This window comes from Chlorocebus sabaeus, chromosome 14 (assembly GCF_047675955.1).
Source record: "Chlorocebus sabaeus isolate Y175 chromosome 14, mChlSab1.0.hap1, whole genome shotgun sequence".
Taxonomy (NCBI): domain Eukaryota; kingdom Metazoa; phylum Chordata; class Mammalia; order Primates; family Cercopithecidae; genus Chlorocebus; species Chlorocebus sabaeus.
The window spans coordinates 43636137-43780315 of NC_132917.1; the positions used below are offsets into that span (position 1 = coordinate 43636137).

At 38.6% G+C, this 144179-nt stretch overlaps 1 protein-coding gene and 1 non-coding gene across 2 annotated transcripts; one reads left to right on the forward strand and one right to left on the reverse strand.

Annotated features, from left to right (window-relative positions):
• Window positions 1-4619: 4619 nt before the first annotated feature.
• On the reverse strand, window positions 4620-120485 carry LRPPRC (leucine rich pentatricopeptide repeat containing). Its single transcript, XM_007970785.3, has 38 exons — window positions 120284-120485; window positions 106484-106680; window positions 103456-103578; window positions 100803-100924; window positions 100639-100697; window positions 99777-99863; window positions 98716-98842; window positions 97898-98042; window positions 97435-97580; window positions 97077-97182; window positions 96888-96995; window positions 86147-86265; window positions 83079-83172; window positions 79959-80025; window positions 67707-67734; window positions 66736-66793; window positions 65545-65651; window positions 65257-65334; window positions 64871-64915; window positions 64401-64514; window positions 63257-63387; window positions 62475-62560; window positions 60842-61049; window positions 52050-52174; window positions 51477-51583; window positions 43313-43381; window positions 42489-42579; window positions 35085-35227; window positions 34850-34967; window positions 29256-29382; window positions 21943-22031; window positions 17563-17767; window positions 15728-15867; window positions 15485-15600; window positions 12905-12979; window positions 10835-10919; window positions 6056-6198; window positions 4620-4988 (listed from the first exon to the last, which is right to left on the reverse strand). The coding sequence occupies exons 1-38, from the start codon at window positions 120430-120432 to the stop codon at window positions 4932-4934; spliced, it is 4194 nt and encodes a 1397-aa protein (XP_007968976.2). The 5' UTR covers window positions 120433-120485; the 3' UTR covers window positions 4620-4931.
• LOC119627375 (U6 spliceosomal RNA) lies at window positions 9048-9154 on the forward strand. The gene has a single exon (XR_005243578.1). It is a non-coding gene; the product is annotated as a U6 spliceosomal RNA (small nuclear RNA).
• Window positions 120486-144179: the final 23694 nt, after the last annotated feature.

Here is a 144179-nt window from a genome sequence, read left to right on the forward strand (position 1 = left end):
CACTATTGTACAGAAACCCTGCACTGTGCTTGGACTCGGCTTGAATTTGTCTGACTTTCACAGGCCTCCTCTTCCTGACAGTAAACTTGAAAATATTTTTATGTGGGCACTCGGGTTTTGAAGGACTCCTTGGGCCTCAACCCCCAGGGTCCTAACTCTGAGCTACAGAGTTGACTAGAAATCCTGTAAGAAGACCACCATGTGGGAGGAAGCCCTCCGAAGCATACAAATCATCCATCTTAGAAGGAACACGACTTGGAAAGCGGAGGGACGTGGTGGTGTGCCCATTGATTGATTCATTCAGCGGTGCCTACCGGGTGCCCAACATGCCAAGCTCTGCTAATTGGCAGGTCTGCAGAGTGCTGGAAGAGCTCACCTCCTCAGGGAGGAAACAGAAAAAAACAAGCAAATAATGGGAATGTTACAGCAAGTGCACATCCAGGCCTGGGTTGGTAAAGACGCTACTTTATGGTGGCTCACGCCTATAATCCCAGCACTTTGGGAGGCCGAGCGGGCAATCACCTGAGGTCGGGAGTTCGAGACCAACCTGACCAACATGGCAAAAACCTGTCTCTACTAAAAATACAAAAATTAGCCAGACGTGGTGGTGTGTGCCTGTAATCCCAGCTACTTGGGAGGCGGAGACATGAGAATAGCTTGAACCCGGGAGGCGGAGGTTGCAGTGAGCTGAGACCATGCCATTGCACCCGTCTGGGCAACAGAGCGAAACTCCGTCTCAAAACAAAACAAAGAACAAGACGTGACTTTAGAGAACTCTCGGAGGATAGATCTCAACAGCCAACCATTGTCCAAACAACTGTGCAAGGGCAGGAAGACTGAAGCTGGTTGAATACTTTTGCTTTACCTGGACCTGATGTTTTGGGTTTTTTTTTTTCCCTCCATGCAGAAAAGAAAAAGATAAGTGCCTATCTTTGATTTGCTAATGCAGCTTCTTTATTTGTACTAAGGCTGCATAATGTGGGCTTTGTAAAGTCCGGCGGGCCTGAAAGCAGGATACATTTCTAATGGAAACACTCCCATGCATGATTGTACAACAGCAAAGCGATAAATTACGGTGATTTTGTACTCCTGCAGCTATTAGTTCAGCCCTCCTTCAGGATTGTTGCTTTCAGTTATAGAAATTCTATAAATATTGGTTCATCAGAAAGACAAATATTAAATGAAAATTATGCTCAAGGACGTGAGAAAAAGTATGTAGAGTACACATATTGCAGACTTGAGACAGAAATTGTCCCGAGAACAATTTGCAATACAAAGCTTGCTTAATAATTTACTGGAACTCGTAAACTCAGCAATTATGCCGGGCACTGGATATTCGATTAAATTGAAGAAAACAGGCTTACAGTGCGAGGTGTCTGGAAACTGGGAGCACTTGTATTAATGTGAATGTGAAGGTTTTGTTTTCTTTTTTAATTAAAGCAGAATATTCTTATAGTTTCAATTCCAATTTGACTTTTAACTAACTTTAAACTGGATTGCTTCCATTTTGTATTCTCATAGGAAGTAAATGATTTTAATTAGAGTTCTAGCCATGCGACTTACCAAGTTGATTCTGGGCAAATTCACTGCTGTAAGCCTAGGTTTCTCATGGTGAATTCTCATTGCAGAAGGGCAGCCTGACCCATAGTAGTAGGTGCAGTGTTTAGAACCCACAGAACTGACTACAGACAGCTTGATTTACTGTGACAGGATTATGCTAGGTCTGGGGACACGCAACGAGACCAAGAACTGGTCCCTGCAGAGTTCAGAATGTGTGGAAGACAGTATGTGTGATACCTGCTCTGCTCAAGCAGCCGTGGAAGACCTGGAAAGGGAACAATATGTTGGGTGAGGGGCCCAAGAGGCAGAGGTGACACTGATGGTGATCTCAGCCTTCTCAAAAAAGGGTGCAGGTGCTGAAGGCGGCCTGTCCATGAGGTGGGTGGGCCCCAGCCATCTATGGGGATGTAAAATGCTCTGACAGATAGAACCTCCTTCATTTTAGGTGTCAATGTACTCTACCTTCTAATTTTTGCCAACTTTGTCCCACAGAGGTCTCATATTATCTGCTTGTCCTTAAAACAGATAAGTAGTGACTTTGTTGGTTGTCCACATACAACTTACAGGCCATTTAACAAGGAAATTCTGGTCCTAACAGAGGTCCCTGCCTCAGTTTTAATTTATAATTCTAAGACTGAAGTCTTTTGAAATGGCTGAAAGTACTTGTGCAAACATTTGATAAGATAAAAACGAAAGGGCCAGTTGGGTGCAGGACCTCATGCCTGTAATCCCAACATTTTGGGAGGCTGAGGTGGGTGAATTTCTTGAGCCCATAAGTTGAAGACCAGCCTGGGTAACTGGACAAAACCCCGTTTATTCAAATTAATACAAAAAATTAGCTGGCTGTGGTGGCATGCACTTGTAGCCCCAGTTACTTGAGAATCTGAGGTGGGAGGATCACCTGAGCCTGGGAGGTCAACACTGCAGTGAGCTGTGATCATGCCACTGCTCTCCAGGCTGGGAAACAGAGTGAGACTGTTTTTAGAGGAAAAAAAAAAAAAAAAAAGCAGCAGCAGCCCATATTTAGAGTATACTTTATTCAAAGCATTTCAGTTAAAATTATATTGCGTTCAAATACATGAACATATAATTATATATAAAATACTATAGTTTTCAATAGTTTATAATGACATCTTTTTAGAATTAGCTGCTTATAATTTGAGTGTAAATGTATTACAGAAATCTGCTAAATTTTGTTTATATTTCTACTTATTTCAATTTAGCTATTAGATATTTAGAACACTCAAAAGCCCACCTACAGTATACAGTTATTATACTTTAAACATTTATGTTCAATAGGGGAACCAATACAGTGCAAAAGATACCTGAATAGCTAGTCCTTTGTAACACCCCCCCCCTCCCGCTGCTGTTTTAGAGTTCTAGATAAGGGGGTCTTACCCACTTCCTCTGTATTACACTCACATTTTACCAGAGTCCATGTACAGGGCCAGTGTGGAGTCACTTTATGCAAACGAGATAGTACTTTCAGTTTCCCCAAAGATTGTGAAATCCAGATTACACCCCAAGGTTATGCCTCACCTTGGAGACCTATTTTAATGAATGTCAATTAGTGAATGTTGACTAACTTGTCGTTAGCATGACTGCAAAAAATAAGGCCTACTTCAGTGCAATCACTAAAGATGTACACAGGAGTGAGGCTCTTGGCCAGGTGTGTAATACCAGTACTTTGGGAGGCTGAAGCGAGGGCAGGGGGAGGATCACTTGAGGCCAGGAGTTCGAGACCAACCTGGCCAACATGGTGAAACTCCATCTTTACTATACAAAAATTAGCTGAGTATGGTGGCGCACGCCTGTAATCCCAGCTACTTAGGAGGCTGAGGCACGAGAATCACTTGAACCCGGGAGGCGGAGGTTGCAGTGAGCTGAGATTGCACCACTGCACTTCGGCTTGAGCAACAGAGCAAGACTCTATCTATCTCAAAAAAGAAAAAGAAAAAAAAAAGACACTTGGCAAACCTGTAACATGTGCAGGTCCTGCACCTGGGCAGTGCTCAAGGCACTATGTCCACTGGGCCAAGATTCAACACTGGCCACGCCCCCTGCTTCCTTAAATCTAAGACCACAAAAAGAATTGAAGTAAAAGCCTGGCTAATACCATGATGACATTTACTTTCTGGCTTCCCGCCATCAACCCTCCCCCTCACACCATCTGCGGGCAGGTAGCAGATGCAGGAGAGATAGTCCCACAAGACAGAAGGTCAACAGCACAAGTTGCAAGCAGCCTGCCTATGTCCCCAAGGCAAGGTCTCCCCTGATGTGAACAGTGTGACCCAAGTTGGCATTGAAACTGAACAGCAGGGACTCACCAAATTCAAATGAACAAGGAATACCCCAAAATGGGAAGAGTTCTCAAAACATTTTCAACATTTTGGTAATTAATTACCTTATCTCCAGTTAGGTCGATATTCCATATTAAGACATGTTTTATAATGGCAAACTCTCTTGACTACCTATCTTAGAATTTTTTTTGAAGTCACTATTTACAGTGTAGCTATTAACAGGCATGAGAGTCAATATAGGGATAACATTTATTTCAAAACATTAAATACAAACCAATATTTTGCCCCTTCATAGATGAAGCCACATCTTTTCAGGATATGAGTATAAAGTAACAAGCCTAGGGCAGAGCTTGTGCTGACAAAGTCCTGAAACTAAAATGAGAGGAAACACATCGCTCTACTTTGGGATAAGTCATGACCAAGACTCAATTTCAGAGACGCTCTATGAACAGAGGTGCTTGGAAGCCACGGTGGCAGAAGGGAAAGGGGGAAGTATGCCGAAGAGCCTCCAGGCATGACAGACAGCCCCCTGAACAAGCACAAGTGACAGGCCCTTTGGGTCTCTGCTGCTCACTGGAAAATGATGAAGGCTAGATCTGATGACTCCTAGTGCCAACATTTAATGAAATTTGAAAGTTATGCCGGACTTCACACATGTGAGGAATTGTTATATTGCAGAATATTATGCAACAGAAAGTTCACGATCACTATACTTAGCTCTAAAATTTTTCAGAGAAACAGCAGACTAATAAGCGAGTCTTAAAGGAATAACATTTTAATGAAATAAATGAAACAGAGCAGGGAAACCAAAGAGCCAATTAGGGGAAGAATCTTGAAAAAAGTATGGCTTCCCACAGCAGCAGCACTGAGGGAAATGCTATCAATTTATGCCAGAGGAAGAAAACTCCAAAAATGTCCAATAACCAAGCGCACAGTTATGGTCAATAAGACTTTGAACATGTGTCACACATAAAGAAAATTTTCATTTATTTTTCCCTTCAAATACACTTCAAAATAACATGTAGACACAGAATCACAAATATATACAAAACAAAGTATCGCCTGCTTATTTCAGGAAGAATTTTCCCTCAATTCTTTTAGCTGCTGTACATAAAATTCAAAGCTTTCCTGTTAAGGAGAAAAAAAGAGGGAAGTTAGAGATAAAGCTACCAGCAAGAGGTGATGGTACAAAACTTTAAAAATCATAAACACTACCAACTGGTAGCTAAGACGGCCAGGCCCATGGAAGATGCTGCCCCTCAAGCTTCAGCACTCCTCCTTGTTTCATTAAATCACAAGTTCAAGGGCCTTGGGTTCAGAGTCAAAGTTCGCAGCAGGAGTGAGGGTACGTGTGTATGTGCAAGCATGTGTGTACATGCACATATGGAGGTATTTACACCTGGGTATGGAAGGCTGAGGTGTTCGAAACAAACACGGTGTAGTGACTTTCAGTTCAATGATGCAACAAAAAGGAATTGTGCATATGTGATTTCTCTTATTAAAGAAAACAGGCCGGGTGCGGTGGCTCATGCCTGTAATCCCAGCACTTTGGGAGGCCGAGGTGGGTGGATCACGAGGTCAGCAGTTCAAAACCAGCATGGTCAACATGGTGAAACCCCATCTCTACTAAAAATACAAAAATTTGCCAGGCATGGTGGCGGGCCCCTGTAATCCCAGCTACTCGGGAGGCTGAGGCAGGAGAATCACTTGAACCCGTGAGGTGGAGCTTGCAGTGAGCCGAGACTGCGCCATTGCACTCCAGCCTGGGCGACAGAGCGAGACTCTGTTTCCAAAAAAAAAAAAAAAACTTTCCTACATGAAGAAATAAAAACCAACTTATGTAAATGAACAAGTAATTACCAGTGACATAATGTGCTTGCCTGTTGAACTACAGGCCATTAAATCCTATTTCAAGTTGAAATGATAGAACTGCCCCAAGGACATCTGGTAAATCCATGCCTATAGCTGAAGGTCTGAGACAGACCTTGTATTTTAAACTGTGGCCCCAGAGAGCTATGTTCTCCCACTGCTGCAGCCAAGGCACGCTGCTCAGTCCCTCCAGCCATCCCCTGAGGGTTCTTCACAGAGATCTAATCCTCATGTAATTAAGTCTTCAACTTATTTTCTTATACACTGTTATGAAGCGTACATAAATCTGTAGAGGTATTTTTTCCCTTTAATTAAGAAATACTCACAGGGGGTTCAGTGAAAGGGACAGACTCTCCAGCATTCTTCAGCAAAAATGCGTAACGCTTGAGAAACAGATCATTCAATTTTGTATTCTTTGCAGTCAAATGTTCATACAGTGCTTTAGCAGATGTGACATCTTTCTCTGAGACTGACAAACAAAAAACTATATTAATCAGAGATAAAGACAACCTATCTTACTCTTTTCACCAAAACAATTAGCCACTCAGGGATGGCTGGATCCCTTCATCCCATGGCAAATGAACACTTAACTACCTTCAGTAAGAAGCCACGCTCAGAATCTACCGTCTCCCTCATTTCTTCTCTACATCCCTCATTCAGCATCACTCACTTTGAAGGAGAAGAAAATGACAAATACGGCTACATTTAAAGGCCTTTAGAATAATATTAATGGTACCATTCACTTAGGTTATTATTTTGAAGACCTATGATAGTTCAAGTGACCACAAACTGAAGTCCTCAGTTATAAAATACACACACCATTCAATCCCCTTTGGCTTAAAACCACTTTGAAATCAAGATAAGGAACTGTTGTGGAGAGGGACATGTCAATTCTGGAGAAATCTACATCAAGATCATCAGTGCAACACCAAAAAAGTTTTTCATTTTTCTATTGTGAAATATGGAGAATATAGTTAGCTATAATGATACACACACAAAAAACCTATAGGCCGGGCACGGTGGCTCACGCCTGTAATCCCAGCACTTTGGCAGGCCAAGGTGGGCAGATCACGAGGTCAGGAGATCAAGACCATCCTGGCTAACACAGTGAAACCCCGTCTCTACTAAAAATACAAAAAATTAGCTGGGCATGGTGGCAGGCACCTGTAGTCCCAGTTACTTGGGAGCTGAGGCAGGAGAATGGCGTGAACCTGGGAGGCGGAGCTTGCAGTGAGCCGAGATCGTGCCACTGCACTCCAGCCTGGGTGACAGAGTGAGACTCCGTCTCAAAAAAAAAAAAAAAAACCTATAAGAAGACATTAACAAGTTACACTAGTTTCACTTAAGTGAATGATGAAATAGCTTAGGAGCCAAATTTGGCTGGCTGCCTACTTGTGGCTGACTTGTGGAAATTTTTTAGTTTACCATCGAGATCGTAAGGGCTCTGCTAACAATTACTGCTGGTAATTCAACTCTTTAATTTTGCATTAGATTGTTAACATCTAACCACCAAATAAACCCCTGCCCTACGCTGACTCTGATATTGTCAACCGCAACTCCAGCAGCACCAGGGGAACCCCTAAGGTGGATATGAGAAGTTCAGCAATCAGAGCCTCCCAGAGTGGAATGAGGGTGAATGACTTGTCAGCTCTTAGAGGAGTTGGAACACATCTTTGCTGTTTCCATGAAGTCAACTTCTTGTGTAAATCCTTTATTCCCCTCCCTAAGGAGCTGAACCCTACTATCAAGGGCTCAAGCTCTATCTTCTAGGAAGCTGTTCTGAAAATTCCAGCATCTTGCCTTTCTTTACTTCTTGATTTTCTACCTTCCTCCCAAGATGGATTACCTAATTTAGTAGTAACACATATAGTTTTAGGCGTTTTGACACGATTTCACATTACAGGCATACCTTGGCTTTAATGTACTTTACAGATGTTGCGTTATTTACAAATTGAAGGTTTGTGGTAACCCTGCCTTGAGCAAGTCTATCAATACCATTTTTCCAACAGTATGTGCTTACTTTGTGTCTCTGTCACATTCTGGTAATTCTTGGAATATTTCAAACTTATTATTGTTATATCTGTTATGGTGATCTGTGACCAGTGATCTTTGATGTTGCTATTGTAATTGTTTGGGGGGTGCTATGAACCATGCACACGAAGATGGCAAACTTGAGAAATGTGTTCTGACTGCGATGTTGACTAGCAGTTCTGCCGTCTTCCTCTCCTCAGGCCTCCCTATTCTCTAAGACACAACAATATTGAAATTAGGCCAATTAAAAACTCTATAATAGCCTCTAAGTGTTCAAGTGAAAGGAAGAGTCACGCATCTCTCATTTTAAATCAAAAGTGAGAAATGATTAAGCTTAGCTTACTGAGGAAGGCATGTCAAAAGCCAAGATAGGCTGAAAGCGAGGCTTCTTGTGTGGAACAGCCAGTTGTGAATGCAAAGGAAAAGTCCTTGAAGGAAATTAAAAGTGCTACTCCACTGAACACACAAATGATAAGAAACTGACACAGCCTTACTGCTGACGTGGAGGAAGTTTTATTGGTCTGGATATAAAATCAAACCAGCCTCAACATTCCCTTAAAAGCCAAAGCCTAATCCAGTGCAAGGCCCTAACACTCTTCAATTCTATGAAGGCTGAGAGAGGTGAAGAAGTTATAAAAGGAAAGTCTGAAGCTAGCAGAGGCTGGTTCTTGAGGTTTAAGGAGAGACGCCATCTCTATGACATACAAGTCCAAGGTGAAGCAGCAAATGCTGATGCAGGAGCTACAGCAGGTTATCCAGAAAATCTAGCTAAGACCACTGATGAAGGCGGCTACACTGAACGACAGATACTCAATGTAGATAAAACAATCTTATATTAGAAGATGTCATCTAAGACTTTCATAGCTAGAGAGGAAAAGCCAATGCTGGCTTCAAAGGACAGGCTGACTCTATTTTCAATGGCTAATGCAGCTGGTAACTTTAAGTTGAAGCCAATGCTCACTTACCATTCCCAAATCCTAGGGCCCTTAAGAATTATGCTAAATTTATTCTGTCTGTGTTCTATAAATGGAACAACAAAGCCTGGAGGACAGCACTGATGTTTATACATGGTTTACTGAGTATTTAAAGCCTGCTGTAGAGACCTACTGCTCAGAAAAAAAAAGACTCCTTTCAAAATATTACTGCTCAGTGATAATGCACCTGGTCACTCAAGAGCTCTGAAGGGGATATACATGGAGATTAATGTTTGCAGGTGCCCTAATACAACATCCATTCTGCAGCCCATAGATCAAGGAGTAATCTAGACTTTCAAGTCTTACACATTTTGGGCTCACTTCGGCAACACATGCACTAAAATTGGAATGATACAGAGAAGATTAGCATGGCCCCCGCACAAAGATGGCATGCAAATGTGTAAAGCATTCCATGTTTTAAAAATAAAATTAAAAACAAACATGTTTCATAAGGCTATAGCTGACACAGACAGTGATTCTTCTGATGGATCTGGGCAAAGTAAACTGAAAACCCTCTGGGAAGGGTTCACCATTCTAGATGCCATGAAGAACATGTGTTAACAGGAGTTTGGGAGAAGCTGACTTAGATCTCTGTGGAGGAAATCACTGCAGATGTGGTGGAAATAGCAAGACAACTAGAAGGAGAAGTGGAGCCTGAAGATGTGACTGAACTGCTGCAATTTCATGATCAAACTTAACATGATGAGAAGCTGTTTCCTACGGATGAGCAAAGAAAGTGGTTTCTTGAGAAGGAATCTATTATTGGTGAAGATCCCGTGGACACTGTTTAGATGACAACAAAGGATTTAGAATATGGCATACATTTAGTTAATAAAGCAATTGTATGGTTTGAGAAGATTGACTCCAATTTTGAAAAGATGTTCAACTGCAGATAAAATGCTAACAAACCACATCGCATAGTACAGAGAAATCTTTCATGAAAGGAAAAGTCAGTTGATGTGGCAAACTTTACTGTTGTCTTATTTTAAGACACCTCAACCTTCAACAGCCATCAACATTGAGGTGAGACCTTCTACCAGCAAGACTACGACTCACTGAAGGCTCAGATGATTGTTAACTATTTTTAGCAATAAAGTATTTTAAAATTAAGATATGTATTTTTAAAAAACATAACGCTATTGCACACTCAATACACTACACTATTGTGTAAATGTAACTTTTATATGCACTGGGAAACCAAAAAATTCATCATGTAACTCACTTTGTTCATTATATATTTGCTTTAATGTGGTGGTCTGGAACTATGTCTTCCAGGTATGCCTGTGTTTAGTTACTGGAAATTTGGGAAATTTTATGACTGTATCTCTATTTTGAAATACAGAATGTGTTCTCCTTAGAACTACAGAAAAAGAGAACTGACTTACTAATTCTGACTCCTGAGTCTGTTGTCCTCCCATAGATAAAATCAATGAAGCAATTATTTACCCCATGCCTCCAGTGAGCAAATCAGTGGGCAACAGATGGAGAGGCGATCATGCTTGAGAAATGCTAACATTTATTTTGATGACTGAGGAAACTTTAGACTAGTTTCCTTTCATATGTGATTGTCTGGCAACCAGGGAACAAACTGGTTAAAAGACCAGAATTTGAACTGGGACGTTAAAAACCTTGGGCTACTTTTTAATCAAGGGTCTGTCATTTCAAAGAAGTAGCAGGCAAGCAGAGAGGGTACTGAAGGAACAAGAAGGCCGGTTAAGTGAGTCTCAAATTTCTGCCTGTTTCAGGTGGCAGGCCCTTGGGGAGACTGAACTAGTTTCTGATATATAAGTCCAAGAGGATTTCTAGGTCTTTCCAGGAGCCTGGGATTCTACTCAGTATACCTGGACTGCTCAGAAGATGTTCAGTAATACTTTTTAATGTTAAAGTTATATGCATAATTTCATATTTTTCTTAATATATAGTTTAAAAACATATTCCAGCACTGAGTTATTTATATCATAATTATCTGATATTTAGGATTACTGCCTTTGAGCTGAAGACTTAGTTGACTATACTACAAGTCATTTATATAATATAGTCACTTAAATAATAAAGTCATTTAAATAATCCAATAATATAGTCAAATTAAACTTATGTTACCATAGCATTTCATGAGGGAACTATATGCTTCTTCCTTTTCATTTAATTCAGGAATCAATTCTAACAGAGATTTCAGAGTTGATGCCTAGGAAATTAAATAAAGGTAATATTACCAAAACCTCAAATTAACAGTGAAATAGAACACTGACAAATCAACCCTATATTAAAAATTTTCACAATAATTATAACAGAACTGCCTATTCAATTTAATGGACTACTGTCCCTTGTATATTAGCATTTGATATTGACTCAATAATCTACAGCTAAAACCAGCATTTTTTCACAGGTTAATGCAATTCCACTTACATTTCTACAAATATTTTCCTAGAATATGATAAACATTGCTTCTTTTGTCAAGTGGTGACCATACTATACCAAGAAGTTATAAGATTCCCAAGGGTAGAGAGATAACCCTATCTTTAGGTGCCACAACTGGTTGATGAAATTGTAAAGAATTCAGTTAAAACATTCTCAAGTTTTACCCACTTGACATACAAAAAAGAGCATTTCCAGGATCTCACTGAAATTTTTACTTATTTCTTCCAGGGAATATGCAGACTCAGCTATGGTTTTATTTCCCGTAGCAAGTGAATACAGAACTGCTATGCCCTAATGAATATCTGCTGAGTATTTCCCACCCTACTCCAACATCGCCGGATAAATCCATGATGGACATATAAACATTTATGCCTTCTTCCCATCTCACCAAGAGGAGCAAAATCTGGCTTAACTATTCTATTGTCAAACAATGGAACACTGTTAACAGGCATCTTAAAAATCCTAACTCCTTTTTATAGCATGTTTATTCAGTCCACATCTGGACCTGCATCCTCCCAGGGCTGCTTCTATTTTAAACTCTCCTGGGTGGAATGTTCTAAGCAGATATGTTGCTGTGCATTTCCCGTCCCATCTCCTGGACAAGGCACAGGGACTTGGCACAGTCCCACATGTGGACTGACAAGTGCTTTTCAGATTCCTTGTACTTTTTAATCACAAATATAAAAACATAGCCACTCTGACAGGAAAGAAAGGGCAATTAAATACTTTCTAAAAGTTGTTTATAGTAAATAAATACATGAGTCACAGATGCAATGAAGCAAATTTTTAAAAAGTGTAGGTATATTTAGGGGAAGTGTGTAGAAATTAAGGAAAACGTAGATCTCCCAAAATGGACACAGCTTAAATGTTTCAAATAAAACAAGCATCACAGTCGGCATGTGGTTTGAAACTTCATAAAGAACCCAAATAAACTAAGAATGTAGTTTCTGGTGTACAAGAGGTAAAATGAGATCTAAGAGAAATTTAATTTTATACTTACTGTTAAACATCAATAGAATTTAATATACCTACTATGTACCCACAGAAATTTTTTAAAATAATAATAAATTTTTCAAAAGGACTTGGTTCTGTTACACACTCACCCACCCCTTCCTTATACAGTGTAAAAAAAAAAGTAACTGTACAAATTAGAATATTTGTGGCTCCATATCAATTTGAAAGCAAGTGGCTCATTTACCTGATGGTTTATATCTGATAAATGCTCAAAAGTAGCCACGTGCTGGGAGACACCCTGGAGTACACATTTCCCTTGGCAGTGCTTCTGCATTGTTAACTGTCCCAAGGTGACCTAAGCAATGTAATTTTAATCTTCCTTTTTTTTAAAAAGTAAAGACAAGGTTTCGCCATGTTGGCCAGGCTGGTCTCAAACTCCTGACCTCAAGTGATCCACCCACCTCAGCCTCCCAAAGTGCTGGGATTAGAGGTGTGAGCCACCATGCCCAGCCTGGTCTTGCATTTTTAAGGGCCTTTTCTTGGAGCTCTCAATGCATAACTATGTAAGTGGAAAATTCCTGCATGAACTTGTTTTACATTTCTAGTTACAGCTAAAAGATGACAAAACTGACTCTATCAGCATCCTCTAAGAGTAAGTAAATAAAGATAAGAAAAGTCTTGAATCTCTACAGTATTCTCAAATAAGGTCCTGAACCAATAGGCTTTTATGTTAAACTCAATACTTCTGAGCAAGGCACGTGCTGTATCGTTGATTTGTTAGCAAGTAAAGCAGAGTACCTTTCCTTGTTTCCCAGAATTCCTAATGAAGAACACCAACAAAATCGGGGTTTGTTCAGCAATTGCACCACATCTCTAAAAATTAAAACATTATTCAGTAAGTGAAGGTTTCTGATAAACAAGCGGATCAAACTGAATATTTCCAATTAAGAAAGTTCACAATAATACAGTAGTGTATTATTACCAATAGGAAGGCCTAATAGTCGACTATTATTTTTTAAGGCAAGAAAAAAGAAAACAAGTGTAAGCTATGCCAAGCTTTGCTAAATGCTGTCCTTGGCATTGCAAGTATAAAGTTTGTTTAAAAAGAAAAGGGAAAAATTAAACTAATGCTTCAACAACCACAGAATAAGGTTTAGGACTGCAAAGAAAGAGGAAAAAAAGAAACACTATTCCTCTCCAATTATACTGCCAAGCATTCACAAGTGAGCTAGGGATCATAAGGTTAATTATACATTTAATAAGGTGTCAGGGAGATAACTGCTCGTTTCTTTATAAAAATTAAAATGTACAAAGCAAGTTCTCTTTAAAGTATAATTACCTACACTTATGCATACAAAAGGACTGATTTCAATCTCTCTATTTTATAAAAGGCTTTCATTGCAACAGACAGCCAGCGCTTGAGAAAGAGACCAAAGTTAAACTCAAAAAAAAGTTTATATGACAGACCAGATAAATCAAGTGTCTATCCAATCTTAGATGCTATAGTAAAATCAAATATGGCAAGACAATATTTTAGTTTACACTCATCACAGATGTCATTCTTTTAAGTTTCTAAAAGAACACTGCTCTTTCAAAGCTTTAAAACACTGTCAATACTAAAACTAATGGTATAAAAAGAACTTTTTAGGGACACACAGAACATTTACATTATGCACTGATGTTTTTGACATCTGTGAATAAAGTATTCTTCGCTACAGCAAGAATAATCTCTTACTGTTTGACAAGCAGGTAAAGGATGGGTGAAGGGTTTATCATCTGAAACCCCAGTCTAGTGATGAGATGGTAAATGAAAAGACTCTGCTGTGGCATCAACACTCAGCTACCACCAAGAGCCCTTCGGTGAGGTCACTGCAGATAACGCAGTTCTTTCTGAGGGAGTAGGTACCATCCCTGCTGCCTCCCACCTAGGCAGCTGTCAATTGTGCTCTTCAAGAAAAACCTTGATTATGGCAGAGAACAAGCTGGTAGATGAAGTACCAAGTGCCACTTTCTAAAGAACTATCAAAAGGATGTGTTAAAACGGATTGCATACCATCATGTGTATAATTAGATATGTATATGCTTATTATACCCCTAGTAGGTACTTAGATATGTACGTATGAAGATAAAGCATGAGTATCTTTTTTTTTTTTTTTTTTAACCACGGAAGAGAGCAAAATAAAACAATTTTAAAAGTCCTGAAATCCCTATCATAAACTGCCTTTTCCTTAAAATTAAAAAAAAAAAAAAAAAAAGGGAATAAAAAGTAAACAAGCCAAACAAAGCAAGAAAATTCCCAGTGAACTGGAATTTCTCTTCTCCAGCAACAAAAGTAAGAGTCTGAGAAGCAGTGCTAATTCATCCTTTATAAAACTGTTAACAGAGACCCAGTTTTTCAAGAATTCCTTTTAAAAATGGCTTGGATTCTACTGTCAAACTAGATGAACTTTAAGGATCAAAACTGGAGGTCAAGCACACGGGTACAGTTTTACCTTCCCTATCTACTAAAGATCTTTCGCAGCTGGTAAAAATGTAAGGGAATATAATACTATTTACAATCAGAAATTGGTCCCAGGCCTCAATTTGACACAGGGAGTCTACACAAACACAGCCGCTGGCGGGATCACGGTGACTGTTTGACTGCCACCTGCTGGGAAGGGGCTCCCCGGCGGTGCCTGTTTGTGTACATTGCCAGTGGCAGCTCCGATCACCCACCGTTCTGTCGGCACTTGGCGTAGCTTTATATTTAGTGCTGTTAAAATGGCATGAATGCAGTTGTCTCCTTCCCTGAAGATTGCTAATTTAACTAAGAGTGCGGGCCACAGAGACCTGCATTTGTCATTTAATGTGTCTGTGACACACAAGTGAATAGAAAGCATATTCAACTCTTAATAAACCTTGAATAAGGCACTGAGAATGTTTGAGTATTCAAGTGAGAAGCTGTACTTGAAAAGCAAACATTTCCTACTTTTTGTTTGCAAACTGTGTTGCCATGGTGATGCACAGTATCTAGAGCATTTGAGAAATTAAAGTAGAAAATCAAAGAAATTGTTGTTTTGCATTACCTATCTGCACAGAAACATTTGCCTTTAATTATTTCAGCAAAACTCATTGCCCCCTACCTATTCCCCACCCCGCTCCCTTCCAACCTTAATTCTAAGGACATTTCTGGTTTGATCTGGGATCTTTAAAAACAACTAACCTAAAACTTACCATCCAGTCCTTGTCCTGCAACCTTGATTCACACTGAATTTAAACAGGCTAGCTGCGCACCACACTGAATTTCCAGTATTCCACCACACACCCATGTCTAGTAATTTCTTAGTTTACTTCTTGCAAGCCTTGAGCCCCACTGCTCCATGAGTGGAGGGTCATTACCTGTAGGAGAGCTCTGGCATCGTCCACCTTGCCTGCGTCCACAAGTTGAAGGAAAAAATCAGTGACAGGTTTATAAATTGCAAACTGATTGGCCAATCTCTCTGCCATGATGCTTACTGGAAAAATGACAGGTAAGAAAAATCATTAGAACAGTGGTATAACTCACCTACCAAAGAAATTTGGTCTAGTCTCACTAGAGAGAAAATGTGCTTTTGTGTTCTTTAGCATAAACAACTAACTTACTCTTTTCAACTGCTGGTTCCAACTGCTCCTCTATTACTTTTCTGAATAAGTATGCCAAGCCGAAGTATTGGGGTTCAGTGACTTGATTCTCTGAAGTAAGCATATTTTCAATGTTTTCTATTGCGACATCTATGTTATTGCTGTTAGAAAAAAGCAAAATAAATTATTTTAAAATTTGCTTTTATATTAATATTGCAGGCAGTTTTAGTATAAGAACTTACTTTTATATCCACTCATGCTAATACTTTAGGAAAAAAATGAAATACATATACAAGTAACCAAATAAAAACACTATGCAACTGAAACCCAATCACATTTAAGTAGCAAAAACAATCACTAGCTGGTTCATGCTACCGTGGTTGCTTATCTTATTTCACAGCAGTTGAAATAGTTGCTTGTTTTAACAATGCTCTACAGACAAGATCAAACAACTATATACAGGAGAATTAATGAAGATAACCTAAAAAATTCTGTATCTTAAATATTTTTGCCACTCTTTGGATATAAAATGAAAACTTGTATAAATGCTATAATTTTGGCTTTATGATCCACAACTGGTCACTACTGCACAAAAATAGTATTTAACATCCCAGGGTTCTTAAAGATACTGATGATGTTTCAAAAGGCATATATGCATGTCTCTAACTTACAGTTGCCTCAATTTCTTTTTGTCAGGTATGATATATTTGGAAAATACTCAATTTATACTAAAAACCTCAGGAAAAAGTATCTTCACACTTTGAAAAAAATCAGTTAGATGGTCTTATTTAGCAAGTTATGGTAAAAATTATCTCTATCTTTTTGATTAAGGTAATCTATAATAGATACCTTACTGTTATGGCATACTAAATCCAATCAGTCAATATTGTGTTGAAATTACATTAAACATAAGAATTCTCTAAAAATGAATACTCTGTTACAATATATTTTTCTTATCAGTTTTAAAGAATTACTTAATAGTGAATATGTTCTCCAAATCATATAAAACTGTGTTTATATGGTAAAACTTTAAAATTCACCCAGTTCTTAGATGAGTAATCTCCTCAGTCTTCTGATTTAAAACAATCACATTTTCTTATTAAAGGAAAGTTATATTTGGGGAAATAGTTTGAAAAGGTCAAAACAAAACACAACTGTTTCTCTGCTTGAAGAAAGAATAAACAAAAAAAACCCTACAAAAACAAACATTACATTTTAATATCATGTCCCATTAAATGTATGTAAGATTACTAAAGAACATTTTTTCTAAAAGCATATTAAGAGTATCAAATTCCATAAAGTACTTTGCTAGGGGGCTTATTAAAAATCAAGTCCTTATTTACTTCTATAGGGGTAATTCTCAAAAGGAATTTAGAGACAGTGGTAAGAAAATCAGCTCTAAATACCTCCCTTTTTGTGAGGGGGGGGTGTGTTCACAGGGTGGGTAAGGAATATGAATACAGAAATGCACATTTTTAACAAGCTTGCAGGGCCCTCTGCTTCACCATATTCTACTAGGGTCCCCATCAAATATTACTGACAAACAAATGAGGTCATTTTTCACTTCTGAACAAAGTGTTTCGACAAGAGGTCTGACATATATACACAGGAATGAGAAAGGTTATCAACTGTGGAGCAAGATTTATGAATTTGGTATATGCTGTTTATTCTAAGATTTAAGGTAAAGAAAAAACATATTTTTCAACATATAATTACTCCCTAATCAGCAACTAACATCAACATTTCCTCTGCAGTTGATATGGTTTCCACATGTCTAAAAGTTTTTTAAAGGTGGTCTCTCAGGTAATGCCCATTCTAGTGGCCAATGAAGGAAAAGAAGGCTTGCAAATACTCACTTCTTTATTTGTGCCAAAGCAGTATTATTGATGAAAACCATTTTTGAAAGTCCAATGGAGTCTTCGAGTCCATTTACCATCTTCTGAACTACTTCTATGTTTTCAACATCACCCTTCATGGCCAATGCCTGGATGAGGCGGGTCACTGCTACCCTAGAAGGGGTCTGCTGCTGATCCAATGCTGTTTTCAGCGTTGTTAGAGCCTCTAAAATACAAGAGCAGGAGACACGGCTTTTCTTATATGACCTGTGCTGACTTTAATGCATTTTGAAAACCAGCTTTTAAATATGAGCACCAAATGGCCATATACAAAAAGCTATGAATAGATTACAGAAAATATTAATACTTCATGAGATACCCCCCAAAATTATTTACTTGACCACATAAGATATTTGAGGCCTGAGAAATTTCTTCTTTCAGGCACAGAGAAAATACAAATGTTACCGACAACATGAGTTCCATTTAGGGATAACATTTAGTGACTAAAGTTGATAAGTTCGAATGAATATAAATAAGAGTTTCTAAAAATTAGAGTTTCCAAAAATGTGTGACTTCTATCCATGTTCATACTTGTCCAGATTATATTAACTCAAAGATTAAATGATCATCGAAACTCAATATCCCAACGATTCTTTCTCAAAAACAATATCTCCCTCCAGGATCAATGTTCCAAACTGAAACATTCAACTTTCATACCAACAAATTTATTTTATGATTAGATGCCCTGTGATTATTTTCTTGCACTAAATTATAAAAAAAAATAAAGCCTATTGATTACCATGAATACAGATAGTCCTGACTTAACGATGGGTTTATGGGGTAGTTAATGCATTGTCAACTTAAGATGAGTTGATCTGGACTTAGCCCCATCGGTAAGTTGAGCAGCATCTGTATAATCAATGGAGTTTTGTTTATATGTTTTTTTTGAAGTATCACACTTTCAAGTACTTGATTGTAAATAACTATGGAATAGCCTTCTAGCTAACTGACTCATAAAACTGTAGCAAAATCATGATATGAAATAAAGTGGTAGACTGAGGAATAGTATAACAATTACCCCTACCATTATCAAAGAAAACTTACAGCTTTATAGCAACTAAAGCAATGTAACTTAGACAAAACTAAGACTCTCCTAACAGCTTTCCAAATAAGAACAGCTTAGCTTTACAGAAAAATGGGGAAAGGGTATTAATTAAAGTCTACTAAAAATACAGTGGAAAGACATGATGAATTTACTGTTCATTAATGAATAAACCATTTATAATTATTTGAAATATACAATCTAAACCACTCATTCTAAAATGGGAAAAAAGAAAAACAGTTTAAAAAGCATAGTCAACAAAAATTTAAAAATACACATGCACATATAGGAAACAAAAAATGTTTTTATACTATTTTAAAAATATAGTTTATAATAGGCTTGATAAAATTTTGTTACTGGGTGGTCATACACAGATAATTATAATAATAGTCTTATTAACCAAGAATATTGTCAGCTAGGGAGGATCTTCCCACAGTACGTTAAAACAATAATAACAAAAATAAGATTAATGATGGTGACGACAGTAACTCAAACTTATTGAGCATTTACTGCATACCAGGCACAGCAGTTTAAACAGCTACTCTCACAACTACCCTTCTGAGACAAGTACCAATTTTACAGATGAGATACCTGGGCACAGAGATTAGTTTGCCCAAGGTAAGGCCATATTTTTAGACAAGACTCGAAGATTCCAACGATCCCAGAGCTTCCATCTACGAGTGCGTGTGTGCATGAGAGAGCAGAAGGGTGGGGAGAACAGACCATTTCACATCTGTCCAAAGATAGCACAGGACCTTGTGACCTAAATCCTATTCTCATATAAGGCTTGCCTTCTGTACAGTTAATGACTTCAGGGACACCAAAAATGTTACCCATCCACATCCCTTACCCCAGGTCCTTTCCCACTGTCACCTAATTCCAACATTTACACAATTACTCACTAGTGATACTGATTACACTGTACAAGTGCCACGTATCAGCTATTAATATTCACCAACGGTAAAATTCAATCGGCTTTATTTTTTCTTCCTACTTTAGATGGGGTTGAGAAAAAGAAACCTAAAACAGAAAAAGGCAGAAGAACGGAAGGGGACTTTTAAAAAATCAAGAGCTCTCATCAGCCATGGAGCAAAATAAGTGCAAACACCACTCCTGTCCTCACTGATGATCATTTTACTCCAACAACAGGTTTGTGGTGATATGCTCAGGAAGGGGGGTGGGGTGGGGGTGGAAGAGGTAGTGCAGCAACAGTGGGTTCAAGGCTCCTGCTCTCAGGCAACCTCCAGTTGAGCTGAACAGCTCAGAAGAGTAGATGATAAATGATACCATGTCCTTTCCTGTAGCTTACACAGGGCACCTAACATAAAAATAAAGGGTACCAATCAAGCTGAAGAAATTTGGGTCAGATTCAGCTGAAAAATGAACCTCTGAAATCAGAAAAGTAATTTGTTCTTATCTCCATGTCTACAGAAACAAAAGCTATTTATGACAATGAGCTTATTTATATGGCGAGCAAGTTTAACTTTTCATTGTTTTAAAATTGTTTATCGCTTTATTACATAAAATACTAACAGGACATAAAGTCATTTTTTGGGGGGCCAGGGGAAGGATTTCGCTCTTGCCCAGGCTGAGTGCAGTGGCACCATCATGGGTCATGGCAGCCTCAACTTCCTGGGCTTAAACGATTCTCCCACCTCTGCCTCCTAAGTAGCTGGAACTACAGGCGCATGCCACCATGCCTGGCTATTTAAAAAATTTTTGTAGAGACCAGGTCTCGCTACGTTGCCCAGGCTGGTCTTGAACTCCTGGACTCAAGCAATCCTCCTGCCACGGCCTCCCAAAATGCTGGGATTACAGGTGTGAGCCACTGCACCTAGCCACAAAAGTCTGGGCACAACAAGTGTTTTCTATTCACTTACATATTCAGTACTAATCAATTAGGAAGACAGCTAAAGACCAGTACATTTAGGTATGATAAGCAACATTAAAGTTGCACAATTAAACAACAACTTCCTCTCAAGGATGTGAAATTACGTGATAAACATGCAGGACGGGCACGGTGGCTCATGCCTGTAATCCCAGCACTTTGGGGGGAGGCCAAGGTGGGAGAATCATTTGAGGTCAGGAGTTCGAGACCAGCCTGGCCAACATGGTGAAACCCCGTCTCTACTGAAAATACAAAAATTAGCTGGGCATGGTGGCAGGCGCCTGTAATCCCAGCTACTCAGGAGGCTGAGATGGGAGAATCGCTTGGACCCAGGAGGCGGAGGTTGCAGTGAGCCAGAGCCATCCCACCACTGTACTCTAGCCTGGGCAATGGAATGAGACCCTATCTCAAAAAAAGCCCAAAAAAAACAAAAAACACAAAAACAAAAACAAAACCCTAAAACAAAACAAAACCAAAACATGCAACAAGGAATAACACCATTATTACAGAGAGAGGAAGAAATGAGGTTACATTTCCAGAGCTTTTTCAACCTTCCTTAGAGATCTCCTAAGTGGGTTTTGTTGTATTGGCAAAACTGCAGTATCACTGTATTCACTCAAATTCAAATGTAAATCTTAAAGTGGAAAGTTACCTACCTAAATTTAAGAGATTCATCATAGTCCCCCTTGGGAGATCATTCATAAAACCTCCACATCCAATTTCATCCCCTTGAAAACTCTTAAACAGCCTCTACCAAACCAATGGCCCCCACCCCAATCCTCCCCAAAGTCATGTCCACATCTTTCAGGTGTCATTCTCTTAACATTAATTTGAAAACTCTAAACTTCAAACAAACACTGTATTTTATTGCTGTTGGTGTTATGAACTATTTAAAAAGTATTAGATTAAGTTTTAAAAATCAATATTATAATCATTTGGTGCACAATCCCACACATTTAACACTCAATTTAACTCATTTGCTATCTCACACACAACCAACACAATATGCAAGAAACAACTGCTGGGAATTGTTTCAGATGCTCTAAAGTATGTTAATTTCCAAAGCAAAATGACTTGTGCTGTGAATTTTAACGCACTTGAAAGCCTGTACTTTCTCTCGTTCTGGAACACAAATTTTGCATGTCTGAAGAGCTGTGATTCATCTTAAGAAAACCCATCTTGTGTTAAATGGAATGGAAACTGGACTAAGTGGTCAAATGACAAGTACATTCATATTCAAGCTGTATTATAAATGCATGTACAGTAATTTACGTCTCTCAGCTACCACAAAAGGCTCTTGATAAGCAGGTAATTTGCTAAATGGACTCCTTTATCCAAGTATTCGAAGGGCGTTACAAGAAAAATCTGCAGAGGCATTAATGTGACGTAAAGGTCAAGCATTGTGACATACCTTTCAAATAATCCCGCCTAACTTGCGTTATGATGAGGAGGCTGTTGGCAGCATCGTTCAGTGTGAAGCCCTTGATGTGGGTCTCCGCGCTAAAAGAAGCAGACATTTAGAAAGGAATTACTGACATGCTTCTGATACGATAATAAATGGTTGAGCACCAAGGTGAAATTATAAAAACTACTGTTCGTATGTTAAAAATATTGCTGCAAAATATCGACCTGGAGACAGCTTTTGTGTTATCCTGTCAATGGTTATAGAAGGATAATTTTTTTTTGCATTCTGACAGATGACAAAGTTGGAAATGAGCAACAAAAGAAACAAAGTACAAGATTTTTTTTAAACAATCGGTTCAGATTCTTGAATGCTGACATATTAGATGACTAAAATAACTGCGTGCCCCGCATTGTTCTGCCGTATCCTAAGCTGGATACTTTTTTTTTTTTTCTACATTCACAGTAATTATAAAATGTAAAACTCTTCTTCCAGAAACAAAAACGAAGATTTATTTTCAGCACTGTACATTTTAAATATAAACTAAAGCAGATTACTAACACTGTATCATTTGGTCAATTAATTTTCAAATTTCTGCCATCTAGATTCATACAGTTTTTGAAGCCGAACATACTACAGAACTCAAACTACTGGTACTTTAAAATTAAAAATTTCACACAACCATCTTGCCCTAGCCTTAAGTTTGAAATGAAACACCAACTTTTAAAACTCAAGAGCAAAAAATCACTTGACTTTTCAATAAAACCTACAGGATTAAAAAAAGCAAAATGAAACAACAAAAACAAACAGGAAACCCCAAAACCTAGCTGAAGATTTCTGTTTGCTACACTGTTTGCGCATCTCCTGCGATGAAATTTCAGCATCCTTAATGCTCCCAGAGTTCATCTCCGGATTAGAAAATCTAAACAGGTCAAAAGCAACAAAAGCAATTGCTGCCATTTGCCTTATCGAGCTCAGTGATGACCTTGCTGCCAACAACAGCATGCCCTGCCAACATGGACATATAAGCTGGGCAGATTGCAACGAAAGCAGGGTCACTGCTAAATTATTCTCATCGATCCCAAGAAAATCCTCCAGAGGCACTCCGACATGCCCATCCTCTCAGTCACTTTCAGCCTCTAAGGTCCACCCCCTACAGTCCCTGGACACGGGATTTTCTTATTCCTCTGACCAATCCTCTTAATCCCACCAAAGCACCCATTGCTCAGTTTGACTTTTCTCCTTTGTCCCATCTGTCAAAGCTCTTAAGTCAACAACTCATGCATGAGACTACGAATTGCACAAAGGATTTACTTTCTCAATCTTTAGCATGATTAAATAAAAATTAGACATTATTAAAAGCTCACTTCTAATATTATTACATGTATTATACCGTATTAACTTAAAAATATTCACCTACAATCCATTAAAACCACAAGGTAACAAAACTTCTCTTTTAACTGACACTAAGTATGAACTACAAACCTTTCAAAAACCTCAAAGCCTATAACGTTCTTTTTCAACAATTTCTTCCTGTCTCAAGTTGCCTGCTCATTACAAATATGAAAGTGGAGATAAATATCAGGAAGAAGAAACCCCAGATCTATTCTATAATAATATATCCTACATATGTAGAAACTGATCAATTACAACCAAAACAGATTCCAAAGTGGCAAAAAGAGAAAAGTTTTAAAAAGTTGCGGGTAGAGATCTTTGCATTGGAATCATTTATACGAAAAGACATTAACTTTTGATTCCTAACTTTGATCTTTCAAAATTAAAACTCGAAAAAATCGAGTCCAGAGCTGTCAAATCAAACTTCCTGTGATGATGGGAATATTCTTCACTTGTGTTGTCCAACACGGTGAGCCACTAGCCACACGGCTACTCTGATGAAGAAACAGAAATCTTAATTATATTTTAACTAATTTAAATTTAAGCAGTCACATAGGACTAGTGGTTACTGAACTAGATAGCAGAGAATTCCAGACATTTTATTTTTAGAACTGTCAAAATGAAGGGAAAAAAATTATAGGGGAAAAAGAGTACCCCTCTTTCAATTTACAATCAACTGCAAAAATTAAACTATCTTAACCAAAGAAGATAGTATTATAGGGAAACTTTCGCATTGGACATTTCAGAGAATTTATTGCTCTGAAACGACAGCATTTCAAATTTAAGACTTTGGTTGCCTTATGGTTTTAATGGATTTTAGGTAACATTTTAAAGTAAATATGGTATAATACATGTAATATAGGCATGAGAAGTGAGCTTTCGTGTAAGCAATGACTGTGCTTACATAACATGCACAAAGGACATTAGTTGGTGATTATATTATTTAGGATAACAAAAACTGGCCAATAAAAATCATCAGTGACAGACATAGCATTATTTCCGAACAGAATGATACAGGAAGCCAAGAGGAACGAGAGAAAATCAAGTTCTACTCTCAAAAGATAAAGTAGGGTTGTTGTTACATGATTCCTAAATTCCCTAAGAATATGGTTTAATGTTAGCAGAGATTTAAAACAAGAGTTTGTATCCCCTACTGCTCTTTGAATAAGAGGTTTCCCTCCCTTGAAAGCATTTACTACAGATAAATTATTTTGAACCATGAGGAAATTAAAAAATGAAAGAAAGTTGGTTTATTGAACATTTTTAAAAGGCAGCAGTTACTATTACTTTTGAGATTCCATGGCTTATTGGGAAGGTTAAATGACTTTGTAAATAAAATTGAAATCTTATTAGAGGTCAAGCATATCTGTAACATATTAGATGACAACAAAGGCAAAATAAAAATGACACTATGGCTTTTTTTTTTTTTTCCTCTGTCACCCAGGCTGGAGTGCAGTGGCACAATCTTGGCTCACTGCAACCTCCGCCTCCTGGGTTCAAGCCGTTTTCCTGCCTCAGCCTCCTGAGTAACTGGGATTACAGGCATGCGCCACCACACCTAATTGTTCCTATTTTTAGTAGAGACAGGGTTTCACCAAGTTGGCCAGGCTGGTCTCGAAATCCTGACCTCAACTGATCCACCTGCCTTGATCTCCCAAAGTGCTGGGATTATAGCCGTGAGACACTGAGCCACCATGCTCCACCAAAACCATGGCTCTTAAGGTTGACCAAGTGACATTACATAGAAAACTGTAACAACAGATAGCTATGGATCCAGAGTAAGACTGCCCGAATAATACTAGAGCGGTACTGCCATTTGCTACAGTAGCTCATTTGGCCACCATATTATAATAAAGTTGCCTATAAAAAACCAACAATTGTTTTTCACTCTGATCACTGACATAGAATGGGAATGGGAAGAGAGGACCTAATTGGCAATAAACAGGAACTGAACCCACAAAATATCTCTTGAAATACCTCAAGTAACATAGTTGGATAATTAGTAACTTGAACTTTCACTTCTGAATTTCCAGTCCAGCATTATTTTTTAAAGTACTCAACAATTTAAGCTATGAAACAATTCTACATAGTCAGATATAACATTTTATTGGTTCAAGGGAGAGGACATGCATCCAAAGCCCAGACTGACTTCAGGCTTTGGATCTTGGGTTCTCTTGGGTGCATACAGATGCATGGGGGAAGGCAACTCCCAAATAACCCTGGTAGATAACACAACTAAAAGAAAAGTCTCACTTGTATATCAAACTAAGAAGCAGAGCATGATGGCGGATGCCAAGGACTGGGAGGAAGGGAAATGAGATAATGGTTAAAGTACAGTTTCAGTTATGGAAGATAAGTTCTAGAGTTCTATACAGCTTAGTGCCAACAGCTAACAATACTGTATTTATACTGAAAATTGCTAAGAGGAAAGATCACAAGTGTGTTCTCTCACACACAAAACCCAATTAATAATAATAATAATAATAATAATATTGAGGGTGGGAAGAAACTCTGGAAGGGGAAGGATATGTTTGTGACCTTGAAGTGGGAAATGGTTCCAAGGGTGTACACTTATCCCCTAACTCACTGAGATAGATACATTAAATATATATCTTTTTACATGTCAATCATACCTCAAGAAGGCTTCATGAAGATCTAGAGAAGGGAAGAAGATAAACCTTGGCAATCATTAAAAAATCAGGAAGCAACAGGTGCTGGAGAGGATGTGGAGAAATAGGAACACTTTTACACTGTTGGTGGGACTGTAAACTAGTTCAACCATTGTGGAAAACAGTGTGGCGATTCCTCAAGGATCTAGAACTAGAAATATCATCTGACCCAGCCATCCCATTACTGGGGATATACCCAAAGGATTATAAGTCATGCTGCTATAGAGACACATGCACATGTATGTTTATTGTGGCACTATTCACAATAGCAAAGACTTGGAATCAACCCAAATGTCCATCAGTGACAGACTGGATTAAGAAAATGTGGCACATATACACCATGGAATACTATGCAGCCATAAAAAAGGATGAGTTCGTATCATTTGTAGGGACATGGATGCAGCTGAAAACCATCATTCTCAGCAAACTATCGCAAGAACAGAAAACCAAATACCGCATGTTTTCACTCATAGGTGGGAACTGAACAATGAGATCACTTGAACACAGGAAGGGGAACATCACACACGGGGTCCTATTGTGGGGAGGGGGGAGGGATAGCATTAGGAGATATACCTAATGTAAATGACAAGTTAATGGGTGCAGCACGCCAACATGGCTCATGTATACATATGTAACAAACCTGAACGTTGTGCACATGTACCCTAGAACTTAAAGGAAAAAAAAAAAAGATAAACCTATATTTCACAGGTTGTAAATTTAAGGCAAATAGAGGTCATGCTTACAACTATCTTCCAGGTCGGCGGTTTCAACCTTCGTAGATCAAGATCTATGGGAGGACTATAGTAAGAAATGATGTTTTACATGACAACCCAATCCACAGATACACACACACACGCATAACTGAAAGCAACTTTTCATGAAATAATATCTTTACTACAGAAGTACTCTGAAATAGTCTATACTATTTCATTAATACAATGTTGGTTCTGTCCCACTTAATACATGTCATGACCCACTAATTGGCTGCAACTGCCATTTTGAAACTACTCTAGACCAGTGGTCTTCAATGAGTGGCATGTACACTGTATGAACACTCTAGGGTGAGGCAAGAAAACCTTTACATCTCTCTCTCTTTTTTTTTTTTTTGAGACAGAGTCTTGCTCTGTCGCCTAGGCTGGAGTGCAGTGGCGCGATCTTGGGTTCACTGCAACCTCTGCCACCCAGGTTCAAGCAATTCTCCTGCCTCAGCTTCCCCAGTGGCTCGGATTACAGGCGCCCGCCACCACACCAGGCTAATTTTTATATTCTTAGTAGAGATAGGGTTTTACCATGTTGGCCTGGGCTGGTCTCGAACTCCTGACCTCAAGTGATCCTTCAGCCTTAGCCTCCCAAAGCGCTGGGATTACAGGCATGAGCCAACGTGCCTGGGCTTAAATCTCTTTTTAAAAATTTCATCTTATGAAGATTTTCTATTTTGAGTATGTTTTATAATATAGTTACATGTGATATAACAAGTACAATTTGTTATTAATCATATGCGATCAAAATGTTTAAGACATGATTCTTCAATCACCTGGGGTATAGAGTAAAATGTACATTCTCAGACCCCACACCAAACTGGCTGAATCAGAATCTTTGTGGTGAGCTGTGAGGAAATCTTTCTACGCTACCAGAATAAGGATCACTGTTCTAGAACAAACCCAATGAAAATGAAAAAGAAAAAAAAAAAAAAAAAAAATTAAAACCTGTACTTCTAGGAAGTATTTCAGAGATCTTCATGACCAAACTCAAAATCTAATTTTTTTTAAGTTTTCTGTCTTTGCTTCTATCTCATCACTTAATCATACTTAATTCTCAACACAAAATGCTTCTTTTTTTTTTCTAGCTCTCCTTCATTATCATGGAGAGGGTTGGCATGGAGAGTTTCATAATTTTCTGAGGAAAGTAATTTTAGATGATCCACACCCTTGACCTAGTGGTTACAGATGACAGGATACTGCTCAATGTCAAATTTTCCAATTCACTAATTAAGGGTATATCGAGTGTTCTAGAGATATATATATATAATTTGATTAGGAATTGAGGAAACACACAAATGACACACAGAGTACACTGAAAACCCGACAGTCCTAGTGCAACTGTCTTGTATCAAGACATACAAATGATGATTCAAGACCACACACACATACACACAGGCAAGTACAGTCATACAGAACACGTTTTTCAATACTAAAACACAGATAGTAAATACGGCCTATGATGCATAACTTTAGCAACACTAGGACACTGCCAGGTTTTCTTGTGATGTGAAAGGATGGCAGGCATCCATTTTCTCCTTAGGATTCTAATATTCTAAAAGTGTTGTGGACTTAAAATTTTTTTCAGATTATTCCTTTTCTTCTTTTCTTTTTTGAGACAGGGTCTCGCTTTTGTCACCCAGGCTGCAGTGCAGTGGCGCAACCTCAACTCACTGCAGCCTCCACCTCCTGGGTTCAAGTGATACTCCTGCCTCAGCCTCTTGAGTAGCTGGGATTACAGGCACACGCCACCATGCCCGGCTAATTTTTGTATTTTTAGTAGACACGGGGTTTCACCATGTTGGTCAGGCTGGTCTCAAACTCCTGACCTCAGGTGATCCACCCACCTTGGACTCCCGAACTTGTGGGATTACGGGCATGAGCCACCTCGCCCAGTCAGATTATTTTTCTTTTTAATCAAAAAACACGAAAGGAGGGGGAAACACAAAGAAAATGTGTTCAGTACCTATGTTTTTTCTACTTCACACTACCTTCTTCAACACCTAGGAGAAATCTTTAGTATTAAGTAATATTATCATACACTCATCATACAGAAGAAAAATGAATGATCAGAGATGGCAGGTAATTTTCCCAAGGTCACAGAACTTTCAAGTAAGATTCAAATCTTAGTCTAAGTTCAAAGTCCATGGTGTCTTTGTTTTCTCAGGCTACTCCCCCCACAAAAGGTACATGGATTTAGTTGCTGAACAAGAAACAGAATATAATAAAATTACTTTTCTGTGCCTGGATATCTTAAATGAATCGTGATGGAACATTAAGCAAAATGTACTACATTGTGTATGGCCAGTAATGGTTGTTTTTTTTTTTTTTTTAGGGTGAAAAAACCCTGATAAAATTAGTTAACCATTTCATATGATTTTTATGGGTAGCTGAGGCCAATCAAGCAATTGCACTACACAGCACATTATTATTATTATTGGCTAATGGTAGCCAATATTCTTTTTTAAACAACAGGTTTAATAAATAGACTAATACTTACAATGCTTTCACTTCCACTGCTTGTGTAAAAGACTCTTTTGACAGCAGTAATTTAATGAGATCACTGTAGGTTTCAGCATTAAATACAACGTTTTGCTGTTTTGCTTTCAGGAAAATACCATATGCCTCTATGAGAGAAAACAGACAAAAAATAAATGAGATGACATTATTCTGAAATGCCAAAAGGATGGAAAAAATCCTGAAACAAAGACCTAAACCCAAATATTTCTGCTTTTTAATACCAACCCACTGTTACCACTCTATAGAGAGACACACTGACGTAATTCTTCAATTCTTCAAATATTTTAAAGACAAAGCTACAGTTTTGGAAATTACAACTTAATCCGAATGGATGGTGCCTGAAGTGGTTTCCTCTAAAATGATTTCTCATACCAGCTTTCTTAAGTTGATAAATTATTTTCTTTCTAATAAAAATGAGAAACAGCTCTTCTGAATTTATGAAAAGATGATACTAGTTTCAAAATAAATCGCAAAATGTGTGTTAAAGTCCAAATAAACCAGAGGTATAATTTAGATTGAGGGGAGCAAAAGATTCATTTTAAAGCAATCTTTAATCTATAAGTGGGTGGTTACAATGGTTAACATTTCAACACAATAGCACTAAAGAGAATATAGCCTATAATTCTAAAATTAGGAGATCACATTATTTGGCTACGACAGGACTTATACAAAAACATACAATTTTCAAATATACAGATATCTAACAAGTAAACTAAGCAACATTTGTTTGACTGATTAACAGTTTTATTTCACTTGTTCACAATAACTGTCAGTGAATGAAAAGATGTTACCAAAAGAGAAGTAACTACACTTTTCAGTCACTTACTTTTCTGAAATAAAATTGCCTGGCTATAAACAGCCAACTGAAACTACAATCTACTCCCTTCTGTGTATAAACAAATCACAATAAAGATGGGGCATAACTGAACTATCACGTATGGCCTATGTGATAGTTCTACGAATATAGGGCTCAATGTAAGGAAATATAAAACTTCTAATTAAGACGGAACATGATATTATTTAATGTTCAGAAGAACATTTTAAGCTACTTTAGAAGTTTCTGAACATGCAAAAATTGCTACGCTTCTATGTATGAGTTAGGGGATGTGTGCATTAGCCCCTTAATTAAACTTAAGTGGCACTGTCAAAGAAATATTTATCCCTTTAAGCTAAATTTGGAGGAAAAAAATATGACAACATTTATATTTGCATCTTAACTAAGGAGAACAGTTTGGGCAAGTGAAAGTAACAATGGCACAAGTAACAATGGCACAAGTAAGTCTTCCATAGAACAGTCCCTGTTAGTCATTAAATTTCCAAGTGCCTTACACTAGATTTCTATGGTTGTGAACAACTGTATATTCCAGGACACTGGCAAAAAACAGAAAATAAAAACACGCTAATATGCAAGAAGAAACTCCACTATCATTTCCATCAGATACCTAGTCTATTCGGTGTATTTCACTTTTCTAAAATGGGAGAAAATGACAGATCTTCATTCGAGTACCAGTATCAATGCATCACAAATTTAAGAATGTTTTATTTACTTATTAAAGTCACAGAACAGCTCTGCTAAATAAAATATTTAAACCATGACACACAATAAGATGACTGCAATAAAATCTGCCATTCAATACCCAATGCTTTTTAGGGGGCTAAAAACTTAAGATGCAATATAATTATTGTCAACTTCCTAACAATCATACATAATATTTCACTTATTTGGAAACTCTTGTTGTTTTCTAAAATTGTGGTCTTCACATTAATTTGGTGTGGCTGTGTATATTAGTCCCTATTAGTTTTTTTTTTTTATTAGCATTTTACTATACCAAACCCATTCACCACACGTTTGTTTCTGATGTGACAATCACGATATGCCTTTAAGTAGACCGAACTATCAGAAAAGTGTTGGCCGGGCGCGGTGGCTCAAGCCTGTAATCCCAGCACTTAGGGAGGCCGAGACGGGTGGATCACGAGGTCAGGAGATCGAGACCATCCTGGCTAACACGGTGAAACCCCGTCTCTACTAAAAATACAAAAAACTAGCCGGGCGAGGTGGCGGGCGCCTGTAGTCCCAGCTACTCCGGAGGCTGAGGCAGGAGAATGGCGGGAACCCGGGAGGCGGAGCTTGCAGTGAGCTGAGATCCGGCCACTGCCCTCCAGCCCGGGCTACAGAGCAAGACTCCGTCTCAAAAAAAAAAAAAAGTGTTAATGTAAGCATTCAATTTTCAAAGCATTCACATTTCAGTAAACATTCGAATCCTGAGATTATGGCCGGGCACAGTGGCTCACACCTGTAAACCCGGCACTTTGGGAGGCCAAGGTAGGAGGATCACTTGAGGTAAGGAGTTCGAGACCAGCCTGGACAACATGGTGAAACCCGGTATATACCAAAAATACAAAAATTAGCTGGGGGGCGCCTGTAATCCCAGCTACTTGGGAGGCTGAGGCTGGAGAATCGCTTGAACCCAGGAGGCAGAGGTTGCAGTGAGCCGAGATTGCACTACTATACTCTATCCTGGATGACAGACCAACATTCTACCCCCCGCCCCCCCCCAAAAAAAGAATTAACAGGATGAAACCAATTAGATAAACGAAAATTCCAGAATAGAGGTAGTTCTACATTTATAATATGCACTGCATTGTATTTAATCATTTAGTTAACTATTTAAATGTTTTCACTTAAACTGTACACTATTCATTTTGGTCAAATCAAAGCTTCACCAGAGGACGGGCTTGGTGGTGGCTCACACCTATAATCCCAGCACTCTGGGAGGCTAGGCGGGTGGATCACTTGAGGTAAGGAGTTTGAGACTAGCCTGGCCAACATGGTGAATCCCCATCTCTACTAAAAATACGAAAAAAAAAAGGCCGGACATAGTGGCGGGTGCCTATAATCCCAGCTACTTGAGAGGCTGAGGCAGGAGAATCACTTGAGCCCGGAAGGCAGAGGTTGCGCCACTGCACTCCAGCCTGGGCAACAGAGTGAGACTCTGTCTCACAAAAAAAAAACCACAAAACAACAACAACAACAAAAAAACCACTTCACCAGAACATTTACATAGTATTGATCAAGCTTAATCTTATACTTCGCTTTCAAAGATGCATAGCATGTACTGAAAGATATATAGACTGAATAGACTGGTGTGCACCTGTAGTCCCAGCTACTTGGGAGGCTGAGACAGAAGAATCACTTGAACCCGGGAGGTGGAAGTTGCAGTGAGCCGAGAATGCACCACTGCTCTCCAGTCTGGGTGACAGAGCAAGACTCCGTCTCAAAAAGAAAAGAAAATGACTCAGAATGAATAGAGGTAACTGAGGAGGCATAAGAACTTAGCTTATTTTTACTTCATACATTTTACATCACTGCCACAAAATTTCCTTTTTTTTTTTCTGATAGGGTCTCACTCAATCACCCAGGTGCGATCATGGCTCAATGCAGCTTCAACCTCCTGATCCTCTCACCTCAACCTCCTGAGTAGCTGGGACTATAGGCCTGTGCCACCAAGCCAGGCTAATCTGTGTATTTTCTGGAGAGATGGGATACCACCAAGTTGCATAGGCAGGTCTCAAACTCCTGGGCTCAAGTGATCTGCCCACCTTGGCCTCCCAAGCCTGCAAGCCTAGCCAAGCCTTCTAATTAAGTTAGGAAATGAAGAAGTTCCATAAATGTCTACACTGATTCCTTTCTAATAAACAAACCTCAAAACTATCAATACTAAAATTTAAAAAAAAGAATTTTGTTGTATTTATTTCCTTAATGGTAAACTTAAACCATCCTTGATTGCCTTAATGGTAATCATAAATCATCCTTGAAATCCACCCTAAAACTGAAGGAATCATTCTATGGAAAGCTAGAATGAAAAGAAATTAATAAAAGTAAAGAAAATAAGAGTAATATATGCTTCTGGAACAGTATAAGAAGTCTAAGTGAAAATATAAAATTCAACTTGCAAGCTCCTATCAGAGGGTTAACGATGGTCATACAAAATTTAAAGTAGGCATTAAGAGAGGTGAAGACGTCTTCAGGAAAACTTAATACTAGAGAAAGGGAAGAAAGTCAAGAAGCAGACCTCTAACCTCAAGATACCTCTGGATCACCTCAATACACACTAGTATAGTAATTAGTGCCTTAATCATTTTTTGCTTTCAAGTAAGTTATATTTGCCACAACGCTATTTTCAAAAAAATATTTTTAATAAAAATGTATGCCAACAATGGCATTTATTATGAAAAATTTCAAATGTACAGAAAAGTATGAAGAATAGTACAGGTTGGGGGTGGTGGCTCATACCAGTAATCCCAGCACTTTGTGAGGCCGAGGTGGGAGGACCACTTGAGCTTAGGAGTTTAAGACCAGCCTGGGCAACATAGCAAGACTTCATCACTACAAAAATTGGCTGAGTGTGGTGATGTGTGCCTATGGTCCCAGCTACTTGGGAAGCTGAGGTAGGAGAACTGCTTGAGCCCAGGAGGTGGGGGCTGCAATGAACCATGACTGCAAACCACTGCACTCCAGCCTGGGTGACAGAGCGAGACCTGTCTCCAGAAAAAAAAAAAAAAAAAAAAAGAATAGTATAATGAACCTCACCTTCCATATATCCATCACTTATATCTAACAATTAACATTTTATCAGATTTGCTTTTTTTTTTTTTTTTTTCCTTGAGACGGAGTCTCACTCTGTTGCTAGGCTGGAGTGCAGTGGTGCGATCTTGGCTCACGGCAACCTCCGTCTCCCAGGTTCAGGCGATTCTCCTGCCTCAGCCTCCCAAGTAGCTGGAACTACAGGTATGCACCAACACGCCTGGCTAATTTTTGCATTTCTAGTAGAGATGGGGTTTCACCATGTTGGCCAGGATGGTCTCAATCTCTTGACCTTGTGATCTGCCCACCTCAGCCTCCCAAAGTGCTGGGATTACAGGTGTGAGCCACCATGGCCAGCCTGCTTTGTTTTTTATAGCTTAAGCATTTTAAAATAAATTATAGAAATCTTGACTTTTTTCATCCTTCAATAACTCATGTGGATCTCAAAATTTCAGAATATTTTCCTATAAGTAAATCATAATACCATTATCACATCTAATAAAAATAAGTAATTCCGGCTGGGTACTGTGGCTCACGCCTGTAATTCCAGCACTTCAGGACGCCCAGGCAGGTGGATCACGAGGTCAGGAGATCGAGACCATCCCGGTAACATGGTGAAGCCCCGTCTCTACTAAAAATACAAAACATTAGCCAGGTGTGGTGGTGGACACCTGTAGTCCCAGCTACTCAGGAGGCGTGAATCCAGGAGGTGGAGCTTGCAGTGAGTTGAGATCATGTCACTGCATTCCAACCTGGGCGACAGAGTGAGACTTGTCTCAAAAAAAATAATGAGTAATTCCTTAATATTATCTACCACTCAGTCAACAGTTAAATTTTCCCACTTGCCCCCCAAAATGTTTTCGTTAAAGTATGGAAGGGGACAAGAAATATATAAAATTTAAGTCCTATCTCTAACCTACAGCACTTCCCACACTGCTATTAGAAAGAAGACCCCCCGCTCCCACACCGCCATTCCCATATGTGCTTGCCTTTGCTTTGCTTCAATTGGCAGGCATACAATATATCTTTCTGGAAACCAGGTTCTGTGGTTGAGTCTGATGAAGAATCCGATGAAGAATTCAGGGAATGTTTTTCATCTTCATACCACTTTAAAACAAAATTTCTGTTAAATAAAAACTGGTGATCTTTTCAGTATAAAAGTAGGCTAATCTATAACCTAATTATACTAACAAAATCTGTTATGATTATGCCAAAAACAATTACCTCAGGTACCTCAAATGGAACTTCCTGGTTACCATCTCTAAGGATTTCTGCTAATAATCTCAATGTCTTCTCACGAGGAATAATATTTTCTTCTTGGATTTTATTCCAGACAGCATCAGCTCTTTGCCAGTCACCATTCATTTCTGTAGAATTTGATTAAGCAGAAATTAATCAATAAATATACTAAAGAGAATTCACAAAAATATTTAGAACTTTTCTTATTTGATGTTGAAGAAAGCATTATTCCAAATGCTGCCCTTTAGGGAAAGGAACCAAATGTGACTGTGACCCGAAGTCAGGAAGGGAACTTTTCTCTGTACTTCTGAATTACAAACCAAAAATACCCTACCTATCAAAAAGCAGTAACAAGAAGCCCCCATCACACTTTATTAAACACTTTCAATCATGTTGATAAAAAGTTTGTCTTTTTAATGTTACTGAGAAAGTGCCTACTGCTGAAATCAAAATCAGCAACAGGTAACAATTCAACTATGACCTTTAGCCTTTGCAAAGATCATGGATACACACACACACACACACACACACACTCTGCATATGGCACCATATATACATACATACCGTATGTATATATATGTGTACCATATGCAGTATACATATATACACGCTCATATGTGGTGCATACAGTATACATACATCCATGATCTTTGCAAAGGCTACAGAACCGGGCTACACAGCAGAAGGTGTGCGGTGGGCAGGCGAGCAAACATTGCCCCGAGAGCTCCACCTCCTGTAAGATCAGCGGCAGCATTACATTCTCATAGGAGGACAAACCCTATTGTGAACTGCGCATGTGAGGGATCTAGGTTGTGTGTTCCTTATGAGAATCTAACTAATGCCTGATGATGTGAGGTGGAACAGTTTTATCCCCAAACCATCCCCGTCCCCCACCACAACCTGGTCTGTGGAAAAACTGTCTTCCATGAAACCAGTCCCTGGTACCAAAAAGGTTGGGGGCTGCCGTATAGTACACAGCTGTGGTGTGTACTAAAATGACTGAAAGTGTGTAATTCTCTTTACAAGTGACAAACCTTTTCACTTAGTTGAATAGAGAGAATAGTCTATGTTTCTTCTGTCGACACGAAGAGTTTCTATGACCATGTGAGATATATGGAATCTCCTTAGATTTCTTATCTCAACTGATAATGTTATCAGACTATTACAAGGGGACAGGAAGTCGGCTGGGAAGGAAATAGGCAGATCCCTTCGTATTGAAAAGTCCATTTCCTTTCATGTGGTAATCTAGTCTTTACAAATAGCAAAAACTCCAGAATCAAAACTTTGTTTTTAGAAATTCTCAGGGTTGGAAATGGAAAGATCAAGTCATTTAATATAATAAATTAATTTCTGCTTGTGAAAAACTGGGGCAAGATATGAAAAATGTCACATGACACCAAGTGCAACACAATTATTAAATGCACAGAAGACCTGCTTTAGATCTTTTTTTTTTTAAATTTGCCAGTATGTATAGGAAATATCTGGATTGTGTGGGGTCCAGCTCTCGGAAGGAAGGGTTTGTTTTAGTGCACAAATGTTCCAGGCAACATGAATACATTTGTTCCTCAGCATTTCAGAGGAAAAATACTAAAACACGTAGGATTTTCCTAGATTATTCTCCCCGAAACCAAAAAGTTAAGTTTTTTGATAACTAATGACTCCTAAAAGTAAAAAATTCAAAGAACAAAAAACCAAGCATACTCATTCTTCAAGGGAAATCAGCAATTAAAAAAAAAAAAAAAAAAAAAAACCCTTAAACAATGAGTAGAGAAATTCCCCTGGGTCACACAGACTGAAGCCTAAACTTTCTTTTTTTTTTTTTTTTTGAGATGGAGTCTTGTGTTGCCCAGGCTGGAGTGCAGTGGCCCAATCTCAGCTCACTGCAAACTCCGCCTCCAGGGTTCAAGCGATTCTCCTGCCTCACCCTCCCAAGCAGCTGGGACTACAGGTGTGTGCCACCATGCCCCGCTAATTTTTGTATTTTTAGGGTTTCACCATGTTGGCCAGGATGGTCTTGAACTCCTGACCTCAAGCAATTCACCTGCCTTGGCCTCCCAAAGTGCTGGGATTATTGGTGTGAGCCACCGTGCCCAGCTGCAGCCTAAACTTTCACACAGACTACACTGCAAGGAGGCCCAGATGGCAGAAATTAGCATAAAGCGCAGAGTGATTTTATACATATACTGATAAGATTAACCCAACTAATATAAAAACCTTACATTTACAACCAATTTTCAAAACAAGACTCTCATTAGCTAATTATGCTTTTTCTTCATTAAAATGTTGTGTAATATATAATTCAAGTATTTCAAGTATGTGAAAGTATAAAACTTATTTGATTAAAAAAAAAAAATCCAAGTCTCTGAATCTTTATTCCGTAGAAGGAAAAAAAGTGGAGCACTTCTGTTGACTGCCAAAAGGTCCTTGTGGACTGTGGGAAGATAGGGAAGGTTTCCAACAGCTAAACACAGTACTGCTAAGGACCTTTAAAAGGGGACTTAATTATTCTGAACAATAAAAAGGTGGGTGGATAATCTACAGCTCTGTGCCTTTAGGCTGTAAGAATTCTGGGAACATTATTTTCTTTGTTTAAAAAATAGCACAAAACTATATAAAAAGCTTCTACCTTGGGAGGACAAGGATATTACAGAGATGCACCTGTTAAAATAGACTAGTGGGCAGGCACAGTGGCTCATGTCTATAATGCCAGCACTTTGGGAAGCTGAGGTGGGCAGATTAGTTGAGGCCAGGAGGTTCAAGACCAGCCTGGCCAAGGTGAAACCCCATCTCTACTAAAAATACAAAAATTAGCCACATGTGGTGGTGCATGCCTATAATCCCAACTACTGGGGTGGCTGAGGCAGGAGAATCACTTGAACTTGGGAGGTGGAGGTTGCAGTGAGCCAAGATTGTGCCACTGTACTCCAGCCTCGGTGACAGTGAGACCCTGTCTCAAAAAACAAACAACAACAACAACAAAAAGACTAGCAACTTAAGAAAATATTTCAAAATACAGATGAGAATTAGTATAATATAGCATGAAATAACTCAGTAAATATTTTTCAGAGGGAAAAAATTTCTTGGAATTGTATCTGGATCACAAAATACAAAACAAAGATTTGAAGTAGTCAAGCAAATCAGTGTGTCAAAATCTGCAGCTGTGTGTAAACTCTCACAAATGTGCAGAAAGCCTATGCCTTTTTTTTCATAATATCCTTTGTGTGTTTAAAATCCTGAGACAATAATGTTATTCAAATAATCTAACAGTCACAAACTTGAGCTAAGACCAAAGAATGGACACTCTGCCTCTATAATCACATCACTTTCCTGGAACTCACAGTTCCCTCCTGAAAGAACAAGAGGGCAGACTGTTCTAAATGACCTCTGAGAACCCTTACATTGTAAGACCAAAGATTTCTGACAATATTAGTGAATTTTACAAAAATAGACACAGTTGTGGGGCAACATTTTATGGCTATGGAACCAGGGTATACCAGGTGGCACTTTTCACACATGTTCTCTATGGTATTAAACTAAGAGATCTCTACTTCAGGGTTTTAATCATAAGGCTCATGGTTTTTATACAATGACATGATGGGGCAATTTCCATATTCCCCATGTCAATTACCTGATTATGGGACCTAAGTATCATTCCCCTATAAAATAAGGATTACAGTCTAGGACGGGAATGATGTAACATAAGCCTGGATTGTCTTGTTATGCCTGAAAACAAGACACTAACGAAGACTAATGGGGTGTGTCAGGCAACATAGAATCCAACACAGGAGACAATGTGAAGGGGTTCCCAATGGCCCAAGACAAGATAATGTGAACACTAAAACAAATAAGGACTAAAATAACACACAAATACATTTGAAGAACCCATAAATTCATTAAAAAAAATTCATCAACCTCAGAGGTTTTAAGGATACCAGCAGTCAAGATTCATATTTTAAAAGGGAGAAAAAGCAAGTATTTTTCTTGTGAATTTATTTCATATTGTTAAGTAAAACAAAAGCCACAGAATACAGTGTAGAAATGTAGAACATGAAACATGTAGAGTATAAAACAATCAAAACAGGATATAAAAGAATCAAAATAATAGGTACATACATAAAAAATATATGGATATAAAGGTAGAGAGAGGGCAGTGTACAGAGAAGACATGGAAAGGATGGCCATTTGACAAAGTTACGTCTGAGATAAGAGGTTAGGGGGCGGCGGTGGACACAACGACGTTTTCAGAGTTACCTAGTATAGTATTATATTGTTTGAATCTTTAGCAATCAGAATATGTTCATTTCACTTGTGTAATAATGGAGGAGGAAAAGGCCACACAATACGAAAAGAAATGTAAATGGCTATACTTACTTGAAGAAATAATATATAAATCATTATTGAGATAGAATAAATGCTGAGGTTATACAAACTTTTTAAATAGATTCAAAGAATTATATTGCAAACTTACAAATGTAAGGCAGCTTGACTCCTGGCTAGACTACTATACAAAGAAACTAATTTCTACTTTCTATCTGTAAAGAAGTGTTCAGAACATAGGAAAATGTCATATAGAAATAACAGAAAATTCCTTAAGCAAGTGAGGAAGTCATTTCATTCATGTAATTAATGTTTGTTATAGTTTCTAGAAGCTAATTTTGCAAGACTGTCACAATGAAAGCTCAAAATATATTGGAAAGGATAGAAATGAAGTTTGAATAATGACAAAATTTTGTAACAGATCATGTTATATTGAGTCCACAGAAAATGCAAGCACTTTTATGTTAATAAAAGCTTGTATTTAAACGTATGTAAGACTTATGCAACGCAGTTCCATGGGTGTTGGCTGAGCTACATATCTGTGTTTTGTGCCTGTTTCTGTAGTATAATTTACCACAAAATTAAGTGTGTACAGGTATGTGAAAAGTATTGTTTTAAAATAAACAAAGGAAAGTTGCTTTTCAACAAACATCCAAAAAAAAGTACTAATTCAATCTCTTTCAAGGGCTAAAATCGCATCCTATGAAAGAAATCCACAATGCAAAATATGGATTTTTAAAAAGTATGAGTCCACATTTACCACCAATTCATATCATATGTTCCATTTCAAAGCAACTGAGTCCATGTAACAATATTTAAATAGTGGCACAAGTCTGAAGGCAAAATGGAGAAGGGGATAGCTTGCTTCTTCTTCAGAAAGGAAAGGATTAGGACTATTATAATCAGATTATCTATTTATAACATGGCAGAAGGTAGGTATACAAATGTGGTTAAAAAGTATGTATACTTTTCTATAGGATTCCACTGGCTTCCAGCCTCCTAAGAAACTAACCACACTCTGCCAACCTTCTCAAACTACTGGCTCAAATGCAACGCAAGAATTGGAGACAGGTGTCCAACAGGACAGATAGAGGAAATTAAGGACAAGAAAATAGTATTAAACCTCAAAGACCATATATCCCTAATGGAAATTTTAAGATGAAGCTAAACGTTGTATATTTTTACTGTTTCTTAAAAAAAAAAAAAAAAAAAAAAGAGGCCGGGCACAGTGGCTCACGCCTGTAATCCCAGCACTTTGGAAGGCTGAGGCAGGAAGATTGCTTGAGCTCAGGAGTTCAAGACCATCCTGGGCAACGTAGTGGGACCCCGTCTCCACAAAAAGTAAAAGAAAAAAAAAAAATTTTGCAGGGTGTGGTGGCACATGCCTGTAGTCCCAGCTACTTAAGAGGCTGAAGTGGGAGGATTTCTTGAGCCCAGGAGGTTGAGGCTGCAGTGAGCTCTGATCACACCACTGTACTCTAGCTTGGGTGACCCTGTCTGAAAAACAAAGAACAAAACAAAACTAATAGTGAAAGTTCTTCTGAACAGGAAGAAGTTTGTGTGGCCCTAGACTACCACATACTTACACTTGTTCTTACCCGCTGCGGTGTTAAGACTTGGTGATGGGGCTGACCCTTTCAGCAGAGCACTACCTTTACATCTGCAGTGCCTACCACAATGTCTAGCACACAGTAAGGGCTTCATAGATTTTTTTTTTTTTTTTTTTTTTCTGAATCAAAGTTTATATAGTCTTCTATGAGGACTACTTGAAATAATAAGACACATTTAGACATACAGTCAGTATTTCTTTTGAGCTTGGCACATTAGAATTTCATCATGAAACTGTTCTTTAAAAGGAAGAAAAAGTAGGTAGAGTGGAATGTTAGTGCTCAAATACAGATTATAATTTGCAATTTGAGGACCAACTGCCTAAAATACAGGTTTTTATTTCTATACATTCAATACCAACCTCAGCATTGTGTGCAAAAACTTGATCATCGCTCAAGCCAAAGTCTTAAGAATTACACTGTTAAGTGTGTATTTCAATACAACCAAAAATTGGAATATAAATTTTTTAGCAAGTTTAATTTCATTTACATCATCAAGATGTAAAAGAAAGCTTTCAATGGTAATAAACACAAGTCTGAAAAGACAAATAAATCCCCTTATTTGTTTGGTGAAGGGAAATTTGCCAAGACAAAAGAAGAACAATAAATCTAGATAAATATCCATGAATCAAATAGGGAAAGGTCACTGGCTGTTCTAAGTGTTATTCCTCTCCACTGAAATATCCTAAAAGAAACTGTAAAGCTCCAAATGTGTACACTGGTATAAAAGTACTAGAGCAATGTTGGAAAAGAGAGATCAAAAGTTTCTGAAATGTCAAATACAAATACTAAGATTTCAGCCTCAGAAAAGAGTTAAGGATGTGAATGAAGATTAAGGCACAAAAATGAATAACGTAGTGTTGTTTTAGAAATGGAAAATGGAAATCTATTCACAAACCCAGTAACAGGAGATGGGCTGAATAAATTTTAGTACATCTATGTAGTATATTAGTTATTTGTAGGTGATTAAATACAGAAAAATGTTTGTAATATACAACTGAGTCAAAAATATATGACATTTTAAAAACTGTTTAACAATGAGTTTGTATATAGATATGCAAGATATGCATCTTCTTGCAAAAAGAAAAAAATATCTACATACATCAACGTTTTGGTGGTTACCTATTTATAAAAGTGACGAATAAATTTACCTGAAGGTTTAAATAAAAAGAACAGAAAGATCATTCTTACCTCAAAAAGTCCTATTAAATTCTGTGGTTCTGATGAAAGTTTTCGTACTTTCTCATTATTGCAGTAAGAATGTCAGAAATTATGAAGATATACAGTGCCTAGTGCTACAATAAAACATTCTGTGATAAAATTCAAGCTAGCCTCTACTTGAGCCTCTGTTGAATGAAAACTGCCTTCTGACAATCCCTGGAGCTCCCTCAAAACCAAATACTCCTTTCCTGTCACTGCCTTCAACAGAATAAATGAAAACATAAAGAATAGTTAAATCACTTACTATACACTTTTAGCAGATTGTAGTACATCTGGTCTCTATCACATTCAAATAGCTTCTGTGTCAGCTCCACTAATTTTTCCAGAGTTTCAACCTTAAAAGTAAGATTAAGAGATAGATCTACCTTGCTATATATTTTATAGTTAATAAACAGCAGTGGAATAATCTTTCAAATTAGCTTTACCAAAGGGCAGTTTAACTTCATTTCAAAAGTTAATGGGCTGAGCACAACAATATGAATGAACTTAATGCCACTGAACTGTATACTTATACAGGGTTAAATGATAAATCTTACATTATATTTATGTTACCACGATTTTAAAAAAGTTTAGAGTCAAGAACACAATGTGAATAACTAATTCAAAGATATCTCGGTGGGAGAACTCAATGAGAATTTCGTACACTAACAAAATACTTCTCCCTCCAAATTTTACACTCCTCTTGCCCTGGGGCTTTTATTTGGCATGATGCAAACAGGTACCTGCACCAGAAGAGGACAAGCAGAAATTCCAGAGCTCTGGGAAGCAACTCCTTCTGCCACTAAGGACTAAGGAAGGCTTAGTGCATTAGTGCCAAGGACACAAGGTCGGCCTGCTCCAACCAACTAGTTAAAGATAAAATCTTCAGGGCCCAGGTTAACAATTTAGGGTTTCTACTGCACCTCAGGAATAATAAATAAGCCATTGCTTATCTGGCAAACAACCAAGATAAACACTGCTTCCACAATGCCCCGTCTCTCGAAATCCCCAAACGTTCACGTGACACAGAGGACCCTTGCCTTTTACTCACAGTTTTAGGTGACTGAGACATCAGAATCAAATACAAACCTGATTATTTGCAATACATTTGTCACAAAACCACTGAAGCCTTGTAGATCGAGCTCTAATCCCTGGAGTCTGTAAAATAAAATAATCACATAGCACCCAAGGTAAGGCTTCGGCTGAATATTATTTTTTTCCTCAAAGACAGTTTCTTTTCTTATGAATTTGCTGCCAAACATATATACTAAACTTATATACTAAACTATATATACTAGTATACAATGTATACACTAAATTTATACTATAACTAATACAAAACTAAAATTAACCCCATAGTTATCATAGACCTTTAAGTAAGATTAGAACAGAGCATAAAACACAACCTATATTTAACCTGTGCCTAGAAGATGCCAATTATTTCCAAATGCTGCATTGCAGGTCAATGTTCATTCCATAAATCTTTAATTAATAAAATGGTTATACTTTCTTTAGTTCAAAAATAAGCGATAAACTAGAAAATGTCAAATAAAACATGGGTGTGTCAACATTCACATGCATGTGCTCTTTATTTTTTTATTTTTTGAGACAGAGTCCCACTCTATTGCCCAGGATGGAGTGCAGTGGCACGATCTCGGCTCACTGCAACCTCCGCCTCGTGGGTTTAAGCAATTCTCCTGCCTCAGCCTCCCCAGTAGTTAGGATTACAGGGGTGTGCCACCACGCCTGGCTAATTTTTATATTTTTGGTAGAGACGGGGATGCACCATGTTCGCCAGGCTGGTCTCAAACTCCTGGCCTCAAGTGATCTGCCCATCTCAGCCTCCCAAAGTGCTGGATTACAGGCATGGGTCACCACGCCTGACCACATGTGCTCTTTCTCATTTACACTCTCTCTCTTGAACACACCCACACACTTACTTTAAATATTCCAACAGACTCAGGAGACAAAAATTATCAATGTTACACAAAATAACAATTGTCACAATAATAAACCATTGGCTTTCGTTTTTAAAAGAAAATGCTTTGCAAAATTCACAGTGATAAAAGTACTCTAATGACTTTTGCCTAGCACCTAAAACTAAATGTTTAGACAGCAAAACAAGCTAAGTACTTTAAAATTGGTTTATAGTCTTAGTTTATTTAAACAATTGAGACATATGTTACATCCTCAATTCGAAACTATTATTGTTTGGTCAGTAAGTCTGGCCTCAAAGCACTTATTTTACAGCTTTGGATACTGGAATAAAATACAAAGCATTTCAACACAATTCCAAGGATTTGTCACTCTATAGTATTTTCATCATCTGTAAGAGGGCTTCACCATTAAATACTACATTTCAATCACAGCATTATAAGAAAACTACATACTCATTAGCCCTGGCTGTTACAGTCTATGGGAGGTACCTTTACTGCTTTCTTCACTCACTTCTGTTGATCAAACCAGGTATCCCTTGAATCTAATCTCTTATTTATAAGTCCTCATTATTTTTAATTAAAAAAAATAACATTGTACAATGTTAATTTAAGTACTGAAGTGGAAACTAACATCTTGCAGCTTTGGTGGGATGACAGAAAAACTGGTAGACTAGAAGTTGGATAACTTGTTCTCATTTCTTGTATCCACTTTTTGGGATACAAGAAATCACTGATGAATAAATTAGTCATTGAAATATAGTCTCAAATACTATTAATATCTACATTCAGGCACAATTTCTTCTCAAGGATTTTTCTTACATTACTTATTTCGTTTCACATGCGTAATACTGAAAATGAAAGCAATGTCAATATATACTAAAAGCCCTTGAAAAATTATGAAATAATCCTCTTCAGAACATGGCAATATGCAAGGACTACACTCACTTACAACTTTCAATATTATTGCTGATCCAAATGCCAACAATCTAAACAGCACAACTGTTATGACATACTCTTTTGGTTTGTGGCTGATTAATCTGCCTGTCTTTGGCAAGATAGCCGATTTATATGGCAGATCTTCCCATGTTTCATTTTGAAATTGAGAACTTCAAATATAAATCTCAATCATCAAAAGAACATCTAGGTCAGATTAACTAAATCTCCTAGGCTGCTGTAATAGTCAAGATTTCTGGCTTATCTCTTAACATCAGAACACTGCAAGTTGAAAGCAGAAATAGAAAATGTAATAAAAACATGGAGAAGAATAGAATTCTAATTGGGATGTTAAATATAACATCAAAAAACAGTTAATGTTAATTAAACTCATCTTTAGTTCTTTCTGTGTTGCTATATACAATCTATCTAATGAATAGTGAGGATAAAATAATTGTTTTTAAAGAAACAATTGCATGTTTGTTTCCACCTGAGCTACTGTGCTTCAAACCACAACTTTCTACAGTTGCAATTCACTAAGTTTAATTGTATAGGGGGAAAAAGTAATCCAAAGCCAAAAATAATTGTCATTACTTTAATTTCACTACAACACTCTGATGTAAATTTACCATAAAAGCTTATCATAAACTTCTATGTATACTAGTAAAAATAGATATCCAATAATTATTACCTGTTAAGTAAAAAGAAATGAAAGTTTTTCTACTGCATTTCAAACTCTGTCTCAAGGAAGATTATCCTGAATTTAACTCAAATAGAAATTTTCACCTGTTCTGATTTTTCTTGTCACTACTGCTGGAGATGTCAAATGAAAGCAACAACAAAAACCGCCCGCTCTAGCCTCATGTCCCCTCGTTAACACAGTAGGAGGAAAAACCATGTCCACAAGGGCTTTAAAGAAGGGACAAAGACAGGAACATGCTGGAGAAGGTGGCATGCACCTGTAGTCCCAGCTACTTGGGAGGCTGAAACAGGAGAACTGCTTGAGGCCAGAAGTTCAAGGCTGCAGTGTGTTATGACTGCACCTGTGAACAGCCAATGCACTCCAGTCTGGGTAACATAGTGTGACCCCCATCTCTTAAAAAAAAAGAAAACAACATCCCCACCCCAACCTAAGTACTGTTCAAGTACAACTGACGCGTGAACAATATAGGGGTTAGAGTTTGACCATCTGTGCAGTCAAAAAGCCACACATAACTTTTGACTTCCCAAAGACTGAACTACTAATAGTCTACAGGTGACTGAAGTCTTACCAATAACAAATAATTGATTAACGCATATTTTGTATGTTACATGTATTATATACTATATCCTTACAATAAAGTAAGCTACAGCAAGAAAATGTTAAGAAAATCGTAAGAGAAAATACATTTACAGTATTGTATTTTTTGATATTGTAAGTTTATGACATCTTTTTACAAGATGAATTTCCATCTGAAATGGCAGGCAACCAGAGCTGCAAACCTCAATCTACAGTACATATCAAGCAATTCAACCTTTTCCTGAAATGTCACAACTTTACTTCTTAGAAGCACTTCCAGCATCACTAGTGATACTGTGTATGGATGTCATGGTGTTATTCAAAATAATTACAGTAATACAATATGTACTACAGTGAATTTAATGTACTTATGACTAGTACTTTGCTACTTTTGTTTACATTTCTCTCAGCTGTGAATGGCAGCATGTATAGTCTGTGTGTAAGTTTTGATAAATGTTAACTTTTAATAATAGATTTGTATATGTTTTGTGGTAGCAAATGATAGACTAGAATCTGCCTATATTTTAAGCATTCATGACATAGCTTTTTCTTAATTTTTTCAGTATTTCTAGGCTATGCAGTTCATCTGCGAGTTTTTTCAAATCTCCAAAAACTTTTCCAATATAGTTACTGAAAAAAAGCCTACACGTAAGTGTACCTACACAATCCAAACCTATGTTGTTCAAGGATCAACTATATTTATCCCCATAGATATCACAGAACAAGGGAGCAAGAAAGGTCTCATGGTACTTATTAAATCTTTTAGCATTTGTCCTTTTCTCTAAAATTTTTCAAGATAGACTTGAAGACCATGTATAATAAGGGCGAAAATATGAACTAAAAATTATCCACCTGACCAGGTGTTATAGGAGATACTAAACTAACTCACGAAAGAAGGGGGTATACATTTACATGAGAACTGACATATCTTGAAATTTTGGGGTATAAGACAAAAAAACAAAAACAAACAAATGAAAAAAAACCCCTAGCTCTAAAATCCATTGTCTGTGTATAGGACTCACCCTGGCTTATTAAGGAAGGCAAATGGGATAAAAAGTCCTGAATTAGTAACAAAGACTGGGAGATCACTGGAATCCAAACTTTTGGTCTTAAAAGTCATCAAGAGTTTTTCCCCCCACTGAGAAGAGATCAAAATTTACTCTGGCTGCAGTGTGATGGAAAGGCAAAACAGCAGATAAGGAGAGAGGGAAAAGTCAAGAAAGAGGAAGTCTGGAGAAAGGGTAAGTTGTTTTTGACAGTTCAGATATTGAGGGGTCATGAGATCATGGAGGTAGGAAGGTACAGGGGAACCAACAGAAAACAGAAACTCAGGGCCTGGTTTCAAATTCCATAACTGCTATACGTTGAGTATCCCTTATCCAAAATGCTTGTGACCAGAAGCATTTCAGATTTCAGATTTTTCTGACTTTTGGATTATCTGTATTATTTACTAGTTGCACATTCCAAATTCGAAAATCCAAAATCTTGTAAGCATTATTTTTAATGGCCACATCATTCCATTTCATAAACAAACTGAAGTTCATTTGCGCCCTTTCTCCTTTGAGAAAAACTTTCACTGTTACAGGTAATAATCATAATTTACATCTTTACCTACTTTGGTTTTCAGATCATTTAGGCTCATTTAGGATCATTTCTCAAAAGTGGGTCAAATGTCATTACCATTTTGAAAGCCCCTGATACATAAAGACAGCAATGTTGTTATGACTTTATGGATGGGATCTCCTTTATGGTTCCTATAGCAGAGCCGGAACTAAAACTCAGGGTTCCTAAGTGCTATTCCAATACTCCTATTGCTAGAAATTATGGTAAAATAAGGTATTTCTCTGTAAACAAACAAACAGAAAAATGACTTCATTCTTTCAGTCTATGATCTTTTCAGGTACTTCATTTACCTCCCAGGAAGAAAGTGTTGCAGACCATATCAAGTATCACTTTTCAGGTTACTCATTCTTTTTTTTCAAGACCAGGCAGAGATTATATATATAAGCAAAAAAGTTAAATAACATATGAAATGTAACCATATTAAAGGTTTTCTATCAAGAAATACATTATTGAATTTAACCCTTACCCCTTTGAGCAGTTCTGCAATCACTTACTGAATGCCTGTCATGTGCCAGGCACTGCTAGGTTCTCAGAACCAACACAAAGATGAGAAAACAATTCTGCTTTAAACTTAGCATTTCTTACTCTAACCTCTTCCCTTGGGTTTGATTCCCAAGAGTTCTTGAGACAGCCTACAGAGGATGTATCTGCAGAAGAGATAAAAAGATTGACTTCCACACAGGAAAGAATGGCATAGAGAAGGAAGGGAATCAAACTAACATTTATTAAATGTCTGATAATGTACCAGACACTCCAGATGTCATTTTATTAGTGTTATCTAATAAGAGTTCTAAGAGGCAGAAGGATAAAGGGAGGAACCTCTTTGCTGCCTCAGGGTCCTGGCACAGGCAGTTCCTTCTGCTTGGAATGCTTTTGTCTCTACTCTAAGTGGAAACACACAATTCATCTTTTAATTCTCACCCCAAACACTGCTACATTCAAAATTAGGGTAATGGTGGTGGATTTTTAAGACACTTTACTCAGTCATCTCAAATGCTATGTAAATGACGGATAGAGACCTGAGTTAACAGAAAATAGGGTGAATTAACATAGGTACAAGATAAACGGAGCTCTTAGATCTGATACAGTATCTCCTATTATGAACCCTTAAAGGTGGCATTGGCAGATTTCTTCATCCGAAACCTCCAGAATGAAGCTCTTTATCGAAGGTGATTGATAGCATTTGCATGGCTTCCGAGTTGGACCAGTTTCCCCTTCCCTCCTTCCTTTCCTTCTCAGTCTTTCTCCCTTCCCTTCATTCTAGTTGAAGAGATAGACCTTTAATAAGAGAATCTACAGAATGTAGTAATTGCTGTAAGATGAAGTGTTACAGAAAGGACTTTTTTCAGACTAGGTCTTTCTGAGGATGGCTTGTGCCCAGGAAGTCAAGGCTGCAGTAAGCTAAGCCACCAATATACTACACAGCCTGGGTAACAAAGCAAGACCCTGTCTCAAAAAAAAAAAAAAAAAAAGACTGGAGACTGTAAAATATATTACACATAACACATGATACACGTATGCCAACTCATTTAAAAAACAGACAGACAAAAAGCAGGTCATATTTACTACACACTGAACCTTGCCTATGACTGGTTTATCTAATTATTTCCACAATGCTTCAAATACAAAGCAAGTCTGGAAATTCAACCATAGTGAATCTACCCAATGATAAGACACTATTACTTTTTTTGGGAATGATAAAAATGTTGCTCATGACTTGTAGTATTCTTTCTGTAAAGCTATTCTTTACCCTTTAAAAAATTTTGTACACACCTACTATAAAAATTCTGTCACCAGCAGACAGCCATTCCTAAATGTGGTTGTACTCTGGCAAAGCTCTAAGTAATTAAGAGGCAGTCTTCTCTTGCCTATTCATGTGACAAACATGTATCTTATGCTGAACATCGTATTTTGAATTACGTGAGGTAAAGAAGACAACACAATCCTTACCTTTAAGGGGCAAAGGGAATTATTATTATTGATCATTTACCATAAACCAGGAAACTTGCAAGCTGCTTTACCTACATTATGTGATTGAATCTTAAAGACAGATATTATGTTCTCTTTTATAAATGAGGAAGCTTAGAAAGGTTTAGTAACTTGTCCATTATCACATAAGCAGGTAAAACAAGAAATCACTCTTCTGCCTCTGGCTCTCTCACATCTTACTACACAAAGACAGGCATATGCTTTCCTCCTGTAGAAACTCTCAAAGCTGAGCTTCATTTCTGCTCTGATCAGTGACCTGCTAATACTGACACTGTACATATAGGGCAGCAGAACTCAATAGCCAGACAGCTCTTCTCAGGTTTGGATTCACTGTACTTTCAGAAGCGAATGTGGAAGAAATTATACCATTTTCTAGAAAATGTAAATGAACCACTTAAACTGCAGAAGTGCCTGTCCAACATAGCACGACAACACGCCCCACTGTCCGCTGACAAGTGGGCAGACTGAGTCATAAAATGAAAAGATAAGAAAGTTCTGAATTGATTTCACAGTCCTCCTTTTCTATACTACACCATTCTCTTCAAAAAACATCAGGAGGAAAAAAATATAGTTTTCTGGGTTGTGTGCCTACATTTTCAGTTTCATGACAAGCAGTCATCAATATACAAATAAGGAGGTCAAACACCACTGTTGCATCCTCTCCCCTCTGTATTTTTGGAAAACAACACTGACTAAAAGCAAAGTATAATCTGAGAAAACCCATGATTATTGATGTATTTATAAGTTAACAGTTTTAATCACATGAAATAATTTTTCTTAAGGCAATGGGTCCATCTTCTGTGAAATGTTTTGTTTTCTTAGTGGACGCAGAATTGTTTAACAGTGAAATTAATCACAATTTGGACAGACTTTTATAGTTAGCCCTTGACTTATCAATTCCACCAAGCAAAATTTAGTAAAGCCTAGATAAAATATACTAATCCTAAATAGGCCAGGTTTGTCACCTACCATTTCCCATAAGCTGCTTACCATAGCGGGGGAAAAAAAAGAAGAAGAAGAAAAAAATTTAAATTAAATGCCAAACAGTTGCAGACAGCACTTGTTTGGCTGATTAACTTGTAGACAAGCATTACAAATAAATCTGAGCATGGTCTGCAGCAAATTAAATTCCACTGCTTTTAAGAACAAAGAATTCTTTGGCAAAGAGGATTAGCAACTTTACACCCCGGAATGCCAGTTTAATTTAATTGTTCCACAATCCAAGATTTAATATGCAAATATCATTTTGATATATAATAGTGAATTTAACAAAGTGAGGAAACAAATTTAATATACAACCAGACTGCCTTTTCTGAACTGTAATTATATACAATAAAGAAGCTGGCCGAGATCCCCCTCCCCCCACATTATTGGGATTCAATTCTATTAACATGAATCAGAACAAGTGTAATTAAAGGTTAAAATTTTTAAATGTATTCTAATTAAGAGTCTAAATAGCTCTACAATTAGAATACCGTAGTTAAAATCACACCTCAATGATCTTCTTGGCCTCTTTGTAATTTCCTGTTTGTAGGAAGGCAAAGAAGAGATCATAGAGCATCATCATTTCACCTTGTTCTTGGCTCACAAAGTCCATTGCTAGGGAGGAGAGAAAAAATATACATATTAGGAGAAAAAAAAAAAACACCAGAAAAACAGTATCATATGAAGTTCCAGACAAATACAAGAAAAATTTATTTTAAAAAACAAATATTAAGAATAACTTAAAGATTATAGCTATATTGACTAATTAAGTACCTAACAGAGTAGCTTCAAAGAGAACTAGTGAGGATAAGGGTAAAAAAAATTTTCATAAAGGCAGATCAGCAAGAAGTAGAACACAAAAATAATAGACATTTTTTCAAAATGAACAGTTACTAAAATCAAGAACATGTATAATATTGGAAATCTACCCGATATTTTTCTTTTAGATTTCACAAGTATACAGAAAGTTTATCTGAATGTGCTGACCTTCTGCTGATGTTTCTCTTAACAATACACTAAGATTAAATAAGCAAGGAGGGAAAAAAATCCAACTACATTAAGATATTAGAAAGTGACTAACCTTTCTGAATTAGATCAGTCTCGCCTTTCTCTATCAGTTTACACAAGATATCATGCATCCTTGGTAATATTTTATACTTTTCACAGCAGTCAATGGCGACATCAAGAGCGGTAGATAGGTCATCCCTTAGAAGCAAAAAAATTAACGAATAAAATAAATCTAATTCAGCTTAGTCTCTCAGTAATACTTTAGAGAGGTGTTTAATGACCAGTTAATATGTAAACAACTGAGCTTTACTTAAGGTAGAGAACCACAAAGCTAAAATGAGGGGAAAAAAGAAACGATTTCTCTATATAAGTAAATGTTCAAAATACATACATCATCAGCAGTCCACTATTTACTCTGCTTCATCTTTTATTATTTCATGTGTTAAAGGGTACTTTTTAAAAAAGTCCAAATAGATAAAGGCATTCTCTGATTTTATTATAAATTCTGACTTTATGTAGTAAGTTGCTGTAAGAATGTATTATTTCTAGTCAGGCACAGTGGCTCTCGGCTGTAATCCCAGCAGTTTGAGAGGCTGAGGCTGGTGGATCACCTGAGGTGAGTCAGGCTGAGCCACCGCGCCCGGCGAAATCAGTTCCTTAAACAGTGTGGTACTATATTCTTGTCGTTCCTTAAAAAGTATTCTTCCCCCCTTTAAAAGGACAACGTCGGCCGGGCGCGGTGGCTCACGCCTGTAATCCCAGCACTTTGGAAGGCCAAGACGGGCGGATCACGAGGTCAGGAGATCGAGACCATCCTGGCTAACACGGTGAAACCCCGTCTCTACTAAAAATACAAAAAACTAGCCGGGTGAGGTGGCGGGCGCCTGCAGTCCCAGCTACTCAGGAGGCTGAGGCAGGAGAATGGCGCGAACCCGGGAGGCGGAGCTTGCAGTGAGCTGAGATCCGGCCACTGCACTCCAGCCTGGGCGACAGAGCCAGACTCCGTCTCAAACAAACAAACAAACAAAAAAGGACAATGTCAGTATGAGAAATATTTAAGATCTTGCAAGACCAGGCGTGGTGGCTCACGCCTGTAATCCCAGCACTTTGGGAGGCCGAGGAGGGCGGATCACCTGAGGTCAAGTGTGTGAGACCAGACTGACCAACATGAAGAAACCCTGTCTCTACTAAAAATACAAAATTAGCCGGGCGTGACGGCGCATGCCTGTAATCCCAGCTACTCTGGGGGCTGAGGCAGGAGAATCCCTTGAACCCGGGAGGTGGAGGTTGCAGTTAGCTGAGATCGTGCCACTGCACTCCAGCGCAACAAGAGTGAAACTGTTTCTAAAAAAAAAAAAAATCCTTTGGAAAATTTATAGAGATTGTATGATCCAATTCTACTTGCTACCCCCTTTTACTTTCAAAGAAATAAAGAAATTGGGGCATCTAGAGACTAGCTGATTTGATTAAGGCTAACAGGTAAACAGAGCAAGCAAGTCCTTGGACTTCCCATTGTCAGTTCAGTACATCTAATTACACATTATGCTTTATTAAAAGTACTGGTATCTGAATAATCTAATAAAGTGGTGCAGTTTAGAATAAGAAATTAAAGATTTATGAAAAGAGAGTATGAAAGGTATTTTAAAAAGAGGCATGGTTAGAGACATGGCTCCAAGTACAACTAGTGACAATTACTGAAAATCTCTGTAGAGAATATAAATTTCTTATACACAAAACAGTTTTCAAAATCAGAAAGTCCTTTTATACTTTCCGTTAAAGCCTTCACGTTTTTGTCCCTTATACAAATGTTACACTGCCCTAAATTGAATTACTATTTTACCTAGATTTGATTTTAAGCCATACTAAAAAAGTAAAAGACAACGAAGAAATGTTAATTTTGTTGCAATAATACTGACACAGTGAAAACGAGCCTATCCTGATGGAACTCTTACCTTATCCCCTTACTAAGCCCTGTTTACAGTGCATCTTCTGGCACCCCACAGAGTCATTTGAATTTTTGTCATTTGGGGTGAAGACTAAATTACAGGTTAATTTCAAAACCGCAAGTAGATGTTGCAGGCTAGATTACTGTCATACAAGAGAAATGGTACAGTAGCTACCACATATGATATAAAGCTTTATATAATCAGCATTTTCCCTTACTTCAGACACAGGTTCAGTTATTGCCCTTCTACAATTCTGCTTAACGAAAAACTACTAAAACATTTTTTAAGAGCAAAGCTAACACATACAATTTTTTTTTAAGCGGCATGATTTGCTTTTCCAGATCAATTCCCAAACTAGAATAGTATTGTCTCAATTGTATTTCCCCCTACATTAGGTCAAAGCTATCAATAAATGAATGAATAATTGTTCTGTCAATCAAAGCGACATGTTAATAGTCTTTGGTCTCCAAATATATGCTTCTGAAGATTATACATGTTCAGAACAACAACAGAAAAGACAAGAATAGCAAAATGGAAATAAGTCATATACTTGTAATTTTAAGTACCAACATTACTGCTCTTAGGATGCCAACAAAATGAATTAGAAATTTATAATGAAATACCTCATACAAAGTGTACTGGAGATAAAAATTAAGTTAATGACTAGTCAGTTCTTCAGTCCCTGTTATCTAATCCTGACTTGTGGTTGGATCATGTCATTTTAAAAGATAAAAATTTACATTCCCCACATAATTTATGTCACTATTAATCTTTCATATTAAAGCTTGAAAACTTAGGAGATGATGGAAATGAAAAATATGTTTAAAAGCACTAAAATTTGCATTGCTATGAAGATAGCTGTGTAGTCATAGGACTTTGGGATTTCCATCCCAACTGATAAGAGTACTTATGCTACTCAGCTGTAGCAATGTGATACATTTCTAGAAGTGGTGATGAAAAGCAGGTTATCACAACAGCTGAACTCAAGGACATTTGGGTTCCCTCTTAGTTCTAATAGGTTCTATGACTCTGTGCTTATTAGGTTCATCTAAAGTGTTTTGCACAAGCAGAGAAAATCGTCAGGTGAAAATACCACTTTTATTAGGCAGGATGAAATCAGTAAGGGAAGCACACTATCAAAAGGAGAAAGGTAAAAACTGCTTTACAGCCAAAATGTGGGACAACACATTACCAATCAGTATACTTCTAGCTTCTGTGACCCAAAGTGATCTGTGAATTTCGTTGAGCGCTAGAAATGATTTAAAAATCCTACTAAGAAGTAACAACAATCCTTTGAAGAAATTAATGTTGACACGTTAATTTTACATTTGAAACTTTGAGCCCATGCTTGTATTAGCATACATGCATAATTCCTAAAGCTTTACAAATATTTAAAGCCTCACTCCTAATAAAAATTGTCAATGCTTTCACAAATGACACTAAAAGAAAAATCAACTCTATAGCATACTATTATCCCTTTAAAAAAAAAAATCAAGACAACACCCCCCAAATTTCAGTAGATTACATAATTTTCATGCATAAAACTACATACACTAATAAAAAGCAATCATTTTAAAAAGCAGTATTTTGTTTGGTGCAAATTAAAAATATAAGCTTTACAAAAATTCTGTGAGTCTATGAAATAAAGGTAAAATTGAAGAAAAGATTCTGTAATTCTAAATTTTAAGAACATATATATGAGATAGGCTGGGTCCAGCAAGAAATTTGGAAACTTAAAATAGCGTTAAATTCATTAGCTTGAATGGACTCACTTGGCCTGTATCAAAATTCATTCTAGAATCTAGAATTCAGTTCTTAAGGGAACATGACTACACAGAACTACTATTAAACTACAATTTCTTATTATTACATGGACAAACATCCAGAAAAATAAGCTTGAAGCTCAGATGGCAAAGCTGATAGTACCACTTGTTTGAGTCCTCATTCTGAAACTGAAGTATGCTATAACGTCACTGACAGAAAAACAAACACCACGTAGCATGTAAGTTTGCTGGACAGACATTTCTATGGGACATCCACCAATCATAAAACTATCTACTTTGAGATACCAAGAAACACGTACTCCTAACTCATATACATTCCTCAATACATATACCTGTAAAATCATAAATGTGTTTCATACAATCTGGAATTGTTAACACAACCACGAGTGACAACTATCTATTCATCTATCAGTAGCTTTAAACTTAGTCTCGTAACTTATACTAAGTAACTTTCTAATCCCAGAGAGTATACTTAAACAACAAAAGAAAGATGACAAATACTGATTTCTTTTTTATTGGAATGAAGTACTTTAACCTTATACATTGTTAGTGAAGTGGCAATTCATGTAAAGGGCCTTCCTTATTGAAATGCTCTCAAATCTGAAATCACTATAGAAAAGAGGGGCTGTGGGGGGAGAAAAAAGTTTAAAAAAGAAAAAACAAAAACCAAACTGAACTCCTTAAAAACAAACTCTCTTACAAATCCTAAGCAGATGTTCAATATGGGAAGAAACCAATTCAAGAGAAGCCATCATCTTCACAAAAATTATTCTGTTAAGAGAACCAGCACTTGAAAGAGCTAAATGTTTTTTTTTTCTGTTCATCATCTATAAATGAGGAATCTTCAAGGAGACTGGTGTTGCAATTACAACTAATCCTCCCCAAAAAATTAACTGTGTTGAAGGCTTTGTAATTTCCCTAGGTACAATTTAGCTGTCACTTACTTTAAAATTTACTCAAACATGCGTTCCGAACAGCACTAACTTCACATGTCAAGTGCTTTCCAGCCAATTGAATCTAAACTGGAAGTCGGTGTTAAACAACTGAATGATTAGACAAGATAGCTCATTTCCCTGCTCTTTTGTTCAGAATAAAATGCCACATTTACATTATCAGGCTCAACAGGATTTTCTGACAGAGGGAGAAAAAACCCTACTGCACACTGTCCGTACTAAGCACATGAAGCCTGTCATTTACCAATCATCCTTCAAAAAGCAATAGCCATGAATGTAACTTAATTACGACCCAATGATCCTTGACGAAAAATCATCTTATCACTGTCCTGTTCCCCTAGGGCAAACGAACCACTTTTTGTCCTTTGGCACTGATGATGCTAAATTCTTAATTGCAATAATGGAGTAAAAGAGCCAAACCTCCTTAATTTCCTTTCAGCACATAAGAAGTTCTACTCTAGAAGGCAAGCATTCCTATAAATAATAAAAGTATCCAGTACAAATGAACATGCTAAAATTGAAGGGGAGCGTGTGTAACAGAATCATCAACATTTTAAAAAGCCTATTTCCCATTTATGTATTATATTAAAGTGTTGCCAGTGAGTTCCAAAAACATTGTTACAAGTTCATCTTAGAGAAATTGTGACCTTTATGAAGAACTCAAGATTAATTTAGCAAGAGTTCTGGGAGGACAGCATATATGAAGTTCATGATACACTTAAATGAAATGCGTATGTACATATACAGATTATAACACAAACCAGCACAAAAAAATCCTTAATGGAAAGCAGAAATTAAAGCTGCTTTGATCACTTGCACTAACATAATCCAGTTAAACAGCTTCAGTTATTTTTTAATCATGCAATGAAACAAAAATGGATCAGGTATAAAACAAGTGAATCTGAAACTGCATCATACAAATTTTTATGCTTTAAAATCTGATGGCCCAGACTTTATTAATTTCATTTCCTTGACCATAACATGAAGACTAATAAAAAACTCTTTTAACCTATTTTAAAGCATTTTCTTCCTTCCTTAATGTGACGGATTGCTGTCATCTCCATGAATCAGGCATGATTTCAATAAAAGAGATACATTTTGAGACAAAATACTTACAAAAGAAAATGTTTGAAATAATATTCATTTGGACTACATGTAAAATATGTGGCTTAGAGACTGTAATGTAATGTAAATGAAACACAAAAATTTTGTTCAACTGCAAATTTTTTTTCCGTTCAATGTAAGTATTTTCTTTTTGATAATACAAAAGCAGGTTAGCTTACCAACTTCTTTATAATTTTCCAAATCTGTTATTGTTTTGGAATTCCCTTGGCAAATGAATAAAAACAAAATGTATTTTTCCCATACCCATAAAGCATTTTTACATTGTCTAAGTAACACAAACTAACACAGTATTAATTTCTCCTGTGTTTTGTCCAATGCTGGAAAAGTCAGTTCAGAATTAAGATCCACTGAATCTTAAAGAGATTATCTTTCTAAGGAACTCAGTCTCATGGATTTGCTCCAGAATTACAACACGAAAGTGATATTCTCTTTAGAGTCTTTTGCAGTGACACGCCAAAAAGATGCTTGCCTTTGAATGAAAGGGTGAAGATTTATGATGATGTTTAAAAATGTTTTTTATAATTATATCACAAGTTTGAAAAAAAAAAGCTAATTTGCCAGATGAGCTCATATCTGCTGAGGTCAATTACATGATATTACTGAAGATTACGCACTTTTTTTTTTTTTTTGAGATGGAGTCTCACTCTGTCCCCCTGGCTGGAGTGCAGTGGCGCGATCTCGGCTCACTGCAAGCTCCACCTCCCGGGTTCCTGCCATTCTCCTGCCTCAGCCTCCCAAGTATCTGGGATTACAGGCGCCCGCCACCGCGCCCAGCTAATTTTTTGTATTTTTAGTAGAGATGGGGTTTCACCGTGGTCTCGATCTCCTGACCTTGTGATCCGCCCGCCTCGGCCTCCCAAAGTGCTGGGACTACAGGTGTGAGCCACCGCGCCTGGCCTGATTATGCACATTTAATCAAATCAAATACACGTGGACTTTTTGGCAGGCTAGTGTGGTTAATCCTAGCACTTGTCATGATTCTGAATTAATTAGCTATCTTCCATCAGTTGGAGAAAACACAACTGAGAAAAAGTTTCAAAGTCAGGGTTTTACTCCAGCATTTCCCCCGACTATGAATGTTTCTGCTGTTTTCTACAATTTTATAAATATAAAATTTCCTTTATCTTTATTATTGTCCTGACTCTGAAAGAGTCAATAGCCCTTTTTATTAGGATAGATAAAACTGAAAGACTTCATCATGGCGACTGCATTGGCAAAGTCGTTTTAAAAAAAAAAATAGGCGAATAAAAATAGAATAATTAAAATAAAATAAAAATAGAAGATATACGTATCCGAAAGTAGTAAAACACCAAAAACGAAAAGACACTAATTTAGATTTCTTTAGCTCAATTAGCAGGGACAGCCAAATTTGACTGAGACACAGAAATATCTGACTTCAGGATATAATCAGAAGCACAGAGGATGCCCTAGGTTAACATCTGAATTCCACACCGTTTCCATTTTCCCATGGTAAGCTCTCCTTGGTTCATGAGCCCCATCTGCAGACCTCTTTTGGAAAGCTTTCACGTCTCCTCTGTCTTCAAAGTATTTCTATTTGTAAGATACTTTTCTACAATGGCCTCATTTTCATTGTTAATTATTTTATTTTTGCCCGGTAGTGTAGGAGGGTCTAATTCTTCTGGGCACTGGGCCCATTTCTTTCAAATCTTACTGTAGAGTTGCACATGCAATTTGCAGAAATGGGTCTTTTAAGCAATCGAAAAAAATTCTAATAGGAAGCATATTAATTATAGGATTTCTATATAAAGTTGGCTGTGAATATGATAACTCAGTAACACAGTCATTATTTGAATCACTATTTCTTTAACAAGATGTAATGCTGAGACTGTGGAGGTTAAGATTTGGCCAATCATCTAACATGATAATTGTTTTTGATTGGATGGCAAAGGAATGATTTCATGTGTGCATGCATGTATACACACATTTCTTAACAGAAAGTTAGTTACAAGAGATGGTTTTTATTATACATTTAAAATTCAACACTAAATCATTTATTATATTCAATTAATTATACTCTCTAATAAAGAAAGAAAAACTACCAGAAATTTGGGGAAAACATGAGAACCGTTAAAATACAAATTTGATTTTTCTCCTGGCATCGACAGGACAACGTTCACACTACATCGACAGTGAGATATTTCTGTGTTTCAGTCAAATTTGGCTCTCCCCTGTTCACTGAACTCAAGAAATCTAAATTAGTATATTTTCGTTTTCGGAGTTTTACTACTTTCAGATACATATATCTTCTATTTTATTTTAATTATTATCTTCTATTTTTGTTTGCCTATGGTTTTCTAATACTACTTTGCCAGTGCAGTCTCCATGTAATGCAGATTACAAACTATATTAAGCTATGAAAAAGCTGACAAAGATGATCTAGGAAATTTAAAAAAGCAAAACAGAAAACAAAAACAAATATAAAAGAAAAAGGTAAGTTATGCTTAGTCATCTTATTAAAATGTTTTATTCATTACAAAATAGACTGATTGTATGATTTACATTGCAAATAACGCCTTAAATTGAGCACCAACAAGAGCATTTCAAATGGAAAAATTACCAAACTCAGTAAACCTTGCCCTATCAGCAAAATTCATCTCCTACAACATTTATCAAAGCCAGAAGTAACTGTAATGGTATATGTATTTAAAATACCCTGTGAAGAAAAGGAGCACTGAAGATGCTTCTACACTTATTACCTGAATAACAGTCAAGACACATACTCAAAAGCCCCAGAAGATCCTTTTTTCTTATATTTATTAATAACACTTATCAGGCTCAAAACTGGGAAAAACTAGATTCAATTTCAAGTAATCATATGCTCCTACAAAAAAGCACCAGGGACCATCCCATTGATACATAAAGCCACAGGACCACAGTGATTTTAAATGTCACTGAGTTCATATTAGTCCTCTTACTCTGTGGCAAATGACCTTCAAGGAATCCCCATCATGAGAGTATTTACAAAGTATAATCCGAAAATTATTAGACTCATTCTTTTAATGCCAACATTTAAAATTCAAAATTCAATTAACTTACTTTTCCAGGTATACAGTGACCAATGGGAAACTTATGTTGGTGGATGGTTTTGCTAACCCTAGAGTCACAATGGCTTCGTGCAACTGTTTTACTGTTTCAATTTCACCTCTTAAAGCTGCACCATTTAGGATGTGGAAAAAGGACAAGACTGTTGAATCTTTGATAGGAACATCCTTCTTTTTCATCTCCTTCAGAATGTTAATAGCATCTACAATGAAGTAACACAAAAGACCCTTAGGTAATTTCATGTAGGGAAAACAAACTGCTATTAAAACAGCATTTCAAGCCCAGCAGGAATGTAAATTCTAGTGTATAATGCCGATTTCAAGTTAATTACTACTTGCATTTCTAAACGAGACTACAATTATAAATCCACAATAGCATGGTTTTATCATTTCCCTGCAACTTTGACTACAAATTATAGATAGGGACTGTGTCCCCACTCTGTACCACATAACCCTGTACGGTCTGCCCTATAGCTGTAAGATCCTTCTAAATGGATGCTTTTATCGTTCAGAGCTAACATCTGCTAAATCACACTATTGTTTCTTCAGCAGATGGCTTGTCAGGAGGCCAGATAATAAAGATGTGTTTACACTGTATATACAGCCAGACTAATGGTCTGATACCGATAGGGCCTGTTTGCTATGTCGATACTAATTAGCCAAGCAGAGCCAATGAAAGCTTTCCAAAAGACTGCATGTTAATACATTAGATTCATTAAGCTTCATTAGGAAGGCAGAAACAAACATTTTAGGATATGGAATAAGTGCATTTTTATAATGTTGTTCTTAATTATTACACAGACAAAATGTTTTGACCACTTTACAAAAAGTGATTAAAAAAAAAAATAGGCTAATCCTTATAGAGTTAGAAAGGTGTCCTAGGAAAAAATTCAATGTTCTAACAAACGATTTTCTCCATACATTTTTCCCTATAATAAAATTAAAACAACCTTTTCTGAAAATCTAAGGAAAAGAGGAAGGCTAAAAAGGAAGTTTCAAAATAAAGTCAAATCAGAAAGTTAAGAAACAAGCAAATAGTATGAATGCATTATCAAGTGTAATTAATTTTATTAGGCTTAACATTATCTCAACAATGAGAAAATCTGAGTATGCAAATCAGCTGTGTAATCAGCTAAGTTTTTTCCATGAACCATTAAATAAAAACCTTAATTAAAATAAAAACTTTAAAGTATATATTTTGTTAATGTTATTAAAAAGTAAGGCAAAGACTACTGCAAAATTCAGAAGCATATATTAGGTTACATGTATAGGTTTTATGTTCAGGCTTCAGACCTTCTTAAGCAAAAACAAAGCCATTAGTGCAGGCATATAAGCAAATTGTGCCATAAGTCATGATCTTCAAACTCAATCCAAACAGCAATGCTAATAAAAACTAGCTGCAGAAATGCAAAAAGCACTGAGCTGTGCAAATGTAAATGACAAGCTTGCCAATCCATTAAAACTAATGGCCTACACTGTCCATGCAGCTCTGGTTGGATTCACATGCAAATTTGTATGCAAAGTGTTCAAGCACTTTGCAGGACATGATATCCATTAATATCAACTCACGTGTTATTCCAGTGGCAAGATACTCACATCACATATTTCCTTTATGTGCTGAGGCTTACCTTGGAGCCTGCCATGCTTTGCCAACACTCTTACAAGGCCTACATACTTGCTGGTGTCAAGGACAGCAGATGAATCTAAGCGGTCGCTAAAAATTAAAGCCACATTTATATTATTTTAAAAGTCAACTAACTGCTAAAAGAACAGCAATATCCATTTAATCACTTTTCAAAAGCGCATCAGAAGACCTGAACTAATGTCGGCCTCTACGCTTCAGTTAGGATTTCTTTTTGAAGTCATAGACAAGTTCACACGAAATTATATTCAAAGTGACTAGTGAAATAAAAGTCCAACACTATATATATATTGCATCACTCCATCTGCAAAGGATGCTTATGCTTTAAGTGATTCTAACCTTCATCACGAATACTGAAATACCCAAAAAGACATTTTTACTTGAAAAATCTAACAGGATTGGAAACTGAAGATACCTGAGAAATGGAGAGAATTTTATTTACACTACAATACAGAAAGGGAAATGTTATCAAGCCTCATAAAACAGTCACCATCACCACTGTTGTGATATGGAGATATACAATCAATGGAAAAAAACCTTTGGTTCTAAGGACTAGAATGTCTTATCATATTTAAACAAAGACACCTTGCGGAACATAAGCTACAATTAATTAAAGAGCCTTATAATATGAAATTTCAAAAACACTGACAACAAAAGAATTTTTTTAAATGACAGTATATAATAGAGTAATATTCCATCTAGATAATCTATCAAGGTCTGTAGAGCAGAACAAATGTTGACAACTTGTTTCGGTGCCAGGGTACTCACAATTCTTCTTTCAAGTTCAAGGCATCTTCTGCATTATCATGTCGACAGCATAAATTTATTAAAGCTGCATAACCACTGATAACCATGTCTGATTCATATTTTGCTTTCAATTCAAGGGCTTTTTGCATATTCTAAAATACAGCAGAGAAGTGAAAAAGAAGAAATCAGTATGAAGGTAAAAAGGTCACATTTTTAGCTTTAATGTTCAGAGTTTAGAAAAAGTTAATAGTACTTTAAAAATAAATGGTTTCATGTTAACAACCTGACCCTGCCCCTTGGTATTTTTATTCACCTCTAAAAAGTGGGCAAGTCTTTACATGCAGGGGTTAAAAGATGTGTTATCTGTAATATAAAATGGTCATTGTTTATGCCAAATTTGATGTTTTAGGCTTTGTGTATAGTATTATTTTAAAAAGACTTCCAGATTAAGTAATTCCTAAATCAAACCCTAATCAAGTCTAATTTCAGGATGCAGAAATATGTATCATTGAGAAGTTTCTCAGTCTAGTTTAGTATCCAAGTAATGTAAAGAAATATTTTAGAATTTAACAGTAGCAGGTTATAATCATAAAGTTAGCCATGATATTTTTTCCTAAAACTACAAGTTTATGGCTCAATTATATTGAACTAGAAACTGACAAACAGTCTAGTGATATCCCACAAATTGCAGACATACACTAAAATGAACGCCAAGTACAGCTGGACACCCGCTGAAAAAAGGCAAGGGACCCTTTATCTCAGAAAGAGCTTTTTTCCAGCAGGAAAATGGAATTTCAATCCCTGCATTAACAACCTAGTAATATTTGACTTGCAAATGACTACTGCGTGTATCAGTTGCTTGACAATCTAGATATGAGAGACCGGAGCCATGGCTTGAAAGGACATTTGGCATGTATGATAAACCTATCACGGCTGTTACTATCATTCACTTTGCAGATTATCGTAAACAAACTACAGCAACCCGAAAACATGCCATTCAAGGTGTAGCTGAAATTAGTTAACCTTTCATTTAATTGCATTCTTTACAAGCCTGATGTATAATGATCAATCGTAAAAATCATAAATATTATATTTGATTTTTCTTATTGTTATCTATCAATAATTTTTTGCCTTAATAACATTTAAGTATTAAAACAAATGTTACCTCTTGGGAACAAAGCGCTAATATGAGTTGCTTTAGGACATCTCTTATAGGTTGATTTTCAGCTGTTAATGTTTCAAGTCTAGACTCCAATTCAGATGACCTAAGTTGCACAGTCTACAGAAAAGAAAAAAGAAAAGAAAAATTTCCTGAAAAAGGAAATCTATCCCTTTTGTCACTCTTCCCTTTAAACTGACTTTCCTTTCTACTTTCCTAAACGTCATAAATGCTATCAGGGATATGAATTGGGGATCCATGGATGGACTCCAGAGGTTTACAAATCTCCTGAGATTATATGCAAATTTCTTAAATATGTTGATTTTTCTGAGATGGGAAACAGGTTTTACCAACTTCTCAGAGGTATACAAGATGATAAAAATGTGAGCAATCACTGGTTTTATAAGTATACAATCCAGAATACTCATTAAATATGGTTACTATAGCATGTAGTACCTAGTTAAAATCCTACTTACTTTTCGAGAGTCTAAATCCTCACTGTCAACCAACATATAAGCATCCTAAAATTGAAATTCAAATTAGCACAGAATTAGAAAACACACATAAAAACACATCAGCAAACATCAAAACTAAATTTTGTAAGTCTTACCTCATATTACTATTTTTCATCTTTCCAAAATTTTAGACATTCTTTTCATACTTTGTTAATGTAATTAATGTTTTAAATATATTTATGAATATATAAATAGTATTTACGAACAATCAATGAAAAGCTTTGTTTTAATGGCTGTCATTGAAATAAATTTTTTTTCTGGCCAAAAGCATCATATTTAAATAAAATTTTAACATGCTGTTATATATAAATTAAGCATTTTATCCAGTTGATTGCTATTTCACACACCTTAATCAATTCAGGAACATGGTAGCTATCCAGTAGATTACGAATGCCTCTGTAGATATTTTCAGGAATTTTTACATTCTGTGAGAAGGGAAGCGGGGGGAAAAAACCTGAGTTTTAGAAAACTAAACTGAAATTTGTCTAACAGAAATTATCTCAGACATAATTTAAGTCTCCAACTCTTGCATGTCATTGAGAAGTGGTCTGGTTGTACTTAAAAGCAGCAATTTCAAATCTAATAGATACATGTCAGGCAGGACAGGCATTATATAGCAAAAAATGAAATGGTACCATCTCCTTCAGCTGATGGAAGTATTGTCTCAAACGCTCCTCCTTGGCCTGTACCTCTGAGTCACTCATGCTGTCAATCAAGTTATAAAGAAAATAGCCAACAGCTTCTGTGGAAAAAAACAAGAGAAAGCATTCCACTAAAATTACCGAGACTGTCATGTTATCAAGATTAATTTATAAGAAATCATTTTGGTGTGAGATGTCACCCTGATGAGAGGCTCTGAAATGGCAACAATGATCACTGAGGCATAGAGATTATGTGGTTTGGGAGCACATATCTAACTGGTGAGTGAAAGGAATATTAATTATTTTCAGACCGAGTGACAGCTTTTCAGTACTGAATCTTACTTCAATCTATTTTTTTTCCACCACTCTGTGACAGAAGTGGTTCTGCCCAAGGCCTTACCCCTTTTTCCTGTCCAAATCACAAGTAATAAGAATAAATAAATGTCTTGTACACATTTCTATACTATTTTGTTTGTGGACAATATTTAGGGAAGCACATAAAATTAGAAAGGATTATTAAATGTTGAGTGTAGAAAGTTAAATAATTTTAATAAGCAGATACAGTAATCCTGTGGAGAGCTGCCTATTAGCCAATGAAAAACCAAGATTAACAAAGATGTTTTATAACAACAGTAATTTTCCTTTGCATTCAAGCATAAAATGTATAGGGCCATGTTACAATAATACCTAGGATAGAAATGTAAACTTTCAAGAAGGGTACCATCTTACAGAAAACTATATATTCTAAACTTCATTATGTGAAAAATGAAAATCATTAAATGTCAAAACAATGTATTTGGGACAATAAATTATATTTAAGTGGAAATCCACAAGAACCTTCCCTACATTTTATGTTTAAAATTAACTACACCTGCAAAATATTAAAAGCACATAAATGCTAAGAATCACTGATTTTTAAGCCTATTTCCATAGGTGTTAGAAGAAACATTTCCCCAATATCTGAAAAGAAAAAGCCTCCCAACTCCATCTTTAGAAAAAATAATTGTAACAAAACCAAACACTTCAGATCTTAAAATGTTGTAATCAATATAAAGACTTATAACCAAATGCTTTCAAATTTCACTTTTAAAAATAAAGTGTTTACTGCTGTAATCCTCCTAACCCATCATTACACAGAAGAATGGATTTGTGGATAAGTTACAATCATCAAAATTGAAACGCTACCCGTTGGTCCTGGAGGCTCCTGGCAGTAACGTCCATCCTTGTACAACAATTCTGTTATCTGGTAAGACAGAAAAATCGTGCATTGCAGCAAGAGAAGCAAACAAAAACAAATATAACCTGAAATTGAATTCTTGAAATAATAAAACCTCTCCCCAGTAAGGTATTATTCTATATCATAGTAATTCAAAACCACCCCCACCCGCCAAGGAGATTGTTTTGTTTTAAATAATAGGTTTGTCTTTTAAAAACAAAAACAAATCCATGTTGAAGGAAAACTGCAATGTTTTGTGAAATGCCACAAAGAAAGACTCTAAACTGATTTATAAATTGATATATAAACACCACTTTGCATGAATTGTTATAAATAGAAAAGAGCTTATAGGAATTATTGATCCGTATTATTCCTCATTATATTGTTTTTGGTCTTGTTGACACTGAACTGGTTTCCTCATTTTGTACTAAGTTTTACTGAAACACAAAGCAAAATATCTTGAACTGCTAAATGACTTACATTTTTTAGATATTTAATAACAATTTCCATTCCCCTTAATGAGACTAAAACAAAAGGGGTCTAAAGATTAAAGTGTCTATTCTCATGGATTCTTTTTTTTTGTAATTTCCAACTTTTATTTTAAGTTCAGGGGTATATGTGCAGGATGTGCAGGTTTGTTACATAGGTAAATGTGTGCCACGGTGGTTTGCTGCACAGATCATCCCATCACCCAGGTATTATGCCCAGCATTCATTAGCTGTTCTTCCTGATCCTCTCCCTCCTCCCACTGGATTCTTATCAGTTGAATTCACAAACACTAAAAAATACACATAACAATTATTTTTCAACATTAACTCTGTCAGCAAAATTTTAAAAGAAAACCAAATAGAGGTTTCAGGATAAAAATTATTACATAACCTATGGTATTGGCTTGCAACATTAAAAACACCTTATGATTTGCAATATGAGGGGGACTTACCTTGCTCCAAAGATTTATATTCATAGACCTGCAGAGGGCAGCAAAGGATCGAAAATAAGCCCAGGTTTAAAAAACATTAAGTTAAAATGCATACTTGTAATATGTACAGATCAAAGTATTAAAATAAATAAGTAAATAAATGTTTGCTGTATCAGGATGAATTTTCAGGACAAGGTAATATAGAAAGGCTGACACTCACCCATTTCAAACATTCAAAATAGGCCAGGACTGGTGGCTCAGACCTGCAATCCCAGCACTTTGGGAGGCCAAGGCAGGCGGATCATCTGAGGTCAGGAGTTTGAGACCAGCCTGTCCAACATGGTGAAACCCTGTCTCTACTAAAAATACAGAAATTAGCCGGGCGTGTTGGTGGATGCCCGTAATCCAGGCTACTCGGGAGGCTGAGGCAGGAGAAATGCCTGAACCCGGGAGGCAGAGGTTGCAGTGAGCCGAGATCCCGCCACTGCATTCCAGCCTGGGAGACAGAGTGAGTCTCAAAGTGACTGCCCACAGATTGCTTGTTACTTGTAATGAAAAAAATAGTAACTACATAATGGAGAAATCCCAACACCTGGACCAGGTGGTCAAAACTAATGTGCCTTTAAATATAATTCCGTGAGAAGACAGAGTATCACTCATGTGGTCTTCTAGCAGGGGATAACTTGAAGCTATAAAGAATAAAATACAGTAAAATAAGATAAAAATTAGGTATCTTTTTCGGTTAGGCTACAAAGAGCTTTAATTCCAAGGAATTTTAACCTGCCAGTAGCCTACCACATTTGAAAAACAGGACAAGGAAAGTAGGGAAAAATCAGAGTTTGCAAGAAAGTGAGAGGCTAATGTGCCAAAGTGCATAATATTAAGTGGTAAAACTTGGAATGGTTCCTTTGCTGTATCCTGGACGCATTTGATGAATTCTGCTTCTCAACTAGGATTAATTTTGTCAGGTATGATATTATGGTGGTTATGTTGTTTTATTTAAAATAAGTTCTGAGATACATACTAAAGTATTTATGGGTAGATGACAAAGATCCATAGTTAGTTTTAATAGTCCAGGAAAGAGAGAGAGAGAGAAGGGGAATGGTAAAACAGGACTGCCAAAATCTTGGCTGTTAAAGCTGGGGGATGGGTACATGGGAGCTGTACTTTAAAAAAATAAACACATATCATGTCCAGTCTAAATTTTGTACTTCTATTTTAACTCTCAACATTAGTAAGCTGGGCCTCCTCTTTTTTTTTTCTTTTTTAGTTACTTTAACCATATATTTTTATCAAAGTATCAACTTACTGTCAAATAAAAAATAGTTAAGGCTGGGCGTGGTGACTCACACCTGTAATCCCAGCACTTTGGGAGGCTGAGGCGGGTGGATCACCTGAGGTTGAGAGTTCAAGACCAGCCTGACCAACATGGAGAAACCCCATCTCTACTAAAAATACAAAATTAGCCAGGCATGGTGGTGCATGCCAGTAATCCCAGCTACTCAGGAGGCTGAGGCAGGAGAATTGCTTGAACCCGGGAGGCGGAGGTTGCTGTGAGCCGAGATCGCGCCATTGCACTCCAGCCTGGGCAACAAGAGCGAAACTCCATCTCAAAAAAAAAAAAAAAAAAAAAAAGTTACAATATTAAGTTGCCCTCAAACTTGGCATGAAGTATCTAAGGAAGGCATGGAGATAAACTTTTAAAATTTCACATATACCTAAAACAACTGAAAATATCTAAAAGCACTACCTTAAATGTGAAGCTTCATGGTGAACGGCACAGGTTTGAAACCAAAACAAAAATATACAGAATCCTTCAAAACCAGGTTATTGTAAGGAATAGTTACCAGTTCCCAATCCAATGCAATCTGACTTCTGGCCCCAAATTCCACTGAAACTACTCATGCTAAAATTACCAATGATTTTAATTCAAAATTCAACTAACATCTTTTTGGTCCTCTTTGACTAAGTTTTGGAATTTGTGGTGGTGTTAGCCATTATCTGCTGGGTGCTACTCAATCTCTTTCAGGAACTGTCCTTCCCTACGTGCCCCTTAAAAGTGACCCAGACTTTGTACTAGGTCCTAAGTGCATTGTATTTTTTATCTTAAAGACAATCCTGCATATACATATTTAAGTTCTTTGTTTCCCAGAAGAGGAAACAAATTTGGTAAGGCGATGTAAAATACCTTCAACTGGAAATTTCACAGTTCCCTCAAAGGATCCCATAAAGTGTGAATGATCTCCTAATGTTTCCTGTCTCCCTATATAGCTTTACCTGTATTATCCCCTTTGAATAGATGTCAATCTTAACTTCATCATGTAAACCTTTCAGTGGCTCGAAGCCATCTGACTCAAGGTCCAAATATCCTAATTTAGAATGAGACTACTCACAAAGACCCCTAGGCTACCATTTTGGTTTTATTTCTTCTAATTATTTCATAGTTTCTTAAGCTACTACCAAACTACTTACACTTCCCCAGAACCACTGCTCTTTCAGCCTCAATGTCTCTGCCTGAAAAACCCTTCCCTTCCCCTCTACAAATTCAATATGCATCTCAGCAATTTCTCTGCAGCTCCTGCCCTGATTCATCCCTTCCCCAACCCTGGCAGAAGACAGAGTACCTTCTATAAACATTCACAGTTATGAAGACAAGTTTACAGTTGCTTTCTTATTTTCATACTGTGAACAACGCTGGGGTAGGAAGTTTCCTATTCGTATTTTAACGGTCCATTATGTAGCATTCGTAGCCCTTGGCACACACTAATAAGAACTAATATTTTCTGGGCACTCACAAATGCACTGAACAGTTTTCTAAGCACTTTGACTTATTTAATGGTCATAACATCTTCACTTTAAGTGCAATTATCAGAACCATTATAAAGATGAAGAAACTGAGGAGCAAAGTAGTTTTAAAACTTATGCAGGCGTTTTCTGAGTAAGCTGTGGATGCGAGACTAACAATTTCCATCTAAATTTGCTCCTTTCCAATACCCCACTGCAATATAAAGATTTTTTTCAATGACACATAAAATAACTGGGAAGTACATGTAACTAGAAATAAATATTACAGACAGAGAAGTGGTAACCAATTTAGTAGTAAAAAGAAAGTCAAATCTCAAGACATCAGTGACGAAATCTAGAACCAAACTTATACAATAGAATCTCCATTACCAAGGTAGAAGAAAGGAGACTACACTCAGAAGGTCCCTTAGATCCTCTCCCTCAGCTGAGAGGCTACACCCCTCCCTCCAACAGCAGCAGCAGACATCTGGAGGATTCTTCTGTGGAGGGTAAAACAGTCAATCCCTGGAGAACTGAGAATTAAGTAACTATACACTCTACATGATAAACACAGGAGTCTCTAGTACTCTCCCTCATGCAGTGCCCTGGAAGACGTTTCACTGGGGAATGCCCCATTCTATGAGGAAAGACCCAAAGATACAATGACAATCTCAACGGCCACTCAGCTATCCCTAGAACAAGGCGCCAAGTCAACACACCCCACTAACAAACTCAGAGCTTCGGATGGCTTTTTGCATTTCCTACTTTTAAGGATTCCCAGATATTTAGGGGGGAAAAAAGGAAAACAGTATACACACACACAAACTTGAAGACAGCAGACAATAAGCATGAAGAAGGAAGCCTTGCAAAAAACTATTACTGGCTGGGCACGGTGGCTCACGCCTATAATCCCAGCACTTTGGGAGGCCAAGGCGGGTGGATCACGAGGTCAGGAGATCAAGACTATCCTGACTAACACGGTGAAACCCCATCTCTACTAAAAATACAAAAAATTAGCCGGGTGTGGTGGCGGGCGCCTGTAGTCCCAGCTACTCGGGAGGCTGAGGCAGGAGAATGGTGTGAACCCGGGAGGCGGAGCTTGCAGTGAGCCGAGATTGCGCCACTGCACTCCAGCCTGGGCAACAGAGCAACAGAGCGAGACTGTCTCAAAAACAAAACAAAACAAAACTATATTTCCTATGAGAGGCCAGGTGCAGGGTGGCTCACGCCTATAATCCAATCCAACTTTGCAAGGCTGAGGCAGCCAGATAGCTTGAGCTCACAAGTTCAAGACCAGCCTGGTTAACATGGAGCAATTCTATCTCTGCAAAAGATACAAAAATTAGCCAGGCGTGGTGGTACACACCTGTAGTCAAAGCTACTTGGGAGGCTGAGGCAGGAGAATCACTTGAACTTGGGAGGCGGAGGTTGTAGTGAGCCAAGATCACACCACTGCACTCCAGCCTGGGTGATAGAGCCAGACCTTGTCTCCAAAAAAAAAAGAAAAAAAAGGCCTATGAGACAAAAAGACTTGATATCTATGAGACAGTAAGATGTTATTTTACAAAAGAAACACTTTGAGAATGCAAAAGAGATTTTGGAAATAAAAAAGGGATAGCAGAAACAAAAAATTCAACAGAAGAGGCAGAAGATAAGGTTGAAGAAATATCACAGAAAGTGGAACCTATGAACCAAGAAAAGCAAAGTAGGAGGAAAAAAAGAAAACACCAGTCTAAGAGTTTCAGAAAGAGAGAAAAAATTATTTCTAAAACTAAAATTTTCCAGAGCTGAGGGATATAAATGGCCAAATTAAAATGAGCCACTAAGCATGCAGCACAATTGACAAAATACGAAAAACAAAACAAAACAAATAAACTCATACGTAAGGTTGCTCTATAGTGAAACATCATAACACTAGTGGTCAAGAGATTCTTCTCAAGTTCCAGAAGATTCTAGAAACTTCCAAAAATCATTCTAGAAATTCCAGAATACTAATGATAAAATGAAAATATACAAATTTCCAGAGATAAATAAGTTGCTTAATTGTCAAATGTCAAAACAATAGAGATAAAGGAAAGATTCTACAAACTTTCAGAGGGTGTTCTATAAAAAGAAGCTACATATAAAGGGTCAGGAATCAGAATGGCTTAAATCTTTCAACAGTAACACTGTAAAGAAAACATGGAGCAATACCTTCAAAATTATAAACAAAAATTATTTCCAACTCAGAATTCTATACGTAAGCAAACTATCAATCCTATCTGAGGCTAGAATACAGGGTATTCAAGGCCTCAAAAAAATTTACCTTCCATATGCTTTTCTTGAGAAGCTACTCGAGAAGGTTGTCCTCTATAAAAAGACTAAACTAAGAAAAAGGAAAAGTACCAGATACAGAAAGCAAAAAGATTCAACTTGGAAGAAAAGAACAAAAAAAAAATCTCCTGGATGAAAATGTAGTGAGAACCCAGTGAAGGAAAGCAACTAACCAGTCCAGAGTGTGGAACCTCACCACCAAGGTTTCTGTCACTATATCTCTTTTTTAACCTAAGGTAACAATGGATCTACATTATCTGTATTGTTTTGACCATGTAATGATACAATACTTCCTTGGCCTTTCATGCCCTGCTGCTTGGACAGACTGAGAACATTCATTTCACCCACAAAAGTGTTCTACTCTGATACATTCCTGAAAGTTTGAGGAAGTGAGTTTAGGTGCAGAACATATTTACGTATCTGTAGATACTTCTGCCAGATGCCTGGTATTTAGCCATAGACTTCTAAAATATGGTAAATTCATCCTCTTTCTCAGGACTCACTCACACATGACCTTCCCCACTGACTTCCCTAGAAGGGTCTTTTGTAAACTTTTAGGAAAACTGAAGCCAGACCCTAACCCAGAGACTATCCTGGCAGTGTTGCTTCTTCCTTATTGCCAGATTTCTGTTTGTTAATCAGTCTTTCAAAACTAAATTATATATTGCTTGGGGGTTAGATAAAAGTGGCCTGATTATTTAGGGAAGCAAGGGAATGATATACACAAGCCTCAACAGCAGGCACCTCAACAGCAGGCACCTCAACAGCAGGGGAAGGCATCATGGGATTGAGAAGAAGCACACAAGAGGCTTTTAGGATCCCACTGACATTCTATGTCCTGGTCTCAGACGTGGGTACCACGTATTTGATTTATCTTTTTTTATATGGTACATTTAAGTTTTAGATATGTCTCTGCATGTATAATACAGTTCATAATAAAAAAGAAAAAATTAAATTTCCAGGTTCTCCAAAGGAATAAAATAACGAAGTAATTTTGAACCCAGGCAGTTTGGCTATGAGCTTTGGCATTTGCTACTTGATAAACTAACAAATTTTAGGTAGAACTTTAAGTCAGGGTTCTACATTTTATTGATGTTTTACATACCATGTGATCGTGGCAAGTTAATTAACATTTCAATGTCTCCATTGTCTAATATGAACAATGGAAAGACAAACTCTTGTCTTCTCTTCTGCCCACAACCAAATGAAGTTTGTGAGGGAGCTGGCATTTAAGAAAAGACATTGTTTTCTCTACACCTAATTCCATTTACATTTTTCTTCCTGTTTGAAGAACAAGTTTGGAGAAAAGGTTAACCCCATATGTCTCTTGAGATCCAATTTCAGCTTTCAAGTGAGATTTTTCTAGCAGGATAACAGAATTTTAAAGAAAAATGTTGCCAAATCATGAAGAACAGTAACATTCTACTGCTGTTATAGACAGAGGAGTCTACAAACTCTGGACAACTCTAACAGTACTTTTGTAAATTTCATACAGCAGTATGAATAGCCCCCAAATGGTTTCTAAATGAGAATACTATTTTCAAAACTTTTTAATTCTCCTTTAAAGACACAGATAGGAGGCCGGGCGTGGTGGCTCATGCCTGTAATCCCAGCACTCTGGGAGGCAGAGACGGGCGAATCACGAGGTCAGGAGATCAACACCATCCTGGCTAACACGGTGAAACCCCGTCTCTACTAAAAAATACAGAAAACTAGCCGGGCGAGGTGGTGGGCGCCTGTAGTCCCAGCTACTCGGGAGGCTGGAGCAGGAGAATGGCATAAACCTGGGAGGCGGAGCTTACAGTGAGCCAAGATCCGGCCACTGCACTCCAGCCTGGGCGACAAAGTGAGACTCCGTCTCAAAAAAAAAAAGACACAAATAGGGCCTACTAAAAAAAGACACTTTCAAAGTATTGACAAAGCAGTACAGCCATTTAGATACTCTTCTTTCTACTGTACATACTAAAAAACAGGGACACTGAAATATTAATTAGCTTGCCATGATCATATAGCATGTAAAATATAAATGAAATGTAGAACCTGGACTTAAATGAGTTACATCTAAAAGCCTGTGATCTTAACCAGCTTTAACTTTATTAAACACAGCCTCTCTTCCATTTGCCTAATGTATGTATGTATATTCCTCCCATCCCTTCCCCCAACTTTCTTCTCTTTGTATAACATTTCTGTGTTATCTGAGAGCTCTTACTAACATATATGCATTCAATTTCCATTTCCTACTAAACTGTGGTTTTTTAAAAAAACCCACAAAATATTTTATTTCATATAATATTTAAGGCAGAGCAAAATCATATATATTCAACCTTCTTTCCTCCAATGTAAAACAGAAATCAAATTAAGAATATGCTGTTAGGCAAGAAAAATAACCACGCTGCATGCCGGTGGCAATCCAGAAAGTTCAACTTACACATGTGAGGGCAGAAAGGGTTAAAATCAAAGAGCCAGGCTGGTCTTGAACTGCTGGGCTCAAGCTGATTCTCCAGCCTCAGCATCCCAAAGTGCTGGGATTATACAGGTATGAGCAGGTATGAGCCGCACCCCCAGTCTCAAAATGTGAATTCTAACAATGAAATACATATCCAAATTTCCTTTAGGTTTAGCTAAAGTGACTATGGTATCTAATTATAATGTTCTTTAACTTTTTAGATTTTGGAATAACTCTGAATAATTATTTTTAGCAATTATTTTTGGCAAGAAATTCACTTTTGGTGAATCTCTTACAAGCTAATCATTGTAGGAGTTGCAGGTAGTTAACCCTGGCTCTACGGGCAATGTAAATCAATGCCAGTAAGTTTTCTCCTAGTCACTCAGCCAGTTCTAAAGTTGCTAGAGTACAGTGGGACCCTCAGGAGTACGACAGGTGACTGTTTCAATAACCATACTGACAAAGGTATTTTTAAATATACTACTTAATTTGACATCAAACAAAAAAATACACTGGCTACATTAATGCCAAGATAATGAAATTGCAATTACATTAATTACATTTTGAATTTTTAGTAGTTTTCGGAGTGGAAGAAAAAGAAACAAATCACCTGTAGTCACACAAGTGCTCTGAATTATGCACACATGCTTATGAAAAATGCCAAGTTACCACAACCTAAAAATTTTTCTTTGTCTACAATAAGAAAAATTAACCACTAGTATACAGTTTTAGGACCTACAAGTTGAAATATGTTCCTGGAAGGAATCCGCTTAAACTTATTTTTACTATGTCAAGAATAAAGATGGATTTGTAACTGTGCAAACATGGGAGGCTCCTGGGTAATGTCCCCTTTGTTAAACATATTTAAACATTTTATCTAACTCTGAAGTGGAAAGTTAAAAAAATGATCAATCTGTGGCTATTTTTAAACCCAGGAATCAGATAAAAATTTTAGATGCTAACAAATAGGGAAAGCACCAAAAAGGATGTAAGTCAGGGGAGAAACAAAGCACCTAGCCTGGTGTGGTTTAAAGATAAGGTAACCTTTCCAGTATTTTCAATGTATCTGTTCAAATAAAAATATAAATAATCTGAAAGCATAGATAAATTCAGTTATAGTATACATAATCCAATCACTAAAAACAAAACAAAGACACCAAGATTCTCAGAGCTTCTAGCTGGGCTTCTTCCACTACAATAGTATCAAAACTCTTCTCTTAAAGATACTCAATAATGGTCAGGCCAGTGGTTCATTCCTGTAATCCCAGTACTTTGGGAGGCCAACACTGAAGGTTCGCTTGAGCCCAGGAGTTTGACAGCACCCCGAGCAACATAGCGAGACCTCATCTCCATTTTGAAAAAAAAATAAATAAATAACTTTTCCAAATACCAAACTGAACACCCTCTTTCTATAGGGCTATCTCTCCTCCATCTCTGCAGCTTACAACACTGACTACAAACTCCTTTGACTCCTTCCAGTAACTATCCAGGATCTTATCCTTACATTTCTCTCATCTCTGCAACAAGGTTAAAAAAAAAATCATGTATTTCACATGCGATAGTGTATAGATAAATATCCTTCAAATGCAACACCTTATAAATTGACAAGAAAAACTGTATGACCTAGTAGAAAACTGGCAAAGAATTTAAATAGGCATTTCATAGAAGAAGAAATCCAATGGCCAATAAGTATGTTCTAACGCTGCTTAATAGTTAGGAAGATGCAAACTGAAAATTATACATTGAGATGTCATTTCTCATCCATCAGCTAGGCCAAAATTAAAAAGCATTATAATGTCTAATACCTGTATGTTTGCAGGAAGTGGGTACTCTCATATATTGCTGGTAGAAGTGTGAATTGCTAATCTAAGTATGAGCTAATACAACTTTTTCTGGAAAGTAGTATGGTAGTAGCTATTAAAATAAAGAATACATATACTCTTGAAAACAGATGTCTCTTTTTCACATTCTAGCCATTGAGGGGGGAAAAACTAAAGTATATATAATACATATACACACACACGCATGCATGTGCACACACACACACATATATATGGACATAATATTTAATGTACCACTTTGTTTTGGTAGTGGCAAAAATTAGAAGCAATCTGAGTCCATTAATAAAAGAGTGATTGAAAATTTATGGTATAGCTATACCATGGAATCCTCTCCAGATGTTAATAAACACTTATATTTATATCAGTAGACCAAGAGGTGTTCATGAAGTATTGTTAAGTGCAAAATAAGGATAAGGAGTAGTATGTAAAGTATGATATATTACTTTTGTTTAAACAAAACAAAACTTCAAACACCTCTTACAAGTTTCTGCTTCTATACAGAGAAAAGCATGGAAGGATACACTCCAGGCTCTTATTTGGCTTCCACGATAAGGGTTTTTATAGGGAGAAGGAAAGTACTTCATGAACTCCATTAAATAATAGTCATAATTTTATAATATGCATCTTTTGCGGGGAAAATTGAGCCATAGCTTTCAACAAATTCTCAAAGGGATCAATGAATCAAAAAAGATTTGGGCGGCAGGTGCAATGGCTCACACCTGTAATCCCAGCACTTTGGGAGGCAGAGGTGGGAGGATCACCTGAGGCCAGGAGTTCAAGACCAGCCTGGGCGACATGGTGAGACTCCATCTCCACAAAAATATTTTAAAATTAGCTGGGCGTGGTAGTGCACACCTGTAGTCTCGGCTAAATGGGAGCCTGAAGCAGGAGGATTACTTGAGCTCAGGAGATAGAGGCTGCAACGAGCCATGTTCGTACCACTGCACTGCAGCCTGGGTGACAGAGCAAGATTCTGTCTCAAAAAAAAAAAAGAAAGAAAAAAAAGAAAAGAAAAGAAAATTATGAATCACTGTGCTATATTGCTTCTCTCAACAGAAGAGCCTGGGCAACATAGTGAGATCGCATCACCACAAAAAAATTTTAAAACTCAAGTCAGGCATGGTGGCATGCGCCCACAGTCCCAGCTGCTTGGGAGGGTAAGATGTGAGGATCGCTTGAGCCCGGGAGGTAAATGCTGCAGTAGGCTGTGATTGCACCACTGCACTCCAGCCTTGGGGACATAGCGAGACCTTATCTCAAAAAAAAAAACTCATCCTCGTGTTAACTACCAATAACTAATTCAACAAGGATTACCCATGGCTGCTAAAACCAAGAACGGAAAAGTAATGGAAAAACAGGGTAGACACAGTCTCAAATTATCACCCCATAGTCTTCTTAGTAATTACAAACTGGATGAGGTGCCTCTGCAAGAGACATGTGGGAATCACCATCTTAACCAAGTGATCAAACTTAGGTGATGGCATCATTATTGCACACCTGCCTTTATATCTGTTGATGTGATACAATATAAGATGTGCCCATTACCTATGGAGTATTCTTGCTAAAAATGCTTAATCTGAGTCTCATCATGGGGAAAAACAAACATCAGAAAAATACAAAATGTGGAAGAGACATTCCAGCCTAGGCTCTTCAAAAAAAAAAAGCCAGAGTTATTAAAAAACAAACAAAAAAGGTAAGGAAATTGTTCTGAATTAAGATAATAAAGAGATGCAGCAATCAAATCCAATGCATCAATTTAATTGACTCCTCAGTTAAAAAGTGAAACATCTATAAAGGAAACTTGTTAAAGTGGGAAAATCTGAACATGGACTACATATATCAGATGGTGGTACAGTATTGTTAATTTTTAAAGAGTGATACTGATGTTGTGATTTTAGAGATGACTTTATTCTTAAGAGAAATATGCTGAAAGATCCAGTGTCATAATGTCTACAACTTCAAGTGGTTCAGCCAAAAAGAAAAAAACGTGTGTGTGTGTGTGTGTGTGTGTGTGTGTGTGTAGGTACTTTCTGTGAGACAAAGAGAGTATGAGAGAAAGCAAACATGGCAAAATATTAACAACTGGCAAATCTACACAGAGGGTAATATGGAGGATGGGTGCGGTGGCTCATGCCTATAATCCTAGCACTTTGGGAGGCCGAGGCAGGTGAATCGCCTGAGGTGAGGAGTTCGAGACCAACCTGGCCAACATGGTGAAACCCCACCTTTACTAAAAATATAAAACTTAGCCGGGCATTGTGGTGGGTACCTGTAGTCCCAGCTACTCAGGAGGCTGAGGCAGGAGAATCACCTGAACCCAGGAGGTGGAGGTTGCAGTGACCTGGGATCACACCACTGCATCACAGCCTGGGCGACAGAGCAAGATTCCGTCTCAAAAAAATAAATCAGATAAAAAAGGGTAGTACGGGAGTATTTCCTTTCACTATTCTTTCAGTTTTTCTTTATGTTTATTTTCAAAATAACAAAATTGGAAGGGCAAGGTCATTAACATTCTCTGAGCACACAGAAGGGGAGAATGATACTTTACTGAATAAAAGTCACCTTGTAATTAAATGCTCAAACAATAAGCTGAACATACATACGCAAATTTGTCTGTAACTCCAACTTGCCATTTTGAAACAGGACTTTCTTCCTGGAAACAGGATCTTTACCAAACCTGTGTGCATTTCTTGGAAAACATGATACAAAGCTGCCTAAATTTAATTCAATGACTTAAAAGGAAAAATTAAATAGGCAAAGGTTATTTCAGGTAAACTGAATGTACACTGAAAGATAAGAATAGTTGTATTTTTCCACATGCAGTAAGTCAAAAGGACAGGAGAATTCAGTCCATATTCAGGCAAGGAACACTTAAGTTGATCATCTTACCTCCTAAAGCCTAGCAGTAGGATACTTCTTATAGACTGCAGCGAGAGAGGCGATGTATTTGATTCCACTGCAAAAGAAAATGACCATCATTAAACCTCAGACCAAACAAATTAAAAAACCCTGCATTATCAAATTGAAAACCTTTTAATTTTCATTTTGGAAATTGTATTTAAAAAATAAAAAATGTTTTCATACAAAATTAATGCAGTAATATATATCTGCAATATAAGCTACCTTTTTAATGTATTTTAAATTTCATGAATATATACAACTAATTAATTTATAAATATCCTTTCCTATAAATGGCAATTACTAATATACCAGCAGACTCAGAGTCAGCCTGGTACACATACTGAGGCTGTATGCTGTTGGACATGGTGGCACCATGAAGAGAGAGACTGTAATACCCTACAGGACTTTTGTTCTTTAAAGACAGTAGATGAGAGGAAAAATTCTTTTCTCAGAGAGGTGTTGGGTTCTGTTGAACCACTCATACTTTCTCATTTCATTTTTCACTATGATCAAGGACCTGCACTCACACAAGAGTAACCACCTAAAGTAATAATAAAACAGGTCACACGTCTGTTATGTAATTGACTTATATTGATCTTTCACTTTTCTGAGTATTTGTTTGCTCTACTACTCATTTTGACATTTAACAGTCTACAACCTTGTATGTTTCAATGCTGACATTATAAGCCTGATTTGCCATTGTGTAGGAATCACATCTTACACTGACTCTTCACATAACCCTTGTCAAACTAGCAAGGGATGAGATCACAGTAGGCATTCCCTGAATTTATTTTTCCCTGCAATTGTATTAAAATGGAACCACGTTATATATAAGTAATTGAGTTAATCTTTTCACTATAACGGTAATGTGGCTATTGAATAGTACAAAAAGGATGGGATTAGAGAGGAATTCATAGTAGAAGCAAATTCTGAAGACAATAAATACATTTTAAGTGAAGGTTAAGATACCTGGTTTCATTAAAGAAAAATCCCATGGGAAAAGTCATGGTCCATTTTCAGTGTTCATCTCCCCAAAAGTAACAAATTAACCCACACACGTAAGGAGAATTGTTTTATATCAGCTGCTATATTCCTTGAACAAGGAGCCTAAGTTTCTCAGTGCTTTTACAGCATTTGAAAATCTAAGTCATTTTTAAAATGACCTGCACTGAGTCACTCAAGGAATTTTAAAGGGAACACAACCACATGCCTCTTAGCAACTTTGAATTTTATATGATCAAATTAATTTTCCATGCCTACAACCACAAGTGGGAAAACGTTCTCTACTGCTACAAAATGTAATCAAGATAATCCATTTACTCTTCTCTACTATCTGACATTTCCTGTGAGGTAGTAACCAGCAGTGCATTCCTAAGAGCTGCCTAAAGCACATACCAGCAATTATAGAACGAACAGCTCTTCAAAGACTTGGAAATCAAAGCTGGAGGGGAAGGCACTGACAGGAAAAGCTCAAATACTTGGCAAACTTCTTGGCATTTTTCTTTTTCAAATCTAATAAACAACCTCTTGAAAATTCATTTTTATACTATTCAAAATAGTATTCTACAGAATATAGTCAAGTTTTTATTCATTAAAAAGGTGACTAGAAACATCTCAGCTGGAAGGCTGCTGACAAAAAGCATCTAGTTTCCTTAGCAACAAACAAGCCTGAAAAAATCAAGAGGTTGACAACGAAGTGGAATGGATGATATGATAAAAGGAAAAGGCAGCTCTCGTGGCTCCATCTCGTGAGCCCAGATTCCTTTCTTGTCAGTATGGAAAATCTATGTATTATACAGAATGGAAGGCAAAATCAATACACTCAGATAGCAGCCAGCAATAATACTCAGTATTTGACTCAAATAACTACAACAGTCACCATTTTTCATACTGGACACTTTGCCTTTCCCTTACAATATTACAACAAATGTTTTAAGTGACATTCACAAGTAATACATACCAATAACCCGATTTGTATAAAGCTTCCACCTATACAATTTGAATATAACATTAATGAGAGCTTAACTGTTAACATTTTAGGGAGCTAAAAGTTAATGTATGTCTGTGTTTTGTTTGTAAATGACATATTTTTCAGAATATCTGAAAAACTGTCAAGCAACACCATGGACATGTTAAAAAATAAGGTCTCTTAAGAACGTCTTATTTATTAATTAAAAATAAAATGCAGGTCAGGCACAGTGGCTCATACCTGTAATCCCAGCACTTTGGGAGGCTGAGGCAGGTGGATCACTTGTGATCAGGAGTTCGCGACCAGCCTACCCAACAAGGTGAAACCCTGTCTCTACTAAAAATACAAAAAATTAGCTGGGCACGGTGGCACGTGCCTATAATCCCAGCTACTTGGGAGGCTGAGGCAGGAGAATCGCTTGAACCCAGGAGGCGGAGGATGCAGTGAGCCGAGTTTGCGCCACTGCATTCCAGCCTAAGTGACAGAGTGAGACTGTGTCTCACAAATAAATAAAATAAAATAAAGTGCAGTATGGTAAAAAGAACAAAGTTAAAGTCTGAACATCTTACTTCTGGTTCAAATCACTAACCTTGGGCAAATCATTTAACTTCTCTACGCCTTTAGTCATCTATCAATGGAGATAATTTTATTAACATGTGATAAGCATTATAAAGCACCCTAGCATTTAAAAATGTTTAGTAAACATTTGCTGTGTTTTTGTTAATGAAGACTAGAATTCTTTGTAATAGACGTTTGTTTAAAAAACACTTCAGAAACAATATCACATTTGATTTTCGCAACTCCCCCAAGTTGGGTAGTACTACCCTAAAATGTGAAGCAGAGAGGTTAGAAGACTTCTTCTAAATCACATAATCGGTGGCCAAATTATAAAGAATATCCACGTCTTCAGGGTCTCCAGTCCAGCCTTCAGTCTAACACCATATTACATAAAATATTCAATGTCCTTACAACATTAAAATTACTTACAAATTATCCACAAGTTCAGCTCATAAACCGTTTTATCAGTCTGGCTTTAATAAAACATATAAAACTTTCCTTGCTTTCATTGCATGAACCACCCTGCATGCCCTCAATAGTAACTAAATCTATCAAGTTTACTGCTAATGTTGTATACTTACAAAATGAATATACAAAGTCTAAGTTCCCATTTACTGCTTCGCTTCTCAATTCAGCTTGAGAAAACATATCACTATTAGACAGACATCCATTTTCCTGGAGATAAAGCATATATCAATGAGAATACATCTCAGCTAACAATATTTTGATATGTCAAAGTTCCTATTTTCCTGATTCTTCGAATCACCATATTCTCTGATTTTCTAGAAAAATACATAAGCTCAGAAATTGAATTTCAGCAAACATTTAAAGATGCCATTCCAACATTCCAAATTAAATGCTTATCTTCAAATACAGATGATCTGATGCCTTTAGAGGGCCTTACTTCTGGGATAAGTTTACTACTGAGGATACTAGAACAATTCTCCCATTCAAGACAAAACAAAAATTCAATGGATTAATCTAAAATATTCTGGGGCATACAGTTTGGCCAGGATCAAATTTAACTTAAGTCAGAGAGGCTCATCACTTGTCCCAACATCACTTGTTTAACAATTTAAATATATGAGTCAAAATTGAGCTCAAATACATTTATTGAATCATTTTATTATAGTATATTTAAAAAACCACCTAATCAGCAATAAGCAATGATAAAAAATAAATTATGGCATACCCATACAACAAAACAGCAAACATAAAATACATTTTGTGGAATTACATACTGTTATGAAAAGGTGTCAAATGAAAAAGACTTCATCATGAAACAAATATGAGAGAAATGTAATTTTCCTTTAGGTCTCTAATAGGCCAGAAACAGAGACTTTTAGGGGGAGTTTGAAACTAATGAAGCCAAAGAGAAGTATGTTTTTAAAAGGAAAATAAGAACGTTCTTTCTTTTTATTAAACTGTAGCCTCTGTCAAGTTAGGTGGGTAATAGGAACAGTATAATAAGCGTTGCTTGATAATATGAACAGTATACTTTTTTGCTAGAAGAGATTTCTCCAGCCTATTATACATCTGAAAGAATATACATGCTTAGCAATGACTATCTCAAGGAACTATGGACAGATTGTACAGACCTACCACTTAGTCGTATTCTCTAATTTATCAACAAACATTTATTATGTAATTTCTGAAAACTGATAAAAAAATGTACTTTTTAATGTACAGCTGAAGACAAAAGGCATTATCAGGCTGGGCACAGTGGCTCACACCTGTAATGCCAGCACTTTGGGAGGCCTAGGCAGGCTGATCACCTAAGATTAGGAGTTTGAGACCAGCCTGGCCAACATGGTGACATCCCATCTCTACTAAAAACACAAAAATTAGCCGGGTGTGGTGGTGGGTGCTTGTAATCCCAGCTACTTGGGAGGCTGAGGCAGAAGAATCACTTGAACCCGGTAGGCAGAGGAGGTTGCAGTGAGCCCAGATTGCACCACTGCACTCTAGCCTGGGCGACAGAGCGAGACTCTGCCTCAAAAAAAAAAAAAAAAAAAAGAAGAAGAAAAAAAGAAAAAAGAAAAAAAAGCAGATCAATACTGTGGGTTCTATTAAGCACTTAACAGACTAGTTGTTTTCAAGCCCGAAACACTCAATACTACTGAAATTCCAGCAATGAAGGTAAGACAGTTAAGACGAGAATGAAATGTAACCAAATTTGGGATAAGTTTCCAAATTAGATCTGCTGTTCCCTAAGTCACTAATGAGAATGCCAAAGCAGTAACCAAGAAGACACTGGATCTGGGGGCTATATTTCTGCAAAGAAAGAGAACATCTGAAAAAGTAACAATATGTGGGAAAGTTACTTAAAAAAATTTTTTAACAGTACAGTATGTATAGTACAGGCTCAACATACCCCACTAAGAACTTAGGGAAAGAGGTGAAGACACTGAAGATATAAACCCTAACACTTCAGAAGACTGTAATTATATAATTATTTTAATGAAAGAAATACTCTAACATTATTAGAAAAATCAAGGTATTATATGAATGACTGTATAGGAAACCTCTTTTAAACAACATGTTCCTTATTAAGTATTAGGTGCTCTGCCATCTTATTCCTAACTGCAAAGCACTTTTTGTTTTGTTTCTGTAACTCATATATTCAGCGCTAAGCATTCTGTTTTGAAAGTGGAAAATGCAGCCTTTGCTAATCCAATGCACTGTCCCAATCAACATCTTCATGTGCCTCTTTATCAACAGCTTGCCTACTCTGGTAGGGACCAGAAGTATTTGGTAGGAAAACAAAGGTTTGGAGTTTAAAAAAAAAAAAAAAAAAAAAAGAGAGAGAGAGAGAGAGAGACTAGTATATATACTATTAGTGCACACTTTCTGAAAATTAATAGGGAAGTGAAAAATAATATTCAAAAAGTGAAAACTGAAGCAGGGTACAGTGACATATGCCTATGATCCCAGCTACTCAGGAGGCTGAGACAGGACGATTGTTTAAGTCCAGAGTTCAAGACTAGCCTGGATAACATACTGAAACCCCTGTTTCTTTAATAAAATAAAATAAAATCTAATTTATAAATGAAAATTTCAGGTGCATTTCAGGGCGGGATCAGGAGTTAATATTGTTTTAATTTTTCCCAATACTGGCATATTGTCTTTTTAATACACAAGGAAAAGGCAGCTTTGTCTTTTTGAGTTTTGACACTATAAATGTTATACCAACTAATATTTTTTACAAAGCTTTAGAAAATTGCATGCGGGGCCGGGCGTGGTGGCTCACACCTATAATCCCAGCACTTGGAGAGGCCAAGGCAGGCGGATCACCCTGAGGTCAGGAGTTCGAGTCCAGCCTGACCAACATGAAGAAACCCTGTCTCTACTAAAAACAGAAAATTAGCCGGGCATGGTGGCGCATCCTGTAATCCCAGCTACTCGGGAGGCTGAGGCAGAAGAATTGCTTGAACCCAGGAGGCAGAGGTTGCAGTGAGCCCAGATTGTGCCATTGCACTCCCGCCTGGGCAACGAGAGTGAAACTCCGCCTCAAAATAAAAAGAAAATTGTATACAGGTTTGACCATTTTGAGTCCTCAGTTCAATGACACTTTTGTGTGTGACCACTAAACATTAAGGAGGAAAGACACTCTCTTCAATTATTAAATTAAAACCACACTTGTACTCACCTGCAAAATGGCACGTGCTGACTTTATACTATCGAAGCATGGAATCACATAATTTGCATATGTTTCCTGATCAGGATGTACTCCCAATTCTTGCATTACTTTCAGGACTTCAATTATACCTAACACATAAAATGTGGAAGCACAGAGATGAAGAACTTAGAACAAAGTAACGAAAGATCAGTAAGTTCAGTTCAATTATTTTCTGAATCATAATGTAAGAAAATTATTCAGCAACTCGTTTGTCTAAAAGGCAGAAAAGCAACAGAACTGTGAGATATAATGATAAAAAAATTAACTCCTCCTTTCTTCATCCCCCTCTGTGAAACAGTGAATTTCAAGAAAGTATCCTTGAAATTATAAGCATAAAGAAACATAAAACAATTAACCAATGTGTCCAACGTTTCCGGCACCCCAAAAGTGATTATAATACAACATTGCTATTACAGAGCAATGATGGACTTATACAAAAAAACTTGGCCAGAATAAATGCTGCAAAGAGAAGTGAGTGGTTTCAAAACATGTCTTCAATTAAGTACTTATGTAAAAAGTTCCCTAATTGTTACTAACTTCTGATTTCATATTTTACAATGTAAGAATGAAAAATAGCAATGTATTCTAATGTATTATTGTCTAACTGTATTTAAAACTAACTTAAAAATCTAGTAAGTTGTTTCCCCCATTTCCGACTCACAAAAATCTCTTTTAATAACTTCTTACAAATTAAGTCATTTCATGTTTTCAGAGCTACAGTGAGTTTCAAATAGATCCGGTTAATTCTAGACAACTGTCAGATTACTCAGGTATCACCTAATTTGACAGAGGCTACAGTTTAATAAAAAGAAAGAACATTCTTATTTTTCCTTTTAAAAACTTACTTATCTTCGGCTTCATTACTTTCACATTATTAAAACTCCCCCTAAAAGTCCCTGTTTCTGGCCTACTAGCGACCTAAAGAAAAATTACATTTCTATCAAATTTGCTACACGATGAACTCTAGTACAAATAATTGACAGTAAATTCCCACTAAGTACAGAAAGACACAGGTAAGTCTAATTACATTATAAATACCTGCACATTTCTTTTAGATAAAATTTAGATTATGTTAAAAAAAAAAAAAACTAGGTATAATTTTTTTAAAATTTAGGTTATGAATCAGAATATTTTAACTTTAAACAGTTCATCATATATAAAATTACCTAATACTGGCCTAAAAACAAACAAATAGACCATTGCAATAGAATAAAGAATCTAAAAATAAACCCACGCACATATAATCAATTAATTTTGACACAGGCACCAATAAATGGTGTTGGAGCTGCAGGCAGTGGTGCGCACCTATAGTTTCAGCTATTCAGGAGGCTGTTGCAGGACTGCTTGAGCCCAGGAGTTCAAGTCCAGCCTGGACAACATAGCAAGATCCTGTCTTTTTTTTGAGACAGAATATTGCTCGGTCACCCAAGCTGGAGTGCAGTGGTATGATCTCAGCTCACTATAACCTCCGCCTCCTGGGTTCAAGCAGTTCTCCTGCCTCAGCCTCCAGAGTAGCTGGGATTACAGGCACACGTCACCACACCCAGCTAGTTTTTGTATTTCTAGTAGAGATGGGGTTTCACCATCTTGGTCAGGCTGGTCTGGAACTCCTGACCTCATGATCCTAGAGATGAGGTTTCACCATGTTGGTCAGGCTGGTCTTCAATTCCTGACTTCGTGATCCACCCGCCTCGGCCTCCCAAAGTGTTGGGATTACAGGCATGAGACACCACACCCGGCCTGGACCCTTATCTTATACACTACACAAAAATCAACTCAAAATAGATTAAAGACTTAAACTTGAAACCATAAAACTCCTAGAAGAAAATACTGGTCTTGACAATGACTTTTTGGATTTGAGACCAAAGCGCAGACAACAAAAACAAAAACAGTGAAGTGGAACCACATGTAACTAAAAAGCTTCTGCATGGTAAAGGAAACAATAAAATGAAAAGGCGACCTATGGAATGGGAGAAAATATTCGCAAACCATGTATCTGATAAGGGGCTAATATCTAAAATACATAATAAGGAACTCAAACAATTCAATAGCAAAAAAAAAAAAAAAAAAGAAACCCCAAATATTTCAATTAACAAATGGGCAAAGGATCTGAATACACATTTTTCCAAAGACATAGAAACGGCCAACAGTCTTATGAAAAGATGCTCAACATTACTAATCATCAGGGAAATGCAAATTTAAGCCACAATGAAATAACACCTTATACCTGTCAGAATGGCTACTATCAAAGAGTCAAAAGCGATTACACAGTGGTGAGGATATACAGAAAGGGAACCCTGGTCTACTGCTGGTGGGAGAGTATGGAGATTCCAGAAAAACTTAAAAGTAGAATTACCAACAATCCCACTTCTGAGCATATGTACAAAGGAAATAAAATCATTATCTCGAAGAAACATTTGTTCATTCCAGCATTATTCACAGTACCCAAGATGTAGAAACATGCTGGCAACAGATAAAGAAAATGTGGCATATATACACACAGAGAATGGAAGATTATTCAGCCTTAAAAACAAAGAAAATCCTGTCATTTATAACAACATGAATGAACTTGAAGTACATGCTAAGTGAAATAAGCCAGACACAAAAAGACAAATACTATGTCATCTTACTTATATATGGAATCTTTAATTATTTATTTATTTTTTGAGACAGTCTCACACTGTCGCCCAGGCTGGAGTGCAGTGGCCCAATCTCGGCTCACTGCAAGCTCCACCTCCCGGGTTCACGCCATTTCCTGCCTCAGCCTCCCAAGTAGCTGGGACTACAGGCGCCCGCCACCATGCCCAGCTCATTTTTTGTATTTTCAGTAGAGACGGGGTTTCACCATGTTAGCCAGGATGGTCTCCATCTCCTGACCTCGTGTTCCTCCCACCTCGGCCTCCCAAAGTGCTGGGATTACAGGCGTGAGCCACTGCGTACCGCTTTTTTTTTTTTGAGATGGAGTCTCCCTCTGTCACCAGGCTGGAGTACAGTGGTGCAATCTCAGCTCACTGCAACCTCCAACTCCCGGGTTCTAGCAATTCTCCGGCCTCAGCCTCCCAAGTAGCTGGGATTACAGGCGCCCCGCCACCACACCTGGCTAATTTTTGTATTTTTAATAAAGATGGGATTTCACCATGTTGGCCAGGATGGTCTCGATCTCCTGACCTCAGGTGATCCGCCTGCCTTGACCTCCCAAAGTGCTGGGATTACAGGCGTGAGACACAGCGCCTGGCCTCTATGGAATCTATTTTTTAAAAAAAGTTGAACTGTTATGGGACTGGGGGGTGAGTGAAAAGGTATGGTGGTCAATAGGTATAAATTTTCAGTTATATGGTAAGTAAGTTCTGGACACAATGTACTGAATACTTGATTTTTGCTGAGAGAGATCTCAAGTGTTCTTGCCACAATATTTTTTTTTTTTTGAGACAGTTTCGCTCTTATTGCCCAAGCTGGAGTGCAACGGTGCGATCTCAACTCACAGCAACCTCCACCTCCCGGGTTCAAACGATTCTTCTGCCTCAGCCTCCTGAGTAGCTGGGACTACAGGCGCATGTCACCACGCCAAGTAATTTTTTTATTTTTACTAGAAACGGGGTTTCACCATGTTGGCCAGGCTGGTCTTAAACTCCTGACCTCGTGATCTGCCTGCCTCTGCCTCCCAAAGTGCTGGGATTACAGGCATGAGCCAACACACCCAGCCAATACAAAATTTTTAAAAAGATCACTAGCTCAACAAAAAAAAAAAAAAGAGAGAGAAGGGCTGGGCGCAGTGGCTCACACCTGTAATCCCAGCACTTTGGGAGCCCAAGGCAGGCGATCACCTGAGGTCAAGAGTTCGAGATCAGCATGGCCAACATGGCGAAACCACATCTCTACTAAAAATACAAAAATTAGCTGAGTGTGGTAGCACACGCCTGTAATCCCAGCTACTAGAGAGGCTGAAGCAGGAGAACTGCTTGAACCCAGGGGGTGGAGGTTGCAGTGAGCCAAGATCACACCACTGCACTTTAGCCTGGACGACAGAGCCTATGTAACCAGCTGAGGTGATGGATATGTTAGCTTGACTGTGGTAATGATTTCACAATGTACACATATATCAAAATGTAGCCAGGTGAGGTGGCTCATGCTTGTAATCTCAGCACTTTGGGAAGCCAAGGTGGGAGGACTGCTTAAGCCCAGGAATTTGAGACCAGCCTAGGCAACACAGGGAGACCCCTGTTTCTACCAAAAAAAATTTTTTAACTAGCCAGGCCTGGTAATATGTGCCTGTGGTCCCACTGAGGCTGAGGTAGGAAAATCTCGAGCCTGGGAGGTCAAGGCTGACAGTGTGAGACACTGTCTCCAAAAAGTCATGTTGTTTATCAGATAGATAGATGACAGATAGATAGATGATTGTTGATAGAAACATAGATATAGATTTAGCTACACAATTATTCATCATTCATACCTCAGTAAAGTTGGCTGGGAAGAATAAATAAATAACCTAATATCTTCAATCTTAGAGGTTTAAATGTATTATTCAAGATGTAAAAATAATGTTTTTAATTAGCCAGGCGTGGTGGCAGGCACCTATAATCCCAGCTACTGGGGAGGCTGAGGCAGGAGTATTGCTTGAACCTGGGAGGCAAACGTTACAGTGAGCCAGTATCATGCCACTACACTGCAGCCTGGGCAACAGAGTAAGACTCGGTCTCAAATAATAATAATAATAATAATATTAATAATAATAATAATGTTTTTAAAAATCCCTAAACAAAGCATGTGCTTACTGAAATATAAGAGAACATGCATATAGAGTTGGTCCACACTGTACACAGAGGCCTAACAATACTTGTAAGTGAAATTTAAACTATTTCTCTAATAATTCACTGGGTATCATTACTAACAACCTTAGTAACTACCACAAAAGATGGTAAATTCTATTGTGCTCTTTTTTATATGAAAAGATTACTAAGTACCTGACATGAAGACATAGCTAAGTTGCTTTTGAATTCCTAGTAATTGATTTGTGTTAATCTAATGTCCTCAGTGTTCTTTCTGACCAGTAATAATTGTTTCCAGGACAATTATTATTTACTTAAAGTAAACAGCTAAGTTGCTGGTGAGATACTCTGGTGAAGTGACAAAAAAAAAAGGCTTTGGACTTTAAAGACCCAACTCTCCCCCTTGGTGCTGGTACTTAATGGCAATGTAAATCTAAGCAAGTCACAGTACATGTCTGAGCCATAATTTCATAGCTTACACACTAGAAATGGAAATATGCCAGGAACTGTGCTTCTAGACACTTTTACACATATTGCTTTGCTAAATCTTTCTAACTACCATCCGTGGACTATGCAAGGCAGTATGTGTCAAGGCGCTTAATGAATAATTTTCTGACCTATAAGAGTCTATGCCAGGCCGGGCGCAGTGGCTCACGCCTGTAATCCCAGCACTTCGGGAGGCCGAGGCAGGTGGATCATAAGGTCAGGAGATCGAGACCAACCTGGCTAACAAGGTGAAACCCCGTCTCTACTAAAAACATAAAAAATTAGCCAGGTGTGGTGGCAGGCACCTATAGTCCCAGCTACTCGGGAGGCTGAGACAGGAGAATGGCGTGAATCCGGGAGGTGGAGCTTGCAGTGAGCGGAGCTTGCGCCACTGCACTCCAGCCTGGGCGACAGGGCGAGACACCGTCTCAAAAAAAAAAAAAAAAAAAAAAAAAGAGTCTATGCCTATTGAATGGATGGAAGTTCTAAGAACTGAAATATTATTCATAGGCATGGAAGAAGTTCTTGTGGTCTAAATTCTTAGGGCAAGATTGAGGACAATGGAACTCTAACATTCTGGAAAAAAAGAATTTCAATATTACCACTTGGCTTAGATCAGTATGTCAAACTCCAAGGTTTCAAAATCAGGGTGTGCGTGTGCCTCTCTATATAAAGAAAGCTGAAATGCCTTTAGAAATCAACTCATCAACTGAAACAAGCTAGAACCAGAAAGACAATACTGTCTCACTTATATGTGGAACAAAAACAGTCAAAAACTCACAGAAACAGAAAGTAGGACAGCAGTTGCCAGGGACTAGGGTGAGAGAGATATTGGTCAAAGGGCACGAACTTTCTGCTAATGAGATGAGTAAGTTCGAGGATCTAATGTACAGCATGGTGGCTACTGTTATTAATACTGTATTGTTTACTTGAAATTGGTAAAAGAACAGATTTTAAGTGTCTTCACCACACTCATGCACACAACAGGCCCACACATAAATGGTTAACTATGGGTGTTATATGTTTATGGTTGTTAATTAACTTGACTATGGTAATCAGGACAGGAGGTATGTGTACATAAAATCATTACATTGTATACCCTGAATATACACAGTTTGTGTCAATTTTTTAAAGTGGGGGAAAGAAAGCCAATGAATCTTCTAACAAAAGTATAAGGTAATTTCTCCAAGATCACAAGCAGAACTTGAAGAAGAAACCAAGTCTCTTAATTGCTGGCAGGTGCTTGTTATACTACAAAAAATGCTAAAGCCTACATGTTTTTCCTGGAATCAGAAGGAACTGGGATCAAGTCCTTGTTCTGCCACCAAAGAATGATTTTCAGTGGCTCCTGGCTGGCAATACAGGAATGATGTTAATAAAGCGACCCACTTAACTCTCAGGGTGGTCACTAAAATTAAAGGAAAAAATATGTGCAGAATCCTAAAACTACTAAATAACTGTGTGTGAGGCGTGTTTTTGTTTTTGTTTTGTTGTTTTTTGAGACAGCGTCTCACTCTGTCACCCAGGCTAGACTGCAGTGGCAGCGATCAAGGCTCAATGAAGCCCCAACCACCTAAGCTCTAGCAATCCTCCCACTCCAGCCTCCCAAGCAGCTAGGACTACAGGAGTATACCGCCTCACTCAGCTAATTTTTCTATTTTTTATAGAGACAAGATTTTGCCAAGTTGCCAAGGCTGGTCTCAAAATCCTGGGCTCAAATGATCCCCCTACCTCAGCCTCCCAAAGTGCTGGAATTACAGGCGTAAGCCACCACACCCAGCCTAAATAAATGTTAATAGTAGCAATAATGACTTAATTTTTTTTAGCTGTATCAAAATACTGCAATAATACATAATACTGAAAAGTGAAAAGTTTCAGTATTTCACAAGAGTGAAAAGTTTCTTGGATGATAGATTTTCCAATGTTTGAAAACTGGCCACCAAATTGACTGCAGCTACAAGATTCTTATTCTTATACGAAACCCTTCACCCCATCTTCTAAGCCTCAAACATGTTTCATTCTCTTAATTCTTCATTTTTCCAATAATATTTATCAGGAGGAGGAGAACATTTTGCTCATTTAGATTATCTATGTTGCTGGCACTTTTAACTTACATATCTTTCTAACTGAAACTAAAGCAGGCTCGAGAAAACCAGGGATCACACCTTCTGCTCAGGTAAGTTCAATCACTCCCTCAGGCAGCCTGAGGGAGCAGACAAAGAAAGATATTCTGTTCAGTAACCATAGTCAGATGGGAAGAGAGAAGCACTTACCAATAAGAAGGAAAACAGTGACTGATCTATCTAAATAAATTCTAATAAAAAATACAATTCACATTTCTTTTCAAAATAAAAAGATTAAAATAATCTTATATTAACTTATAGATTCCAAACCTCTGTGAACTTAGAAAATCTAAACTAAGACTAAATAATCTAATAAAAATATTTCAATACAGTCATGAGAAAGTTTATCAATCTAGAGGAAAGTCTCCATTTAAAAAGTTTTATGAGAATTATAACAGCTCACAAACTATCAGGAATGATACATGATTTGACTGAATAGCTTTCACTGACTGTGACTGTTTCACTCTACAGGATTTTACACTCTACCCAAGGCACTCACTTTATTAGGAGGCAACTGCTTCCTCTTTGAAAAGTTCCGCCAAGAGTGGTGGCTCACGCCTATAATCCTAGCATTTTGGGAGGCCAAGGCGGGTGGATCATATGAGGTCAGGAGTTGGAGACCAGCCTGGCCAATATGGTGAAACCACATCTCTACTAAAAACACAAAATATTAGCTGGGTGCGGTGGCGCATGCCTGCAATCCCAGCTACTCAGGAGGCTGAGGCAGGAGAATCACTTGAACCTGGGAGGTGGAGGTTGCAGTGAGCCAAGGTAGTGCCACTGTACTCCAGCCTGGGCAACAAGAGTGAAACTCTGTCTCAAAAATAAGTTGCTTCTATTCAGCCACTTCACTCAACTGGCATTTGGGCTTTCTGATCAGCCCTTCTTTATGTATTTTACTCCTTTCACATTCTTATTTTTATGTTTTCTAAATACACCCAGGGATATAGATCCAAATTCATTCTAGGTTATTTCCTGAAAGTCAGGCCAACTGGCTAGAGATGCATTATTCTAAGTGATAACTTTTCACTTGTGCCACAGAGATAAATGCTAGTAAGATAAGCCATGAGGAAGTAATTATAAATATCTTTCTTGGAGGTTGGTGATGGCTAAATCTGCAGCCAGAAAAATTCAACAGAAACTTGATTATATAGGGCACATGCCCTCAGGACCTCCTGAGGCTGTGTCACAGGAAAAAAAAAAAAAAGAAAGGAAGAAAGAAAAAAAATATATGTTTTTTTAAAAAAAGAAACTTGATTATCCTATTGTTGAAAACTCTTGGTTCCACTTTATCTGATCCCCAAATATCTTTCTTTGATTTTCTGAAGAGTTTTATTTATTCCTTAGGAAACATGGCACAGCCTCCATCGCTGCAGTCACTTTCTTCTTTGGTTTCTACCATTTTATATATGACCTTCACTGGACAAAAAACAAGTTCATTGCACTAATAAGAATGTTACTTTCTTACCTTACACTAAAGAAACTATAAAGAATACATACAGTCATTTCCCTGTTACATAAAAGTAGACTGCAGAATATATACTTTACTATCTTACAGGACCTTCTACAAAGGAGAATATATTGTTACATATTGTTTTTAAAAATTATAAAACTGACAACCTCTTGCACTCTCAGAACACAGAGAACATAAAAGCATAAACTTTTATATTTTTTCAGACAAAACCTTCATCAATTAAAAAATTCACTATCTCTTTTAGCAACGTTCCTTGTGTAAAAACTGGCAACTAATTTTTAAACAGTAGCTAAGAATTTTTAGAAAATAAACACAGTATAAAACTTACAAAAATTGAATATGGAAGGGTTATAGTATAAAAAAGGATATTTTAAAAGAAGGACAGAAATCCTCTGTTCTAATCCCAGCCTAAAGACAGCTAGATGTGGAAGCTAAGGTCAGTCACTGAATGTCTATGTGGCCTTCAGTTCCTTCCTTCATGTAACGTGAGCTTTCAATACGGCACACCTTTAAAATCTAAATTCTGAGATTCTAAGAAAAGACGGATTTGAGATAAAGCCCATTTTCTACTATTTCAACTGCTACAACCATAGAAAGAAACTACCTAGCTCTTTTATGTTTACTAAGTAGTAAAAATGTAGTAACCAATTCAACTGTGACATGGTTGCAAAAGGAGATTAACCTGATGAACAAACATTTCAACTGGTACCAAAAGAATTTTCATACTTGTGTAAAGGTGGACAATACCAACATGCCCAAAGAGTTTGATGGAATGATGTAAACTTTCTGTGGTTCCAAAACACCGGGTGATAGGTTACCTTTTGGAGCTTTCAGACTGGAGGATATACAAAGAGTTAATCAAACTAGCATATTGTTTTCACAGAAATTTTTCTAAAAAGGATTTAGAGACTTTTATAGCCAGAAACAATTAGGGAATACTTGTTTCACTATTTCCTTTAAACCAGAAGACGGCTGTATATTTAAAATAAAATTGCAATATGAAAGTCTGCTAAAAGCACTTTTTTTGTTGTTTGTGCATTTTGTTTGTCACCCAATGTCACACTAACAATTCTGCATCTCATTCCAAAGCACATTATACTTAGAGATAAAATGAAAAAGACCATTTTTTGTTTCCCCAAGGGGAAAGTACTTCTGTTAAAAGCATCTTTTTATGAGACTATTCTTTCTGAATTACCAATAATGCAAACCAAAGAATTAGATACTGTACTCTAAAATTTAATATTTGTTCAATTCTTATTCATATCCTATAGACATCCCATGTGTACAAGGGAAAAGTATGATAAATGCTTAAACGTACTTAAGAACCTGAAAGATTGAACATTTTTGTCCTTCAATCAGCAGGCTGTCAGGTCATGAGTACTCATTTTACAATAAAAGTTTTCCTGCCTTTCCTATTATTCTAACTAAGCTCAGTTAAAAAGAAATAGATTGGCCCACAAAGAAAATGGCCACACTTTTTGTTTTCATGAACCTGATTGTATATACAACTTTATCTTTATTAAAGGTAGACAATCTGATTTCAAATACTATATATAAAATCAAGAACTAAAGAGTTTTTTTAAGAACTTGAAAGTAATGAACTGCTTAGAACTACATTCGTAAGTTTGAATATCAGGATCAGAGATGAAATAAGAAATGAAATTAATGAAATTCGGATGAAAGAAATCCATCATGTTTTGTTTTTTTAAATGCTTACACATAATACCGCATGGCGACTTAAAACAATTCCGTTTTCTCATAATACTCAGGAATAAGTATGCTTTTCCAAAGAATCCAATTAGATGTGCGTGCAAACTGTCATACTGGGAACCATTACAAACCAGTAAAAAGCACAATCTAACCTTGAACATTTTTTTCCTTCTGATGTCCAACTAGCAATGGCCAGAAATAGTGAGTTCTGATAGGAAAACCTTCCTCCTTCACAGCCTTCATTAGGGCTTTTGCCAAATCTGAAAGAGATATCATAAAATATCACAAAGCTACCTCAGCAAAACTTCCTTACGTTGGCTTTAACTTTAAGAATGTAGTACCAGTTTTTTGGGCAAGTAAAGCACAATGGAGGGTGAACTGCAGAGGAAAGGAGTGCATCTGGATTTCCTTTAACTTCTTACAGTAGTCTGTTAGCTTCTCCACAGGCTGTAGGAAAAAAGTCACCACATTAGCTGGATTGGCAAACATCTTACCGTTTGAACTGCTGCAAATATTCTATCACTTCTGAGATGAGCAGTTTAAATCCCACATCCTCTTTCTACCCAAAAATCTTGCAACACAAGAACAAGGTTGTTATAATGTTCACAACTGGTCTAATCTCATAAATATTCCTATATTTTAAAGAATCTTATTTCACTGCCAATTATATTGTCTACAAAGTAAAAGTGGACAGAATACCGTATTCATAGTCACACAGTGTCGTAAAAAGAAACTGCCAAAGTCACTTATGCCATCTTCCTTTGATATAGGGCATGCTAGTAAAATTTGCAAAGCTATATCTTCCAATTTTTCAGTGACTAAAAGTAAAATGAGGTTCATTGCATCTGGGAAGAAAACAAAGACATCTTTTGTTAGTAAACTGAACAATATTTTTACACTGCAAACAATGTTCCGATACTAAAGACAAAATAAGAATTGCAAACATCAAAAGCATATATCTGCCTAAATAACAATAAAACACTTGCAAATCACATCATCCCCATGTATTCATTAACTCATGTTTTTGGGCTTATTTAACTGACTTAAGAGTTCTATGTTCAACTCCCACAATGCCCATTGTTAGAAAATGTCCTTTCCATCATATAAGAACAGCAATTCAGATTTTTATAAAAATCATGTAAGCAGATTTTTTAAAAACTACCTGGAATATATCTTCTTTCACATGTAACTTTTTCCAAAATTTCTGAGACATACTGAGGATACCCAGCTTTACTGAAGCTAAAAATAATTTGGAATAAATCACGGTCCATAAGGTGAAGCTCGGACTTTTCCACCTTCTCCAGAGTCTATAGAGAGTTCCAGAAATTAGAAGACCAAGTTAGAGTGTTTTTATTTAGGTATTAAAGTTAAATAAATTAAAATATCCAGATTCAAAACAGTAGGGAAAAACACCACCTAAAGCTTTAGGACTTCTTTTAAAACATAGGAAATACTCGGCCGGGTGTGGTGGTTCACGCTTGTAATCCCAGCACTTTGGAAGGCCGAGGAAGGTGGATCACGAAGTCAGGAGATGGAGACCACGGTGAAACCCTTTCTCTACTAAAAATACAAAAAATTGGCCAGGCCTGGTGGCGGGTGCCTGGAGTCCCAGCTACTCGGAGAGGCTGAGGCAGGAGAATGGCGTGAACCTGTGAGGCGGAGCTTGCAGTGAGCCGAGATTGCGGAGCTTGCAGTGAGCCGAGATTGCGCCACTGCACTCCAGCCTGGGCGACAGAGCAAGACTCCATCTCAAAAAAAATAAAAACAAAAATAAATAAAAAGGAAATACTCTACTTCAACAGTAACTGTTATATTATCAGCACCAAGATACTGAACTAAAATAATTCTCCATAAATACTACTCTCTGCAAGGAAACATCTTTGAAAACAGGTATAAACTACACTTTGCTGCCTCACATAAAACATAACACAAGTTTTTACAAATGATTTTAAAGTATGTTTATTTAGACATAAGTCATACCTGCTTAACATGGTCAATGTCGCCCTTCTCCGCATACGCATTCAATAATGCGAGGTATGTGTCTGGACCAGGCTCAATTCCAGCCTCTCTCATCACTGTGAGAATGTTTTCTGCATTCTCCATATCACTACAAGTTAATCCAAAAAACAGATTACTATGCTCTTGCCAAATGTAATATAGTTATTCAAACTAAAACATACGCTTATTAAAATCAAAAATGCTAAGTATCATTTGGAATTATGTCAGAAAACAAATGTATATTAAACTGGATATATGTTTCTGAAATAAAGATCATAAACATCTGATCCCTCATTAAGAAAAACAATAATTACGCAGACATTAAATAACATATACCTTCTTACATTATGTAGGTTATGACTCAGACTTAACTTACAAGGTAAGAATAACGTTTAGTAAATTACTCTTCAAAAATAAAAATATTTTCCAGAGCAGTTACTTCAGATCAAGCCCAGTTTCTTTTTTCTTTTCTTTTCTTTTTTTTTGAGATAGAGTCTTGCTCTGTCTCCCAGGCAGGAGTGCAATGGCGTGATCTCGGCCCACTGCAATCTCTGCCTCCTGGGTTCAAACAATTCTCCTGCCTCAGAATCCCGAGTAGCTGGGATTACAGGCACCTGCCATCATGCCCAGCTAATTTTTATATTTTTGTAGAGACCAGGTTTCACCACGTTGGCCAGGCTGGTCTTGAACTCCTGACATCAGGTGATCTGCCCACCTCAGCCTCCCCAAAGTGCTGGGATTACAGGTGTGAGCCACTGCGCCCGGCCTATAGCCCAATTTCTAAAAATTCAAATAAAAGATTTGTGGAATAAATGTAAAAGCACATTATAAAAATATTAGTATGCTCTACCTCATATACTACAGATTTTTTTTGAAGGGGTAGACAAACATATTTTAGGAGTAGACAAACATATTTTAGGAACTGTCTACAATAATTTTATCTAATTTAAACCCCACTTAACAAACAAAAAAGGAGTAAAATGACCACTTTAACATTTCAGCCATGTATCACTTAAGAATCAAAACCTTAGGTTAAACATTACCCAGCTCTGGCATGCCCTGTCACAAGGGCACTGAATACTGCCTCTGTAACTGGGAGATCCTTAGTTTTCATAAATCCAAGAATCTTGCTGCAAAGGAAAAACGAAGATACTCATTGCAAGTATTTATCAAGAAAACTCTTTACAACATGTATAGAATTAGGTTAGGCCTTGAGTTACTTTTGTTTTTAAAATATAATAGTAACACACACTTGTTTTAGAAACCACCAAGAAAGAACTGATCCCTTTGATCCCCTTTCCACAAAACCCCACTCTTTAAAGTATCAATAGTCTTGAAGTACTCTTGATACAAATACTAGATTTTTAAAAATCTGATTTGTCTTACACTACTAACTACCCTTGTAAAAGCATAGTTTTGTAAGATTCATTTAGATAAAAATGAAATTATGTATTCCAATTTATCCCTTATTTTCCAAACCTTCCATTCATAAGTAGTAATACATTTTACATAAGCAGAGAAATGGTGCAACTGATTTTCCATTAGTCAGTGGACTAAAGAGACTATTCCCAGTTTTATAAATGAATACAGCTTAAATAGCTAAGAACATTTCCCTTAGGAAATATTTAAAAAAAAAAAAAAAAAAAAGCTTTATAGCTCAACAACTTTATACTTCTCCCTAGTAAATCAAATTTTTAATTAAAACAGCAACTTTTACTTATCTTTTCTCTCTTATGCGATAATTTTATATTTTATGTAAGTCAGATTACCAGATTTGCTAGATTAAAACAGTTCTGAAACAATTTCCTTCATTAGGAAGAAGCTTTAAAACAAAGAGTGAACAGACATTTAGAGTTACAAAATGTACAAATTTGTTCACTTAAATATGTTCATACAGATCCATACCTGGCACCTTCAATATCTCCCATATTACAGTAAGAAGCAATCAATCTCTGGTATGTCACCTGTCAATGAAAATGGGCCAGTTAATTTTACATACACTTTTTTTTCTGAGTAAAGAAAAAAAATGGTGGATGTGAAAATATATATTCACAATAGCAACTACTTACTCGATTTGGTTGAATGTTCGCTTCCTCCATTTTTGCCAGGAAATCAGTTGGTGAGAATTTATATTCATTTTGAAGATAGACTTTAAGTAAAGCATTATAGTGACTCACATCATACACAGCACCTACAAATGAAATTTAAAATCAATGTTTAGAAAAGCATTGAAAATCCTATGCTTTAAAGTGGAACTAAATTTAACAAACAAAAAGAGTAAAACTATCACTTCAGCATTTCACCCATCCATCTTTGCACTCAGACCTATCTACACAGATACTCTGTCACACAGAGCAAACTAAGCATGTAGGACAGTAATTACTGAATTATTGTATAGTCACAAGTAACTGCCTATTCAGATATTAAAAGGCCTCTTACTTAAGAAGTACAAAATTATCTTCCTGTTAGAAAACGCTGACAACACCCTATATTTAAAAGTGACTATAAGATTTTTCTATATAAAGCAGTCCTCACATTACAGACACACTGTGATGAATGGATTGTAACTTCAGTTCTTTCACACAGTAGGACTGTGCTGGCAATTCTGCCACTCAAAGCCTTCATTTGAAGGATGCATTCCATTTTCAGCTAATGAACATGATCCATGGTCTGCTCTTGTTAATGATCGGTATTCCAATGCCCTTTGTTTTCTTTGTATCCCTACTATTTAGGGCCACATCAAATAAGGTTACCACACATCCTTACTCTACTCAGTCATGACATCACAGTCCTTATATCAATTTTGTGGTAACATGACTCATTATATTTTCATGAATTAAATTTCACATCTTTATTCTACTGCCTGTGACCGTATAGGCCTACGGTCAGTATTTAGGGGTCAGATTATGAGATTTTAGGCAGCAGAGACCTGCTCCATTAAATTAATACACATTTTTATCTTAACAGATACGTTTCTTTCATACTCACTATGTTTCAGGCACTATGCTAAGTGTTCTACATATACTGGCTCACTTAAACTTCACAACAACTTTGAGACACTACTATCACCCCCATCTTACAGATAGCTTAGATCTGTCAACAGCTCATTCTGTAATTTTGGACAACTTACTTAAACTAAAAGATCTCTTGGACCTTTATAAATCTGTAAACAAGAGTCAAAGTTGCGAAGTACAAGGTTTCTGGCAATATTAATTCAACAAGTATGTATCAAATGCCATTATACACAAAGCATCATGCTACCGGCAAAGCAGGAAAATAAAGAAGCTATGGATTTTAATCCTCATAAAGCATACACTTATATAGGAGAGACCTATTTGTAAATAATTTTAAAATAATGACACATTGTCAATCTTTCTATGGAGGTATCAATATTATTACTGCTGTGTAATGCTTTTTTCTATTTTAGAATGTAACCTTTCTCCCAGTTCAATGACTTACTGACACACAGAAATTTCTAATTTTTAGAGATTGAATACTTTAGCTTTACTATTCTGCTCCTTTTATACTTATAAAATCCTTTTCCATTCTGAAATTCAACATTTATTTATATATTTTTTAACTTAAAAAAAATCAACTTATCAAAATGTATTCCAGATGTATCCAAAACTATGAAGGAAGAATCTGTCTTTATCCTATAGTTTTTTCACATAGGTCCTACACACTTTTTGAAGGACAGTTGTAAATATTTTATTTATTTGTGGCCATACTTTCTTGGATTCTTGTATCCATTTTCTTTTATAACTAGAAGAGGTATGGATTCTTAAACATTTAGTAAGTCAGCTAATTACTGTGAGTTGATTTTCTGGGATTTTACAGATTAAACAATCACATCATCTAAAAATGATAATTTCTTGTACTGTTTCACATTTTATTTCATTGCATTATACAAGATTGTTGTTGGTTTTAGATTTTTAACACATTAAAGAAGCATCCTTCTATATGTTAAGATTTTTTAAAATCAGGAATGAACATTAAATTTTATTAAACGATCTTTTTTCAAATTATTTTTTGAATATGTACTACATTACATGACTTAAAATTGAAAAGGTATAAAAAGGTAGAGTAAAACCTGTATCCAGTGTTCATCATCCTTCCAGAAACATTTTAATACTGTATACACATGCACATGTATAAACATTTTTCTTCAAAATACTATCATTCTATACATTCTGGTCTACACCTTAATTTTTATTTATACTCTGGAGAACACCCCCATTGGTATATAAAGAGCTTCATTTCTTAAAACAGTAACACAGTAATCTATTTTATGGGTACTCCACAATTTATTTACCTAATCCCCTAGAGAGGAATATTTGAATTGGTTCCAATTTCTTACTACTACAAACAAGCTACAATGAAGAATATCCTTTTGCATCTGTGAGTCTATCTGTATCTAAATTCAAACAAATAGAACTGCTTGGTAAAATGGTATGTGCATTTATAACTTTGACAGACAAACCGGCTATTTTGTTCTTTTTCTTTTTTAACTTACCATACTTGTAACACTTGTTATGAAAAATTATTTATTGTTAATGCCCCTAGATGTCACTATACCTCACCAAATAAATATTACCAAAAAATTATGAATCAAGTAGCCCTTCCATAAAACTGAATTATAGCATTTATGTAAACAAACATTTTTTTGCAAAAAGAAAAAATATCTACACCTTTTATACACATCATATATTTAAACAATCATACCTAATTTCTGAAGTTTGTCCCATATCCTATGAGCAAATTCTGTTCTCTCTTCAAGCTTTAGTTCAGGCAAGAGAGAACCACAGCTACGTAGTAGAAGCAAGGCATGACTACTACCTGGGCCACCTGTGGAAAAAAGGTTAATGGATAACACTTAACATAGTAGCAGTATCATATAGATAAATATCAAAATTTAAACAGAAATCTATAAGCATTCAAAAATCTCCCGGCTCAAATTGAGAGTGTCCATAAATTAGAAAAATCCTATCCTAATGTACAATGTTACTAAGTTACAAGTCAAACTTTTGTTTTTTTTGTTTTTTTTTTTTTTGAGATGGAGTCTCGCTCTGTCGCCCAGGCTGGAGTGCAGTGGCCGGATCTCAGTTCACTGCAAGCTCCGCCTCCCGGGTTCACGCCATTCTCCTGCCTCAGCCTCCTGAGTAGCTGGGACTACAGGCGCCCGCCACCTCGCCCGGCTAGTTTTTTTTTTGTATTTTTTAGTAGAGACGAAGTTTCACCATGTGAGCCAGGATGGTCTTGATCTCTTGATCTCCTGATCTCGTGATCCGCCCGTCTCGGCCTCCCAAAGTGCTGGGATTACAGGCTTGAGCCACCGCGCCCAGCCACAAGTCAAACTTTTAATATTAGTCTGCTTTCTTAAGAAATCTAAGTTACAAAATCTATATAATCTGCAAGATTGTATCAAACACAAAAATACAAATAATCTAATTTATAGGCAATGCTTGTTACAATTCAAAGGCTAAACTTCTCAGTATCCTATGAAAATAGTATAAAGGGCCAGGCGCAAATCCCAGCACTTTGGGAGGCTGAGGCGGGCAGATCACCTGAAGTCGGGAGTTTGAGACCAGCCTGATGAACATGGAGAAACCCCGTCTCTACTAGAAACATAAAATTAACTGGGTGAGATGGCACATGCCTGTAATCCTAGCTACTTGGGAGGCTGAGGCAGGAGAACTCTTGAACCCGTGAGGCGGAGGCTGCATTGAGCCGAGATTGAGTCGTTGCACTCCAGCCTGGGCAATAAGAGCAAGACTCCATTTCAAAAAAGAAAGAAAGAAAATACTGTAAAGCAGTGTAATTACCATCCATGAATAGAAAAGTTAGGTTCATAATCAGCTACAATATAAGCTTCCCTCTCCCTACATCTGTAAGCTTTATCTACATATCTCTGAAAGCTGACTTTAAAACAAAGCAAAAATAAACCACTTAGTGTGATTCCATTTATACAAAGTATCTAGAGTAGTGCAAACCTACAGGGACAGAAAATAACTAGTGGTTGCCTAGGGCTGGAAGGGATGAGGAGTTGGGGAATTGCTTTTTGAGGTGATGAAAATGTTCCAAAATTTATTGCAGTGATGGATAAATAAATAAGAGAGAGAATGTGACACAGGTTCTTTAAATGTACGTAACTATAGTAATAATTGATACTTCTTTGGTATCTCTCACCATCAGATTCTATATCTACGCTTCTAAGTGTGTCTGAAACCCATGAATAGGCTCTTTTTTTTTTTTTTTTTTTTTTTGAGACGGAGTCTGGCTCTGTCGCCCAGGCTGGAGTGCAGTGGCCGGATCTCAGCTCACTGCAAGCTCCGCCTCCCGGGTTTACGCCATTCTCCTGCCTCAGCCTCCGGAGTAGCTGGGACTACAGGCGCCCGCCACCTCGCCCGGCTAGTTTTTTGTATTTTTAGTAGAGACGGGGTTTCACCGTGTTCGCCAGGATGGTCTCGATCTCCTGACCTCGTGATCCGCCCGTCTCGGCCTCCCAAAGTGCTGGGATTACAGGCTTGAGCCACCGCGCCCGGCGAATAGGCTTTTAAGAAGCTACTGAATCCTCTTAAACTGCATGCAAAATTATGCATATGTTTGCATGAGGTTTTTGGGGGTCGGGGACACGGAGTGAAGGACCTATAGCTTGCATCAGGCATTAGTGACCCAAACAGATTTTTAGTAGCTAATTGAAAATGCAAGGAAAATAATGGAAATCTGTCATATGTGATCATCTTACAGAAACCTGACACTCTACAATGGAAAGTAAGAAAAACTAGTATCTTCCAAGACACTTACTACTAAAAGTGACTCCATAAACTAGGAAAAGCAAAAAGGCAATTTTTATTTTCTGATTTGGAATAAATATCTAGACCAGGCATGGTGGCCCATGCCTGTAATTCCAGCACTTTGGGAGGCCAAGGCAGGTAGATCACGAGATCAGGAGTGCGAGACCGGCCTGGCCAACATGGTGAAACCCTGTCCCTACTAAAAAATACAAAAATTAGCTGGGCGTAGTGGCATGCGTTGGTAGTCCCAGCTACTTGGGAGGCTGAGGCAGGAGAGGTGCTTGAACCCGGGAGGCAGAAGTTGCAGTGAGCCGAGATTGTACCACTGTACTCCAGAATGGGCGACAGAGCGATACCCCATCTCAAAAAACAAACAAACAAACAAAAATTTTAAAATGTTTTAGTTACTCCAAACTTTGCCCAGATGAGCTGACAAGATAGAAATCACAATCATAACATAAATGACAATCAACAGAATATAACAAAGAAAATTAAAGTATCAAATAAGCTACTCTGTAATGAGCTGACCCTCAAACAAGTATTTATTTAGGTTGATGCGAAAGTAATTGCAGCCATTATGTTTAATGGCAAAAACTGCAATTACTTTTGCACCAACCTAATATTTAAGACTTTTTGTGTTTTAAAGACAGATGTCTCTCTCTATCACCCAGGCTGGAGTGCAGTGGTGCGATCTTAGCTAACTACAACCTCTGCCTTCTGGGTTCAAGCGATTCTCCTGCCTCAGCCTCGCGAATAGCCGGGACTACAGGCACGCACCACCATACCTGGCTAATTTTTGTATCTTTAGTAGAGATGGGGTTTTGCCATGTTGACCAGGCGGGTGTCAAACTCTTGGCCTCAAGAGATCTACCTACCTCCCAAAGTGCTGGTATTACAGGCCTGAGCCACTGTGTCCAGCCAAAGGTCAACTTCATGAACAGGAAATTTTGACATACCTGAGCGGCAGGTGTCATCAAAGACTTTTTGTAGAAGCATCTTTGGAATGTGGCCAGTTCTTCGAACAGAATTATCTAGTCTCATCAGAGCCCAATCAAAGTGATTGGCAATCCTTCTAGAAGAAAAAGTAGACTCCTCTTGAATATCCTTTTTTTCAGCAGCAATGACATACAGCCTGGCTGGGCTCAGTAGTCCTCTAAAAAATGAAACATAATTAATAATAGTCAGTTGCTACCTATTTAGGTCATTTTTTGGACAAAACTTACACAAATTTTTAAATTAGTTATTAAACACCTAAAATCACAGTACAATACCAAAAATAAAGGTATGAACTAATAGGAAAGAAAGTTTTAGCTTTTGCTTTAGATAAAATCATATACACACATACATAAATTATATGCACAGTAAATCTCCTGAATAATTGAGAGCATTTTGGTAACTTTGAACATGGAATCATTTCAAAATCAGATGGAAATAAGGTGTGTTTTGCCGGGCGCGGTGGCTCAAGCCTGTAATCCCAGCGCTTTGGGAGGCCGAGGCGGGTGGATCACGAGGTCAGGAGATCGAGACCATCCTGGCTAACATGGTGAAACCCTGTCTCTACTAAAAAATACAAAAAACTAGCCGGGCGAGGTGGTGGGCGCCTGTAGTCCCAGCTACTGGGAGGCTGAGGCCGGAGAATGGCGTAAACCCGGGAGGCAGAGCTTGCAGTGAGCTGAGATCCGGCCACTGCACTCCAGCCTGGGTGACACAGCGAGACTCCGTCTCAAAAAAAAAAAAAAAAAAAAAAAAAAAAAAGGAAATATGGTGTGTTTTAAGTGTTTTTTAAATCTCTCTTAACCAAAACAAGGTAATGAAAGATGAAGCAGTTTATGCTGCAAAGCTCTTCTCACCTCTGTAAATAAGACGAAATCTAAAATATATCCAAAATTTTTATAACTACCTTTAAGTTTTCTAGGTATAAGCTTACTATGAATTTAAAAGAAGACCAATGTCCAGGTTAAAATAAGGCAGTTTCTTTTTTTTTTTTAAAGGATAATTTAGGCCCAAATAATTTCTAATCTGTCTAAATAAAGTTGAAACACTTTAGAGTGATAATACTCTTAATTCTTATTTGCTGTGCAACTGTCAAAATGTTAGCTGTATTCTTTCCTAATTATTTAAAACAACTGCCACCAAAAATAAATAAAGTGTTAAACATCGTTAATTTTAAGGAAGCCAGAAGGGAAAGAAAATGATTACAAATTAGGTACGGTCAGAATTGTACATTATGTGTTTATAAAGAGCAAGCAATCTTTAAACCATTCACTATTTTAGTAATGGAGTCGAATATGCAAGTCAAATGCTCTCTAACATGAAATCTGAGGGATTCTATGCTGTACCATTTTTTTAAAATAAACACATTTTTTTACAGACTGACTAGGAACAAAAAAACCACAATTTTTTAGAGTATTTTTAGGTTTATAGAAAAATTGTGCATTAAGTAGAGTTCCCATATATTTTCTTCTCTAGGCTATTCTAGGTAAAAATATAAAAAATATTTTTATCTGTTCTATATAAAAAAATGTACCTGATTTAAAAGTATCAGATAAAAAATAATTCTTATGTGTGAAGGAAAACTTATCAATCTGAGTTGAATTTAAAAATGCTTTCTCTGTATTTAAACATCACTTTTAACAAGTGATTTCTAATTCTCAGTGGTTTACATATTTGTTGCCAATATCTTAGTTACAGCAGCCACTAAATACATTACACACTAAGTATATAATAACTAAGTATAATATAATCATATTTTTCAGACATACACATTTTCATCACAACGGTGACTTTAAAAATAAAACTTACATTTCTGTCTTATGTTATTAATCTGAAAAAACCAGTCACAAATTGAATAATCAAGTATGTGATGTTTTATTAAAGGAAGCTATACTAGAAGTTTCACCTCAAGGTTATATAAAACGAGGCTGTAATTGATACTAGACTAGAAATTCTACCACTGTGATCTGGGAGAAATCATGACTCTAAACATTAGTGATTCCACCATCCAGGTGGAAAATAATGGAAAAAAATCAGGATACTGACTCAGTAAGACAATGTCTTATTTTTGTAAGACTAATGATCAGCACATTGTAGATGGCTAATAGACTCAAGTTTGTTAAACGAGCTGAATTAACCTACAAACCACAGAAGATATACTCTTAAACAAAATATGTATCCCTTACCTCCAAAAGGCATTTATCTGGTTGCTATATCAGTTGTTACTAAACTATCCCCTTCTTAATGTTCGGTAAGCACAAAGTGACATTATTTTTCAATTACCCAGGACATGACAGTTTGGAGGAGTATGCAATAATATTATTCAACAACAAAAGCTGATTGATAGAAATTTCAAAATTGTGACGTCTATTTGCCAAAGTTTTTTACACAACGCGAATCTGATAAACTGTTAAAGAGCAAAAATAAAACTTCCACTACAGGATATTTTTTAAATTTAAGAGGAGACAAACTCAAATTTCAGGAAGAAAACAGATGTTTATAAACCAGCACATTGTTCTAGGCAAATTTTTCTCATACACATGTCTTTACTGCAGCCAAGACTCCTTCACAGAAGCGTGCTTGGCTTTTTAGTTAAGTAGAAACATGAATCTGTTATAAAATAAACTGGGGTAGAGGAAGGATTACATATTTAACCAAAGAAGTCTTGACTCTTCAGTTATATGGTCCAGAACTGATTTTAAATTTACTCTAATACATCCTGGAAACAAGAGTTTCACAGCCTGGAGCAATGGGTATGTCGTGACAGAAAGGAAAGAACAGAACAAGTCCAGGGGTGAAGGTGGGCCCTGCAAGAAGACCACACCCACCAGGCTTGCACAAGCTGGAGCACAATGCCTCCAAATGCTAAGGACCAAAATTGACATAACCACGTAAGGGGAAATCATTGTATCATCTCATCCAAGTATCATACTGGCTCCTTTCCACTTCTTAGTTGAATGTCTCAGGTTCCCTTCACAGACTCCAGCTCCTACCACTAATATTCAAATTACCCATAAATGTTTTCTTGTAAAATCTGCCATTTAAAGTTATTATCTCTCAGCTTTTTTAAAAAAATTAAGGTGGGTTTTTTTTTTTTAGCTCTTTAATAGAAACTGTCTTACAGTTGAGTGTCCATTTAAAAAAAAAAAAAAAAATATATATATATATATAAATAAAACAGACCAGATTATCCTACTAAGCAGGCTTCCGTGGGACCCTCCCCCCTACTTTTAAGTATGTACCATTTAAAAAAAAAAAAAACAAAACACCATTTTTTGATAAGCAGAGACTGACTAGAAAAAAACCAACTTTTTAGAGTGTTTTTAGGTTTACAGAAAAATTGTACAGAAAGAAGAGTTCCCATATACTTTCTTCTCCCTCCTGTTTCCTCTAGTAACATTTTGCTTTAGTGTGGTATACTTGTTACAACTGATGAACCAATGTTGATACATTATCCATCAACCAAGGTCCATAATTTACATTAGAGTTCACTGTGTGCATACATGTTTTGACAAACATATGACATGATACCTTCACAGTATCACACGAAATAATTTCACCACCTAAAAATGCCCCGTGCTCTCTATTCATTCCTTCCACCCTCTTTCCAAACCCCTGGCAACCACTGATTTTTACCTGTCTCCAGTTTTGCCTTTTCTAGAATGTCATATGGTTGTATCATACAGCATGCTGCCTTTTCAGATTGGCTTCTTTCACCTAGCAACAAACATTTACGGTTCCTCCATGTCTTTCCACGGCATGACGGCGCACTTCTTTTCATTGTTGAATAATGCTCTTTTGTACAGATATACATAATTTGTTTACCCATTTGCCTACTGAAGGACATCCTGGTTGCTTCCAATTTTTTGACAATTATGAATAAAGCTGCTATAAACATTTGTGTGAAGGTTTTGGTATGGATATAAATTTTGAACTCACTTGGGTAAATACCTCTACATTTAGCTTTGTAAGAAACTACCAAACTATCTTCCAAAATAGCTATACCATTTTGCTTTCCTACTAGCAATGAATGAGAGTTCCTGTTGTCCTACATCCTTGCCAGTACTTGGGGTTTTCGATGTTTTGCTGGATTGTTGCCATTCTGATAGTGGTATCTCATTGTCGTTTTAATTTATATTTCTCTGTGACATAAGCTGTTGAACATCTTTTCATATGCTTATTTGCCATCTATATGTCTTTTCTGGTGAAGTATTTTCTGCCAATTTTTACTTATTTTATTTTGAGATGGAGTCTTGCTCTGTCCCCCAGGCTGGAGTGCAGTGGTGCTATCTCAGGTCACTGCAACCTCTGCCTCAGGATTCAATCGATTCTCCTGCCTCAGCCTCCTGAGTAGCTGGGATTACAGGCACACACCACCATGCCCAGCTAATTTTTATATTTTTCATAGAGACGGGGTTTTACCATGTTGGCCAGGCTGGTCTCAAACTCCTGGCCTCAAGCAATCTGCCCACCTTGGCCTCCCAAAGTGCTGGGATTACAGGCGTGAGCCACCATGCCCAGGCCATACACGTTCTTAAAACTCTTCTCTCCCCTTTTTTTCTTCTTCACTGATATTATGAATCAGTTTAGTGTCACTTTAGAGCTATGAAGAGTTTAAAGGGAGATACAGGTAGAAGATAGAAGAGGCATTATTAATAGCTAATGTCTATCACGTGCTTAATTTGTGCTGGGTATGAGAAAATTGTAACTTACAAATGAAAAAACTGAAGCAACTTGCCCAAAGTCATCACAGTTAAAACTAATGATAGGGCCAGGGTTAGCACTCAGACGGTCTCATTCTGAAATGAACTCAATGTGGCAAAAGGGCATCAAAGAAACTAATCTGGTTGCAATGGGGTGTTCACACCAGAAAGTGGTAAAAAATTAAACCTAGACAGTGAGTGAGACTAGATAATGGAAAGTCTCCAGTGGCAGACAAATAAGGGATTTGGATTTTATGACATACTTGTAAAGTACAAAACTAGCTTTCATAGAGCTGCTCTCTCAACTTACTTTGTTGCACTATAATGTGGAAATACAGGGAGCTCAAATTCATCTCTTACGTTTTCACCAATCCCTAATTTAACTATTCCACTTGGGTTTTCTTTAGCCTGTTGATACGCTGGATCATGTGGATTGATTTTCAAATGTTGAACCAGCCTTGCACACTTGGAATAAATCCCACTTGATCAAGGTACATAATTCTTTTTATATACTGCTGGAGCCTCCTGAGTGTTAATGTAGCCAAAATTCAAAAAGATAATGCCTCCTTTTAAAAATTGTTGATATTCCCTTCAAATTTCTCCACTGCAACCAACTATTCCACTAATAAATTGTTCCCTCAAACTCAAAATCTTAGACTAACTATTTTATTGGGCAAACTCAGCCTTTACATCCCATCTATTGAGTGCTTAGATGTCTGAGGCTCTTGTTGAACTCAGAACACATGGATTTCTGCAACAAATCTTTAGTTTCTCAGGCTTCAGCCTCTCTTCATACAACTGCCAGATCAACCATCCTCAAAACCATCTTTTTTCAAAAATCCTGTCATTGTTCTTTACTTATCACATCAATTCTGTTCGCCCATTTATTAATTCAAAAAATATGTATTAAGCGCTTTCTTTTTATTGAGCGCTTTCTATGTATAAGGCACTGGCTAGAATCTTATCTAGTAACAAATCTAATAAATTAGACTTTTAAAAAATACCAATTGTGGTAAATGCTATCAAGAAACAAGGGGCCAGGCGCAGTAGTTCAAGCCTGTAATCCCAGTACTTTGGGAGGCCGAGGCAGGCAGATCACTTGAGGTCTTGAGACCAGCCTGGCCAACATGGTAAAACCTCATCTCTACTAAAAATACAAAAATTAGTCTGGCATGGTGGCAGGCACCTGTAATCCCAGCAACTTGGAAGGCTGAGGTGGGAGTAATGATTGAACCCAGGAGGCAGAGGTTGCAAGTGAGCCAAGATCGCGCCACTGCACTCCAGCCTGGGAGACAGAGAGACACTGTCTCAAAAAAAAAGCTGGGCGCAGTGGCTCACACCTGTAATCCCAGCACTTTGGGAAGCCAAAGTGGGCGGATCACCTGAGGTCAGGAGTTCGACCAGCCTAACCAACATGGAGAAACCCTGTCTCTACCAAAAATACAAACGTAGCCAGGCCTGGTGGCGCATGCCTATAATCCCAGCTACTCGGGAGGCTAAGGCAGGAGAATTGCTTGAACCTGGGAGGCAGAGGTTGTGGTGAGCTGAGATCATGCCATTGCACTCCAGCTTGGGAAACAAGAGCAAAACTCCGTCTCAAAAAAAAAAAAAAAAAAACTCTACTGCTCAATAAATAATAACTGTTTTATTATACAAGGTGCTCAATAAATGCCTCTGAGTTTGTTTTTGTTTTTGAGACAGAGTCTCGCTCTGTTGCCTAGGCTGGAGTGAGTGCTGCAGTTATGATCTCAGCTCACTGCAAGCTCCACCTCCCGGGTTCACGCCATTCTCCTGCCTCGGCCTCCCAAGTGCTGGAACTACAGGCGCCGGCCACCATGCCCAGCTAATTTTTTTTATTTTTTTTAGTAGAAACAGCGTTTCACCGTGTTAGCCAGGATGGTCTCAATCTCCTGACCTCGTGATCCGCTCACCTCGGCCTCCCAAAGTGCTGGGATTACAGGTGTGAGCCACCATGCCTGGTCAAATGCCTCTGGGTTTTTTAAATAGCTTTTTTTTTTTTTTTTAATTTTTTTTTTTTTTTTTTGAGACAGGTCTCATTCTGTTGTCCAGGCTGAAGTGCAGTGGTGCAATTATGGCTCACTGCAGCTTTGAACTCCTGGCCTCAAGCAATCCTCCCACCTCAGCCTCAGCTCCCAAATAGCTAGGACTACAAGTGCATGCCACCACAGCTGACTACTTTCTTTTTTTCTAAAGATAGGGGTCTCACTATGTTGCCCCGGCTGGTCTCAAACTCCTGGCTTCAAGTGATCCTCCTGCCTCAGACTCTGAAAATGCAGAAACTACTGGGCCTGGCCTAAAAAATCTTTTATAATGCTAAGTCCCAAAGAACTTTCTCCGTCTAAGAATTCAATTCTCCAAAAAGTTTTGACAAATTTAGCTACCCCAGTTTTATGCTTCATGGCAAATCATAGAATTTTAGACTAAAAAAGCTACGGGCCACCCTTCTACACTTGATAACCACCTCCTGGCCTGAAATACCAATCCACTCCTTTCCACCTAGCCAGATTTCCCTTCCATCTTCCAGGATCCTCCAGTCAAACGGGATGCTTCCTTTGTCTCACCTATGGAGGAAGTGATGCAAAGTCAGTTAACCAGATTGGGACCAATGATGTGACATGGAGAAAGACACTCTTTTGAAGATCCCTTCCAGATGCATTCTGAGATCTTCCATGTTTACTTACCTGTGAAAGTCTTTAAATCCCAAGTTTATAATATATCATGTACTGTCTTTTAAAAAAATGTTTTTGTCCAAAGTAATCCCTTCACCATCTAAAACACAACAGTCTGGACCTCATTCTGCACCCAATGAAAACTACCATGGCACTTAACTGTAAACAGGAAAATGACAAGATCAAAAATGTAACATATGTAAAAGACTTGTAACATTATGTTACAACATATGTAAAATGTTTCAGAAATGTGAATCATGGTATCTGGAGTTGAATCCCAACTTGAGGTCTTGAATAAATTATCTTTCTAACCGTTTCCTAATTTGCAATAACCCATGAAAATTGAAATGTTTGTATGATGGTATGTTTACAAACACACTTTGAAAATAATAAACATCAGGCCAGGTGCAGTGGCTCACGCCTGCAATCCCAGCACTTTGGGAGGCCAAGGTGGGTGGATCACCTGAGGTCAGGATTTCGAGACCAGCCTGGCCAACATGGCAAAATCCCATCTCTACTAAAAAAAAATACAAAAATTAGACGGACATGGTGGCACATGCCTGACGTCCCAGCTACTTGGGAGGTTGAGGTGGGAGAATCGCTTAAACCTGGGAGGCGGAGGTTGCAGTGAGCCGAGATGGCCCCATTACACTCCAGCCTGGGTTAGCAGAGCGAGACCCCGTCTCGGGGGGGGGGGGGGGGGGGAGGTAATAAATGTCTACTCTAAAGGTACCATTGTTTACCCTAATCCCCAAATCTACTTTTCTTAATTCTGCTAATACTCTCACCAATCTTCTGTTATCTTTCTCTCAAGAAAAGCATCTTTTCTTCAGTTCTGCACTACCTCATTGAAGTCCTATTACTCCTAATTTGCAATACCAGTGTTGTTCTATCCCTACATTCCGTTTCTCCTAATCTACATAAACTTTGCCAAAATCTGTACTTAAAATCCTCCAATGACTTCCAGTCATCAAATAACCTACCTTCTAAGCAATCTTGGTAGTCAGAAGAAATCAACTGGCCTTTGCGGTATCAACTTCCACCACACCCACACAGCTACACAGGATAAATGGTCTCCAAGTCTCTTCATGCTCTTCTCTAATTTTGGACCATTCTGAATATCCACTACCATGTGTCCTCTAAAACTCAATGTCCCCCTGCCATAAAACAAATGGGACTGCTCCTCTCTCTGAAATACCATAATATTATATTCTTCTCTTATGGACAGCATGTCTAATAGTTGTACATGTGCCTGTCCAGCCCTGTGATTGATAAATCTATACTCACAGAGCAGAGGCTGAATCTTACAGATTTCACAACCCCAAAGGACCCATCAGGTTCTTTTTTTTTTTTAAACTGAGATGGAGTCTCACTCTGTAGCCCAGGCTGGAGTGTAATGGCGCAATCTTGGCTCACCACAACCTCCGCCTCCTGGGTTCAAGCAGTTCTCCTGCCTCAGCGTCCTAAGTAGCTGGGATTACAGGCATGGGCCACCACGCCTGGCTAACTTTTATTTAGATACTTTTTTTTTTTTTTTTTTTTTGAGACAAGGGTCTCACTCTGTCACCTGCCCCGATCTTGGCTCACTGCAAGCTCCACCTCCCAGATTCATGCTATTCTCCCACCTCAGTCTCAGTAGCTGGGACTACAGGCGCCCGCCACCATGACGCTCAGCTAATTTTGTTTTTGTATTTTTAGTAAGAGACGGGGTTTCACCATGTTGGCCAGGCTGGTCTCAAACTCCTGACCTCAAGTGATCCACCCGCCTCCGCCTCCCAAAGTGCTGGGATTAAAGGCATGAACGATAGCATGGACCCATCAGATTCTTAATATTTGCAGAAGATTTTTCTAAAATGAGAGTTTTCTAAAAGTTTTCTTCCAACTTTAGAAATAAAAATCATGCCATCCCATCAAAGAACAATATATGATTTTCACTTTTAGGCCAATCATTAGTCTAGATCTACTTCCAAACAGATTTAGCTCAAAGCTTATCTTTCCTCTGAAGTACACACGTATTATGCTAAAAACTATCACGCAAAGAATATATAAGCAGCCCTGATCCAGAAATGCAAGGAAAATGTATGTGAGAAAGCAAGAGTATTTATCTCCTCACAGAGAACAGAGTAAGAGCTGGTTTATAAGAAAGCATCTATTTGAAAAATAGATGTACTGAAATGGGAAAATGAAGAGTAAAACCACATATAGGCTATACTTCTTGGTGCTACAATTTTGAAAACAGATTACTAATGAATGTCTAAAAATTTCACTGCTAATACTCATTTGTCCTCAGGACATTCCTGGAAATCAAGCTCAGGGTGAATTTGTGTAGACACACTGCACTGCATGGATCGGTTAAATATCCCTTCAATCTCCTCCAGTTTACCATCTTCCTTCTTCAGTGTCTTAAGATTTTCATTGATTTACTCAACAAACATTTGACACCTACTACATGCCACAAAGTTAACACCAGAGAAAACAAAAGGAGTAAGACACAGTATCTGCCTTCAAGGAACTTACAGCCAGCTGTATCTGCCTTCAAGGAACTTACAGCCAGCTCCAGAGTGTTGGTGAGTGCACATGTCATAGTGTTAATGGGTGCTTTCATGATACAAGGTCTAAGAGGAGGCACAAGAAAGGAGCCGTCAAATGGGAGAAGCAGTCAAGTTAAAGTTCAACAGAGATGGGGGACACCTGACTAAGGAGGAAGGGGAAACACATTCCAAGAGTCAACATCACACTCAAAGGCAAGGAAATATACAACATGGCCCATCAAAGCTTTGTAGATCCACAGACAAGCACTAGACCTACAAAATCAGAATTTGCATTTTAAGAGCCCCAGGCAATCATGCTTACTAGAGTTTGAGAAGCCCTGCTGTAGAGCACTTCAAAGTAGTAGTCTGGTATGGCTAGAACACAGGATGCCATGGTAAGGAACTCACAAGAGATGATGCTCCAGAGGCAACTCCAGCTCATAAAGCACCTGTGCTAAAGAGTCTGGGTATCATTCTGGACCCAATGGAAGTCACCACAATGCTTAAGTGTAAGTAGGAAAATGACATGATCAAATTACCAGGGAGACTAGGGAATGATGATGGGGTTGGAGGAAAAGGGATGCATTTCAAATCAAGCAGATCTAACAGGGCTTAATCATTTGTGCAATCAATAAATGGGGGGTGAAGGGAGTAAGAGATGAATGAGAAAACAAACATGTAGATATCCAGGATCTTTCTGGAAGGCAGGTAGAAACAGCAACATTCATGAAAACAGGGAACGCAAGAGGAATAGATGTGAGAAGGAGGAGGAGTCCAATTTGAGCTGTGTTGGCTTTGAAGTACCTATAGTTCAAGCAGGTGGATGCGTCTAGTAGACGGTCCATATCTGGGAGAAACATCATCAGATAGGTAAGTAATGACCTGAAAAATGAAAAAGGTCACAAAAGAGAATGAAAACACTGAGAAAACACAGAAGGACCACGGGTAAAACTACCAAGAACATCAGCATTTAATAGGTGAACAGAAGAAAGAGGAATGAAGCAAATGAGACAAATCCTAAAGAGAAGAGAATCTAGAAAAAAGGTGTCATCAATACTGAGAAAAGGGTCTCATGAAGGGGAAAATGGAAGACAGAGTAATATGCGAGGTTGAGGCCTCAAAAGTGGATTTGGTAATTAAAAGAGGTCCTCTGAAAAAGTTAAATAAACATACATCTTACACATACACAAGTCAGTAAAAGGATAGCTATCAACTAATGGCTCTCTGGTTGACAAAAATTAAGGGTGATTTTTAGTTTACTGTTCCCACCACCCAGGTTTTCCAACTATTCCTCGAGGTACTTTGAGGAATAATTTTTGCAACTGTTCCTCAAGGCACTTTTGAAATAATTTGTCAAAAATACAATTAAAAAATCAATAAACAAGATAATAATAGTCTTTGACAGTGGTGTGACTGCAGTGAGTAGGAAAGGGAATGAAAAGTGAGGAAATCAGAGACAGAGAATTATGGATAGGGAAGAGACTGAGAAGCTTCTAGAGTAAATAGAGTTCCAGGAAAGGTTCTATGTTTCAGGTGGGCAAGATCTGGGCATGCTTACAGGCTGTGGGGTAGGAGACTATATACAGTCCCCAGAGTTCAGGAAAAAGAGGGAACAATTACCTTTATTGCCTGTTATCACCTGAACACACAGCGGTGAACAAGACAAAGTCCTGCTCTCATGAAGCTTACCTTCTACTAAGGAAAAAAAAAACACAGAGAAATAAGTAATGATATCAGACAAGTGAGGTGTGCCACGAATAAATCTAAAATAGGACTGGCATGTTTTGGATTGAGTGTTGAGGTAAGGCTTCTCTGACATTTGAGATCTGAATGACAAGAAAGCAACTTTACAAAGATAAGTGGGAAAGGCCTTTACAGATAATGAAACTGAGGAACTGAGAGGTTAGTAAGATGTCTGAGATTATGCAGTAAGTAAACAGAACCCAGGTCTGATGAACACCTAGACCACCCTTTCTACTAAACTGTGTTCTCTTTATTCAGTTCTCCTCAAATGCAACAGTAAAGATAAAAGAAAATGTGGACCTTCCCCTGACCTTACAGAAATGCTGAGGACTACAATAATAAGAGTAATGGGCACAACTTTCTCTGAAAGCCAAGAGATGCATGTAGTTCTGCGCTCAGAGGCATGATTTCAGAAAGTTAACTGTTCAAGTCTAATATGAAAACACAGGCAGGCTCCAATTACAAGTAGGTTACATTCCAAAGACTATAAGTTGTTAAGAAATCATAAATTATTTTCTCCACGTAATTTTACGGCGAGATTAGGTGGTCAGGCTGGTCCACGAAGGTCCGCATAACAACCTAAGTAGTAGTTATGACTACTGTAGTAACCAACAAAGCACTTACTATGCATCAGGCCCTATACTAAGTGCTAAATACAGATAATTCTGAAATATTCCTAACACCATTACTACTCCCATCTTATAGCTAAGGTAACTGAGGCCTGGAGATGTTAAGTAACTTGTCTAATGGCATAATGCAGATAAATTGAGGATAAAATGCAGATAAAACTGGAGTAGGCTGCAGTCTGGGCCCAGCCTACTGCAGATCCCTGGCTCTCAGTCCTTATGCAAGCTCTCAAAGTACCTTAATTTATAAGCATCAGTCTTTCAAAATCATTTTTTCTCCAAAGCTAAAAGCTCAGCAACCTATCTCCCCTTCTCTGGTGGTCAAAATACTATTAATAACCAAATGAACACTTCCATCAACTTTTTTTATCCCCTCCACTACAAAAGTCTATACCAGACCTATCTCTGACAAATCTCAAACCATGAGAGCATTTAGTCGCACATCTGACACCCACCGAGAGTTTAACTTGCCTTTGCATCCCCAGATTCCAACAGAGCGCCTTGCATGTGCTCATTCATTCAAAGACACTTATAGGCCGGGAGCGGTGGCTCACACCTGTAATCCCAGCACTTTGGGAGGCCGAGGTAGGAGGATCGCTTAAGGTCTGGAGTTCGGGACTAGCATGGCCAACATGGTGAAACCCAGTCTTTACTAAAAGTACAAAAGTTAGCCTAGCATGGTGGCGCACACCTGTAATCCCAGCTACTCGGGAGGCTGAGGCAGGAGAATCGCCTGAACCTGGGAAGCGGAGGTTGCAGCGAGCCAAGATCGCGCCATTGCACTCCCACCTGGGCTACTGATCTCGAAATAAATAAATAAATAGATAGATAGATAGATAGATAGATAGATAACAAAGACATTTACAAATCCTACCATGACAGTTACCAACTCGTACAACACCTTCCTAAATGCTGAAGGAAAACTCCATTCAAGAGAACGCAGGCAAAAGCCGACTGATCATAATCCAGCATCCAGCTTTAGGCCATCCGTGGCTCACCGAAACTCCCAACCCATTCCCCGCCGCCCCCTCCCACGCAAAAGGCTAAATTTCTCAGTATCTAAATGCTAAGTGGTTACTGATTACCAACAGTGACCCCACGTGGGACACCACCCAAGCTAGCCGAGTGTAAGGAGGAGACCACCACCCGACTCTCCAAAGCAGTTTTCAAAGCCCCCCCTCGTCTTCGTTGACCGTGGGTACCCCGAGGACAGTAAGACCCAGGCTGAAGTGGCGAGGGCAGGATTCTAGCCGGAAGCAAGCCATGCCCGCATCCGTGACCTTCTGAAGGCGCTTAACCCTGTCACCCGAAAACCCCTGGTAGGGGGCGTGGTGCGGGGCACGGGGAGGCTCGGTCCCGGGGCGGCGAGGAGGGTGGCGAGCACAGGCGGGACCCGGTCCCTGACGGCGCCCACGACCCCGGGGGGCCCTCGCGCCGCAGCCTAACTGGAAGAAGGGCCTGGGCACTCACCCGGCCACGGGCCCGGCGCGAGCGGCAGGCAGATAGGAGGCGGCATGCGGCCGCCCCGGGCCGCCAGTGAGGAGGCGCAGGGAGAGCGGGAGGCGCGGGGCCGCCCCGGCACGCAGCAGCCAACACGAAGATCTCAGCAGGGCTGCCATGGCTCGAACGTCCCCGCAGCGGCAAGCACGTTCCGCCAGAAGGACAGGAGGAGCACGTGACCTCAGGGTCGCCCGGCGCGGCAGAGACCAACTGCAGGGCGCGCCAAATGTGGGGGGAGCCAGGGATCGTTTTAGGTTGGAAGATGGAAATCCGCACTTCTCTGAGAAGAGAGGAGCCAATGTGATACTCATATAAACGATGTTGCTTGTTTCATTATCGAAGCATTTCTTTTCCGTCTTCCGTCTCCGATCTGGGCATCGTGTTCATTGGCTGCACCCCCGCACTCCTCTGTTGGTAGAGCCGCAAGGGGTCAACTCCTCCCAGGTTGGCGCAGAGGCTTGCGGGAGGCCAACTAGTAAAAACACCGAGAACTCTCGAGAAGTGCCGACTATGAAGATCCCAGGATGAGACGGTTTCCCCGCCCCCGAGTGCAGACGTTGCAACCAACTTTCAGCGCTGACGCGATCTCCAATAGGAACGGCCCTTCACTCTCAGAAACGCGGGCCAGAGAAACCGTGGAGGACTTTTCACCTTGCCGTTTGCCTCCGAGGTTCAACATGATAGGATTTGGATTATTAGGGCCTGGGAACAGCGTAAAGGAAAGCGCAGGTCACCACCTTAAGCGCGTATGCGGGGCCTCGCTTTAGGAAATAAATGAATTCTACCAAAAGTCCTGTAGTTTTAAAGCTGGAATTGAACTGTCTTCCCAAACCCTCCACGCCTACTGCGCCTCTCCCTTCAGTAAATGCACATATACATGTGAGAAGTAGAAGAACAATGCAATTAAGAGTCTCCAGCCAAATCTGGGGAGAAAACAGGCAAGTTAAACCCATCGCTGGGCCGGGCACAGTGGCTCACGCCTGTAATCCCATCACTTTGGAAGGCCGAGGCGGGTGGATCACCTGAGGTCAAGAGTTAGAGACCAGCCTGGCCAACATGGTGAAACCCTTTCTCTACTAAAAATACAAAAAAAAAAAAGTAGCTGTAATCTCAGCTACTTGGGAGGCTGAGGTAGGAGAATTGCTTGAATCCGGGAGGTGGAGGTTGCAGTGAGCCAAGATGGCGCCATTTTCCAGCCTGGGTGACACAGCGGGACTCTGTCCAAAACAAAAAATCCACGTCGCTGCTGCCTTCACAGGGCTTACAGACTCAATCGGTTCCCTGTGTACACGTGGGAAACTGAGAACAGCCTCCCACTCCCTCTCCACCTGCTTGTCCCCTACCTATCACCAGGCGAATGCGCGGGTATTTCCTCTGGAAGCCCTCCCACGGTCATTTCCCATGTGACTGTTTATCCCACTGGACCATGAACTCCTTATCAGTAGGGACTGTGATCTCTTACTGTAGGCCATACACTTACCCAGTGCCAGATACACAATAGGTCGCATTTAATATGTGTTAAATAAATGTCTATTTTGAGATGACCTAGCTCACCCCTCCTTTGAGAGATGAGGGAACGAAGACATCCCCTCCAAGTCCCCAAAAGAAATAAGGTGAAATGATTGACTCTGGGTTATATTACTGAGCATTGGGAGTATAAGGTATTCACCTATTTAACACGTATTTATTGAACACATATCCAGTGCCATACACTATTTGAAATTTTGGGGATACAGCAGAGAACAAAACAATCCTAGATTCTAATTAAGCTCTTTAAAGTTTAATTTGGGAAGACAGAAAAGAACTGTGATGCAAAATACCCCAGGGTAAACAGATTGAGGGTGTCATGGGGAGAGTTGCTTTTTTTTTTTTTTTTTTTGAGACAGTTGTTTTGCTCTGTCACCCAGGCTGGAGTGCAGTGGCACGATCTTGGCTCACTGCAGCCTCGACCTCTTGGCTCAAGCAATCCTCCCACCTCAGCCTCCTGAGTAGCTGGGATTACAGGCCCAAACCCTGGATAATTTTTGTATTTTTAGTAGAGATGGGTTTTTACCATGATGCCCAGGCTAGACTTGAACTCATGGCCTCAAGCAATCTGCCCGCCTGGTCTCCCAAAGTGCTGGGATTACAGGCATGAGCTACCATGCCCGGAGAGTTGATATTTTAAATAGGAAAAAAGTTGAACAGAAACCTGAAGGAAGGAAACGAGGAAGCCAGGAGAATTTTCTGGAAGGAGGAAAAAAAAAAAAAAAAGAGTGGTCCAGGCTTAAATAAGGCAAACACCAAAACCCTGAGGCAATAATAGGTGTAGCCTATTCAGAGAACTCTAAGGAGGACTGTGTGGATGAAAGAAAGGAGCAGGGGGTAGGAGTAGAGGAAGGAGCAGAGGGTGGAGAGGGGCCTGGAGGTGGGAGAGGTAGTTGGAGGCCATATCAAGCAGGTGTGGTAGGTGGCCGTGAAGACTGACTTTTACTTAGACTGAAGACTGACTTTTACTTAGAATGAGATGAGATACCATTGGATAGTTTGGTGTGTTGCTTTTAAAGAGATAGAGTCTTGCTCTGTTGCCTAGGCTAGTGTGCAGTGTTTATTCACAGGAGCGATTATGACACATTACAGCCTTGAACTCCTGGGCTCAAGAAATCCTCCTACCCTGGCCTCCCAAGTAAATGGGACTACAGGTGCATGCCACCACACCCGTTTGCCTTTTGTTTTTAAGTGCAGTGGCACAATCTAGGCTCACTGCAATCTCTGCCTCCCTGGGTCCAAGTGATTCTGGTGCCTTAGCCTCCCAAGTAGCTGGGATTAGAGGCATGCACCACCGCACTCAGCTAATTATGTAGTTTTAGTAGAGATAGGGTTTCACCATGTTAGCCAAGCTGGTCTGTAACTCCTGACCTCAAGTGATTCACCCACCTCGGCCTCCCAAAGTGCTGGGATTATAGGCGTGAGCCACCGCACCCAGCCACCCATTTGCATTTTGAAAGGGTCACTCTAACTGCTGTTTGGAAAGGAGGTTTTAGGGGAATGGGGATAAATAAAAATAGACCAAAGAGAAGGCTAATCCAGACTAGAGATGGTGGTGGCTTGCATTAGAGGGTAGGGTAGCAGGTGAAATGATGAGAAAGGGTCAGGTTCTTACTCTATTTAAATAGTAGAACCAAGGGGATTCTATTTAGAGTACTGATGGATTGGCTGTGGATTGTAAGTCAAGAACAGCTCCAAAGGTTTTGGCCTAAACAACTAGAAGGATGGATATGACTCTAATTTAAAAGGGGGAAAACAGAGAGAAGCAGATTTAAAAAGTGAAATCAAAAACGATTTCCTGGAATATTAGCTTGTGCCTGCTAGACATCCAAGTGTCAAATTTGAATAGGGGTTGGGTACATGTCATACAAGTCAGTTCAGGGGAAGAGTCAGAGCTAGAGATACGTTTGGGAATCTGCAGCTTCTTCCTGATATTTGAAGCCACAGAAATGGATGAAAGCATCTAGGAAGAAAATGCAGATAGACAAGAGAGGGAGTCCAAGGACTGAGGCTTGTGTCATTTCAATCTTTAGAGGATGTATAGATGAAAATCTAGCAAAGTAAACTGAGAAAGAGGAGCCAGAGAGGCAGGAGAACTCAGTCCAGTGAGGTCACAAATACCTGAAAGAGAGAAGTCCTTCAGGGAAGGAATTATCAATCACCTACAATGCTACTGTTAGTTCCAATACAATGAGCATGCAACATTGACCATAGAATTTGTTTCTTCTTTGTTTGTTTGTTGAGACTGAGTCTTGCTCTGTCGACCAGGCTGGAGTTGCAGTGGTGTGATCTCGGCTCGCTGCAACTTATGCCTCCTAGGTTCAAGCGATTCTCCTGCCTCAGCATCCCAAGTAGCCGGAACTGCAAACACGCATCACTATGCCCGGCTAATTTTTGTATTTTCAGCAGAGACAGGGTTTCACCATGTTGGCCAGTCTGGTCTGGAATCCCGACCTCAGGCGATCTGCCCACCTTGGCCTCCCAAAATGCTGAGATTACAGGCATGAGCCACCATGCCCTGCCATAGGATTTGGCATCTCAGCAGTCCCTGGTGATGCCAAGAAGAGCCATTTTGGCAATGTGTTGAGTCAAAAAATTGAAGTGAGTTTAAGAAGAAGGGGAAGTGGAAACAAAGTACAGACAAACCTTTTGTAGAGTTTTGGGGTGGTATCTAGAAGGGGGTGTAAAGTCAAGGAAGATTCTGTCTGCTTTTTTTTTTTTTTTTTTTTTAGGTGGAGTTTCACTCTTGTTTGCCCAGGCTGGAGTGCAATGGCACGAACACGGCTCACCGCAACCTCCGCCTCCCAGGTTCAAGCGATTCTCCTGCCTCAGCCTCCCTAGTAGCTGGGATTATAGGCATGTGCCACCACACCCGGCCAATTTTGTATTTTTAGTGGAGACGGGGTTTCTCCATTTGGTCAGGCTAGTCTCGAACTCCCAACCTCAGGTGATCCGCCCGCCTCCGCCTCCCAAAGTGCTGGGATTACAGGCGTGAGCCACCGTGCCCGGCTGCTTTTTTTTTTTTTTTTTTTAATGGAAGAAATAACAGCATGTTTGATACTAATGGGAATAATCCACCTGTGCCTATTTAAATTAATCAAAATTAAATAAAAATTTAAAAATTCAGTTCCTCAGTCAGATTAGCTACATTTCAAGAACTGAAGAGCCACAAGTAGCTAGTAGCTGTCATATTGGATGGCACACATAGAGCACATTCCCATCATCGTAGAAAGTTCTACTGCACAGAGCAGTAGAAAGTGAAGAATTCATAATGCCTGAGAGAGGGAAAGAGAGAGAGAGAATGAATTGAGTAGGCAACAGAGGATGGAATTCAGTTCAAAAGTGATGGGTTTGCTACAGTTAAGAACGCAGACAGTCCAGTCATTGTCACGGAAGGGAAGACAAGCTACATGGGTACAGACATGTTACCAAGGCTTGTAAAGGTAGTGAATGAATGAATGTTCTTTTCTAATTGCTTCTAGCCCTGACATCATTAATCCCCAACCAACATTCCCTGTGTTGCTATATCAAGCTTCCTCTTGAAGTATGGAGCAACTACTAATGAAATTTTTCTAGTCATTCATTTATTCACTATTTAATGAGCACCTACAACCTGCCAGGCAGTGGGTTAAATGCTACCAAAAAATAGGGTGGGCAAAAGCAGGAATGGTCCTTACAGTTATGGAGCTTATATGCCAGAGGGCAAGGCAGATATTAATCAAATAATTACCCTAAATGAATTTTACATAGATAGAGGTTTTGAAGGAAAGGCATGTTTCCATTAGAGTATGCCTCACCTAGGGAGTCAGAAAGGCTTCTTAGGAAAGGGATCTTTAGGATGAGGTCTGAAGGATGAAGGGTGGTTAATGCATGCAAGGTGTATGCACACATGTGTATGTGTTTGTGTGTGTGTATATAAGAGAGAGTGTAGTTTGCTTGTCTTTTAGTTAATACTTCCCAGGCTCTTCTCAGATTTCTTTAGACATACTCCAGAAGCAGGCTCCCTCAGCTTCTTCTGAACTATAAAATGGATTCAGATGTTGTTTAGAAACCAGAGATCCCCGTCCCAGTGAATGAAATAGCCCCTGAAAAGAATCTTACTATGCAGAACAGCTTAGAAACTAGACTTTGCAAAAATACTTAAATGCTTGGTTTTCTTATGTGTAAAACTGTTGATATTTACACCTTGCTTCCAGAATTTTTTGGGAACATCAGATAAAATAAATGAGGTATTTACCTTACCAGACACATTGAGAGCTCTAAAAAATAAAGTAGCTATTTTTGTTGTTTTGTTGTTGCTCCTTTTCATATTCAAGTCTAACCTGATAAATTTGGGTTCTTCTCCAGTTTCTCCTTAGGGACTGATTTTCATGAAATAGTAATTAGTCCTACTGCATCACTGCATGTGATGCCCTTGGATATTTACTAATCTATTTTCTTCTATTTTATTTGTTTGTTTGTTTGTTTGTTTTTTGGGTTTTTTTGAGAGAGAGTTTCGCTCTTGTTGCCCAGGCTGGAGTGCAATGGTGCAATCTCGGCTCACTGCAACCTCCACACAAATGTGATTCTCCTGCCTCAGCCTCCCAAGCAGTTGGGATTACAGGCACCCACCACCATGCCTGGCTAATTTTGTATTTTTAGTAGAGATGGGATTTCACCATGTTGTCCATGTCAGTCTCGAACTCCTGACTTCAGGTCATCCACCTGTCTTGGCCTCCCAAAGTGCTGGAATTACAGGCATGAGCCATTGATGCCTGGTCTACTTTATTTTTTGAATGTTGATTTATCTTAATTTAAGCCAGCTATTAGAAGACATTTTTTGAGACACTCGAAATTTGATTATGGATTGTATATTGTACAATACTAAGAATTATTGCTAATTTTCTTTTCTTTCTTTTTGTTTTTAGACAGAGTCTCACTCTGTCACCCAGGCTGGAGTGTCGTGTCGTGGTGCAATCTCAGCTAACTGCAACCTCTGCCTCCTGAGTTCAAGGAGCAATTCTCCTGCCTCAGCCTCCTGAGTAGCTGGGATTACCGGCGTGCACCACCTTGCCCAGCTAATTTTTGTATTTTTAGTAGAGTCAATGTTTCACCGTGTTGGTCAGGCTGGTCTCAAACTCCTGACCCTGTGATCTGCCTGCCTTGGCCTCCCAAAGTGCTGGGATTACAGGCATGAGTCACCGCACCCAGCCTATTCTATTTTGTGTGTGTTTAAATATGTTCACGAAGAAAAATAATTTAAATGCTGGTTATATTTTGATTTCACTTCTCACTAATACAGCATGACTTGGAGTTTGAAAAACATCGCATTCAAATAGCCAATACAAATGCAAAGTAGACAAAAGCACCAGCTAGACAAATGTACCAGACTGTACCCTGAGAACTGGAGACCTGTTCATGGGAACATGGTTAATTGACTTCTCCAACAAATAGTAGCTCAAACATCAAAACTTGCAGTTGTTGCTAAACCGTTTTACATAAAATATTAAATCTCCAAGGTTGTAGCTCTTACAATCTAAGAAAAAGATTTGCATTTAAGACCAAAGTTTAAAAAGAAAGAAACATTTAACTTTGAAATTCTGAGCCCAAAGTATAGTACTCAGCACCCTAAATCGGAAGCTTACAAGGCAGGTGGCATTACCCTTGTTTCTCTTAGATCAATTAATTTCTTTCTTGCCTCCTAATAATTTTTTATGACTCACAAAGAATCAGAAAATAAAACTGATTCTTCATAACTGTTTGTCAGCCTTTTTGGAATCTATTCCGATTTTGACACAAGTACATTCAAAATAGTGTGAGCAAAGAACCAAGTGATTGCCTTAAGTTTAAAAGCCTGTTTTGCTCAAAAGACTTAATGTATTTTAAGCAGCAGATTTAATGTTTAGCTGTGATTATATTTTCTCTTAAGGCAGCTCGTCTGATGAATCAAGGGCTTCTCCCATCTGTGACTACATTTTTCATATCTAAATGTATTCATGTATGTAATTCCCAATTATTCAAAAATTATCCTGCTCAGACCTTTGCACACAGCTTCAAGATTCTCACCACAAGTGGAGGTCCAATTTGCCATTGTTACACCCCTCAGCAACACTTCTGTCAAACAGTGATTCTTTCAGAAGCTTACAAACCAGCAAGACAGATGCAGGGTCATTTACTGTAAGAAAGTAACTAACGCTGGCAACAAGGAGTTGTTGCTGATATTTTCCCAGTGTTACCATGTGTGAAGGCTGAAAAGTTTATGTGTTTCCCACAGGGCAGATAGTGTCTGGATAAACCAATATAGAATCGTAGTCAAACATAATTGGCATTTCAATGTACTATACAACTGAGTCCCTTTAAGACATAAAATGGATATAATTCTTATATTACTGAAAATAAACTTTAGGACATGTTTGTTGAACAATCATTGTTAATACCTAAAATGTAACATGGATCTCTTAAATTTTCTGGTTAATGGATGGTTTCTGTATGTCTTGTTTTGTTTTTAAGGAACGAGAAAATGTATTTAATTTTCTTTGAGCAGGTGAATAATGTGGAATTTCTGTTTTAACTTGTGTCTCTCTGAGGTTTGAAAAATGATTTACATTGAACACTTTTATGCAACTTGCCTTCCGATCATTTCAGTTTAAATGGGAGAGGGAGGACTAATAGAGTTTACTTGGGCTAGTACATTATGGATTTTCCGGCTGGGTGCAGTGACTCATGACTGTAATCCCAGCACTTTGGGAGGCCGAGGCAGGCGGATCACCTGAGGACAGGAGTTCAAGACCAGCCTGGCCAACATGGCGAAATCCCCTCTCTACTAAAAATACAAAAATTAGCCGGGCTTGGTGGTGGGCACCTGTAGTCCCAGCTACTTGGGAGGCTGAGGCACGAGAATCACTTGAACCTAGGAGGCAGAGCTTGCAGTGAGCCAAGATCAAGATCATGCCATTGCACTCCAGCCTGGGCAACAAGAGCAAAACTCTGTCTCCAAAAAAAAAAAAGAAGTATGGATTTTCCATTTCATTAAGTTGCAAGACACTGATGTGGCTCTTGTTCTTGGCTTCCCATCTTGCTTTTCTTTCTCTTTCTAATAGATCCTACCTCTGAGCCCAGAGATGGACACATGACCAGGCCTGACTAGTATATCACCCTGGTCACAGTGATGGTTCTGTAACAATCCTAGAGATGAGACCCAATCTACCCTGAATGACATTTTTCCCTTGAACTAAAGGAGCTAGTAGGGAGCGTGTTTTGGTTTTTTAGGTCATGGAGCTTGAAGGAAGTGAAGACCTGCCTGCAGACAGCCTCTTCGCCATATGAAGAGAGCCCATTTTCTGTTTTTTGTTTTGTTTTTTTTGAGACAGGGTCTCACTGTGTTGCCCAGGCTGAGCGCAGTGGCACCATCATGGCTCACTGCAGCCTCAACCTCCCGGGTTCAAGTGATCCTCCTACCTCAGCCACCAAAGTATCTAATTTTTTTTTTTTTTTTTTAGATGGAGTTTCACTCTTGTCACCCAGGCTGGAGTGCAATGGTGCGATCTCGGCTCATTGCAACCTCTGCCTCAGCCTCCGGAGTAGCTGGAATTACAGGCATGCAACACCATGCTTGGCTAATATTTGTATTTTTAGTAGAGATGGGGTTTCACCATGTTGGCCAGGCTGGTCTCAAACTCCTGATCTCAGGTGATCCACCCACCTTGGCCTCCCAAAGTGCAGGGATTACAGGCATGAGCCACTGCACCCGGCCTATTTTTTATATTTTTTTGTAGAAACAGAGTCTTGCCACGCTGCCCAGACTGGTCTTGAACTCCTGGGATCAAGTGATATGCCCATGTTGGCTTCCCAAAGTGCTGGGATTACAGGTGTGAGCCTTCACACCCAGCCAAGAACCCAATTTCAATGGAAGATAAAAAGGTCAACATACAGAAGGATACAGATAAGAGAGGGAGAGAGAAAAAAAGAGAGAACATTCTGATGACCTACTTTGTTCCCCTAGATATAGCAGGACCTGAATTCCATTCTTGGATTCCCCAGTAAAATGAGTTAATAATTTTCTGTTAATTCATTCACCTAACTTGAGTAGGCTTTCTGCTATTTGCACCTGAAAGAGCCCTGACTAATGTAAAAATTGGTAGGAAGAAATAGAGTGGTACAATGTGCTTACTAACACTAGAGTTTCAGGAAATTTTTTAGAGAAAAATATCAGGATAGTAGTGTTTGTTTGTTTGTTTGTTTGTTTGTTTTTGGCCTTCATTAGCATTCTGGAGGATGGGAACAAACGTCACTCCACGCTAAATCAGGAGAATGGCAACGGCTTTGTTGAGCAGTCCTCTCTCCAGTTGCCTCAATCTCAGACCACTGACAGATAAGCTAGGCCTTGGAGAATTACCAAGGCTGAATTCTATGCTTGAGCTTGCATTTAGTGTGAACAAAGTCAAGGAAGTGGGCATCACAAGAGGAGATTACTGGGTTCCAAGAGGGGTCAGAAAAACAGGGGGAAGCCTTAAAATTCAGGTTGCTCCCAAACCCTCATTTTCTGTACCCATTACCTGATAAAAGCAACGATTTCTCCATTCGTAAAGCATCATCCTCTAAGGTTCATCTCTGAATCAAGTGACGGGTCCATTATTATATTACCAGTTTATAGTTTGGGTTCACAGGGAAACAGAGTCTAAGACTCAAATTTGGGCCCAGGAGGTCTATTGGAAAGTGCTGTAGGGAATCATATTTGAGGGATGAGGGAAACCAGATTGGGCAGAGAGAGAGATGAAATTACGATGCAGTTGCAACTGAGGCCTCCCTCAGATCCTACAGAGAACTTTGGGTCTCAGAAGACCCTTCAAAGTTGTTCTGCCTTCAGCCAAGGCCGGCAGATCACTTGAGGCAGATCACAGGAGTTCTGGCCAACATGGTGAGACCCCTTGTCTATTAAAAATACAAAAATTAGCCAGGTGTGGTGATACATGCTTGTAATTCCAGCCACTTGGGAGGCTGAAGTGAGAGGATTGCTTGAACCCAGGAGGCGGAGGTTGCAGTTGGGCCGAGATTACGACACTGAACACTGGCCTGGGCAATGAAGCAAGACTCTATCTCAGAAAATAAATAAATAAATAAATAAATAAATAAATAAATAAATAAATAAATAAATGTCTCAATTACATTCTACACTACACACTACCACTGTCTCCCCAGATATAATTAGTTGCTCTAGAGGCCTTAGTTTCTTCAACTTCCACAGATCCCGTAACATATATAACATATATATGATATGAATTCCCCAGGTGATTCTGTTGCACACTGAATTACAAATTGATGGAGCATATTATGCAAATTAACTCATGAGAGTTTTATAACCCGAATTCTATTACTAACCACTTTTTACACATGAGGAAACTGAAGTACAGAAAGGATAGGTTGCTCAAGATCACACAGCTTAAGTGGCTGAGCCAGGTTTGAAACCTCAGCAGGCTGGTTCCAAAGCCAATAGGTTTAATCGCTACCAAGTACCGTTTGGAAATAATGGCCTTAATGCAAAGGCACAGCACTAATGGTGACAACTGCAGGTAGGCCAGTAGAAGACACATTTGGGTTCATTTGGGGTCGTTCGTTTAACATTTTATTAGTCCCCCTTTTATTCAGTTAGTCCCGCCTTCTCAACTATATCAGAGCTTCCTGAGAACATAGGTCCAGTTTTACTTCTCCCCTTGCTTGTAACACCCAGTGCAGTACACTGTTAGGTGTTGGCCAGATTTGGAAGTGCTCAATTGGCTTCAGAAATCTGTAAGTTGACTGGGCGTGGTGGCTCACACCTGTAATCCCAACACTTTGGGAGGCCAAGGCAGGTGGATCACCTGAGGTCATGACCTCAGGTGGAGGGAGTTTGAGACCAGCCTGACCAACATGGAGAAACCCCGTCTCCACTAAAAATACAAAATCAGCCAGGCATGGTGGTGGTCGCCTGTAATCCCAGCTACTTGAGAGGCTGAGGCAGGAGAATCATTTGAACCCAGGAGGTAGAGGTTGTGGTGAGCTGAGATAGTGCCATTGCACTCCAGCCTGGGCAATAAGAGCAAAACTCTCTCTCAAAAAAAAAAAAAAGAAAAGAAAAGAAAAAGGAAAAAAAGAAATCTGTAAATTTTAGATTCATTGGGGCCTAAAATAATGAGATTTATATTACATGTGATCAGTTCCTACCTTTTTGCAATTTTAGATGTTTAGCTAGATACTTTCTTCCTTTAGTCACATCAGATATCCTTTTGTTGATCTGCATTAACCAAAATTCACATTAATTTTACCAATCAAATTGGTGCAAGAACGTTCCCTTCCTGCAGCTGAAAGCAGTTCTTGAAAGATTTTTCTTTTGAGAAAGCTTCCAACAAGCTCTTTGCTCTTTGACTTTTGTTTGCTTCCTAGAAATGCACATGCTGGGACAAAATTACTTTATCCAAATGCCAGTGATTGAAAAGACATTCTAATTATCTGTTGATGGTAAATCGTAAAAGTTATTTGGAAACCCATTTGTTGAGCTTGTGAATGTTCAGAGAAAAGAATGGTCTACCTAGTACCTCTAAAATAAGTCTGGTATTTGTAACTGCTGTAGGCTTGATTGCATTGAATTATAAATTGAATCATTTCTAACTTCACCTCTGGGAGGTTTCCAGTGATTGTTTTATTCAGCTTTACCGACTATGCTGCCCATCACAACTCTGGCAATGATTCCCCTAGCAGTACGAAGGGGCTGCCCAGCCCTGCTGCAGAAATTCATGACAGCTGCATTTGCCCGCAGAATTTGGAAGGATCTAAGGTCTTTGGAGACTCGGAATGTGTTTTTTCCTTGTCTTAACTGGCAGTGTGAGCCTCTGGCATTTCAAAGTGCAAGTCATTAGTATCCACCAGGGTGATGTTAATCTGTCTGTGTTTCAGTCTCAGGACATTTTCCAGTTGCTTCTGCCACAACAATCTCTGCCATCTCAGTGCTTTTGATGCCCCTTGTGAATTCCAGAAGTTCTGCAGCGCTGGCAGAACTTCACAAAAACTAGTCACTGACCGATATTTCTCTTCCATCTTTCAAAGTCATCCTTAAAGAAGCCTTGATGCTTATTTAAAAGGTGGGGCTTTTGTTGGACATTTAAAAATATGAGCTGAGAGAAACCTGTTGTTGTTTTCAGACAGTCTCATTCTGTCACCCAGGCTAGAGTGATGTGATCTCGGCTCACTGCAACCTCTGCCTCCCGGGTTCAAGTGATTCTCACGCCTCAGCCTCCCAAGTAGCTGGGATTACAGGTACGCACCACCACGCCTGCCTAATTTTTGTATTCTTATTAACAGTAGAGAGAGTTTCACCATGTTGGCCAGGCTGGTCTCGAGCTCCTTACCTCAAGTTAGCTGTCCACCTCGGCCTCCCAAAATGCTGGGATTGCAGGCATGAGCCACAGCGCCTAGCCTGTTGTTGTTTTTAAATTCTCAGGGGAAAGGAGACTTTTTTGTTTTGTATTTAGGGCTTGAGTCATGTAGTCTGGGGAAGTTAAGCTGATGTTGATCACATTCAGGAAAAATGTAATACTAGAGGAGAAATATGTGGGATTGCCAGAAGTCAAACAAAAACAAGGTGCTTGAATAGTTGGAAGGGACTCAGGAAAGCCAGAGGGTCCAGGTGACACTGAAAATGGGTGTGAGGGGCAGGAATTGCCAGGACATCCTTTCTTCCTCCATCTTCCTGGCACGACTGAGCTAAACCTCCTGCTGTCTGAGCTGTGGTTTGGTGGGGGACCGAAAGCGGGGAGAGTGCTCTTCTCCTGTCAGATCTTTCCAGACTCCCCAGTGTGTTAATATGACATGAAGCCAAACCAAGCCGAAGAGCTAGCTGGCAATTGTGAAGAGCCTTGGCCTTTTATTTAATCATCAGAAAAACCAAGGCTTGTAAGTGCTGGTAAAGTGCCAGATTAATTATTCAGAAATGAGTGCCTGAGATTGGACCAAGTATTGTCTCATTAGCATGCAGTGTCCATGCTGGAGTCTGGTTAGAAAAGCCACAGAGACTATAGGAGGGGTCGATGGGAAGGGAACCAGAAGAAAAATAAAACTTTCTCTTTATTGTACTGTGAAATCTCACACTATTAGAATAGTCCCCTGCCCCCAAATATAGGGTACTCTCCAGTAATATGCCTTGGCCCAGACCCTGTTCTGGAAGATGCAAGACAATTATCCTACCAGTCCCTTGCATCTGTGCCCATAAACTTGGCCTTCTTTCCTCTTATAATGCATTGTGTTTAAGGCCAGCGCCCCTCGCATTTACATTCAGATCTCACCTCCTCCTCTTGCCTACTGAAGGACATACTTTGCTTCTGAAATTCTCTTTCTCCTGCACAATTCATTCCTCCTCTTTGTTAAATGATCTCCATCAGCATGCATTCTCATTTTCTATCTTTAAAAAACCTCTTTAGCTAGGTGCAGTTGCACACCTGTAGTCCTAACTACTCAGGAGACAGGTCAAGGCAGAAGGATCACTTGAGCCCATGAGTTCAAGGTTATAGTGTGCTATGGTCACACACCGCACTTTAGCCTGGACAACTCAGCAAGATCCCACCTCTAAAAAAAAAATTTTAAACTCTTTAGACTCTACTTCTTCCTCTAGAAACTCTCTTTTTCCCTCTTTACAATGAAAGTCCTGAAAAGAGTTTTCTATACTGGTTTATCCTCTGCTTCCATTCAGTCTTTTTTTAGGGGGTGGGTGGTGGGAGACTGAGTCCCTCTGTGTTGCCCAGGCTGGAGTGCAATGGCACGATCTCAGCTCACTGCAACCTCTGCCTCCTGGGTTCAAGCGATTCTCCTGCCTCAGCCTCCCGAGTAGCTGGGATTACAGGCACCCGCCATCATGCCCGGCTAATTTTTGTATTTAGTGGAGACAGGGTTTCAACATGTTGGCCAGGCTGGTCTCAAACTCCTGACCTCAAGTGATCCACCCGCCTTGGCCTCCCAAAGTGCTAGGATTACAGGCGAGAGCCACTGCACCCAGCCACATACATGGCTCTTTCCTTCTCCCACTTGCCCCAAGCAAAAACCTAAAAATCATCTCTTTCCTCCCTCTCTCACACCCAGTGCATCCTATTCTTCAGTCTGTCAACTCTACCATAAAGACACCATTCCATTCCAAAACACTTCTCACCATCTGATCATCATCTCCCACCACTGTCAGCTCTTACCTGGACTACTGGAATAGCCCCTAACTGCTCACCTACAGTCCGTTTTCCATATGGCAACCAAAGTCTTGTGTTTTGTTTGTTTTGAGATGGAGTTTTGCTCTTGTTGCCCAGGCTAGAGTGCAATGGCATCATCTTGGCTCACTGCAACCTTGTCCTCCCGGATTCAAGCGATTCTCCTGCCTCAGCCTCCAGAGCAGCTGGGATTACAGGGACTCACCACCATGCACAGCTAATTTTTTTTGTATTTTTAGTAGAAATGGGGTTTAACCATATTGGCCAGGCTGGTCTCAAACTCCTGATCTCAGGTGATCCACTCCCCTCGGCCTCCCAAAGTGCTGGGATTACAGGCATGAGCCACTGTTCCTGGCCCAAAGTAATATTTTAATTACATAAATTTGATTATTTTACTCCTCTGGTCAAAACTCTTTATGGCTTTTCCATCACACTTGGAACAAAAAGTCCTCACATAGTTTGCATGAGATGCCACGTGATGTGCTTCCTGTTCATTTCTCCATTCTCACCAACTTGCTAGCGGTTGCCACCTCTTCCTACTCACTGTAGCCTTCCTGTGGTGTCTCCAACACTTAAAGTTTGTCTATCAGATGACATAGTATCAGTTTTCATTTATAATAACAGCATACTATTTGTTGAGCTTCAACTACATGCAAGCCACTATACTAGGCATTTTACATACATAATTTTTAATCCTAACCATGACTTTTCAGTGTAGACATTACTATCTCCTCTTTGCAAATGAGGAAACTGAGGCTCAGAGAAGTTAGGTAATTTGTCCAAAGTAGCAGACAGTGGTAGAGCTGGAATTCACATCTATGTGTTTGTGATTTTATTTTATTTTATTTTATTGAGATAGGTTCTCACTCTGTCACCCAGGCTGGAGTACAATGGCACGATCTCAGCTCACTGCAACCTCTGCCTCTTAGGCTTAAGTGATCCTCCCACCTCAGCCTCCCTAGTAGCTGGGACTACATGCATGCACCACTGTACGCAGCTAATTTTTCAGTCTTTTTTTGTAGAGACGGGAATCTCGCCGTGTTGCTCAGCCTGGTTTTGGACTCCTGGACTCAAGCAATCCACCCACCTCAGCCTCCCAAAGTGCTGGAATTACAGGCATGAGCCACTGCGCCCAGGCTTGTGTTCACGATTTTAAAGCCTAAACTCTTTCCATTGCATTATACTACCTGTTCGTGACCAGGATACTGACTTAATCCTCTCAGGAAAATTTCACTTTTTTCTTTCAGGATTGGGGACTGGGCTTATGTCCTGGTGCTCACCATAAAGCTGACCTACAAGCTCTTGAAAGAGGTTGCTGAGGTAATTGATCTTGTTTGTAAACTCCCTGGATCCCCAGGAGAGAATGTGGAGGGAAGTACAGCATCTTCCCACCTGAGTGATGGGGCCTGCAGGACTTGGGAAAACAAGTTCCTAGGGAACAGCTGCATTGAAGGCTCCCTTTTGTCTCTAAATGCTAATAGTTCTGGATTCAAAATCTTTTCTCTTTTTGACTGGACCCAGATATAATAAAACAAAAACCTTACAGCATATAATTTGGCATTTTACTGGTATGGTAGGCTCATAAAAATTTTGTTCTCCCTGACAAGGCTCAGCTAATTCTATCAAAATAAATCTCTGAAGGAAAAAAGCTTTCTTTTAAAGTCAATGAGAAGCTTTTTAAAGAACAAAAATAACACTTAAAAACTGATATTCTGTGTATCTTCTTTTTCTTCTCTTTTTCAGAAGAAATTCTGCCCTTTTTGATAATAGAAAATAAAAAATGTCCGGGAGAAAAATGTCAAAATTTGGCATGCTATGAAGAGTGGAAATTTCTTCCAACATTACATTTTGAATTTTAAAGCATTTTGAGCACAGATTATGTAGGGGTCAGGTTTCCACAACCACATGTATCCTTTGTCAGTGACCATGCCCATGAATGGCCTCACAGTATTTTTCACTCACCAGACCTTGACTAAGAACAAAACCATTATGAGAGCCAAGTATTTCAGCATCTTCTCCAACTGGTCTATCTTATGTTTGCTCTCTCAGGCTTCATGGACACTTCTCTGTCCTAAATGTGTTTGATCAGAGATGTTTTTCCTGCAGGTGAATCGCACAGCAAAGTTGAGCAGACAAGCTGAATTTTGTATTTCAGTAAAGCCACATTGACTGTGTATGTGTTCAACATTGTGCTAGGTGGTAGAGAGGCTACAATGCGGAAGAGGAAGATAGCAAAAACACATTTATTAAGAGTCTGTTGTGTGCTAAATAGTTATATATATAATTTCATAACATATTGGGTAAACATTATTCTTCATGGTTACAGAAGAAAGGAAGCTGTGACAAATTAACTCTCTCAAAGGTAAGCTAGAGTAAGGGGGAATGGGGGAGCTAGGACTGAAATCTAGAATTGTCTGATACGAAAACACCCCACGCTTTCCATTATACTACATTAGTACAAAATTTAAGTTGAGATTCCCTTCCAAATGTGCTATGGTCCAATAAAATTTTGCCAAATGTGCCAAATGCCATTAATGAAGTCTGAAGAAAATTGGAAAAGAGGAAGACACAAACACGTCTGGATTTCCAAGGAAGGTTTCATGGAGGAGGCAGGATAGGGGCTGGGCCTCAAAATCTGGCACGGCTTGTATGAAGAGGGAGGAAAGTCATAGCAAGGGAGGGGAATTACAAGCTGGGAATCAGAAGGAACCAAGAAGTAGAGGGGAATTACAGTGGCATGGGAAGAGTGAAGAGGTCATTGCTGTCACTGCTGCTGAGGGTGTGTGCTGAAAGCAGTTGCAGATAAGGATATGCAGGTATTAGGATCAGATTGCAGAGCACTTTCAAAGCCAGGCAGTTTTAAGTAGAGATATGGTGGAAGGTAGTGCAATCAACTGAATGACTGTAACTTGCCAATTCGTATGTTGAAATTTAATTCCCAATGTGATAGTACTTGGAGGTGGGGCCTTTGTGAGATGACTAGGTCATGAGGGTGGAGCCCAAAAGAGTGAGATCTATACTCTTTTTTTTTTTTTTTGAGATGGAGTCTCGCTCTGTTGCCCAGGCTGGAGTGCAGTGGCCAAATCTCGGCTCACTGCAAGTTCCGCCTCCTGGGTTTACGCCATTCTCCTGCCTCAGCCTCCCGAGTAGCTGGGACTACAGGCAGCCACCACCTCACCTGGCTAGTTTTTTTGTATTTTTTTAGTAGAGATGGGGTTTTACCGTGTTAGCCAGGATGGTCTCGATCTCCTGACCTCGTGATCCGCCCATCTCGGCCTCCCAAAGTGCTGGGATTACAGGCTTGAGCCACTGCGCCTGGCCGAGATCTATACTCTTATGAGAAGAGGCCAGAGGGCTGGGCGTGGTGGTTTAATGACTGTTATCCCCACACTTTGGAAGGCTGAGGCAGGCGGATCCCCTGAGTTCAGAAGTTCAAGACAAGCCTGGTCAACATGGCGAGACCTCATCCCTACTAAAAATACAAAAAATTAGCCAGGTGTTGTGGCATGTGCCTATTTTCCCAGCTACTCCAGAGGCTGAGGTGGGAGGATCTCTTGAGCCCAGGAGGCAGAGGTTGCAGTGAGCTGAGATCATGCCACTGCACTCCAGTCTGGATGACAGGGGAGCCCTATCAAAAAAAAAAAAAAAAAAAAAAAAAGAGAGAGAGTCCAGAGAGCTAGCTGGCCCCTCTCCACCATGTGAGGGTATTGTGGGAAGTTGGCAGTACACAACCCAGAAGAAGGTCCTCACCAGAAGCCACCCATGCTGTCAACCTTACCTTAGAACTGTGAAAAATACATTCATGTTGTTTTTAAGCTACCCAGTCTATAGTACTTTGCTATAGCTTCCCAAACTGGCTAGGGTGGATAGAACATATGCCTTTCAGAGGGGAAAGTTTTATAATTAACTGAACATGATAGAATTCTCAGTGTATGTGAATCTTTTACATACATTGGAATACATATATCATAATTTTGTTTTGTTCTGCAATATAGTAAAGTTATTTTTCAGATAGAATATAAAATATACACAACTATGACCATTTTTACATAAGTGCTCAACAGAACCTTCAACCCATTATCACCAGGGTCCCAGAGTTAAGAGAAACAACTGTGTCTACTTAGCTGATGGTGATGTGTCAGCACCTTGGACAGCGATGCAGTAGCGATAAGCTGCATCTGCAGGCAGAGGAATTTAGACTTCCGTAAGGTAGTAGATCTTTCACATAAAAGCAGTGAAATGGAATCTTTCAGTGAATTTCAAAGACTAATCTTTTTCCCAGGCTTCCCTTTCTTTGGATTCCCACCAAGGAAAGGAGAACTCCACGTGTGCTGACTGAGGATTTGGTGTACAGATGCATACATGTGAACATGCTAGTGTGTGTACACGTGCAACTGAAAGCTTTCAGCAAATTGAAACAAATTCATTTTGCAAAGACTAAGGACCCTGGAGGAAGAAAATAGGGAGATTTTAAATTGGCACTTTTGCCCCCCGCCCCCCCCCCCCCCCCCCCCCCGAACACAGCCTTCCCTGAATACCAATGCATGGAACCAAATTGGCCGTGATGTTGAGCATCCTGAGATCAGACAATTCTCCCTGGTTTGAGGCCCCCAGCTTGCCTTTAGCTGAGGCCCAAGATGGAAAAGGACAAAAACAAAACAAAACAAAACTGCAGAGGTTAGGTGGCCTATTTTTTGTTTGTTTGTTTGTTTTTTTAGAGATGGAGTCTCACTTTGTCACCCAGGCTAGAGTGCAGTGATGAAATCTTGGTTCACTACAACCTTCGCCCCCTGGGTTCAAATGTTTCTCCTGCCTCAGCCTCCTGAGTAGCTGGGATTACAGGCGCCCCCCACCACGCCTGAATAATTTTCGTATTTTTAGTAGAGATGGAGTTTCACCATATTAGCCAGGCTGGTCTCGAACTCCTGACCTTGTGATCCACCCGCCTTGACCTCCCAAAGTATTGGGATTACAGGCATGAGCCACCAGGCCCAACCTTTTTTCTTTTTTGTTTTGGTTTCTTAAGTCTCATTTGCAAACTTCTCGACCAGGCCTAGCTTGAGGTTGAGCCTAAAGAACATCTCAGGGCTGGAGCTGGAGTAGAATAGTATTCTTCCTTGAATTGTGTAAAATAAAAGGATTTGAGGCTAGGTGCAGTGGCTCACTCCTGTAATTCCAGCACTTTAGCAGGCTGAGGCAGGCAGATTACTTGAGCTCAGGAGGTCGAGACCAGCCTGGGCAACATGACAAAACCCTGTCTCTACAAAAAATACAAAAATTAGCTGAGCATGTTGGTGCACGCCTGTAGACCCAGCTAGTTGAGGGGCTGAGGCAGGAGGACAGCCTGAGCCCAGGAGGTGGAAGTTGCAGTGAGCCAAGATTGTGCCACTGCACTATAGCCTGGGTGACAAAGTGAGATCCTATATCAGAAAAAAATAAAAATGATTTGAAAGAGGAGTGTAAAGTGATTTACAATCTACAAAAAGGCATCTGCAGCACATCTCCTTAAAAAATTCTGTCACTGAGGGCATTACCAGTTCTGCTGTTGTTGAAGTTATTAACACAACTATGATAGGACCACTTTCTGATAATAAACCCTCAGTGGATAATGCAGTCTTACTGTTTTAAGTCTTTAGCATGGTATTCATGGGCTATTGTTCCAGTCTTTGTCTCCAGGCTAGCCTCATATCCATCAGAAGGTGCTACTACTTTCCGCTAGAGCTTTGCCCCGATCAGACCTTATGGGCCTCCATGCCACAGTTCTTTCTTTTTTCTCTTTTTCTTTCTTTCTTTTTTTTTTATTTTTTTTTATTTTTTTATTTTTTTAGACAGAGTTTTGCTCTTGTTGCCCAGGCTGGAGTGCAATGGCGAGATCTTGGCTCACTGCAACCTGCGTCTCTTGGGTTCAAGCAATTCTCCTGCCTTAACCTCTTGAGTATCTGGGATTACAGGTGCCCACCACCTTGCCCAACTAATTTTTTGTGTTTTTAGTAGAGATGGGGTTTCACCATGTTGGCCAGGCTGGTCTTGAACTCCTGACCTCAGGTGATCCACCCACCTCAGCCTCCCAAAGTGCTGGGATTACAGGCATGAACCACCTTGCCTGGCCATAGTTCTTTCTCTTTGGCCCCTTTGACTGGCATGGTCTAAATACACCACACCTTTGTCACTTCATAAGGGTTTTACTCATCTTTTAAGCCTTTTGTTTTCATATACTTTTACTAATCCTTCCACTAAACCAGGAGTTTTAAGGCACTAGTAATGCATAGCTTTGCATATTGGTACTTTGTGCATTTGAGTTACTCTAGCACTAGATTGTTAACTCTTCGAGAGCAGTAATTGTGAGTTATGTTGTATGTCTGTTGGGAAAGTTCTGTGTATCAAGCTCCATGTGCATACCAGTTGTCCAGTTAGACCTTCAACATAGACTGTGAAAGCTGAGAACTTAGAAGTGAAGGAAAAAGACAGGACCTGAGTGGATTGCCACCAGTCACCCCCTTCTTTCCGCCTCTCTTGAATTCCTTTGTAGCAAAAAGAATGCAGCGTTGGCTTCCTCATTTAATCATTACTGTGGTTTTTGAGGCTCTTAAAATTAACTTTACCCTAATGCTTTTCTAAAATGCCACTTGACAACAGTGTACAGGTATTTTACATAACTACTGTATACTGGAGGTGTCTTCAATAGAATGTAGTGATCAAAATCCAGATCATAATTATATCCCGTCAGTGTTTCCATTCTAAGTTCCTCTCCGGAAGGGTTTGTTACTCATTTTTAAATTTGTATCAGGCTCTAGCCTGACATGCAAGTTCTCAGTTCTGCTATAATGTAGGAATCCTTTTCTGCCTCAAAATGTATATTTTAATCACTACTGCAATTCCACATGGAATGCTGTGTTTTTTTGCCAGGGAAGCCAACCCAATCACCCACACTTTCTGGGGGCAACTTTGGTGGTCAAGGCTGTGGGACTGCTCAGGATCCCCTGTGAGTCATCCTGTGGGTTGGATGTCATCCTTGAACCCAAGTGACTCAAGTCCTCTCAGCAACGTGAGCCACATGTGTTTCTCACCCTGAGTCCTCATGGGTTTGTTTTTTGTTTTGTTTTGTTTTTGTTCATTTTTGGGTTTGTTTTGTATTCTTTTTCGAAACAGGGTCTCACTCTGTCACCCAGGCCAGAGTGCAGTGGAACTATCACAGCTCATTGCAGCCTTGACCTCCTGGACTCAAGCCTCCTCCCACCTCAGCCTCTTGAGTGTCTGAGACTACAGGCGCACACCACCATGCCTGGTTAATTTTGTAATTTTTTTTTTTTTTTTTTTTTTGTAGAGATGGGGGTCTCACAATGTTATCCGGGCTGGTCTCAAACTCCTGGGTTTAAGCAATCCTACCACCTCAGTCTCTCAAGTAGCTGGGACTACAGGTGCATGCCACTATGCTTGGCTAGTTTTTTCTTTTTCTTTTTCTTTGTAGACACAGGGGTCTCACTATGTTGCCCAGGCTGATCTCGAACTCCTGGGCCCAAGCAATCCTCCCACCTCGGCCTTCCAAAGTGCCGGGATTACAGGTGTAAGCCACCACGCCCAGCTGAATTCGCATGTTAAAGTGCTAAAGACAAGAGACCTCCAGACATTTCCTGGACAGGAGGCCTGAGCTCTTCTCTTTTGATACCCGCTGACCTGGGTTAGCAGTGGACCCTCAGGAAAACTGGATGCTCTCTGATCCTCACTCCAGGAGTCAGTCTTTTCTTTCCTCTAGGCTTTTTTTTCGGTGGTGGGGGGCCTTTGAAGACCCAAGTTTATTATCCCTTCATTCCTCCTAATTCTGAGAACTTTGTCCCCAGCAGGGTCAGGGAGTAAGGAGGGAAGTGCTTGCTCCTCATAGGCCTAGTTTAGGGTCAAGGACATTTCCTGTACCTCATCTTCTCTTTTTCCCCAATCCCTATTCCCTTCTGGTATTCAATTTGTTTTTAGGTATCTCTAGTGGATTTTCACCTTCTTTATCTTTACATTGACTTTCCTGGGATACCTCTGTGGTATCAGAGGGTAGAGAGAGGCAGGGATTGAAAGAATAGACGGGCCAGGTGCGGTGGCTTGGACCTGTAATCCCAGCACTGTGGGAGGTTGCGGCAGCAGATTGCTTGAGCTCAGCAGCTCAAGGCCAGCCTGGGCAACATGGCGAAACCTTCTCTCTACAAAAAGTACAAAAATTAGTCAGGGGTGGTGGCATGCACCTATAGACTCAGCTACTAGGGAGGCTGAGGTAGAAGGGTTGCTTGAGCCTAGGAGGTGGAGGCTGCAGTGAGCCATGAGCACCTCTCAGCACTACAGCCTGGGTGACAGAAGAAAAAAGGAAAGAAAGAAGAAAGAAAGGAAGGAAGAAAGGAAGAAAGGAAGGAAGGAAGGAAGAAAGAAACAAAGAAAGAAAGAAAGAAAAAGGAAGAGAAGGGAAGGGAAGGAAGGAAGGAAGGAAGGAAGGAAGGAGAGAGAGATAAAGAAAGAAAAATAAAGAAGGAAAGAAAGAAAGAAAAGAAAGAAAGAGAAAGAAAGAGAGAGAGAGAAAGAAAGAAAGAGGAAGGAAGGAAGGAAAAGATAAAGAGAGAAAGAGAGAAAGAGGAAGGAAGAAAGGAAGGAAGGAAAGGGAAAGAATAGAGGGAAGGTAACATTGGCTCTATTGGCCGGGCGTGATGGCTCCTGTCTGTAATCCCAGCACTTTGGAAGGCCGAGGCAGGCGGATCACTTGAGGTCAAGAGTTTAAGATCGGGCTGGCCAACATGGTGAAACCCCGTCTCTACTAAAAATATAGAAACTAGCTGGGTGTGGTGGCAGGTGCCTGTAATCCCAACTACCCAGGAGGCTGAGGCAGGAAAATCGCTTGAATCGGGAGGCAGTGGCTGCAGTGAACTGAGATTGTACCACTATACTCCAGCCTGGGTGACAGAGGGAAACTCTGTCTCAAAAAAAAAAAAAAAAAAAAAAGGTGGCTCTATTGATTCTTACAACACAAGCCTGCTGTGGGAATTTCTATATTTAGAAGCTTCTTGCTTTGGGAATTTTATTCAAAGACTAACTGTATAGCTAAGGCCAATTACTTACTTGCTTTGTTTCCTTGGATGTCATGGGAGGGGATTCATTATTCGGTGCAC

Bases quoted from the DNA above. Each gene is read 5' to 3' on its own strand.
- LRPPRC (XM_007970785.3), bottom strand. From the start codon at position 120,432: ATGGCAGCCCTGCTGAGATCTTCGTGTTGGCTGCTGCGTGCCGGGGCG. The intron at 22,032-29,255 runs GTAAGTATTAGT...TGCTTCTTTTAG, and splicing joins GCAGTGGAAGTGAAAGCATT to CGCGGAGACCCACATCAAGG. The intron at 10,920-12,904 runs GTACTCTGCTTT...TTAATTTCCTAG, and splicing joins ATTCTGGGAAACAAGGAAAG to GCATCAACTCTGAAATCTCT.